At 40.1% G+C, this 144,179-nt stretch overlaps 1 pseudogene; it reads left to right on the top strand.

Annotated features, from left to right (window-relative positions):
• Window positions 1–50,509: 50,509 nt before the first annotated feature.
• LOC143410568 (myotubularin-related protein 9-like) lies at window positions 50,510–107,922 on the top strand (annotated as a pseudogene).
• Window positions 107,923–144,179: the final 36,257 nt, after the last annotated feature.

The following is a 144,179-nucleotide window of genomic DNA, read 5'->3' as shown; positions in this document are numbered from 1 at the left end:
AGTTAATGGATGGTGTTGCTGGGTTCCTTCAATGCCCCGTATATTTGTGGTTGTGGGCCCCGGGGCATCGGGCCCTCTTGTCCTTTTTTTGGCAATGGAGTACCCTCTACAGTACTCTGAGAATGGCATTCATAAGCCCAATATTTTCCTCTATGACATCGTGGGCAAACACCTGGTCTTTTTTGATCATACCCAGTTCTGTTACTTGTTTTAAACCCTCCTCCTATGGGGCAATTCCTTCTAAAATGTCCTGCTTGACCACAATTATAACATGTTTTTGGCCTGGCACCTAAAGCCTGTTGTACTCCCGGGTTACTCCAGCTGCCAAGACTTTCCCCTGCATCACTGGTTCACCAATATCTCTACATAATTTAACGTATGCATTCAAGTCTTTATATTTCCAAGGTCTAATAGCCTCCCTACACCATCTATTGGCTTGTTCGTAGGCCAGTTGCTTTACCAATAGCATCGCTTGTTCTATATCCCCAAAGACTCTGCTTGCTGTTTGTGTAAGCTTATCCACAAACTCAGCATAAGGTTCATTTGCTCCTTGTATTACCTTAGATAATTGACCTTGTAAATCTCCTTGTCCTTGTAAAGTCTTCCATGCCTTAACTGCAGCTGAAGCGATTTGTAAATATATGCCAGGATCATATCTAGTTTGTTGCTGCTGATTCTCATAAGGTCCTTCTCCTAGCAATATATCTAGATTTCTCTGTGGATACCTGGCTGCTGCATTTTGCTTGGCAGTCTCCATACAGAATTCCTGATCAACAACTTTCCATAACAGATATTGTCCTCCATTTAGCACAGCCTTGCACATGCTAGCCCAATCTGCTGGTGTCAAGTTATAATTTGTAATGGATTCAACCATGCTTACAGTAAAAGGGGCTTGAGGACCATAGGTTGCTACAGCTTCTTTCAACTGTTTTACAGTTTTGAAATCTAAAACCTGGTGATATCGCTGCCCTCCCTCATCCTCAAGTTCAGGGCATGCCAATCTTCGAGGTCCTGTCTCAGGGTCTTATCTATCAACTATGGGGGTTGGGGGCCACCCAGCATATGTTGTCTTCATAGGTGGAGCTGTTGGTTGAATACTTACACCCTCTGGTGATAGAAAGGTGTTAGTAGCAGCCTCCTGTTGTAACTTCTCCCCTGATAGCCCTTCCTCCTCTAAACTTTCTTCTCCTGTCTGACTAGCTCAAGAGACTTCCTCTTTTACTTGATCTAAGATGTCTTCTCCTTCCTCTACCATAGTCTGAACTGAAGGCTTTGGACTAAGCAAACAAGATCTTATCAACATCCAACTGGCAGAGTTCCTGGGTTTTTCTTTTCTATTTTTTTAAAATCTTCACCATGATGGTCCCATTGTGATATTAACAATTCCTCCTTAAAGAACCATGGGCTACATTTTTGTATCGTATCAATGTATGCCCTAATTGTTCTTGGCTTTACTGGGGTGCCTCCTTCCTTTAGCAATTTACTTAACACCCTTTTGGTTTTGTTTTTACTAACATCTGATCCCATGTTTCCGTAACAAAGATAATGCAACCCACTAATTTAACACAAAACAAAACCGAAACAAAATGAAACAAAAACGGAACAGAAACACATTGTATCAATTTTTCTATTTTCTTGAAATGTCTCTCTGTCCTCTCACCCTATCTGTTCTCCCCTGACGTGAACCCCACCCTGGCAGGGCACACGCAACGGTGGATGACACCATGGCGTCCCGTGGCTCGCTGCCGGGGCACGCATCCCCCAGGGCGTGGCCACACGCACGCCTTCCTCAGGGGTGAACAGTTTTTCTCCCATCCTATTTATTTCTAGGGTCAGGCAGCTTAAAAATGAAATGAAACAAAACGAAACAAGAACACACTGTTTCTTGAAATGGTCACCCATCCTTTTACCTTGTCACTTACTCCCAAGAGTCCTGGAGTTTCCCCGTACAGGGCCACCATATGCCGCAGTCGGCTGAGCAGAATAAGTGGGAGGTGACAAGCAACTTGAAGGTTGAAGCGGGAACTGCTTTATTGTAGGGAAAACTCAGCAGAAACTGAGCGGGAACTCAAGGTAGGGGGCACCCAAGGTAGCAGGAGCTGCCTTATTGCAAAACAGCAGAGGTATATATATACCTAACTGGTTACACACAGCTTGACTCAATTAGCATCATCCAGTTACAGCAACCAGCCAATAAGGAATCCCTACCATCTTAATGGCTTGGTGGTGTTGCCTTACAAACCACTCCTCCTGGCAAACTGCCAGGCGCCATCTTGACTTGATATGCGGTCTCCAACAGAATGTCATTGAGATTTTGATTGGAATTGCATTAAATCTGTATAGTACCTTTGGTTGTGTGGTCATTTTGACAATATTAATTCTGCCTATCCAAGAATAAAGGAGATCTTTCCATCTTCTAAGGTCTTCTTTAATTTCTTTCTTTAGTGTTCTGTAGTTTTCATTGCAGAGCTCTTTTACCTCTTTTATTAAGTAGATTCCAAGTATTTTATTTAATTTTTTAATTGATTTTATTTTTTTTTTAAATACATGACAGCAGAATTCATTACAATTACTATTTACCCATATAGAGCACTGCTGCAGTCTGGCTGGGCACAATTCAGGAGCCACTTGTCAAAAGAAACTAACTTTATTTTTAGAACCACACATGCCAAACAAAACAGCTCCTCAGGAAAAAACCCTCAGAGCCCAACTGCCACCACCGGCTTCCCACAAGCCACACTTCCCCATCACCAGCCTCCACACCTCCCACAATCCTCTTCTTCTTGAGGCCGATTGGCTGGGTCGCATGGGCGGAGCCAAAAAGTCCCCCAATGAGCAGCTCCGTGGCCTGAAAGGGCAGGGAAACAGCCCAATGAGCTTCACCGCAGAGGAACCAATCAGCTAGATGTTGCTGGGGCCGCTGTGAGCCAATCATCAGCTGGCAGTCTGAAAGTTTGCTGGGGCCCCTTCAGCTGGATGTTGCTGGGGCCGCTGTGAGCCAATCATCAGCTGGCAGTCTGAAAGTTTGCTGGGGCCCCTTCGACTGTGGCTCTCAACAGAGCACAGTATTTCATCTTTGTATATAAAGTTTGTTCACAGCAATTCATGTTTTTATATATGTACTTTGTTTTTTTTTTGCATTACAATTCTGATTACACATATATACCACAATTTTTCATATCTATATTTGTATATAAAGTAGGTTGATACAAATTCATGTCTTCATACATATACTTTGGATAATGATGTCCATCACATTTTATTATTCTTACTAATCCCCTGCCTCCTCCCTTTGCCTCCTACCCCTCTGCCCTATCTAGAATTCATCTATTCCCCCCAAGTTCTCCATACCCCACTATGTGTCAGTCTCCTTATATCAGAGAAAACATTCAACATTTGTTTTTTCGGGGATTGGCTAACTTCATTTAGCATTATCTTCTCCAAAGCCATCCATTTACCTGCAAAGGCCATGATTTTCTTTTTTGTTGCTGAGTAAAATTTCATTGTGTATATATGCCATGTTTTTTATCCATTCATCCACTGAAGGGCATCTAGGTTGGCTCCACAGTTTGGCTGTTGTGAATTGTGCTTCTATAAACATTGATGTGGCTGTGTCCCTGTAGTATGCCATTTTTAAGCCCTTTGGGTATAGTCCAAGGAGAGGGATAGCTGGGTCAAATCATGACTCCATTTCCAGATTTCCAAGGAATCTCCATACTGCTTTCCATATTGGCTTCACCATTTTGCAGTCCCACTAGCAGTTTATGAATGTAGCTTTTCCCCCATATCCTGCCAACACTTATCGTTTGTCTTCATAATAGCTGCCATTCTGACTGGAGTGAGATGATCTTAGAGTAGTTTTGATTTGCCTTTCTCTAATTGCTAGAGATGATGAGCATTTTTTCATATATTTGTTGACTGATTGTGTATCCTCTTCTGAGAAGTGTCTGTTCAGATCCTTGGCCCATTTGTTGGTTGGGTTATTTGTTTTTTCGGTGTTTAGCTTTTTGCATTCATACCCCTAGAGATTAGTGCTGTATCTGATGTGTGAGGGGTAAAGATTTGCTCCCAGGAGGTAGGCTCTGTTCACTTCACAGATTGTTTCTTTTGCTGAGAAGAAATTTTTAGTTTGATTCCATCCCATTTATTGATTCTTGGTTATAATTCTTGTGCTATAGGAGTCTTATTAAGGAAGTTGGGGCTTAATTCCCCATGATGAAGATTAGGGCCTACTTTTTCTTCTGTTAGATGCTGAGTGTCTGGTTTAATTCCTAGGTCCTTGATCCAGTTTGAGTTGAATTTTGTGCATGGTGAGAGATAGGGGTTTAATTTCATTTTGTTGCATATGGATTTCCAGTTTTCCTAGCACCATTTGTTGAAGAGGCTATCTTTTCTCCTATGTATGTTTTTGGAGAGGCTATCTTTTTTCCTATGTATGTTTTTGGCACCTCTCTCTAATATAACTATGTTTATGTGAGTTAGTTTCTGTGTCCTCTATTTTTTACCATTGGTCTACCAGTCTATTTTGGTTCCAATATCATGCTGTTTTTGTTACTGTTGTTCTGTAGTATAGTTTCAGGTGTGGTATGGTGATGCCACCTCCTTCAGTCTTTCTGCTTAGGATTGTTTTAGCTATTCTGAATTTTTCCAGATGAATTTCATGATTGGTGTTTCTATTTCTATGCGGAAGTCATCGGGATTTCGATCAGAATTTCATTAAGTTTGTATAGTGCTTTTGGTGGTACGGTCATTTTGTTAATACTAATTCTGCCTATCCAAGAGCAAGGTAGACCTTTCCATATTCTAAGGTCTTCTTTGATTCCTTTCTTTAAGGTTCTATAGTTTTCATTGTATAGATCTTTTACCTCTTTTGTTAAGTTGATTCCACATATCTTATTTTTTTTTTTTGAGGTTATTGTGAATGGGATAGTTTTCCTCATTCCCTTCTCAGAGGCTTTGTCACTGATATGCAAAAATGCCTTTAATTTGTGGGTGTTGGTTTTATATCCTGCTACTTTGCTGAATTCATTTAGTAGTTCTAGAAGTTTTCTGGTGGAGTTTTTTGGGTCTTCTAGGTATATAATCATATCATCAGCAAATAGTGCTAATTTAAGTTCTTTTCCTATACATATCCATTGACAACTCTCATCTGTCTACTTGCTCTGGCCAGTGTTTCAAGAACTATGTTGAATAAAAGTGGTGAAAGAGGGCATCTATGTCTTGTTCAAATTTTCAGAGGGAATGACTTCAATTTTTTCTCCATTTAGAATGATGTTGGCCTGAGGCTTAGTGTAAATAGCCTTTACGATGTTGAGATATGTTCCTTTTATCCCTCATTTTTTCTAGTGATTTGAACACAAAGGGGTGCTGTATTTTGTCAAATGCTTTTTCTGCATCTATTGTGATGATCATATGATTCTTATCTTTAAGACAATTGATGAGATTAGTTACATTTTTTGATTTCGGTATGTTGAACCAACCTTGCATCCCTGGGATGAATCCCACTTGATCATGGTGCATATTTTTTTTAAATATGTTTTTGTATTCAATTTGTCAGAATTTTATTGAGAATTTTTGCATCTATGTTCATTAGAGATATTGGTCTGAAGTTTTTTTTCTTTGATGTGTCTTTGCGTGGTTTTGGGATCAGGATGATATTGGCCTCATAGAATGAGTTGGGAATTGCTGTCTCTTTTTCTATTTCCTGAAATAAATTGAAGAGTATTGGTATTAGTTCTTCTTTGAAGATCTTGTAGAACTTGGCTGGTGTATCCATCCGGTTCTGGGCTTTTCTTTGTTGGTAGGCTTTTGATGGCTTCTTCTATTTCTTCACTTGATATTGTTCTGTTTAAGTTGTGTGTATCTTCCTGACTCAACCTGGGCAAATCGTATGACTTAAGGAATTGTCGATGCTTTCAATGTCTTCTATTTTATTAGAGTATAAGATTTCAAAATAATTTCTAATTATCTTCTGTATTTCTGTAGTGTCTTGTTGTGGTATTATCTTTTTCATCACATATGCTGGTAATTTGAGCTTACTCTCTCCTTCTCTTCGTTAGCATGGCTCAATATCTGTTAATTTTATTTATTTTTTCAAAGAACCAACTTTTTGTTTTGTTAATTTTTAAAAATTGTTTCTTTTGTTTCAATTTCATTGATTTCAGCTCTAATTTTAATTCTTTCTTGCCTTATGCTTTTGCTGCTGAATTGTTCTTTTTTTCCTAGGGCTTTGAGATGTAGTGTGAGGTCATTTATTTGTTGAGTTTTTCTTCTTTTAAGGAATGAATTCCATGCAATGAATTTTCTGTTAGTACTGCTTTCATATAATTACAGATATTTCGATATGTTTTGTCTATGGTCTCATTTACCTCTAAGAACTTTTTAATCTCCTCCTTGATGTCTTGTGCAACCTATTGTTCATTCAGTAGCATATTGTTTGATGATGAATAAATTTTTATTTTGTCATTGATTTTCAATTTCATTACAGTATGATCTGATAAAATGCATGGTAGTATCTCTACTTTTTTGTATTTGCTAAGTGTTGCTTTGTGGCATAGTATATGGTCTATTTTATAGAAGGATCCATGTGCTGCTGAGAAGAAAGTGTATCTGCTTGATGCAGGTTGAAGTATTCTATATATGTCAGTTAAGGCTAAATTATTGATTGTGTTATTGAATTCTGTAGTTTCTTTATCCAGCTTTTTTTGAAAGATCTATCCAGTGGTGAGAGAGGTGTGTTAAAGTCACCCAAGAGTATTGTGTTGTGGTCAATTTGACTCTTGAACTTGAGAAGAGTTTGTTTGATGAACATAGCTGGTATAGTGATCTGATCTGCCTTAGATGTGTGGAGGTAACTTTAGCCAAACTTTAGCCAAAAAGTGTCCCTAGTATGCTTCTTCTGATTCCCTATAAGGGACCAAAAGTCAATTTCTCCTTGACTACAAATGCCAGCTTTTCTGTTCTCACCTCTTGCCTTAGACCTCTCAAAATTATCTAAACAGCCTATTACCAAAAGGTTTCTCCCCCTGAGTTCTGAGCAGGCTTTAGAGCAAGATTTATCCTGATTGTCACTGGAAAAAAAAAAAAAGAGAGAAAAACCTAAGAATGGCCACACAAAGACGTGGACGGGCTCGACAGCAAATGGCTGATTTTAGTAAGGAACTTAATGTCATAGCTTTTGTTCCCAAAGTTAATAAAAAGTAAGTATCTTCATTATAGACATCCAAACCTGTCCAACTATGGACTAAAAATGGTTAAAACACCTTAGGCATGAGGTTTCTGCTCAGAATAGCAGTTTTCCCTGCTTCTTCCAGACCTCAGCCAGACTTACATTAAAATACAAATAAAAAAGCCTGTAAACTCAGTAGGAGACTGATCTGAGGCCCAAGGGGGAAAAAAAAAGTAAAAGTGTCTTTTACCTGAACTCAAACTAGACTAACCAAAGAGTAAATTGTATGGTACTTTACTAATTACTGGCCGGCTATTTTTTTTCTAGGACTCTTGCTTTTTCTTAAACTCTGTATTTTGTTTGAATTCATGATTTTGATCCTACAGACCTAAGTTAATGTTTTTCTGATCAGTTCTATTTTTATGGAGATTTCACCTGTGAAAAGCTATAAGGCCTTTACTATTGTGTTGTGTGCACACTTGTGTTATGTGTTGTATGTGCGTATGTTCATATATCACGTATGTGTGTATGTCCATATATCATGTACATGATATAAAAATTAACAAATATATAAGGAGTGCTCATAAAAAAAGTTAAAAAATGGATCCAAATATCTTCAATTCACATGATTTAAATGGTTCAATTTAACTTGGGTAAACAGATAAAGATGTCTTTAAAATTAAGCTTACAAGTTTTTCTAGGTGTTCAAAAGATGTTGATGTCTGTAAAATGTCTGATATGCCTTGGTTCTAGGACTTTTCTTCAACAAGTAAAAAATGGTTAACACTGTTCAATACACTTGTCTGATATTTTGGTAAAATAAATAAAGTACATTTGACATGAGAGTACTCATTTATGAATACTTTTGTTAGATATCTGATTAATTTATGAGGTTAAAATGCTAAATATTAAGTATACCATCAAGTACTCTTAATTTAAATTCGATTGGGTAACATTATTGATGTTTTCATAAATTGGTAAATAAAAAAAAGATTTAAAGTTGCTTTGTCATCACTAAAAAATGTTACTAAAAATTTAAAGTCCCAACAGGTTCTATATACCTAATCATTGTGTTTTCATAAAATGGTAAACAGATGTAATTCTATATAAAAAAGGGATATTAAAAATTTTTATGTGCAAAGGCCCAAAAGTTACAAATGTTACAATTAAAAGTACTGTAAACAACAAAGTATTTCTTTTTATTAAAATAAAATAATTTGCCTAAATTCAAAACTTTCCAAGGATTGTTTCAAAATGTGGACAAAAAAGGTTAAAAAATGAAAAAAAAATTAAAATATTCTAGATATGGAGACCATATTTAATAAAAAAAATGTTTCTAGATAAAAAAGTCTTTATGTGGTAAAGTAAATAAGGGGATTTAAATAAGTGATAAATAAGTCTGTGTAAATTTGTTTTTACAATCAGTTATATGTTAAAAGGACAAAGATTTCTTAAAACATAAGTTTACCCAAAACATTGTGTTTTATTAAGTTTTGTTTCTTTTGTCTAGAGCAAGTAACCTTAAAAAAATTAAACAACTGGTTAAACAAAAACTGTTATTTTAGAGCATTGTACTGTTATTTCTTTAAAAGCTAAACTTGGTTAATATAAAAACATCAATATAATTATGGTGCTGTTACTCTTCCTTGTATGTTAAATGTATTCATATCTTCCAGGTAGACAAGTCTTTACGATAAAAGCTTTAAAAGAACAATGGTGTTCTCCAAACTAAAGTTGTATGGTAATTTTAGGCTTAAAAATCATTGGGAATTTATTTATATCATTTAATGTTTTATAACTGGACCTGTTATCAATAAAATATGTAAAGTTTTATGTTATTTTTTACACTGGGGTACAATTTAAATATATTTTTAAGTTAAAGAGAACTAATCTATATAAAGGTTAATATTGTAAAACACAAAATATTTTGCTACTTTTCTACAAAAGGTTAAAAGCTTTCAGCTTTTCTTTAATTCATATTTTAAATGTGATATATTGTGTTATACAATATTCAGGTTACCTCAATTTATGTAAACTTTATAAAATAATGTTTAAAAAACAAAGATCAGCTTTGTTTTTTTCTTTTTCAAAACTAGAACACTTTACTTAAGATTTATAAAGAGCCCCGCCTTACCTGCGATAAGGCTCTGTGTCCCATCTTACTACATGTCAGAATAACTCCACACGAGGCCAGATTTCAGTTCATTTAAAGTTGTGTTCAAAAGTTGTTTTTGTCAAGATTACTAGGATCTCAGTCAGGGGATATAATGTATAACTCAACCAAAATTCAAGGTAACTATTACACAAACTAAATGTGTTTTTAGTTTTGTTAATTTTATTTTGTGGTTTCCTTATATATGGTCTAAAAATTGCCTGTTAATGTTTTACAGAGGTATTGCTTTAAGAACATACAACCTGGGTTAATTTAAGATAATAAGCCATCACTTATACGACAGATAGGATAATACAGACCCCAATTAATAAAAAAGATAAATGATTGTAAAGTTGTAGACATTAAAGCCCAGTACTTTTTAAAAAAATGTTTATTTATGTATTTTAGTTTCAGGTGGATACAATATCTTTATTTTATTTTTATGTGGTGCTGAGGATCGAACCCAGTGCCTCACGCATGCTAGGCGAGTGCTCTACCCCTGAGACACAGCCCCAGCCCAAAGCCCAGTACTTTTAATTTAAGACTGGTAAAACTGATTTCCTAGATGTTTAAGATCAAGACTTAAAAAAATTAAAATTAAATTATAAAGGCCAAAAAAACCCACCCAATATTTGGCTCTTGCCCTTTGAGTCAGTCTAAATTCAGGGAACAGGGGACTTCTCTAAAGAGCTTTGCAACTCTGGACCACATAACCTCCTGATCAGGAAGATTAATGAGACCCCTAGAGAACAGAAAGCCAATCAGTGCATTTGCTATAAAGAGGAAGATCACTGGAGAAGGAAGACATCCCAGATGCTTCCAAGGGAAGCCATACGATCAGCAAGACCTGGACCCATCCCAGAGCAAATGGCACTAGCAGAACTAAAGGCTGCTTCCCCAGAAGTGACTCCCATGAAAACTCAGCTGACTGTTAACAATAGATAGAAGCAAAAGTCAGTTTGACTGCTTCATCTTAAATACTTAGCAAAAACAGTTAAAGCCAAGACACAGCCATTCCTGGACGTTTTAATAATAATAATAATAATAATAATAATAATAATAATAATAATAATAATGTAACTTAAGATATATACCTTGTGTCAACCCCCCAAAATAAGTAAGGCTAGTTGGAAGATGTACCTGTGTCAAAGAGAGATTCTCAGGCAGAAATGCCTGATAACTATCAAAAAGATTATCAAGAGAAACTGCCAGAGTAAAAAGTTTTTAGTTAATTTAAAGCCTACAGATATTCCTAACTTACACAGGTAGGCTTGGTGTTTGCTAGTACAATTATCCAGCCTTAAGTAACAAAATTAAAGGTTTCTCTATTAGACACAGAGGTCATACTAGTAAAAAATTTTGCAAGATCAGATGACATTATTTAACTACATCTTATGGGAAAGGACATCTGTAACATTAAAAGTTAAATGTTATGTTCACATTATTGATAACTGGGGATGTTAAAGCCTGATGAAGAAACTTCCATTATACAGATGCTGCAACATTTATTCAGTACTCATGGTTTTTGTTTCTCTCATAGAAGCACCCATTCCCAGATGACTTTACAACCTGTTCTTCCCCAACCAGACTTGAAACTGAACTGACTTCTAAAAAGGAACTCATGTCCCTCAAGTTGCTCCCTCTCATCTCAAAAGAAGCCAAAATGAGCACTGCCCCTCTTCTTACAACAATGGAGCCAAAAATAGACAGTCAATATAAATGGGTAAATTAAATCAGGTCAGATCAGGGAGACCGGTTTTGGGTGAGTTCAAAAAGTTGGAGACTGTTACCTGAGGGATTAAAATTCTCTCAGTGCTCTTCCCCTACCCTATCAAAGATTTGAAAGGGACACATAAGAAAAGGGGGGAATAATAAACCCAGCCTGATTCCCTCTTAAGATTGGGAGCCATCTTGCCACAAAGGCATAAAAAGCTAATTATTGCTGTTTCTAAACTTGCTTGGAATGCCTGCCCATGCCTTGAACTCACCCATGCCTGGCGTTCCCTGGACAGATAATGACCCTCTCTGAGGCTCTAATGACCTTCCTAAATTCTGATGTCGGGGCCAGCAAAAATATGAACTAGGCTTTGTGTTATAATTGTCAAAATTTTGTTATCTGTAAGTTCTCAAACCTGCTTTGTGTAACTTTCTGTGCTATAAAGCTGTGCTCCAAGAGAGCTGTGGGGCTGTCTTTTGTTCCCGCAGTTTTTGTTGGGAGATTATAAGGTTGCAGTAATTTGATTTCAGTTGGAGTTGGTGGTCTTTTCTTTGCATCATGGTCTAACAGATGCTTCCTGTCTGCTTTCTTGGTTTCATGCCACAGAGCAGTCTGAAATGGTAAGACTGGTAAAATTGATTGGCTAGATGTTTAAGATCAAGACCTAAAAAAATTAAAATTAAATTTAAAAGGCCAAAGAAAAAAACCCACCCAATATTTGGCTCCTCTATTCCATCATCTTGGATCCAACTAATGTATTTTTTAAACCACCAGAATTAAAGGCCTCTGAAGAAGTCTGAGTGTGCTTATGTATTTTTGCTGACAATCCAGGAGCTCTGCACTCATGTCATTTTCTCATGTGGCCACCAGGGCATAGTGCCTGACTTCCTGCCTTCATGACACTGCCCATTGGAGAAGGTTTGCAATTTTTGTCATCTACAGAACACATTTAATAGTGTAGATCATTTGTTTAACATATACTTACTTGCTTTTATTCTTCATTATGATTTGGAAGCTGATGAAAATTCTCTACAAGAAACAAACACATGGTTATCCACTAATTGGAAGATGTACCTGTGTCATATGAAGACATGAAAAATGATGGGTCCACCCCACATCTCTGTTGCATCTCCCTTCTTTTTCCATCCATCATGTACCAACATCCATGTAAAACATCTTATCACAGTTAGATGTTAAGTATCACACATTTCTTCTGTCGTGTTGTTCTTTTTTATGATGGGAATCTTCAGTGCAATGTGATCTATCCTCAGAGACGGAATGTAACAGAAATGATGAGGTCCTACCATGGGTCCTCTGCAAGAGTTCTCATTGGATCTTTGTCAAATGGTAGATCTCATGGTTAGCATGGTTGAGGTGTGGCACACACTGTCCACTATCCCCAAAGCTCTGAGCTTTATTTTCCCTGGGAAAGTTTTGCTAAAATCCTTTATGTTCTGAAAGAACGTCAGGTCAGAATAATGAGATTGGTGATAACTATTTGAGAGAGAGAGAGAGAAAGTTATGATTTTAATCACTTGTACACAAGAGTTTATCACTCTCCATTGTATTATGATCCTTAGTGTCCCTTCCAGACAGTGACCTCAGAGCAGTGTCTATGCCTTAGTTCCAATTTTATCTCAAGAGTAGTTGCTGAATACTGATGAATGAATACACTTACTTGAGATCCATGGTCTGACAGGTTGGAGAACCTTATTTAAATTTGGTTAGTGAAATTATTCTGTGGGATACTCTAATGGTGGATATGTGTTTATTACACATTTGTCCAAACCCATATAATATTAAGATCGAGTCCTATGTAAACTAATTTACACTAGAGGTAGTGGTTTTTCCATTCACCAATTGCCGCAGTCTGGCTGGGCAAATTCACGAGCCACTTATCAAGCAGAAAGGAACTTTATTTTTAGAACACACACCCGGCACCACACGAGCTCTTCAGGAATTCCCAGAGAGCCCAACTGCCACCACCGACTTCCTACCGACCTCTCAACCCCCCACTCCTCCCGCTCTTGAGGCCGATTGGCTGGGTTGTGTGGGCGGAGCCAAAAGAGTCCCCCAGTGAGTAGCTCCATGGTCTGAAAGGGCAGGGAAACAGCCCAATGAGCATCACCGCAGAGGAGCCAATCAGCTGGCAGCTGGAAGTTTGCTGGGGCCACGGTGAGCCAATCAGCTGGAAGTTTGCTGGGGCTGCTGTGAGCCAATCAGCTGGAAGTTTGCTGGGGCCCCTTCGGCTGTGGCTCTCAACAACCAATCATAATAAATACATCAAATTTGGTGAGAGATGTTGATAATGGGCCAATTGTGTATATGTGGGGTAGCTGGTTTATGGGATATCTCTTTGCCTTCTGCTCAGTTTTACTACAATCCCAAAACTTTTTAAGAAAGAAAATCTATTTTTAAAAAATCCTATGGCACAACTAAGTTTAAAAGCTAGATGAATAAAACATGTAAACATCATAAGGAAGCTAAAATTAGAATGACCAAATTGTAATCATAAAGAACAGAACTGAAATTGCAAAAAATACTCCCAAGATAGAAGAGGCACCCAAAATGCAGAGAAAAATGTAACAGAGAAAAGAATGTTAAAGGAGGTTACAGATGCACAGTAGATACACTCCTCCTTTTCCTCCTCCATCCAGTGATAAATATGCATCACATATAAGGATGTCATTCCAACAGAACTCTGCAACAAAAACCATGCTGAGAAATACACTAGAAAACACTCCTAAACTGGGTAAAGCAAAACTATGCTTTTATCATTATTTTGATTTCCTCTGTTCACCTTCATTTAGTGTGAACTTTTTGATCATGCCAACCTCTTAGTGTAAACAAAACTCATTGGGGGTTTGAGGTGGGCTTCATGACAGAGTTCTTGCCTCTCATGTGCAAAGCCCTGGGTTGGCTCCCTGGTACTTAATAGATAGATAGATAGAATTTCATTGTACCTTGGTTTTCTCTTGTGGTAAATAGCAAATTAAAATAAAAAATGAAAATAAAGTAAGCTAAATAAAAAAGCAGCAAGATGATCGAAGGCATGGGGAAATGCACTGGTGGTGAAGAAATCTGTGATCTTGTAACAGGGCCCTTTGCTGTAACAGGGGTCTACTTCATACTTTGAATATAACCTTGCTGCTCAAACACAGGTGGCTTACTTTAAAATGACATGTTTTTCCTCTTCCTCTTCTCCCTTATCCCCTCCTGAGCAAAGGGGAAGCAAGAGGAATGTTCTTTCTGTCCTAAGCTGAGTTATCTTCCCTTCCTTCCATTCAATTAATAAGGAAACTGGAGACCTGCTAATTGAAACCATTGCTCTTCCAATGATAGAAGTTAAACATTAATTACTTCCACAGAGAAAGATAACTTGGAGAACAGCCCTTGTATCCCCCTTTAAAAGCCCTCTATTCCTCCTTTGGCATGAGTCTTCTGGCTTTCTCTTTTGCTAGGAAAACAATAAAACTTTTTTTTCCCCTTTTCTCGAAACTTAGACTTCATTATTGAATGAAATTCGGAGAAGAGGATTGAGTTTCCTTGTCACCAACATGAGTGACCATTTTCAGTTGAGGAAACTGAAGTCTTAGAGAATTGCTGGTATCTGTAGGAGCTCATTTCTGTAAGATGAGAGACAGGGTACTGACCCTGGTCCTACTGGGTCAGCCTTGTGCCTGTTCTTTTCATTGCAACAATCATTTGAAGGAGAACAATCATTCTGTCTCATTACACTGCTGAAAGCTTATATCCAACTACAGCAAAGATTCTTTTTATTTTGAGACAGGATCTCTCTGAGTTGCTTTGGGCCTCAGTAAGTTGCTGAGGCTGGCTTTGAACTCATGATCCTCCTGCCTCAGCCTCCAGAGGTACTGGGATTACAGGTGTGTGCCACCATGCCTGGCCCTTTATTATTATTATTTTAAATTTTGAGACAAAGTCTGGCTAAATTTCCCTGGATGGTCTCAAACTTTTGCTTTAGCTTGCCAACCAGCTGGGATTCTAGTCTGCACCACATGCCCTTTCTTTGTGTTTTGAAGGCATTTCCTAGGGAACTTTACTTTTTTACTTGGAGACTTTACCTATCTCAGATGTTCCCTTCTAACAGAAATTAAACTTGGTTTGTCCCTTCCAATATTATATGGACAAACCGAAATATGTTGCACTGATGTGATAAATCCACAGTAGGCAAACCAAAGGATAGAATAATGAGTTGTTGCTGGGGATGGGGAGAAAGTGAGGGGGAAGGGTGAGACTGGGGGGACATGTTCTGGAATCAGTGGTGATGGCTGTACAACAGCAAAAATGTAATTAACTGCTGAAATAAACATTTCAAAATAAGTACAATATTCACTTTTATTCAAAAATAATAGTAAAAACAAAATCCAACAATGAAAATAGGAAAACTAGTGAAACCGTAAGGGAGTCCAGGGGCCTCCCTTGGGCATTAGCAGGTCCAAGGTGGCGCTCAGGAGCTGGCATTGGCTATGGGGCCACTAGGAGCTCCAGAGCTAAGGGTGATAGTGAAGGAGTTGGGTTCCTGGCTCTCCCTCTGGTGCTTGAAGTGATGATGGAAGTGCCACAAGTATCAAAAGTGACCCTGCAGTTGCAAGAAGAGAAACAATCACCAAATGACCATGTTCTTTTCAGGGGCAAATTATTTCTCACTGCCTTTCAGAGAAAGCTCTATATACAAAGCCACCACTGGAATGGGTTCCTAGAGAGTTTGCTCTGTTTGTAATTTTCCTGCTCCTCTCAGCTTCTGGAAGCTCTGCTCTGCATACCCAGCTCCATCTCATTTCCAGTGTTCACAGACCCCAACCCCAGTCCTCCTTACCTTAAAACTCTGCCTCAGTGGGTTTCAGGGACTTCCACAGGGCCCTGAGTAGGGACTTCAGTGTTCCAGGTAGAGCCAGGGGTGTTGGGCTTCACCCAGATTAACACATTGGGGAAGGGCCACCTGGGCCTGGTCCACAGGGTTTACTACAGGAGCCCGTGATGGAGGAGGTGGTACTGAAGTAAGACAGAAGAGGCCAGACACCTAAGGAATGTTCAGGAAGCAAGTTTATTGATTGCAGAATTCAGAGGTGGTTCTCGCCTAAGCATTCTTCCTCTAAAAAATGAGTTTAGAAATTCTTTGAACTTTATACCCAGGGTGTGGGGGGAGAGGATTAGGAGGTTCATACAACAAGTGTGTTTCATTCTGCCCTCCAGACAGATAGGGGTTTCACAAGTTTTTTTCTGCAAACCTAGCATTTATGAACAAAGAGGGAGCTACAAACCACAATGTCTTCTGCAGATTTTGCTGATAGCTGATGTCCTGTGAAAAAACTCTGATAAAAAGAGGAATTACATGCCACAAATACAGTGGGGGTTTCTGCTTAATGATGGTAAGGGTCCTCTGGGTGGGGGTCCCTGGCCTGCTTCATTGCTGGGCAAAGGACGGTCAGCACCTGAGTGAGAGGCCTGGTCTTGTTTCCCATGCTGCCCTCCAAGGGTGACCCTGCATGGCTGAGCTCCGGGGCTGCTTCCCCTGCCTGTCAAGAGGCCAGGCCCATCATATGCCAACCCCAACATGGCAACCTTGACCCAGATAGCTCTGGTCACTGAAGAGACGCTGATGAAGTGTCCCATGGGTGGAAGTCCTGGATCAATGGTATGATCACCTCATCCTTCTTCAGGGAAGCTTGACACTGTCTGCTCCTTCCCCACCTGACCCCTCCACCCCAGGAGGAAAGGGAAGGGGTACCTTCTGTGTGCGTTGCTCTCACTGTCTCAGGCTGGTGCTCCATAAATATGTGACTAAGGAGGAAACAATGGGAGTCTGTCGTGCCAGCCTTCCCTGGGTCTTCTAGCTCACATAATGGCATCTGCCAGGTCTCCTTTTACCTTGTCCCACTGATGTGTGTGAATGTCAAGAGGAAGCCAGGAGGATGCCATAGCTGCTGTAATGAAGGGGTCTCTGACGATCCCACCTCAGTCCCAAAGAGTAGAAGTGCTGAGGAAAGCCCTGATCATGGGACCTTCCCTGAACTCTCCCCTTCCTCCGTGGCTCTGCTCGGGCCTGAGAAGTCGCGCGCATCCACGCTCCACGCCCACAATTTTGAATGAGGAGCAAAAGGAACTGCTATTGGTCAAGCAGGTGGGGCTGAGTGCTGATTGGCTGAGGCTGGCAACGGACCTGCACGTGCGCAGAGAGCCGTTGAGGACTCTGTGTGGCAGTTTCCCTGCCCTGAGCTCAGTCAGCGCCTTGTCAGCCGCCTGGTGAGCACCGCAGGAGCGCCCTGGAGCCAGGTGCTCCTGTCCAGCCCCAGTGAGTGCCAGAGGACTTGCAGGAGGCTGCGGAAGGGACCCTCCCTCTTAGTGCCTGGTCACTCAGGCTTGCCCAATTCACCTGTTGTCCCCGTAGGGTCTGGCTCCTCCTCTGTCCTCAGGGTCAGGTTCCTCAGTCCAGGGTTTCCTGAATTCTCCTGAAACACCCTCACTGATCTGTTGCACCCTGATTTCAGGCCTCTGGATTCTGTTTTGAGTCGATCCTTTTGTTTGCAGTCCCCCCACCCCAGCCCCTGAGTATTTCCAGAGGAATCATTTACCAGTGGATCTACTTTGTTGAAGGCAGAATTGGGGATCTAGGGTCCTTAGCACCTTCTGTGACATCCTTCCTCTTCCCCATATCCCCAAGAAGCTTCTCTAGGGACCCTGAGAAACAGAAGGGGTAAAGTGTAGCGTCGCCCTGAGTGGCCCATGTATCTTCGTGACTTTGCAGATCTGAACATGTCATCTCTGTGAGAACATTGTCCCCACACCTTGTGCGTGTATTAACAATATCAAGCTTGGTTCTCATGATCACAGTGGCTGGACCCCACTGGATGTGTGCCCGGTAGGGCAGGGTCAGTCCATACAAAGAGCAATCTTTCCAGTGGGAATAGCCACTGCACCCTTGAGGGGAGTTGCTGGCCTGCAGAGGAGAGCTCCTCTGGGGGCCTTTCTTGGCTCTGGCTCCTCTCTCTTGACAGCCTGGTGCACCAAGTAGGGCTGTTCTCATCTCCTTCTGTGGACCTGCTCTAGCCCTTGATTCCTGGCTCTGACTGAGAACTTTTTCTCTGAAATGAACCTTTTTTTAATGTGGTTAAGGCTGCTTCTCACTTGTTAGGTTCAGCTCAGTTCTTACTACATTTAATTAACTGTATTCCTCAATATCCCTGGCAAAATTCATCATCCTGCATTGAAATCTCATTCTGTTTTCATGCATCCTATGCAGCCCTGCAGACAAAACCAAAACCAAACTGAAGAACATGACTGTATTTAACATCTCTTGGGTGTAGTCCTCATAGCAGTCAAGGAAAACAGCAGGGGACACAGGGATCACTTTTGGTAAGGAGCGTTACAAAGATTTAGAGCTTGAGGGACATTTTAAGGAGAGAGGGGCTCTTTTTAAAGAGTGGACACTGTCAGAAGGAGAGAATTCTATTGGTGGTAGTCTTACATCTTATCCAGAAAAGGTAAGAATGGAGGGAGGAGAATGTTAATTGGGAGTGAAGCAGCAGTCCCCTAAGTTCACCAGATAGGGGATGTTTAGTCACTTCTGTAAATTAGTCTATGTTCACCTTTCATCTGTGTTCAGACATGGTTAGAGATCAGACTTCATTTTTGGTCCTGATTACCCATTTCACATTGAATTTGGTGCATGTTGATGCTCCATGAATTTGCTTGTGCTTCACTAGGATTTTAGGGCCAGGCTGTGAGTGTCAAACTTGGTCCTGACAACAGCAGGCCCACCTGATACATGGGCCAGCTACTGGAGTTCCAAGCTGATTTCTTTTTTCTCACATGATCTCAGGGCCAGGTCCTAAAAAGATGCCTCCTAGGAGGTATACCAATACATTTTTTCAGTTATAAGGATCATCAATACTTCCAAACAGGAAAAGGATAAATGAACAAAAATAATAACCATGTGTCTGTCAGTCAATCAATGTTCCCAAGTCCAGTGGATCAGTAAGAAGCAACTGTGCCTGACACTGAAAGTAGAGGAGTCCAATGCCAGTTTCCTCCCATTATTTTTCAGAGCTGCAAAAGTGAGACACCTTCAGTCCTCAGATGTTCAAGACTTGTAGCTTCTTGATAGTGCACCAAAGATGCCAGTCTGGGAGTGGACTGAAGCCATCCAGCTCCTGAGGTAAGTTAGCATTGGAAATCTCATAAGTTGTTAGAATTCTCACAGAACACAAGTGGCAGGTAAGGCCAGAACAGGGGCTTCCAGAAAAATGTAACCTTGAAATAGTAAGGTGCAGTTGAGAAGAACCCAGCATTCCCCTTGGCCTCCTCCTTGCCTTAGCAAGGAATAAGCTCCCTGAGCTGAGGTTTATCATGAGGGCTTGGCCAGGGCTTGGATCTGTGATGCCAGAGAGCTGATGGAGGGTATTCCAAGTTGAATATTCCGAGAGGAGGAATCACAACCCTCTTTCTTTTCCTTATTTTCTTAGGCTTGTTCACATACTCAGATCTCTTGCCTGAGGCAGAGTGTCTCCAGGTACCTCATGGGACCTCCAGAAAAAGGAGACATGTTTCCTGTTACTCTCAAAGGCATTGCACATTTCTGGCTGCAGGTTCTGGTGCTTTTGTGATGAATTTTACAACTGTAGAAAATTCAGGGTTCAATCCTCTCTCTCCAACTCACCACCAAAAATTTGATCTCCCAAGATGAAATCTTGGAACTGGGACAAAATGTAAGCAGAGGTTAATAGTTAAGGTGCAAACTGTCTTGAATAGGAGGAACATTAGTGAGACCTAGACATTTAGCAGCACTGATTCTGGTTTTTGCTTTGGAGGTGCTGAGAATGGAACCCAGGGCCATGCACATGATAGCTAAGCATTCCAGAACACAGCAATACCACCAGCTCATTACTTCTGTCTTTAAGATTCATGTGGAATTGTTAGATTTAGTGTGTCAGTAATCTGATTTTCATTTCAAACTTAATTTGATTTGTTTGCATGCAGATAGATCTATGCATGAGTAGAAGTAGATATCATTGATATCATAGTAATGAGAAAATGGAAGATCTGTGGGGCTAATGATTGTTTCAGTGTTACATTTGTTACATAGATATGCATAAATAAATTACTATATTTCATAGTAAATATAGTTAAATATGTTAAACATTAACAAATACTAAACTTCTAAATACATGATTGTTGTATTTAAAGTAGGATTTGCTGTAGACTAGACTATCCACCAAGAGAAATCAAGGGAACTTCTGTATTTAGGATAAACACACCAGATTCTAAATTGTTGTTTGTGTTCTAACAACAGCAACCACAACAAAATGAAGAAATAATGACTTTAAGCAAACTACTGTAGGGTTAGACATAGGTCCTGGTGCATTCCTCTCTTAGAGAAGTTCCTAAGGCATAGTAGAAAACAGTATAATTTTTTTTTTCAAAAACTTGAAAGAACTACTACCATATAATTGATCTAGCGCCCCCCCCCCTTTTGTTTGTGGATGAATAAAGAATATGTGAAGTGTGTGTGTGTGTGTGTGTGTGTGTGTGTGTGTGTGTGTATGATGGGGGTGGGTATTGAGAGAGTGATAATGAGAATATTATTCATTCTTTTTTTTCCTTCATAGTTGGGATTTATCCCAGAGGCATTTAACCCATTAGCCACTTCCTCAGCTCTTATTAAATATTTTAGAGACAGGGACTCCCTAAGTCACTTAGGGTCTTGCTAAGTTGCTGAGGCTGGCTTTGAATTCATGATCTTCCTGCCTCAGCCTTCAAAGCTTATGGGATTATAAGAGTGTGCAAGCACACTTGGTTATTATTCAATCTTAAAAAAGAGAATCCTCTCATTTGTAACAGCATGGATTCCTGAGGACATCATGCTAGTGAGATCAGCAGACCCAGAAAGAGAGATACTGCTTGAGTTCATTTTTGTGTGAACCTGAAAGGGTCAAACTCATAGAAGCAGAGAGTCCATGGTGGGCATGAGGGCTATTGAGAGGGGAAAAGGGATAGGTGATGTTGGTTAAGGTTATAAAGATTATACACGATGGAGAATTTCTAAAGATCTAATGAATAGCATGGTGAATACAGTTAATAATATGGGCTGTTTAAAATTTGCTAAGGGGGTAGATCTTGGGTATTCTCAACACACACACACACACACACACACAGAGAAGAAAATGGTGACTGAGTTGATAGATAAGTTCATTAGTTTGTGGTGATCATTTCACAGTGTATCCAAACATCATGTTTTGTACATTAATGTATACAAATTTAATTTCACAGTTACACCTCAACAATAGTATTAACAAAAACAGTATCCAAGAGTCTGGATGGTGTGGGCACCTGTGCTGGAGGAGGGAACAAGGTCAGTCATTCTCAGGGGATGCACCCAAAGAGCCATTCAGCTGGAGGACAGTGCCTTCTCACTGCTGAGAAGCAATCTGTCTCTTTAGGAGGTCTTGGGGATTGTTTCCAGGGAATATCACCGCTCTCTAGATCAAAAAGCACTGGTGGATTTGCAGCAGGAATTACCTCACTGCTGCCCACAAAGCTCCTATCATCAGCATGAAAGGTTTATGTTTAAGTAGGATCAAAGCTATAGCTACTTATTTTCCTTATTAATTGTTGTGTGTTTGAAGATTCTAAGTTAGTAAATTATAATTTCCTCTACTGTTCACAGTAGGTCTCTATTTAATCCTTCCATAGATAAATAGCTTTTGACAAATCCAACACCTGAGGTTGGCCTGCTGGATACATAAGGAAATACAAAGGAACAAGAGTTAAATATAAAATGCTTTGGTTATTGATACTTGTCATGTCTTCAGTGGAAGAAAGGGATGGACCAAACATATATGGTGACCCATGCAAACTCTAGCCTTTAACTGAGAACCCCTACCAAAGGAGAGTGTGGGGAAAGATGCTCACAGTGGGCTGTTTCTCTTCCAGAAAACTTTATATGCAACTCTTAGCTTCAGAATCCTTTCCAAAGGGGAAACTATGCTGAAACTTCACAGACAGAAGAAGGCTAGGCAAATTTCCAAGAGAATAAGCAAGGACAGAGGAGAGTCAAGGGGCTCATCTCAGCAGGCTTTAAACAATTCTTAATAAATGGGATGAACAAATCAGATATTGATGGAGTAAATACCAAAGCTTAGTACAAGACTCCCAGAAGTTGTGTGGCCTCATAAGATCTCCCAGATTGTCCCAAGAAATAATCTACTTTGTCCATCTTAGTTGATTTGAATCCAGAAAACTTAACTCTAAGTCTCCTGGGAAAATAGTCCCACAATCTGATACAAGGCCTAATAGAAAGGAGAAAGTCTCTTATATACACAAAAGAGTGAAAAATGTTCCAAAGATTGAGAATAGATATTTCTGGGACTCTTTCACACAGGATCCACATGACCCATGTTACCAAACCCACTGAGGAATAACTAATCAGAGTATAGTTAGCTTGAGAGGATAGAGATCTGCAAGGCTTGTTAGAATTAAAGGAAAGTTGTGGATGAAAACAAATGTTTTAAATTCTTCATGAAAATATTGTGTTTCATTGAAACCGAGTGTTTTATCGAGCTGGATACTGTTTGAGGAATGTTTTTCTTAACTAGTATTGTACAATAGATGCTGCTAAGTGTGCAAACTTATTTAAAATTTTTTATTCTAATTTCTTATAAATGACAGCAGAATGCATTACAATTCAAGTTACACATATAGAGCACATTTTTTCATATCTATGGTTGTATACAAAGTATATTCACACCATTCATGTCTTCATACATGTATTTAGGGTAATGATGTCTATCTCATTCCACTGTCTTTTCGACCCCTGTGCCTCCTCCCTTTCCTTTCTACTCCTTTGCCCTATCTAGAGTTCATCTAATCCTCCCATGTTCCCCCTCCTAACCCCAACATTAATCAGCCTCCCTATGTCAGAGAAAATATTTGGCATTTGTTTTTTTAGGATGTGCTAAATTCACTTAGCATTATAATCTCTAATTTCATTCATTTGACTCCAAATGCCAGGATTTTGTTCTCTTTTACTGATCAGTAATATCCCATTGGGTATATATACCACATTTTCTTTGTCCATTCATCTACTGAAGGCTGTCTGGGATTATTCCACAATTTAGCTAATGTGAATTGTGCTGCTATAAACATTGATGTGGGTGTGTCCATGTAGCATGCAGTTTTTAAGTCCTTTGGATATAGACCAAGGACTGGGATAGCTGGGTCAAATGGTGGTTCCATTCGTAGTTTTCCAAGGAATCTCTATATTGCTTTCCAGATTGGCTGCACCAATTTGATCTCCCATGAGTAATGTATGAGTGCCTTTTCCCTCACATCCTCGCCAATACTTATTGTTTGTATTCTTAATAGCTGCCATTCTGACTGGAGTGAGATGAAATCTTAGAGTAGTTTTGATTTGCGTTTCTCTAATTGCTAGAGATGTTGAACTTTTTTGTATGCTTATTGATTGTCTATACTCTTCTAAGAATTGTCAGTTCAGTTCCTTGGGCCATTTACTGTTTGGGTTATTTGTTTTTTTCGGTGTTTAGCTTTTAGAGTTCTTTAAGTATCCTAGAGATTAGAGCTCTATCTGATGTGTGAGTGGTAAAGATTTTCTACCAAGATATAGGCTCTGTATTCACCTCACTGATTTATTTCTTTTGCTGAGAACTACCTTTTTAGTTTCAATCCATCCCATTTTTGATTCTTGATTTTAATTCTTATGCTATAGGAGTGTTATTAAGGAAGTCAGGGCCTAATCCAACATGATAGAGATTTGGGTCTACTTTTTCTTCTGTTAGATGCAGGTTTCTGGCTTAATTCCTAGGTCCTTGATCCACTTTGAGTTGAGTTTTGGGCATGGTGAGAGATAGGGGTTTAATTTCATTTTGTTGTATATGGATTTCCAGTTTTTCCAGCACCATTTGTTGAAGAGGCTATCTTTCCTCCAATGTATTTTTTGGCACTTTTCTCTAGTATAAGAAAATTATGTGGGTTAGTTTCTGTATCCTCTATTTTTTACCATTGGTCTAACAGTCTATTTTGGTGCCAATACCATGCTGCTTTTGTTACTGTTGCTCTGAAGTATAGTTTCAGGTCTGGTATAGTGATGCCACCTGCTTCACTCTTCTTGCTAAGGTGCTTTAACTATTCTAGGTCTCTTATTTTTCCAGATGAATTTCATGACTGCTTTTTCAATTTCTATGGGGAATGCCATTGAGATTTTGATTGGAATTGTATTAAGTTTGAAAAGTGCTTTTGGTAGTATGGTCATTTTGACAATATTAATTCTGGCTATCCAGGAACAAGGAAGATCTTTCTGTCTTCTAAGGACTTATTTAATTTTTTTCTTTAGCATTCTGTAGTTTTCATTGTAGAGGTTGATTGCCAAGTATTTTAATTTTTTGAGGCTATTGTAAATGAGTTTTCCTCATTTCCCTTTCAGAGGATTTGTCACAAATGTACAGATATATCTTTGAGTTATGGATGTTTATTTTGTATCCTGCTATTTTGCCTAATTTATTTATTAATTCTAGAAGTTTTCTGGTGGCATTTTTGGATCTTCTAGGTATAGAATCATATTGTTGAGAAATAGTGCTAATTTGAGTTCTGTATCCCTTAATTTCTTTTGTATGTCTACTTGTTCTGACCAGAGTTTCAAGAACTATGTTAAATAGAAGTGGTGAAAGAGGGCATCCTTTTCTTGTTCCAGTTTTTAGAACAAATGCTTTCAATTTTTCTGCATTTATAATGATGTTGGCCTGGAGCTTAGCACAGAAAGCTTTCATGATCTTAAGATATGTTCCTCTTATCTCTAGTAGTGTGCAATCTTAGACATTCTAAATTTGAATGGGACACAGGGAATGGGATTTAAAGAGCATAGGCTCGAAGCTGGAGTACTGGAATGGACAGATCCTTTATAAGATTGTGCTGGGTACAGTGTAACCGGGTGCTTGCACAAAAACCTGTGAGCACCTCCCAATGATAACTGATAGAACTTTGATCAAGAGAACTTTCATCCAAATGACAAATTACTCCATTGCTATTAGTTGAAAATGCCCCTGTAACTGAAGAACAGAAAATATCCCTGAAACACAAAATATGCATGATGCCTTAGGTGATGTTGGAGAAATGCTATAATGGGGAGGGCTGGTAATAAATGAAAAGGCTTGTGCAGAAACGTACTCTCAGGAGATGCAGAGTTAGTTGACATGTTCCTGAGCAGTTTGATCTTTTCCCTAGGACTGACTTCAGAGCAACCTGTGGAACTGCTGGATTCTATCCCCACTTGGACTCTTCCCTTTGAACAGCTAGTGATTGACAAAGAGCTGGTTGGTTTTTGCGTGGCTGCGGCACGCACGCAGTGAAATCAAGAAAAGGTAAAAGCAGATCAACTTTGTGGGTTGAAGTCCATGATGTTTGCTCTATATTTGGTTTTTATCCTGACTGATAGGAGTCAGGCTTAGTCGCCTGCCCTAATGGTAAGGCAGAAGGGCAAAGGAAAGCTGGTCTATTTAGGGAGTGCCTCTATAGGGCACAACCCATAGAAATCACTAGGGAATGTGAAAGGTTGCATTGAAGTAGGAGTTGCCCTCCGTCCAGGATTGGGACATAATTTGAATTGACAATAGGTTTCCCAGTGTTCTTGCTTGAGTTGGTCACCTGGGTGCATGGTAGGGGGCTGTAGCAATACACAGATGGGCTGTCTCCAGACATGTTGAATTTGCACCCTGTGAGGTGCAAGGTGCCTGTAAGAACTGTCCTGTCTGTGAGGGAGGGAGGAGGATGGTGCCTCTGGCTATGGGGCAGATTCCCAGAGGAGAAGGTCTTGCCTAGAGCTGGAAATTCTGTATCCCTGGGACACTATGGTCTGTACCTGCAGGAAGAGAAACAGACTCTGGACTGGCTCATGTGGTCTTGAAAGCTGATGAGTCCCAAGATTTATAGTCAGCAAGCTGGTGTCTCAGGAGAACCAATGGTGGAATTCCAGCCTATCCTACATGCCTGAACACAAGAAAGCCAATAGTGTAGTTGAGGTGAGAAGGTGGTTGGTTGATGCCCAGGAACTAATATTCCAGTTCACATCTGAAGGCAGATGAAACCCACTGTCATGGCTCAAAGGCAGTTGGGCAGGAGCAGAGCAGTTCACCCTTACTCAGTGTTTTGCTTTATCCAAGCCTTCAACTGATTGGATGAGGCCCACTCCCAATGGGCAGGACAACCTGCTTTTCTTGGTCTACTGATTCTCATGTTTCTTTCATCCAAAACAACTTCACAATCACACTCCAAATCAGGTTTTCTAAATATGTGAGACCCCTGTGGCCCACTTATGCTGACCCTTGAAGTAAACTGATAACAATCACTTATGCTTCAGTTAGTAATAAAAAACCTGTCTGATACATGAGCTGTTAGATGCTTCTCATCTTCATGACAGTAATACTTCAATGCCTTTCCAAAATGGTTAGAAATTACCGCATAAATTCATAAGCCCATTTATAATTAGGAACAACAAAAGAAATACAGAATTTATTTTGGTCATGAAGCCTAATTTTTCCCTAGTAAATATACAAGCTACTTAGATTAAATGAGATATAAAAATCTATAAATATATCCAAGTTGTATGTAAAAATTGATTAGAATGTGAACAGATACAAAGTATATGTTACTTGATATATGACATTCATCAAATGCAAAAGTATGGGGACGAGGAAAGGACCAGTAGTTGCCAGGGATTGGGCTGAGGGAGGGATGAATCTGTGAGGCAAAGGATTTTTACGGTTGTTAAACTATTTTGTAGGATTCAATAATAATGGATACATATCATTATACATTTGTCCAAACCCATTGAATGTAGGATAGCAAGAATAAAAAATTTCACTGGGTGATAAAAATAAGTCAATGTATGTATGTTTTTTGTAAGAAACATCACTTTGGTGGGGGATGTGGACAACTGGGAGCCTGTGGTAGGCAGGAGATATACAGGAAATCTCTACCCAATTTTGAGGTGCACTTAAAACTTCTCCAACAAATGAAGCCTATTAAAAACAGCAACAGTATTACCCTATGTGCATGTATGATTACAGAACTGGTGTAGGTCTGTGTCATGTACAACCAGAAGAATGAGAAGTTTCACTCCATCTATGTATGATGTGTCAAAATGCATATTACTGGGCTGGGGATGTGGCTCAAGCAGTAGCACGCTCGCCTGGCATGTGCGGGGCGCTGGGTTCGATCCTTATCACCACATAAAAATAAAGATGTTGTGTCCACTGAAAACTAAAAAATAAATATTAAAAAATTCTCTCTCTCTCTCTCTCTCTCTCTCTCTCTCTCTCTCTCTCTCAAAAATGCATTCTACCATCATGTATAAAAATTAGAACAAATTTAAAAATAGCAACATATTACATCCCCCAAAAGAGAAGAGAGCCATGTAAATTAAAATTCTATATAATAGATAGAAATGAGAGAATGCTTAATAATTAGAGGACATGGATATATAGATTACTGAATATTATTAAATAATGAGAATCAAAATATGTTTGAAGCCAAATACTAAATAACCATTAATAAGTACCCATTTTCATTTTTAACTGTATTGTATCCTAGCATTTCCAAGGCGTATAACAATATCTGTCAATGCAATTAACAAGTAAATGAATATGAAGTTTCTGGAATGTTGATCTAGCATAATAAAACATCAATTTTTAAAAACTATATTATTTTTATAGACAAAGCTAATATGCAAATATATATCATATCCTTCATATTCATGCAAATTAAAACCTCTCTAGGAAAAAAATACTCTGAAGTCTAATGTACAATGAAAGGTTTAATTCACATCAAGATTTTTTTTTTCTGTTTTTCAGTAGATGTTCTTAGTGGATTCAACAGCAAGACAGTGAAATTTGGCTCCACTTTAGGGTCCAGAAGATTGTGACCTATGGAACTAAACATTGTCAGGACCATATAGGCACAATAAATTTTGTGGCAAACAAAATCTCACCCTTGCATATGCAAGAGAAAAGGGACTTTCTATTTTCTATGGAAGCACTTCTTGCTCCATTGTACTTTTATTTTTTAAATTCTTTTCTTTTTATTTTTTTTATTGGTTGTTCAAAACATTACAAAGCTCTTGACATATCATATTTCATACATTTGATTCAAGTGGGTTAAACGTGGATGTGTAACCAATGTGATTCTGCAATCTGTATACGGGGTAAAAATGGGAGTCCATTGTACTTTTAACCTTTACATCAGGAGTTGTTAAAATGCCAACAAATGATGTGGAAGAAGAAATTTAATACATGTATATTGGGTCATTTATTTCAAAGCATACCTTGAGAGCCTATTTAAAGGAATTTGATAATTCCATTTCAATGTGTGGCTATAGTACAATAATTTATAGCACATAAATATTTACAAAGGGATTTGGTTCACATTTTGAAGTTTCAATGCTATCATTTGCTATTCCAATTTTTATGATGATATATAAGGAACAAATTAATCTGTTAATGTTCTACCAAATTTCACTGAAGAATTTTGTTAGAGCCTAGAATTTTTAAAATATCACATCTCTGAATGCATACTGAGTATTCATGTAAATGAAACAATTTCCAAATCTAGTGAACCAAAATTGTTTTTCAGAAAGATCAACAAAAGTGAAAGTCCTTAATCTGGGTATATAATAAAAAGGAAGATTCAAATTACTAAAATCAGAGATGAAAGTGAGAACATTACTATTCACTTTACATGTATAAAAAATTTTATCTGTGCACAGTGGGGATGCTTGTAGTCATAGCTACTCAGGAATCTAAGGCAGACAGATCACTTGAACCCAGTAGGTCAATGTCATCATGTTCAACATAGACCCTGACTCAAAAAACAAACTATTAAGAGAAAAGTATGGAAAAGTTATTCCAATAAATTGAATAACTGGTAGTAAATGTGAAATTCCAAGAAGCACACTACCTTCTAAAGACGAAATCTTGAGAAATCATAAAAAATGAGAATACACATAAAAATCACAAGGAGATTAAACTAGTAATCCAAAACAACTTTCCAATGAAAAGTTCTAGACCAGAATATCAAATGAACTACAGGAAGGTTCTGAACCAGATGACTTCACTAAAGAAGTCTATCAGGGTTGGGATTGTGGCTCAGAGGTAGAGCACTCACCTAGCATGCGTGAGGCACTAGGTTTGATCCTCAAAACCACATAAAGTAAAATAAAAACATTGTGTCCACATATAACTAAAAAATAATATTTTAAAAAAATATCAAATGTTTAAATAAGGACTGGGATTGTGGCTCAGTGGCAGAGTGCTTAGCTAGCATGTGTGAGGCACTGTGTTCTATCCTCAACACCACATAAAAATAAAGGTATTATGTCCTATCTAAGACTAAAAAAATTATAAAAAATGTTTAAATAAGCATTACCAGCTTTATTTTCCAAAATTCAAAGAAGAAGAAAATATACCTTATGCATTCTGAGAGGCCAGCAATAACTTGGCCTCTTGACAAGAGAAGGAAATTCTAAATCATTATCCCTTATGAATCCTGGTGTGGAAATGTTCACGATGCTAGCAAGTGCAATTCAGCAGCTTATTAAAGTGACTGTATAATGTGACCAAGTATAATTTATTCTAGGAACACAGGAATAGCTCAACATGTGACCATCAATCAGTATATCACATTAGCAGACTGAAGTAGAGGAAGCATTTGAAAAGATTCAACACTATCTTAAGAAGAAAAAAAATTACAGTTAACAAAGTTGGACTAGGAGGAAACTACCTCAACAAAGATATTACATGAAAAGCCACAGCTAACATCATATTTAATAGTAAAAGCTTGTTTGGTAAAACTGGCAATATGTTCAAGATGCCTGCTTTCCCCTTCCATTCAATATAATATCGAAAGTTCTGGCCAGAAGCATAAGGAAAGAAAATGAAATTAAGTCATCCAAATGGGGAAGAAAGAAATAAAATATATCACTTCACAGAAGACATAACACATATGTAGAAAACCCTGAAGATGTCACACAGAAAATTGTTAGAACTTATAATTTCAGTAAAATTGCAGAATGTGAAGGTAATACCCCAAAGGAAATTGAGAACAAAATTCCAAGGCATCACACTTGCTGATTTCAACTATGAAAAGCCAGGATATCAAGACAGCATGGGACTGGCATGAAAACAGGCACATAGTCCAGCAGAGCCAAGCTGAGAGCCCAGACTTCAACCCGCCATGGGGTCAAGTCATGTTTGGGGGCCAGAAGTGCATGAGAGGACAAGGAAAGACTGGGCACCCACACACAGAAGGATGAAATTGGACCCTTATTTTATGTTCCATACACAGAAAGGAACTTGAAATGGAAAACAGACTTAAATGAAAGTCCTGAAACTCTAAGAAGAAAACCGAGAGGAAATCTCTTGATATGGGAATTAGCAATGATTTTTTGGACATGAGACCAACAGGATGGGCAACAGAAGAAAACTAAACAAGCAGGGCTACAAAAAGCAAAGGAATCCATCCATAAAATGAAAGGGCAATGTCCAAAGTGGGGGAAATATTTACAAAGCACCTCTGACAGGGGTTAAGATGACTCTGATAGTGGGGAAAAGGCCTGCCTTGGCGTTTTCCCAAAGGAAGTGACAGGTTACCAATAGATATGAAAAGGTGCTCAGCATCACTAATGGCTGGGAATGCAGGTTCAAAACCAAAATGAGCACCTGTTAGGCTGGCTCTTGGCAAGAAGTCCATAGCATGGCTATGGATCAGAGGGGACCCTTGTACACTGTTGGTTCAGAATTTCACCTTTACAAGTGGAAAGAGTTCTGGAGGTGGGTAGAGGTGGTTATTGCACAATAATGTATTTAATATTATTGAACAGTACACTTAGAAGTGGTAAAAATGGTCAAATTTTATGATGCATGCCTTTCCCACAGTTTAAAAAATAAAAATTAAAAATTTATGTTGAATAAAATCTAGAATACAGATTTTATCCTGAAAGTTCTGCAGTTTTAGAGTTGATCCCGAGTATTTGGGTTTTGTATCAGCACATTATTCATATTCATAACAGTTGGTACTTGGCATCAGTGCTACCTAATGATTGCTATTATTTTCATTATGCTGAAAGATCCCCATGTCTTCTTTACTGTGGCTGATTTGTTTGGTTTTAGCAACATTGGGGTCACCTCTTTCCTTCCCACAGAGTTAGTCTTTTGAGAGCCTCTTCCTGTTACCTCCATATGTAGCCAGCTTGATGGGAGCCTTGAGAAGCCAGGAGACATGGAAATCAGGGGCTGCCTGCAGCCCAGATGTTTGTAATGAGGGGAGTTTATGTATATAAAATTATGTCATCTGCAAACAGGGATATTTAGACCACCTTCATTCTTATTTTGATGCCTTATATTTTCTTGTTACCTCTTATTTCTATGGCTAGTACTTTCAATAGTATATTGAATACACATATTCTTTTGTTCCTAATTTATAGGAAATCATTTCATCTCTTCTCTAATTAGTGTGATGTTTCTTTGGTCATGGTGTCTGAACATTCTGTCTTCATGGTCCACTTTATTTTGAAGATCATTTACTTTGTCTATGAGACTTCAAATCTGTCTTCAAAGTGGTCTAGTCTGCTGGTGGTGTTTTCCATTGAATTTTTAATGTGGCTTATTGAGTCTTTCACTTCCAGGATTTCTATTCAGCTTTTTTTCAGAATCCCTCTTTATTCAAGTGAACCTTTACTACCCATATTTTCCCTCTATTTTCATTCCTTATATTTTCTTTTAGCTCATACAACATTTTAACTATGAACTCTCTAATTCTTCTGACATTTCCTGCACTGCAGTGTTGATGGGATCAATTGTTAAAATTATGGGCTTTTTGGGATGCTTTGTTCCCTTGCCTTTTCATATTGTTTGTATGTCTACCCATGTGTTGTGATAGCTGTCATTTTTTAAAAAGGGACTACTTTGTGAGCTTCTTTCTTTTAAGAGCTCTGGATTGGGTGAATATCCAGATAAGTCAAAGTGAGACTTTTGTTAATAATAAATAAAACACAGAAAACCAGGTTGTGATGTGGCTTGGGGGTTAAGCGCCCCTGCAATCACCCCCTGAGACCAAAAAACAAAAGAAGAAAGAGGAGAGACAGCACTTCCATGGAATAAGGGCAGCCCATCTCCATGTACCCTGACTGGGACACAGAGAATGGAAAAAGGGAAAAGGCCAGAATTTCATTGTTGGGGGGTCCCTAAGGTGCCCAGGGATGTGCTTACTCTCAGTCAACCCAAAGAGAACAAGGTAACAAAGTGGGTTGCTCTGGGAGGTGAGGATATCCCCACTAATCGCATTTCAACCCCCTCAAGATGCAGATGGAGATAGAAGGCCAGGAAGGAAAATGGCATTTTCAAAGTCATGAGGCGGATACCTCTACTCTATGTGACAGTTTACTTGTTTCCATATTTTAGCTCTACTTTTGTGCATTATAGACATGTGACAACATGGTTTGTGTCATCTAACACATGCCTGGTGACTTTCCTAGGAAGTAGATTCTAGGATGACGCCACTGTGCAGGGGAACACTGGTTAAGCCTTAGAGACATGATGACTTGTCCGGGTTGAAACCTAGCTGTGTCTCCTCAGAGCTGGGACCCTGGCTGCACCCAGGCCTGTCAAGGGATGTGAGGCCAGTGTTGGGATTGGCTGTGTACACACATAAAAAGTCATGGGGCTGGAGGAGAGCCAACAGAGGGATAAACATGGGCTTATCTGGAGGATCTAGCAACAGCCTTCTCCCAGCTCATTTGCTGAAATACTTTGAAAGCCAAAACATGTTTTCTTGCTTCCCCTGTGGAGGCCAACCCTTTAGGAGGCCCCACCGCCAGTGCTCCTCCTATGGCTGCACGGCCCCTTCCCCAGACCCAATCCACTGGACACCCCAAAGAAGGAACTTTTGGAAACGACTGCGATGTTGCTTCACATCCTGCTGCCAGTGCCTCACTGGTGATACTCTTCCAATTGGCACTCCTGCAAGTGGGAGGAGTAGCTTTAGGTCAACACCTGATAGCCCTGGTGAGGTACATCGAGGAGAGACTATCACCGTGAGTAGCCCTGCAGAGCCCCACCACCTTGCTCCTCAGTAGGGGAGAACAGGGACCTGAGGCAGGAATAGGTGGTGGGAGATTGTAAAGCCTCCTGTCCTATCATGGTCACCCCCAGGACAGGGATAAAGGTGGGGAATGAAAGAGTCCACGGTACATCGTGGGAACCCAGTGTCACTTCCTGTCCTACAGGGTAGAAGCCTGAGACACAGGGTCTGGTTGGGGGAGCATAAGGTCACATGGGGCAGAAACACCCTGAATGGAGGCCAGCAGGGGCTGGGGCTCCCGGCCAGCTATGAGGCACTGTCTTCCATTCTTTCCACAGATTATCCTCAACAAGCGTTGGAGCTGCAGCTTCAGCTCCAACTCCATGTGCAGTGAGGAATATCCACAGCCAAGCACCTCTGGGCAGGAGCTGGGCCTCAGGGTGAGTGCGGAACAGAAGGGACTCTCCTGGCAGGGCAAGAGCAGAATAAAAGTGAATAAGAGCACAGACACCACCAGGACCACCTTCCCGGTAGGGCTGGGAGATGGAGGGGCAGAGTCCCCACCGCAAGGAATCTGAACAACAAATCCTCACCCATCCTTCCCACCCTCTCTGCCAGCCTCATTCTTGGACTCATCCAAAGTCACTGTTCCCATATTTGTGACAACAACAGAACAGCAACATGGACATTATTTCATTTTAATTCTCTGATGATTTGTGCTCTGCCACCCAACTGACTATAACTCCAACACCCAGGTGTCCAGGTGGCAATGGCCTGGTGGTCCTTCCACACACTCTCCAAGTCTTACACAGCATCAGGATCACTAGGGATGAGTTTAGCTGAAACATCACAAGGCTTGTGGAAATCGGTCCATTTCTCTGGTACTTGTGTCTCAAGGAACACACCCCAGACTAGGAAAGTAGGACCTGGGCCCCCAGGACCTCATCACCTTCCAGGGGGACCCAGGTTCCACAGCCATTCAGCCTTTTAGGGCTGTGGGACCTGGAACTCATTCCCTCCTGGGGCCATTTCAACAGCACCACAGAGAATGATGTCCTGGGTGTCCTTACACAGGGACCCTCCTGTCTGGGATGAGCCTGTTTTCCCATCTCCAGAAGGTGATGTGCTGGTGGGACTCAGGGGATAAGCTCCTAATGCACAGATCTTCCACCTCTGCTCAGCTAACAAACTGGCCTGAAGCTGCTGTGTTTCTAACTATCCCTTCAGAAATTCCACTGTGAACTCTGCCAGCCATTCTTCTGCCTTGGCTCTTTGTCCCTCTGTGGGACAAGCTCCTATGTGCTTTGGCTATTGCACTGGAGTCCACCCCCAGACACTTCTGGTGAGTCAGTTTGGCACTGACTCTGTTTCCTCAATGTCCCAACCAAGAAGGTAGCTACAGAGGGGATGATACCAGCATTGGATATGTGTTCCAGGCGTACTCCCTGGGGAACCTGGAGGAGACCCTGGAGCCCGCCTTCTTCTATGATTCTTTCTCTTCGGCCTCAAACATCTCGAGTGCCTCCACCCAACAAGAGGTGGGCCAAATGTTGGGAAGGTAAGCCCTGCCCAGGGTGACAGGGTCACATACAGCTGTGAGTCCTGGAACTGGCCCTGGGCCTCTCTGAGCTTCAGCCCTCTTCTCTGAACTGTGGGTGCCAAGATGACTGACCTCATGGTAGGAAAGGCCAGGCCTCTCATACTGCTGCCCCCCATCCCTCTTGGCTGGTCTATTCACTCCCTCACTTGCATTTGCCTCACTACCCACTTGGTATGTCCACAGCCAGGTCACTGTCACAAGCCCTGAGGTGGAGGACCAAGGACAGCAGGTCCCAGCCTTGACAGAAAACCTGGAGCCCATGGAGGAACAGGCCGAAGGTGAGGAGGACGGAGGTGGGGTTATGAGTATGTCAGAATGGGACAGGGAGGGACAAGCAGAGATAGTGCACAGGAACTGGGGCGGGGCAGGAACAACGAGAGGCAGAGCTGTCATTGTCTGTGTGCATTCTGGGAACACTGCCCGGTGTTGGGTTTGTGTGTGGAATTGTATGAAAGGCAGGAGGGAATATTCTGTCCCTGGACCTAACATGGATAGTCTGTGGACCTTTACTCCTCTAGCAGCTCTGGTGCTTGTGGAAACTCCAGTTCAAGGTCCACCACCTCCACCATCTGATAGAGAACTGGAGCTGGACAAACCTGCAGTGGACCATCAAGGCCAACACCCCCTGCTGGCCCTTCAGTCAGCACTGCATCCTGAGAAAAACCCAGAGCCTCTGTTCTTCTCCCAGATCTTATTATTTAGAATTAAAGATTTATTTTCATTGTTAGAAGACGCAGTCATTTTCAAGTGCCTTGTCTAAACTGTGCACTAGTCATCACTATGCAGTTCAAGAACCTATTCCGGAACTTGAATTCGGTATCCATGACCACTGCCTCCCCACCCTCCTGCTAGTCCCTAGCAACCCCTTAGCTTCTAGTCCTGTGATATGCTAGCTTCTAGTCCTGTGATATGCTGAGTCTGCATTTTTAAACCAGTGCTGTCTGATTTCTTCTGCTTTGTAACAGGGAACACATCCAGGCAAAACCAAAAATGTGATTCTCCACACCAGTGCTGAACAAGAGAGTATATGGAGACATCATTTAATATCAACAATCCAAGTAGAATAATAAAGCACTTAGAAACATACATACTTAAACATAAGAGATAAAGGAAAAGATACAAAAGTCCAGCTCATCTTGCATTACCAACCCACCACTTGAGCGAGAGGTCCAGGTTCAGAAACAGACCTGTGGCTCCCAGTAGGCACACAGCCTGGACCACCCACTGAGCACCCCTGTTGCACCTGCTCCCATTCCAGAACTGCCCTTTAGTTCTCCTATTATTATTATTTTGTATTTTTATTGTTCAGCTAATTGGCTTTAAGTGCATTACACTGTCCTGTGTCTGGTACCCACACCTGCTCTCCCTCCTGCTTGTCTCCAGGGAACACCCTCCCTCTGATCTATTCTTCTGGCTTTCTCACGTCATTGTAGTTGGACGTTTGTGTTTAATTAACAGTCCCTGCCAATATTAATTTTCTTTGAATGGTAAATGCCATAGAGATCCAAGATTTTTAGTTTTTTTTTTGTTTAATTAGTATTAGAAATTGAACCCAGGGGCACTTAGTGAGTGCCTCATCTCCAGTTTTTTTTTCTTTATAAGATGGAGTCTCACCAAGTTCCTGAGGAGCTCCCTAGGTTGGGGAAACTGACCTCCAACTTTAAATCCTCCTTCCTCAGCCTCCTAAATCACTGGGATATCGTTATGTGCTACATATGTAAAAAGAAAGCTTCTTAGAAAATACTTTGATAACATTTAAAGGAAATGACTGATCCTGATCGAAAAACAAAAAGAACACAGATACTTAGAAAGACAAATTACAACTAGCAAAGTGTTCCTTAAACAACCAGAGACGTGAAAAATTGTGCTCTATATATGTAATAAGAATTTAATGCATTCTGCTGTGATACATAAATAAAACTTAAAATAAAATTGAACCCTCCCCCCAAAAAACCTAGACTGATATAAGATTAACATCCCAGGGACACATAAAACTTCATGAGAAAATCATTTTTCTAGGGGGACAAAGAACAAATTCCTGCAATTCAAAAAGGAATCACTACACATAGTAACTGTGAACCTTTGAATGTTGACACACCATGGTCAACACACTTACTACTGAGAGGTTGTTTGTCCCCACTGAGAGGTTGTTCCCCACTGAATGGGCAGGTTTTAAGGCTGGTGCTGAACAGCCCTGGTGAGAATACAGGAGACAGAGGCCTGGGCAGATCCCCTGGGAGATGTGGCCATGGATACTCCTCAGAATCATTTGGGAGCACCCTTCCAAGTCCTTAGCATGTGTCCCTTCCTTCATCCAGCATGTCCAAAGCTAGGTACTTATCCTGCCAGCACTGTTGGAAATGGCCAGAACTGGAGCCTTCAGTAACTTCCATGTAGAGGGGGTGGATGGCCACATCTGCTCCCCACCCTCCAGGAAACGCTGTGACTGCTGAGGTGAGTCAAGGAAGCTGTTACATGAACACTTTAGTGTGTTCAGGGTGTCTCTACAGAGGATCTCATTTGATAAAGGACACATCAATGATATAAATCTGCAGTAAATTCAAGTGAGAACTGCTGTGGCTTTTCCCCACAGGATTTGGTGCAGGACTAATGATACCAGGAGACAGACTGAGTATTATGGCCTGGCCTCCCACAGCAATTGCTCAATGTGTGGTGTCCATCCCTGGAATAGCACAGAAGGGTGAATTCAGGTTCATAGAAAGGAATTATGGTGGGGCTGTGCTTAGCTTTCTCTTTCCTATCTGAGAAGGAGCATTCTTAATACAACTTGGATGAGCTTTGAATAGGCCAGACTGTAAAGTTACTGTAATATTAGCAAAACCTATAGGTACAGGGCAATATACCTCATTTCCACAGACAGAAAAATCCTTAATTCTGGTAGAATAAATTCAACAGAACATGATTAAATCATACACTAGGACCAAATGAGATTTATCCCAGTTGCAAAAATGTTTCAAAGCACAAAAATAATTCAATGTGGTCAACTGTACTGACAGAATGAAAGATAAAATCATATTATCTCATTAGGTGTAGAACGATGATTCTGAAAAAATTCAACACTCTTTCATGATGGATGGCCTACAAAAATTAGGTAAAAAGGAATGCACCACAGGACAATAAAGGTCACACAGGATCTGCCACATCAAATGTTGTATGTAGTGGCCGAAAAATGGAAAGCTTTTCCTTAAGATCATGACCATGGTGAGGCTGCCCACACTGCAGCAATGTCTGTTCCATGTAGTGCTGAAGACCCCAGACAGAGGAATCTGAGAGGAAAAAGAAACCACAGGAAAACAAACCAGGAAGGAACAAGGAAGGGCCGCCTCTGTTGGCAGAGGACAAGTCCTCTTCATAGAGAATGCCACACTCTTTTCCAATGAAAACTGTTAGAACCAATTAACAGGCTCAGTCAAGGTTCAGGAGACAAAACCCACCTGAGAAAATCAGATGCATTTCTATATCCTTAATAATCATCTATCCAAAAAAAAAAAAACCCAAATAGTAATATTCTTTTACAATTGCACCAAAAAGAACAAAATACTTCGGAACAAATTGAGCCAAATGAATTCAAAGAAAGCAAATTTACATGTATCATACAAATTATAAAACACTGATGAGAAAACTGAAGACATATATGGACATAAAGATATAGTGTGCTTATGGATTAGAAGAATAAAGATAGTTAAGATGTCCAGGCTACCCAAAGCAAGAGATTCAGTGACATTCCTGTCAATCTATCAATGGCAATTTTACTAGATATTGAAAGAAAATCCTTTAATTCATATGACACCACAAAAGGTAATAAATAGCCATCTCCTCCTGAGAAAGAAGAACAAAGAAGAGGTATTATAGTAATTATTTTCAAATATATTGTAAGACTCTCATGATCTACTCAGATACTGACATGAAAACTGACACAAAGAAGAGAGTAGAGAATACCACATGAATATGGAACACAAGAGAAAACTCAGATACAAACCCATGCACACATACTCAATCACCAAAAGGCACCAAGAACTGACAATACGGAAGGTAGAGTCTCATCCATGTATGGTGCTGGGAAAGAGGATATTTACATGCAAAGGAATGAAGCTGGACCTGTACAGTACATAAAAGTGAAAAGCTGGATCTTACACAGTACATAAAAGTGAACTAGAAATGGATTAAAGGCACAGAGGCAAATCCACATTCAAAAGAGCTGGCTGCAACATTAAGCTAAGAAAATGGCAAACAGTTCATTCAACACAGGACATGAGTTTCTCAGGGCCTCTAGGGTCCTCTTCCACGCTCGAAGGCAAGAGAGCACCAGGAACCCCTCTATTTATCAGGAAAAGACATTCGATGGAATATTCCAACCAAATAAGGTAGAGGATAGAATTTCAGAAGCGGGGTTGCCCAATCCCTTTGGGTAATGCTCAAGCCCAGAGCTGAAGCACTTCCCTGCAGAGCGAAGGTAAGGCCCACTTTGCTTCGCACAGTGTGTGGCTTGCGATGCCAGTTCAATACTTCATTACTCAAGGCTGAGGGGATGTCCTTTGCTCCTGCGCAGGGTGGTCCCCGACACTGAGATTTCATACTACCACAGCCAGAATGGCAATTATCAAGAATATAAATAAGGATAATTGTTGAGGATGTGGGAGAAAAAGTATGTTAATACTTTGTTGATGGCACTGCAAACTAGTACTACCAATTTGGAAAGCAGTGTAGAGATGACTCTAAATGGAACCACATATGGTCCAGCTCTCCCACTTCTTGGTAATTATGTAAAAATCCAAAATCAGTATTCTATAGCACAATAGCCAAGTTATGAAACCAGCCTAGGTGCTGACCAATAGGACGAGTGGATTAAGAACATGTGATATATATACACACACAATGGAGTTCTACTCAGCCATAAAGAAAAATGAAATTATTTCATTTGCTGGTAAATCAATGGAACTGGAGAACATCATGCCAAGTTATATAAGTCAGACTCAGAAAGCAAGGATCAAATGCCTTCTCTCATAAATGTAAGATAGGGAGACAAAAAGGAATAAAGTTGGGGGATCTTCCAAAAATAGAAGGGACAGGAGTAGAAATAGGAAATAAAGGGTGAGGGAGGCAAGAGGCAAAGGGGAAGAATTTGGGGAATAAAGTTGATCAAATTATACTATGTGCATGTGTGAATATATCACAATGCAGTCCTGCTGCAGTCTGGCTGGGCACAATTCAGGAGCCACTTGTCAAAAGAAACTAACTTTATTTTTAGAACCACACAAGCCAAACAAAAAGCTCCTCAGGAAAAAACCCTCAGAGCCCAACTGCCACCACCGGCTTCCCACAAGCCACACTCCCCAACCACCAGCCTCCACACCTCCCACAATCCTCATCCTCTTGAGGCTGATTGGCTGGGTCGCATGGGCAGAGCCAAAAAGTCCCCCAAAGAGCAGCTCCGTGGCCTGAAAGGGCAGGGAAACAGCCCAATGAGCTTCACTGCAGAAGAGCCAATCAGCTAGATGTTGCTGGGGCCCGCTGTGAGCCAATCATCAGCTGACAGTCTGAAAGTTTGCTGGGGCCCCTTCAGCTCATCAGCTGGCAGTCTGAAAGTTTGCTGGGGCCCCTTCGGCTGTGGCTCTCAACACAGTCCAATTTTATATGTACCTATAATGCATCAATTAAAAGAAAATCAAAGAGAGACTGGGAAGATGGTAGAAGGGAGCGAGACAGCAATTCCCAATCTCCTCACCACACAGAAAGGAGGCAGTGAAGGAAAATCAGATTTGAGAGATGAGTGACAAAGGTTCAAAGACTCAGGATTACCAAGTCTTAGGTCTGGAAATACTGGATACCACAGTAGAAAATCAGCACACGTTTCCCTGATCTGGAACCCAGGCTAGGATAGAGGAAGGGGTGAGGGGCAATAGAAAGAAAGACAGAAAGGGAGTAGAAATTTACTTGAACTCACCCACTAAAAACATTTGGAAAGGTAGATAAAAATTTAAGTGTGATGGGAACAGCAGGGCTCTTACAACAGATCAAAGGTTAAAACCAAATTGTGAAAGGAAAGCTGAGCCAGGGGTTCACAGCCATCTCATGACAGGACATTTTCTATGTCCAGACAGCTGCAAATGAAACCAGAGGGAAGTCCCCTGGAGTGGGACCTCATAGGAATAGAGCCAGAAAGAAGTTCTAGAGGAACCACTAGTGCCGCAGTCTCTGGCTGGGCACAAATCACGAGTCTCCACACAGCTTGTAGATTCAAACAGCAATTCTTTATTCCCGAACTCACACCGGCTGTCTACAAACACGCTCTGGGGGAATCCACGTTCTCTGCCCAAATCCACTTCTCCCAAATCCACTACTCTGCATGGGCTTCTGTCTCCCAAAATATACTGTCTGACCCTAAGCACTCAAGAGGAACTCAGCAGCAGGATACGCCCTATTCTAAAGGGGGAACACCCTAATCTCCTATTATGCTACACCGCCCTATTCTAAAGGGGGAACACCCTAATCTCCTATTATGCTAAACCGCCCTGGTCCTTGAGCAAGGTCACCTTTCAGAAGTCCTTCCACTAGACAGCATGGGAGTAAGCTGGCAAGGAATTTGTCATATCTACTTGGCTGATGGCTCCCAGCACACTAGTAGCCCCCAAATCACTGAAACTCACAGTATAATGAGGAGAGTCACCCAATTCAATTCCAAGTTAACTGTCAAATTCCAAATTAGTATAGTACACAGATGACTATTTCAACCTGTTGTGGTTTCCACATGCTAAAGAAACAAATTTCTGAAAGGGCAATCATCCTTGTACTACTTTTTAAAAAGCCCTAAAATAAAAAGCAAACAAACACATCCAATTAAAGTATCAGCTGCTGCTTTGGAATCTTTTTCTTTGGAGGAGAGAGGGTAAGGGTTCCTGAGTGCTGTACCACTGATCTGTCCCCAGCCACTTTTTCAATTTTGTATTTTGAAATAGTTCTCACTAAGTCACCAAGATGAACTAGAATTGCAATCCTCCTGCCTCAGTCTCCCAAATTGATGGGTTTATGGGCCTGTATCATGGTACCCGACCTAGAATCTTTTAATGTTGAAAACTGAAGTAATAAGTGCTAGTGACGATTAGAGTCAAAGATGTACCCGCTTTCAAGGTCTGAGCACATGGAAGATAAACTGTTTTGAAGCTGAGCTAAAGTTTGGTTCTGACTTAAACTTGACAGAATTGTTAAATTACATTCTTAAAATTTAACCATTTCATTATATTATATTATTTCCTTCAAGTATATTCCCCCCACTTTTTTTTAAAAATAATACTGGAGATTGAACTCAGAGGAGTTTTACCACTGAGTTAATCCCAGCCCTATTCATTTTTAATTTTGAGACAGGGTCTCACTAAGTTACCCAAGCTGGTCATGAATTTGTGATCCTCCTATCTCTGTCTCAGAAGTTGCTGGGATTACAGCAGGTACCACATTGTGCCTGGCTTCCACTGTTGTTTTTCCTCACAATTACACCCATCAATTTTAATATCAATAGAACTAATACCTAGCACAATGTATGATGCCTACCATATGAGAAACTTTGCAAACAAACAAAAAACTGATTCAGAAGGATACACGGAAAAACAGGAAGGCCTACCTCATCTCGTGCTCTCAGGGAGGAAGGCAGCAGAACATATTTCATTTAGACACTTCTTTATTTTTCTGAAATTCTTTTGAAATGGTCTCATCAAACATTATCAAATAGCAAAAACCTACCCCAGTAAGATATGACAACCAAAGAAATAATAAATAAAACAAATAAAAGGACTCTAATCAAATTAGTGTGGTACACAGTGGTACACTCTCTTCTGAGGTTATGAAAGGATATCCTACAGATAAAGGAGGAACAGTAGTAATGGAAAAGAACAAGAAACTTAGGAGGAAGAAGTCATTATAATCTAAATGAGAAACTCAGTAGCTGGTTAAGTGATAGTAATAAACCAGTGTAAGAAAAAAACCTGAGAAAGCCCAGGTGTTTTCTGAGTATGTTATATATAAGGCTGCAAAAGAAAGCAACAAAAAAAGAAAAGTCATAGCCAAGGATGGTGGTGCACACCTGTGGTCACAGTTACCCAGGAGGATGAGGCAAGATTACTTGTTTGAACTCAGGGTTGGAGACCAACCTGGGCAACATAGCAAGATCCTTTCTCCCAAATAAATAAACAAATAAAATAAAAATGGAGGAAACAGAAAGAAAAAGATATTATATTATCTTCTGAAATTACATAAGCAGATACTGTAGATTTTTCTCTTTCCAAAGTTCTTGAGTCATTTTCATTATAAAGTGCCCAAACTGATAGAGGTAGGAGGATCATGACCAGCTTGGGCAACTTGGAGTGTAGGGAGGCCCTCAATTCTTACCAGAAAAAAAGCTCCTGAGATCTATAAACTGTTGTCTTTTAAGTACAGTAAATGGCAGTTATTTGGAAAAGTTACTAAGTGAGAAATAATTCATATGAAACAAATAGTTCCTAAAACAAAATAGCTAAGTACAATATAAACCCAAATTTAAAAGGCTTCTTAAATTAAAAGCCACAAAAGTGCTCAAAGAATAACAAATGTGACTAATAAAATTACACAAGTCAGATTTACCCAGTAACGGTGGTTCAACCTGAGAAAAATAAATGTCAATACATGAAATTAACAAAATAAAGGGATTCTCAGTAAACACACACACACACACACACACACACACACACACACGCGCGCGCGCACACACAATACTAGAATTAATAAAGGAGGAAAATATAGAATTATTTTCAAACAGAAAAAGCACTTGACAAATCCAATACCTTTTCATGACAGAAAGACTCAGAAAACCAGGAAATGAAGAACATTTACCCAATATGAAAAAAGGATATTTGTGAAAAACCCAAAGCCAACATCAGACTTAATGGTGAAAGAGAGAAAGCTTTTGCCCTTAAGTTCAGGACTGAAGCAAGGATGATACTTTCACTACTTGTATTTAACACTGGACTGAAAGGTCTGCCCAGAAATATCAGGCATAAAAAAAATTCACATTGGAAAGAAAGAGGTCAAACTAATTCCATTTGAATGTGACCTGTTCTTACATGCAGGAAACATTAAGAATACAAACACACACAAACCCACAACAGAGTACTATAGCTAAAAAAATAATATTGCACAATTGCATGGTAGAAGAACAATATGCAAATATCAGTAGTGTTCCTATATTCCACCAATGGACACTCCAACAAACAAACAAAATTCTATTTACAGTAATATCCAAAAAGTAACATACCTAGGAATAAACTGAACTTAGGCTAGACAGTGAAAGACCTGTACACTAAAGAAATTAATATCTAAATACATGGAAAGGAATCTTGTATTCATAGGTTGAAGACTAAGATGGCAATACTGTCCAAAGTGACCCACAGATTTAATACAACCCCTATCAAAATTCCAAAATTCAGACCTTTTTTGCTGAAACAGAAAAGCTAATTTTCAAATTTATATGGAGTTGTAAGCTTCAAAGAGCTAAAAAATCTTGAAAAAGAACAAAACTGGAGAACTCATAATTCCCAACTTGATTTAAAACTTGCCAAGATAAATATACAGACCAACTTAAAAGCCCAGAGGTAGACCATTCATCTATCTATGGTCAATTGATTTTGACCACAAGGTGCTAAATCCATTCAATGGGGGGAAGAATAATTTTTAATAAGTGGTGCTGGACAATTAGATATCCACATAAAGAGAATGAGGTTGGTCCCTTACCTCAATACATAATACAACGTATAACTCAAACTAGATTAGACTTACAGGGAAGAGCTAGAACTGTGATATGTTTAGAAAACAGAGACCACCAGCATGAGCAACAGTGAAGCTTCGTCTCAAACAAACAAACAAACAAACAAACAAACAGTCCTGGGATTGACCCTAGTTTTGGGGAAAAAAAGAGAAAGAAATAGGTCAAAGGGCTGGGGTTGTGGCTCAGTGGTAGAGTGCTTGCCTAGCATGTGTGAGGCACTGGGCTCAATTCTCAGCACCATATACAAATAAATAAAATGAAGGTCCATTGACAACTAAAAAATGTTTAAAAAGAAATAGATCAATAAAAAACAATAGCTACACTGAATTTTTCAAAATTATAACTTTTTGTGCATCAAGGGACACTATCTGCAAAATGGGAGAAATATTTGAAAATCATCTCCCCAATAGAATCTGGAATTCATTATCTATCCATCTATCTACCTATCTTCTACCTATCAGTGTGTGTATGTGTGTGTTCACTCCTGGGACAATAAAAAGGTAACTCAATTAATAAATGGGCAAAGGATTCCAACAGACATTTATCCAAAGACGATATGCAAATGGTCAGTTGAATGTCTTTACTTGTTAGGGAATGCAATCCAAAATTACAATGAGATAACACTTCACACCCACCAGATGGCTATAACCAAAAATTACCAGAGAATGAGTGTTGGTAAGAATGTTGAGAAACCAGAACCATCACACACTTCTAGCTAACTGAAAGAATCCCTAAAAAAGAATAAATTCTATAATTCCATTTATATGAAATCTCTAGAGCAGGCAAATCCCTGGAGACAGGAAGCAGATTAGTGGTTCCAGGCAATGGGGGCAAGAGGGGTGGGTGAGAGGAATGGGAAGTCGTTACTTAATGGGTTCAGGATGTTCTGGGGTGATGAAGAAGTTCTGGGACTAGACACAGATAGGGGCTGCTCAACATTGTAAATTAACTAAATGCTACTGAGTTTTTATGTTTAAATTATTGATTTTATGTTGTGTGAATTTCACTTTGTGAGACAAATACTTAAGAAGTTTGCTTCCAACATTCCCCAAACACAACTAAAAGATGGATAAGTTACAAACTGACAAATCTAAGTGAAACGAATACCAACAAATCAAGAATGAAACAAAGAATGCCTAGAGCTCAGTAAGAACCACACAAAGGAAAATACTATTAAATAGACAAAGGGATGTAACACATTTTCAATGAGGAGGAAAAATATCTGAAGTTATGTTCAACCTCACTAGTCATAAGATCCATCCATCAAAACAACAGGATACCATATCACAGGCATTCAACTAACAAGAGTTTAAAATTTGGTAGCGTAAGCATTGAAGCAAAGATGGATCCCCAGGATATCAATCTCATTGCTAGTGGGAATATAAGTTGGCACAACTGCTCTGCAAAAATCAAACTTTCACACACCATGCAATTTTGCAATCTCACTAAGATACATACTGGCTTGTGTACCACTGGAGACATACTGAATGTGTTCACAGGAGACCTATTATGACAGGGAATGCCTAGAAACAACTCAAACGGACATAGATAAATAGGCTGAGATCCAGCTGCACAAAGAGCACTTCTCAGTTGTCAAATGGATAACTGCACGTACAACAACAGGGATGAGTTCCAGTTGTGTACATACTTCTTACTACATAACACCAAGTGAAACACTCAAAAGATTACAGTTTTTTCTTGGCAAGTTAAAAATGTAAACATACATATATAATTGAGCATTAAATATATGAATTGAACGTACCTAAAAAGGAAATTAAAGGAAAAATGACAGAAGATCCAAGACAGTAGGTCGACAGTAGTTCCCTGCATGGAAGGAGGCAGTGGTATGGGATGGAGGCAGATCATGTGAACAGACGTAACTACTGGGATGGTTCTACTAGCAGGTTCAGAATGACTTCAAAACAACTTTAATGTGATAGTAAAATGTCATTTCAATATAAATTTGAACAAAGTGTTTAGGAAAAAATGAAAACAAAAGTCGTTCTCATTACCTCCATGGTTAGGAAGTTGGAAACAGAATTCTCTGCAGAATTTCTCATTTTACTAGTCCCCCAATTCTATCCCTTCCCTGTAGCTTGCTTTGTGTGATTTTAGTTACCCATGGTCCAAAAAGATTAAATGGAAAATTCCAATAAACCATTAATAAATTTTAAACTGCACATCATTCTGAGTAGCACTATGAAATCTCATGGTACCCTGCTTTGTCCTATTTAGGAGGTACATCATCCCATTATCCAGTGTATCTATGCTATCTATGTTATCCACCTGAAGTCACTTAGTAACCATCTCAGTTGTGAGATCTGCTGCCCCACTACTGCAGTGCGCCTACAGAGTTTACTAGCACTCACTGTTTCAGGTATCACTGGGGGTCGTGGCACATCTCTCTTGTGGAGAAGGATGGACTGCACAAACTAGTGGGGTTTAAAAGCAGCATCTCTGTTTTCCCTCTGTTCAGCATTCTCATTTGCTTAAGAGAATGCTTTGAAATGATTTCTGTAAAAATAAGCCCCCCAGGCTCCCAGTCAGTCGTCAAGGATCTGCCTTTCTTACCAGCTTTGCGCATCATGGAGGCCAAGAATTTAGATGATGGAGCCTCTTCCTCATCTTGCACTATTTGCTGTAAGGAAAGCAGGAGATCACGCTGATGATGCTCTTGGCAGAAGAGGTCTTCCAGGTGTATACCATAATCAGGAGCTCCACGATGGAGGTGTTCACATCCCTGTAACCCAGGCACAGAAAATCCCATTGAGAGGTGTGAGACTTAAGATTTCCCTCCTGACCTGGGGGTACAGCTCACTAGTAGAGCATGCTTAACATGCTTGAGGCCCTGGGTTCCATCCCCAACACCAAAATAATAACAATAACATTATTATCTCCCTGTTCTAAGCCTTGAGGTGAAAAACAAAGAAACCAGTGATGTCGTGTCTTCTCATATCTCCATTAGCTCTCCACACATTTCTTCTCAACTGATGACTCTAGTTTCTTTTCCCCCTTGAGACCAGTGTTGTTTAGCAGGCAAGAGGAAGTGGGGATTAGAGTCAATTTTGGATATTTCTGGTGTCCAAAGTTCCTCTCTGATTAATGGTGGAGCACAGGCCAACTTGCAGGATACAGATGCACCCGGTGGTTGGATCCCATGGAAGCTGTCTTCTGACAGAGTACTGGTTTCAGAGATTTCTCAAACATTATACTACTCCCTACCCACTCCTGGCTCCAGCAATCCTCCCTCCCTGTTTGCACCATCATCTGTCATACTCCCTGCTCATACTCATCAGCTTGTAAATATTCAGATCCTTCTTCCATTAAAAACTATGATTCATAACCACCTTCTCTGAAGCCCCAACTCTTTGCTCCCCTTTGTACATCTCAGGAGAGTTGTCTACCCTCACTGCTCTGACTCAGACATTTTCATTCTCTCCCAAACACATTCCAAAGAAGCTCTGGTCCCCCAAACAACCCCCAAACTGTTCTCACCAAGGTCAATGGCCTCTAATTGGTTAAATGCACCAGTCAACACTCAGTCCTATTTCTCAGCCCCTCAGCAGCATCTGCTGCAGCTGCTCACCCCTGTCCCTTCAGATAATTAATGCACACCTCTTCTAGGACACCCCTCTCTGGTCTCCCCATGCCTTCCTTGTTTCTTCTGCTGGTTTCCCTTTGACTGACCTCCACCTAAGACTTTCTTTTGTCTTTTCCTGTCTCCCCTCATCCCTTGAGCTTCTCATCCAATTTCATGGCTTTGTAAATGTTGGTGACTCTCACATTCCTACCTCCAGCCATGCACCTCTGAACTCGGATCTCAAAGTCCCACAGGTGCTTGATGGTTCCACTGGAATGTGTATCAAGGCATCGCAGGACTTAACCTACCCTAAATGGAACTGTTCTTTTTCCCCAAAAAACCTGCTTCACTAAAAAACCTGTGCCAGCTCAATTACTGGCAACACTCTTCCTCTGAGTAACTCAGGACAGAAACCTTAGAGCCACTTCTTAGAGCTCTCTTCTCTTCCAGATGGAAAAGCTCTTCTCTTTTCTGCATCGTACCATTGCCCCTTATCTGGGTCATGCCACCCCATTAGGTGACCATGGCCTGCCCCTTCTGGAATATCCCTGAAGTCCATGCTCCATGCAGAGAAACCTGCCCTTCAAGTGAAGTTAGACTGTGCAGGCCTCTGCTCAAGACCATGAGATAGCCTGCTCTTCTGCCCATGGCCAAAGCCCAAGGTCTCACAGTGGCTCCCACACTCCTTTATTATGATCAGCCCCTGTCCTTCCCCTGGCTCCATGCCCCCTTCTCAGCCTGGTCACACTCTATTCTGATCAGTCCTCCTACTGCTGCTCATTGACACAAAATGCCTAATTCTAGGTGGTTCTATTAGACTCAATCCCACCCCTCCTACAGTTTTTGTTCCAACATCATTTTCACCACAAGGCTTACTCTACCCCTCTACCCTCTCACTATCATCCCTTCTGATTTCTTGCCATACCACTTTATTCCATTTACAATAGCACCCAAAGGAACAAAATACTTAGGGACAAATTGAGCCAAATTATTCAAAGAAAGCAAACTGATCTGCATAGTGAAAATTAGTAAACACTGATGAAAGAAAATGAACACACACATGGATGGAAGGATACAGTGCGCTTATGGATGAAGAATAAATATTGTTAAAATGTCCAGGTTACCCACAGCAAGAGATTCAGTGACATTTCTGTCGATCTAGCAATGACTATCTTACTTGGTATAGAAAGAAAATCCTTTAATTCAATAAGACAAAAGGTCATGAACAGTCATCTCGTCCTGACAAAAAAGGACAAACAAGAGGCATCATACTAAGTGATTACGAATATATTGCAGGACTCTAATAAAATCCACTCAGATACTCACATGAAAGATGACACAAAGAAGAGAACAGAGGATACCATATGGATATGGAACACAGGAGAGAGCTCAGATACAAACCCAGGCATTACTGAAAAGGCACCAAGACCCTACATGTACAGTGCTGGTAAAACAGGATATTTACTTGCAAAGGAATGAAGCTGGACCTGTATCTTACACAGTACATAAAATTGAACTAGGGTTGGGACATAGCTCAGTTGGTAGAGTGCTTGCCTCGCATGCATGAAGCCCTGGGTTCAATTCCTAGCACCAGATGCACGCGCGTGCGTGTGCGCGCGCACACACACACAAACTAAAAATGGATTAAAGACACAGAAACAGATCCACATAAATCTGACTTATGACAAAGGAGCCAAAAGCACACATTGGAAAAACAAGAGTCTCTTTATAAATGGGGCAGGGAAAATTCAATAGCAATGTGTACAAGGATGAAAATAAATCCCTAACTTTCACTTTCCTAGGAATTAGACCAGAAACACCAAATTGCTACAGGAATGCTGGAAACATTCCAACACATTGGAAGGGGTACTGACTTCCTTGATAAGATCCTTAAAACTCACGAAATAAAAGTGAGAATAAGTGTGAAAGCATCAAAGTAAAAGATTCTGTACAGGAGTGAAAACAATTAAGAGTGTAAAAGAGAGCCTACAGAATCAGAGAAAATGTATGTCAGATACCCTTCCAACAGGGTATGAATAATCAGAAATATTATATAAATATTATACACTAACAATCGGAAAACCTTAATGAGCCAAATAAATGGGCAAAAAAAAAAAAATCTAAAGGGAGATTTCTTACAAGAAAAACATCAAATGGCCAACTAACATGATGCTGGGTATTCTGCAGTGGGGGAGCAAATCGAAACCAACTGAGGCCACAGCATCTACTTAACTCACCCTGTGAACTCAGGCCAGACCCTTCCCTCCTTTAGGACATACCTATTCCTGTCCAATCAGGAGGCAGGACCAAGAGTGTCACGGACATTTGTATGGATATGGTGCCTTCACCAGACTCCCATCCAAGCCCACTTCTATTAGTCATGGCACCTCACATTCGCTTTGGGGATCCACTCCTCCCCCCACACCTGTGCAGTGAAGAGAGGCTAATTACACTTTCTGACTCTGGGGAGATGAGACAAAAGGATCTCACATTTGAAGAAGGTTGGCAGAACCAGGTATGTGGTGCGTGGCACTGTTTCCATGCCTGTGCCAATGGTAGCATATACATGCTGGGAACACAAGGCCAGGCTGCACCAAGCAAGGCACACCTGCACCTACCCTGGGAAAACAGTAACCTGGGATTCTGCAGCACCACTCTTTGCAACCCCGCGCAGCCTGGGGAACTATGCAGCAGAAGGCCTATGTGTCCAGAAGGCCTATGTGTCACTTCCTCTCTAACCCTTCACTGGACAAGTGGGAAACTGAGGCTCAGTGTCACATAGGGACTGGCCCAGAAAATAGGACAAGGATAGACTCCAGAAGAAAAGGCAGAGTCCTCACTTCCTAGCTCAGGGCTCAGTCATCTCCCATAGCGTTTCCTTTGGATAAAGAACTTCTGTGATCCTGGGGACTCCTGCCTGCCTTTACCATGTGACAGTATTTTTTACAGCCTCAAAATAGGTACAAAAACAGAGAGGCATACATGTGGAGATCAGAGAGTGGGTTAGAGAAAATGGAGGCCCCAGGAGGTGACATGGAAAAGGAGAAAGAGGCCAGGCATGGTGGTGCATATCTGTAATACCAACAGCTCAGGAGGCTGAGGAAGGAGGATTACAAGTTCAAAGTTAACCTCAGCAACACTGTGACAACCTGCCTCAAAATAAAACACAGAAAACCAGGTTGGTGATGTGGCTTGGGGCTTAAGGGCCCCTTGGATCACTCCCTGAGACCAAAAAACAAAAGAAGAAAGAGGAAAGAGGACTTCCATGGAATAAGGGCAGCCCGTCTCCATGTACCCTGACTGGGACGCAGAGAATGGAAAGGGGGAAAAGACCAGAATTTCATTGTTGGGGGTCCCGAAGGTGCCCAGGGATGTGCTTACTCTCCGTCATCCCAAAGAGAACAAGGTAACAAGGTGGGTGGCTCTGAGAGTTGAGGACATCCCCACTAATCGCATTTCAACCCCCTCAAGATGCAGATGGAGAAAGAAGGCCAGGAAGGAAAATGGCATTTCCAAAGTCATGAGGCGGGAGACTAGCCTGTTTATACCTCTACTCTATGTGACAGTTTACTTGTTTCCATATTTAGCTCTACTTTTGTGCATTATAGACATGTGACAACATGGTTTGTGTCATCTGACACATGCTGGTGACTTTGCTAGCAAGTAGATTCCAGGATGATGCCACTGTGCAGGGAAACACTGGTTAAGCCTCAGAGACGATGACTTGTCCAAAGTCCCATGAGAGGACAGGAGGAGGAGCTGGGTTGAAACCTAGCTGTGTCTCCTCAGAGCTGGGACCCTGGCTGCACCCAGGCCTGTCAAGGGATGTGGCGCCAGTGTTGGGGTTGGCTGTGTACACACATAAAAAGTCATGGGGCTGGAGGAGAGCCAACAGAGGGACAAACATGGGCTTATCTGGAGGATGGGTTAGGCCAGGAACCCCAAGACATGGCTTCCCTTCCTTGGTCATAGAGCCAAACAGAACTTGGAACCAGTAACCAGGCACCCACATTCTAGCAACAGCCTCCTCCCAGCTCATTTGGTGAAATACTTTGAAAGCCAAAACATGTTTGCTTGCTTCCCCTGTGGAGGCCGACCCTTTAGGAGGCCACGCCGCCAGAGTTCCCCCTATGGCTGCACGGCCCCTTCCCCAGACCCAATCCACTGGACACCCCAAAGACAAAATTTTTGGAAACGACTGAGATCTTGTTTCAAATCCTGTTCCCAGTCCCCTGCTGGTGGTACTCCTCCAACTGGCACTCCTGCAAGTTGGAGGAGTACCTTAAGGTCAACACCTCATAGCCCTGGGGAAGGACATCGAGGAGAGACTATCACCGTGAGTAGCCCTGCAGAGCCCCACCACCTTGCTCCTCAGTAGGGGAGAACAGGGACCTGAGGCAGGAATAGGTGGTGGGAGATTGTGAGCCTCGTGTCCTGTCAGGGTCACCCCCAGGACAGGGCTAAAGGTGTGGAATGAAAGTGTCCACGGTACATCCTGGGCACCCAGAGTCATTTCCTGTCCTACAGGGTAGAAGCCTGAGACACAGGGTCTGTATGAGGTCGGGGGAGCAGAAGGTCACATGGGGCAGAAACACCCTGAATGGAGGCCAGCAGGGGCTGGGGCTCCCGGCCAGCTACCAGGCACTGTCTTCCATTCTTTCCACAGTTTACCCTCAACAAGCACTGGAGCTGCAGCTTCAGCTCCAACTCCAAGGGCAGGGACGAGTATCCACAGCCAAGCACCTCTGGGCAGGAGCTGGGCCTCAGGGTGAGTACGGAACAGAAGGGACTCTACTGGCAGGGGACAGAGCAGAATAAAAGTGAATAAGAGCACAGACACCACCAGGAACACCTTCCTGGTAGGGCTGGGAGATGGAGGGGCAGAGTCCCCATGTGAGGAATCTGAGCAACAAATTCTTGCCCATCCTCCCCACCCTCTCTGCCACCCTCATTCTTGGACTCATCCAAGTCACTGTTCCCATATTTGTGACAACAACAGACAGCAACATGGACATTATTTTATTTTTAATTCTCTGATGATTTGTGCTCTGCCACCCAACTGACTATAACTCCTACGCCCAGGTGTCCAGGTGACAATGGCCTGACGGTCCTTCCACACACTCTCCAAATCTTACACAGCATCAGGATTACTAGGGATGAGTTTAGCTGAAACATCACAAGGCTTGTGGAAATCGGTCCATTTCTCTGGTACTTGTGTCTCAAGGAACACACCCCAGACTGTGAAAGCAGGAGCTGGGATCCCAGGACCTCAACACCTTCCAGGGGGACCCAGGTTCCACAGCCATTCAGCCTTTCAGGGCTGTGGGACCTGGACCTCATTCTGTCCTGGAGCCATTTCAACAGCACCACAGAGAATGATGTCCTGGGTGTCCTCACACAGGGACCCTCCTGTCTGGGGTGAGCCTGTTTTCCCATCTCCAGAATGTGGTGTGCTGGTGGGACTCAGGGGATAAGCTCCCAATGCACAGAGCTGCCACCTCTGCTCAGCTAACAAACTGGCCTGAAGCTGCTGTGTTTCTGACTATCCCCTCGGCAATTCCACTGTGAACCCTGCCACCCATTGCTCCGCTGGGGCTCTCCTGTCCCTCTGTTGGACAAGCCCCTATGTGCTTTGGCTATTGCACTGGACTCCATCCCCAGACACTTCTGGTGGGTCAGTTTGGCACTGACTGTTTCTTCAATGTCCCAACCAAGAAAGTGGCTAAAGAGGGGATGATACAAGCACTGGATGTGTGTTCCAGGTGTACTCCCTGGGGGAGCTGGAGGAGATCCTGGATCCCGCCTTCTTGTATGATTCTTTCTCTTTGGCCTCAAACATCTCGAATTCCTCCATCCAAGAGGAGATGGGTCAAATGTTGGGAAGGTAAGCCTTGCCTAGGGTGACAGGGTAACATATAGCTGTGAGTCCTGATACTGGCCCTGTGACTCTCTGAGCTTCCGCCCTCTCCTCTGAACTGTGGGGTGCCAAGATCACTCACCTCATGGTAGGAAAAACCAGGCATCTCATACTGCTGTCTGCCATCCCTCTTGGGTGGTCTACTCCCTCTCTCACTTGCATTTGCCTCACTACACACTTGGTAATGTCCACAGCCAGGTCACTGTCACAGGCCCTGAGGAGGAGGACCAAGGACACCAGGTCCCAGCCTTGACAGAAAACCCTGAGCCCATAGAGGAACAGGCCGAAGGTGAGGAGGACTGAGGTGGGGTTATGAGTATGTCAGAATGGGACAGGGAGGGATAAGCCGAGATACTGCACAGGAACTGGGGCGGGGCAGGAACAATGAGAGGCAGAGCTGTCATTGTCTGTGTGCATTCTGGGAACACTCCCCGGTGTTGGGTTTGTGCGTGGAATTGTATGAAAGGCAGGAGGGAATATTCTGTCCCTGGACCTAACATGGATAGTCTGTGGACTTTTACTCCTCTAGCAGCTCTGGTGCTTGTGGAAGCTCCTGTTCAAGGTCCACCACCTCCACCATCTGATAGAGAACTGGAGCTGGACGAACCTGCAGTGGACCATCAAGGCCAACACCCCCTGCTGGCCCTTCAGTCAGCACTGCATCCTGAGAAAAACCCAGAGCCTCTGTTCTTCTCCCAGATCATTTGTTTATTCATTTTTATTATCTGTGTTTATTATTTTGTTATTTAAAATTAAAGATTTATTTTCATTGTTAAAAGACGCAGTCATTTGTCATCATTATGTGCCTTCTGTAAACTGTGCACTAGTCATCACTATGCAGTTCCAGAAGGTCTTCCGGAATTCGGTATCCATGACCACTGCCTCCCCACTCTACCGCTAGTCCCTAGCAACCCCTTAGCTTCTAGTCCTGTGATATGCTGAGTCTGCATTTTTAAACCAGTGCAGTCTGATTTCTTCTGGGCTGTGTAAAGTTGGAATGGAGTAATTATGTTTCCTTGGAAGGGCAAATGCCATAGAGATCTATGTTTTTTATGTTTTTTATTTTTACTTTTTGTTACTGGGCTTGAGCCCAGGGGCACATTACCACTGAGCTATATCCATGGTCTTTTCCTTTTTCATTTTGAGTCAGCCTCTTGCTTGTTTGCTGTGGCTGCCCTAAACTTAAACCCTTTGCCTCAAAGCAGTGTTATCTGGAAATACTACTACTACTACTACTACTACTACTACTGACTACTACTACTACTACTACTACTACTGACTACTACTACTACTAATGTCCAATGCCTGGAGAAAAGATAAATCTGCTTTGTAGCAGGGAACACATCCAGCAGGCAAAACCAAAAATGTCCAGCTCCCTGTCATTAGAGTTTGAGATTCTCCACACCAGTGCTGAACAAGACAGTATGTGGAGACATCATTTATAGTAATATCAACAAGCCAAGTAGAATAATAAAGCACTTAGAAACATACATACTTGCAGTAGATCGTAAACATAAGATAAAGGAAAAGATACGAAAGTCCAGCTCATCTTGCATTACCAACCCATCACTTGAGAGAGAGCTCCAGGTTCAGAAATAGACCTGTGGCTCCCAGTAGGCACACAGCCTGGACCACCCACTGAGCACCCCTGTTGCACCTGCTCCCATCCCAGAACTGCCCTTTATTTCTCCTAGTATTTTTTCTTTTTTTTTGTATTTTTATTGAAACTAGTTTATTTTAAAATGTAAGACTTTTAAAATGTTCAGCTAATTGGCTTTAAGTGCATTACACTGTCCTGTGTCTGGTACCCACACCTGCTCTCCCTCCTGCTTGTCTCCAGGGAACACCCTCCCTCTGATCTTTCTCTTCTGGCTTTCTCACGTCATTGTAGTTGGACATTTGTGTTTGTCCACACAATATTGGCAGGGACTGTTAATTAATTTTCTTTGAATGGTAAATGCCATAGAGATCCAAGATTTTTAGTTTTTTTTTTGTTTAATTAGTATTAGAAATTGAACCCAGGGGCACTTAGTGAGTGCCTCATCTCCAGTTTTTTTTCTTTATGAGATGGAGTCTCACTAAGTTCCTGAGGAGCTCCCTAGGTTGGGGAAACTGACCTCCAACTTTAAATCCTCCTTCCTCAGCCTCCTAAATCACTGGGATATCGTTATGTGCTACTCATCTAGCAGGTCTAAGTGTATATGTAAAAAGAAAGCTTCTTAGAAAATACTTTGATAACATTTAAGTTGAAAGTATTTTTTTTGTCCGACTCAAGGGTCAGAAGTCATAAAGGAAATGACTGATCCTGATCGAAAAACAAAAAGAACACAGATACTTAGAAAGACAAATTACAACTAGCAAAGTGTTCCTGAAACAACCAGAGACATGAAAAATTGTGCTCTATATATGTAATAAGAATTTAATGCATTCTGCTGTGATACATAAATAAAACTTAAAATAAAATTGAACCCTCCCCCCAAAAAACCTAGACTGATATAAGATTAACATCCCAGGGACACATAAAACTTCATGAGAAAATCATTTTTCTAGGGGGACAAAGAACAAATTCCTGCAATTCAAAAAGGAATCACTACACATAGTAACTGTGAACCTTTGAATGTTGACACACCATGGTCAACACACTTACTACTGAGAGGTTGTTTGTCCCCACTGAATGGGCAGGTTTTAAGGCTGGTGCTGAACAGCCCTGGTGAGAATACAGGAGACAGAGGCCTGGGAAGATCCCTGGGAGATGTGGCCATGGATACTCCTCAGAATCATTTGGGAGCACCCTTCCAAGTCCTTAGCATGTGTCCCTTCCTTCATCCAGCATGTCCAAAGCTAGGTACTTATCCTGCCAGCACTGTTGGAAATGGCCAGAACTGGAGCCTTCAGTAACTTCCATGTAGAGGGGGTGGATGGCCACATCTGCTCCCCACCCTCCAGGAAACGCTGTGGCTGCTCAGGTGGGTCTATCTGTGTCCACAAAGAGAGAAGTCAAGGAAGCTGTTACATGAACACTTTAGTGTGTTCAGGGTGTCTCTACAGAGGATCTCATTTGATAAAGGACACATCAATGATATAAATCTGCAGTAAATGCAAGTGAGAACTGCTGTGGCTTTTCCCCACAGGATTTGGTGCAGGACTAATGATACCAGGAGACAGACTGAGTATTATGGCCTGGCCTCCCACAGCGATTGCTCAATGTGTGGGGTCCATCCCTGGAATAGCACAGAAGGGTGAATTCAGGTTCATAGAAAGGAATTATGGTGGGGCTGTGCTTAGCTTTCTCTTTCCTATCTGAGAAGGAGCATTCTTAATACAACTTGGATGAGCTTTGAATAGGCCAGACTGTAAAGTTACTGTAATATTAGCAAAACCTATAGGTACAGGGCAATATACCTCATTTCCACAGACAGAAAAATCCTTAATTCTGGTAGAATAAATTCAACAGAACATGATTAAATCATACACTAGGACCAAATGAGATTTATCCCAGTTGCAAAAATGTTTCAAAGCACAAAAATAATTCAATGTGGTCAACTGTACTGACAGAATGAAAGATAAAATCATATTATCTCATTAGGTGTAGAACGATGATTCTGAAAAAATTCAACACTCTTTCATGATGGATGGCCTACAAAAATTAGGTAAAAAGGAATGCACCACAGGACAATAAAGGTCACACAGGATCTGCCACATCAAATGTTGTATGTAGTGGCCGAAAAATGGAAAGCTTTTCCTTAAGATCATGACCATGGTGAGGCTGCCCACACTGCAGCAATGTCTGTTCCATGTAGTGCTGAAGACCCCAGACAGAGGAATCTGAGAGGAAAAAGAAACCACAGGAAAACAAACCAGGAAGGAACAAGGAAGGGCCGCCTCTGTTGGCAGAGGACAAGTCCTCTTCATAGAGAATGCCACACTCTTTTCCAATGAAAACTGTTAGAACCAATTAACAGGCTCAGTCAAGGTTCAGGAGACAAAACCCACCTGAGAAAATCAGATGCATTTCTATATCCTTAATAATCATCTATCAAAAAAAAACCCCAAATAGTAATATTCTTTTACAATTGCACCAAAAAGAACAAAATACTTCGGAACAAATTGAGCCAAATGAATTCAAAGAAAGCAAATTTACATGTATCATACAAATTATAAAACACTGATGAGAAAAACTGAAGACATACATGGATATAAAGATATAGTGTGCTTATGGATTAGAAGAATAAAGATAGTTAAGATGTCCAGGCTACCCAAAGCAAGAGATTCAGTGACATTCCTGTCAATCTATCAATGGCAATTTTACTAGATATTGAAAGAAAATCCTTTAATTCATATGACACCACAAAAGGTAATAAATAGACATCTTCTCCTGAGAAAGAAGATCAAAGAAGAGGTATTATAGTAATTATTTTCAAATATATTGTAAGACTCTCATGATCTACTCAGATACTGACATGAAAACTGACACAAAGAAGAGAGTAGAGAATACCACATGAATATGGAACACAAGAGAAAACTCAGATACAAACCCATGCACACATACTCAATCACCAAAAGGCACCAAGAACTGACAATACGGAAGGTAGAGTCTCATCCATGTATGGTGCTGGGAAAGAGGATATTTACATGCAAAGGAATGAAGCTGGACCTGTACAGTACATAAAAGTGAAAAGCTGGATCTTACACAGTACATAAAAGTGAACTAGAAATGGATTAAAGGCACAGAGGCAAATCCACATTCAAAAGAGCTGGCTGCAACATTAAGCTAAGAAAATGGCAAACAGTTCATTCAACACAGGACATGAGTTTCTCAGGGCCTCTAGGGTCCTCTTCCACGCTCGAAGGCAAGAGAGCACCAGGAACCCCTCTATTTATTAGGAAAAGACATTCGATGGAATATTCCAACCAAATAAGGTAGAGGATAGAATTTCAGAAGCGGGGTTGCCCAATCCCTTTGGGTAATGCTCAAGCCCAGAGCTGAAGCACTTCCCTGCAGAGCGAAGGTAAGGCCCACTTTGCTTCGCACAGTGTGTGGCTTGCGATGCCAGTTCAATACTTCATTACTCAAGGCTGAGGGGATGTCCTTTGCTCCTGCGCAGGGTGGTCCCCGACACTGAGATTTCATACTACCACAGCCAGAATGGCAATTATCAAGAATATAAATAAGGATAATTGTTGAGGATGTGGGAGAAAAAGTATGTTAATACTTTGTTGATGGCACTGCAAACTAGTACTACCAATTTGGAAAGCAGTGTAGAGATGACTCTAAATGGAACCACATATGGTCCAGCTCTCCCACTTCTTGGTAATTATGTAAAAATCCAAAATCAGTATTCTATAGCACAATAGCCAAGTTATGAAACCAGCCTAGGTGCTGACCAATAGGATGAATGGATTAAGAACATGTGATATATATACACACATAATGGAGTTCTACTCAGCCATAAAGAAAAATGAAATTATTTCATTTGCTGGTAAATCAATGGAACTGGAGAACATCATGCCAAGTTATATAAGTCAGACTCAGAAAGCAAGGATCAAATGCCTTCTCTCATAAATGTAAGATAGGGAGACAAAAAGGAATAAAGTTGGGGGATCTTCCAAAAATAGAAGGGACAGGAGTAGAAATAGGAAATAAAGGGTGAGGGAGGCAAGAGGCAAAGGGGAAGAATTTGGGGAATAAAGTTGATCAAATTATACTATGTGCATGTGTGAATATATCACAATGCAGTCCTGCTGCAGTCTGGCTGGGCACAATTCAGGAGCCACTTGTCAAAAGAAACTAACTTTATTTTTAGAACCACACAAGCCAAACAAAACAGCTCCTCAGGAAAAAACCCTCAGAGCCCAACTGCCACCAGCGGCTTCCCACAAGCCACACTCCCCAACCACCAGCCTCCACACCTCCCACAATCCTCATCCTCTTGAGGCCGATTGGCTGGGTCGCATGGGCGGAGCCAAAAAATCCCCCAATGAGCAGCTCCGTGGCCTGAAAGGGCAGGGAAACAGCCCAATGAGCTTCACTGCAGAAGAGCCAATCAGCTAGATGTTGCTGGGGCCGCTGTGAGCCAATCATCAGCTGGCAGTCTAAAAGTTTGCTGGGGCCCCTTCAGCTCATCAGCTGGCAATCTGAAAGTTTGCTGGGGCCCCTTCAGCTCAACAGCTGGCAGTCTGAAAGTTTGCTGGGGCCCCTTCGGCTGTGGCTCTCAACACAGTCCAATTTTATATGTACCTATAATGCATCAATTAAAAGAAAATCAATGAGAGACTGGGAAGATGGTAGAAGGGAGCGAGACAGCAATTCCCAATCTCCTCACCACACAGAAAGGAGGCAGTGAAGGAAAATCAGATTTGAGAGATGAGTGACAAAGGTTCAAAGACTCAGGATTACCAAGTCTTAGGTCTGGAAATACTGGATACCACAGTAGAAAATCAGCACACGTTTCCCTGATCTGGAACCCAGGCTAGGATAGAGGAAGGGGTGAGGGGCAATAGAAAGAAAGACAGAAAGGGAGTAGAAATTTACTTAAACTCACCCACTAAAAACATTTGGAAAGGTAGATAAAAATTTAAGTGTGATGGGAACAGCAGGGCTCTTACAACAGATCAAAGGTTAAAACCAAATTGTGAAAGGAAAGCTGAGCCAGGGGTTCACAGCCATCTCATGACAGGACATCTTCCTATGTCCGGACAGCTGCAAATGAAACCAGAGGGAAGTCCCCTGGAGTGGGACCTCATAGGAATAGAGCCAGAAAGAAGTTCTAGAGGAACCACTAGTAGCCCCCAAATCACTGAAACTCCCTCCCCCAGAAAAGGGGGGTTGGGCTGAGTGGACTTCGCTGGGAAGTGTGCTTAGTCCACCCACCACTCTGCAACCCAGGCAAAGGCAGAGAAAAAAAGAACAAAACAGCAACAAGAACAAGAAAACTCTGTAGCAGTATTCGCTGACCCAGATAGTGACAAAGCAGCAAAGCAACTGTGGCCCTGAGCAGAGGAAAATGGATCCCTGAGGACCACAACAGCACCAATCACTGACATAGAGGGGAAGCTCTGTGAGAAGTATAGAGTCTGTCCTCTCAATTGTGGGGCCAAACCAGAGGGAAGCTCCCTGAGATTCCAGTGACATAAGAGATCTGGTTGCCAGGTGGTGGAAGCTATGGCAGAAGGCTGCTAGGACAAGTTCCCTGAATATCCCAGGAAACTTAAGCAGTAGGCACCTGCAAACATAGCCAGAGGGAGATTAGTTAAGGTGGAAAATTGCATGATCTAAGAAAACAGGGAAAGTCTGCTCCCCACCTGGCCTGGCTCCCAGCCTGACCAGTGATCACAACTGTGAAGGAGAGGGCATTGTTTAGTCACTGGCTGGACCTTGTATCAGTCAGAGTCAACACAGGGAATCAGTGCCCTCCTTTATACCTGGAAACTAGAATCCAGATGAACCACCTGAGTCCCTTTACTTCAGTAACCCAGAGGGCAGCACTGGCCAGGGGCACCTGCAGAAAATCCACATTCATGAAAAGGATCCTGTGTTGGGGAGCGGTAGATGGTGACCCACAGCAATCACTGGGACACTCCAGCCTGCCTCCTGAATTTCTGCACACAATAGAAACAACTAAACACAACACTGCACCCTCTGAGCAGTCAGCTTCAGACCCCGGAGCAGATAAACCAGAACTGGCCAGTGGGAGGTTCACAGCAAACAGGGAAGTGGCTCTGTGCCCCAGCAACGATGGAGGGACCCACAGCCAAAGAAGGATGCACATCTTTCATTTGGGTCTAAACCCCAATGAAACCCAAACCGAGATCCAACAAGTATTTTCTTTACCTTGGCATGATTTACTATAAATAACTCTAATTTCAACCTGGAACATATAAATAATGTCAATTGAGTGACCTTTTGTGGTCCCACTGAATTAAAGTGTTTTCTTTCTATATCAACTAAAAATGCCATTGATAGTGACAGGAATGTCAATGAATCATAATGAATTATAGTGAGCCACTTCAATTATCGTGGTTACATTAATAGCCAAGATTGTACCTCCCACACATTTGAATATATTTAATCTAACGGTTTAACTGAAATAGATCTTCCTGTTCTTGTTTTCCTAGCTCTAGTTTGTACTTGGCCCTCTCACCTCTATATTCATCCTCTTGTGTTATCTGCCTCTATTTCAAATACCCATCATCCACTCCTCCTTTCTATCTCGGTATAGATTTTCCTTCCTTCCTTCCTTCCTTCCTTCCTTCCTTTTCTCCCCCCTCCTTCCCTTTCATCTCCTTCCTTCTTTTCTTCTCCTTTCTTCTTTTCTGTCTTTCTCCCTTTCCTTTTGTGCCCAATCTTTCCTCCTCCCCACTTTTAGCCCTCATTTAAGGTTATAGCAATTTTAGTAAATTGAAGAACTAATTTTGACCTATTCCAGAGCTTCACTACAGCTTAGACCTGGATTTGAGGAGCTGTGGACAACAATGTCAACAAGTCTGTGTTTCTCATAAGGCTGAATAGCAGGAGGCTTGGTTCTGAGTGGTTATAGTAGACAGGGTTCAGTGGCATTTCTCACAGTGGTGCTGATATTGGGATCAACAAAAGTCACACATTGATGTGAAGTATCAGTATCTGGATATTCACCCAACCCAGGGCTCTTAAGAGAAAGAAACTTTTACAGTAGTTCCTATTTTTAAAATGACAATGATCCCAATATATAGATGAGTAGACATAAAAACAATATGAAAAAGCAAGGGAACAAACCATCTTAAAGGCCCACAATGCTTTAACAACTGATCCCGTCAACACTGCAGTGGATAAAATGTCAGAAGAATTTAGAAAGTTCACAGTTAAAACGTTCTATGAGCTAAAAGAAGATGTAAGAAGGGAAATTAAAGAAAAAATACAGGAAGTAAAAAATCATTTCAATAAAACAATAGAGGTTTTAAAAAAGACCTGAATGGAAATCCTGGAAAGACTCAATCAGCCAAATCAAAAATTCAATGGAAAACATTACCAATAAAGAAGACCACTGTGAAGACAGATTTTGAGGCCTCAAAGACAAAGTAAATAAATCTTGAAAACAAAGTTGACCATGAAGAAAGGATGTTCAGAGACCATGACCAGAATATTCAAGATACCTAGGATCACATCAAGAGGTCAAAGTTAAGAATTATTGGGGTAGATGAAGGCTCTGAAACAAAAGCTAATGGGATGCAGTCTTTTCAATGAAATAATACTAGAATATTTTTCCAAACTTTGAGAATGAGAGAGAAATTCAAACACAAGAATTTGTTTTTAGGACTCAAAAATTTAAAAATCACAATAGATCCACTCCAAGACACATTATAATGAAAATGCCTAACATATAGAATAAGGATAAAATTTGAAAAGCTACCAGAGAAAAATACTGGTCACACAGAGAGGTAAATTGTTATGGTTTAGATGTGAGGTGTCCCCCAGAAGCTCATATGTCAGACAATGCAAGAAGGTTCAGAGAGGGAAATGTTTGGCTGTGAGAGTCTTCACCCAATCAGTGAATTAAACCCCCTGATGGGATTAACTGAGTGGTAACTGGAGGCAGATGTTGTGTGGCTGGAGGGCGTGGGTCATGGGGGCATGGCTTTGGGGTATATATTTTGTATCTAGTGAGTGGAGTCTCTGATTCCTGATCGTCATGTGAACCACTTCCCTCTGCCTCACTCTTCTGCCATGATGTTCTGCCTTACTTCAAGACTCAAGGAATGGAGCTGGCCTTCTGTAGACTAAGAACTCTGAAATGTGAGCCCCCAAACAAACTTTTCCTCTTCTACAACTGTGCTGATCAGATCTTTCAGTCACAGCAGCAGAAATGAGCTGATAAACATATAAACCAATCTGGATTTCCACTGGTTTCTCGAACCAGACCTGAAAAGCCAGAAGGGATTGCAATAATATATATCCATCTCTGAAAAACAATGGATGCCAACCAAGAACATTATACCCAGCAAAACTAAGCTTCAGAATTGAAGGTAAAATAAAAACCTTTCACTGTAAACAGAAGCTAAAAGAATCCATAACCAGAAAGCCTGTTCTACAAAACATACTCAATGAAATAGCTCATGAGAAGAATGAAAAATAAAAATGAAAACCATTTGAGGGAGAATTACACTAGAAGAATGGTCAATTAAAGGAGAATAAAGTCTAACTTAAACATTAGAAATAAATCATAATGGCAGGAAAAAAATCATCTCTGTACTAACATTAAATGTAAAGGTCTAAACTCTTTAATCACAAGATATATGTTGGCAGATTGGATTAAAAATAAGATCCTAAAAAATTCTATTGTAGGAGACTCACCTCAAAGGTGACTAAACAATACACCTAAACAATCAGGAGTAACCATTCTCATATTGGATGAAGTGGACCTTGAGCAAAAACTAATCAGAAGAGACATGGAAGGTTACTTCATGTTGCATAAAGGAATTATACAACACCAAGATATAATGATTGTAAATATTTGAGTCCCAAACAATGGAGCATTTATGTACATAAAACAAATCCTTCTCAATATTAAGAATCAAACTGACCACAATATAATAATATTCAGTGACTTTAAAATTCCTCTCTCAGCACTGGATAGATCAGCCAGACATAAAATAAAGATTCTACAGAACTAAAAAATGCAGTTAATAATATGGAACTCACAGACATTTATAGAATACTTCATTCATCAACAACCGAATTCACTTTCTCATCAGCAGTGTATGGAATATTTTCTAATACAGATAATATTTTGGGTCACAAAGCAAATCTTAGCAAATACAAAGAAAAATGCATGCTATTAGATAATAATGGAATTAAATTAGAAATCAATGATAAGATTAAAAAAACAGAAACCACTCTAATACCTGGAGCTTAAATAACACAATTTTAAATGATGAATGGATAGCAGAAGAAATCAGGGGAGAAATAAAAAGTTCTTTCAAGTAAATGAGAATAGTGATACAACATATTAAAATCTATGGGACTGTATGAATATATTCTGAAAGTTTATATGTCAAAGGAATAGAAAAACACCAAATAAATAATCTACCATTACATCTCAAGGCCCTAGAATAAAAAAGAACCAATACCCAAATCAGTAGAATACAGGAAGTAATTAAAATCAGAGCCGAAATCAATGACACCGAGGGAAAAAAAAAGCAAAAGATCAATGAAACAAAGAGTTGGTTTTTTGAAAGGATAAACAAAATTGATAAACCAAAAAAGTCAAAAGAAAGACAGAAAGCACTCAGGTTAACAAAATTCAAGATGAAAAAGGAAATATCACCAGATACTACTGAAAGAACTAATGCCAATCTTTCTCAAATTATTCCTTGATATAAGAAAGGAGGGAACACTGCCAATTCATTCTATGAAGCCATTATTACCCTGATATCATAACCAGAACGAGACATATCAAGGAAAGAAAACTTCATGGCAATATCCATGATGAACACAGATGCAAAAACTATAAAATATTGGCAAACCACATGTAAAATGACATTAAAAAAGATAGTGCACCATGATCAAGTGGGTTTCATCCCAGGGACGCAAGGTTAGTTCAATACACAGAAAGAAATAAATGTAATTCATACATAAACAGACTTCAGGACAAGAATCACACGATTACTTCAAAAGATGCAGAAAACATTTGACAAAACACAGCACCCATTCATGTTTAAAATACTAGAAAAATTAGGGATTTTAACTTTGTCATATACAGCCTCAACATTGTAAAGGCTATATATGACAAACCAAAGGCCAATGTCATTCTGAAGTGAGAAAAACTGGAAGCATTTCCTCTAAAATCAGGAAGAAGACAAGGATGCCCACTTTTACGACTCCTATTCAACATATTCTAGCAAGAGTAGGAAATTAAAGGAATATGAATGGGAAAAGAAGAGCTCAATTATCTCTGCTGATGACATGCTCATATATTTAGAAGACCCAAAAATTCTCTACTAGAAGACTTCTAGATCTCATCAAAGAATTCTGGAAAGTAGCAGGATGCACTATCAACATTGATACCTCAATCATATTCCTGTACTCCAGTAATGAATCTGCTGAAAAAGAAATTAGGAAAACTATCCTATTTATAATAACCTTTAAAAATAAAACAAAATATTTGGGAATCAATCTAATAAAAGAAAGAGGTGAAAGATGTCTATAATGACAATTAGAGCACAATAAAGAAATAGAGGAAGACCTCAGCTGATGGAAAGACCTCCCATGTTTTTGGATAGGCAGAATCAATATTGTCAAAATGGCTATTTTGACAATCAATATTCTCAAAAGTGCTACACAAATTCAACACAATCCCTATCGAAATTCCAAGATTCACAGAACTAGAAAAAGCAGTTCTGAAATTCATTAAGAAAACCAAGAGACCCACAACAGCCAAAGCAATCCTTAACAAGAAAAGTGACACAGGAAACATCACAGTAACAGATCTCAAATTAGACTACAGAGCTACAATAACAAAAATAGCACAGGTCTGGCATCAAAACAGCATGCAAATCAATGAAACAGAATAGAAGACACAGAGACAAGTCCATATAAATATGGTTATCTGATACTAAACTGGGTGCCAAAAACATGTTAAAGAAAAGATATCCTTTTTAACAAACGGTGTTAGGAAAACTGAAAATCCATAAGTAGAAGAATAAAAAAATGAAATTTATTTATTTGTAAATAAATAAATTTATGCTCTATCTCTTACCCTGCACAAAAGTCAACTTAAGACCTAGGAATTAGATCAGAAATGCTGCAACTTCTAGAAGAAAATGTAGCCCCAATTCTCCAACATGTTGGCTCAGGAACTCATGTCCTTAAAAAGACTCCTGAAGGGCAAAAAATAAAATAAAAAAATCAGTAAATGGGATGGCATCAAATTAAAAGGCTTCTGCACAGGAAGACAGAAGCTACAGAATGGCAGAACTTTGCCAACTACCCCTCAGACAGGCATTAATAGCCAGAACACACAAAGAAATTTTAAATGTTAACATAAAAAAACCCACAAATAGCTCAGTCAATAAATAGGCAAAAGAACTAAATAGACACCTCTCAAAAGAAATACAAGGGTCAACAAATATATGAAAGAGTTTTGACATCTTGTCCAAAGTTTTAACAAGCAATTATGGAAATGCAAATCAAAACTACATTTAGGGGCTGGGGTTGTAGCTCAGTGGTACAGCACTTGCCTAGCACGTGTGTGGCACTGGGCTTGATCTTCGGCAACACATAAAAATAAATAAGTAACATAAAGGTATTGTGTCCATCTATAACAAAAATAATATTTAAATATGTTTTTAAAAACCTACATTGAACCAGGCGTACACACCTGTAATCCCAGAGGCTTGGAAGGCTAAGTTGATAGCCTCAGCAACTTAGTGAGTCTCTAAGCAACTTAGTGAGACCCTGTGTCAAAATAAAAAGGGCTGAGGATGTGGTTCAGTGGTTAAAGGGCCCTGGGATCAAACCCTAGTACCAAAACATAAAATTAAAAAAGCTACTATATTGAGATTTTATCTCAGGCATGTATCAAAAATGTAAATAATAAGTGATACATGCCTGTAATCTGAGGGGCTAGATAGGCTAAGGCAAGATGATCTCAAGTCCAAGGCCAGCCTTAGCAACTTAGCAATCTTTGGACAGCAGTTTGGATTCCTTAAAAAAAGAAATGAAATATGACCCAGCTTTCCCACTCCTGGATATATAACCAAAATCTTTTAAAATTAGCATACTCCAGTGATGCATCCATATCAAGGTTTACAATAGCACAAAAAATTTACATTAGCCAAGCTATAGAAACAATCTAGGTATGCTTCCACAGATGAATGGATAAGAATCGATAAGAAAAATGTATACACACACACACACACAAACACAGACACACACACACACAAACACAGACACACACACACATACAATGGAGTATTACCAAGTCATAAAGAAGAATGACATGGCATTTGCTAGTAAATAGATGAAACTGGAGAATAATCATATTAGGCAAAATAACCTAGTCCCCAAAGTCAAAGTTTTAATGTTTTCTCTGATATGCAGAAGCTAATTCAAAAAAAGTGAGGGAGATGAAAGAAAATTGAGAGAGAAAGGAAAAAAATGGGAGGGGAAATTTCATTAAAATAGAGGAAAGATAAACAGAGTAGAGGAAGGCCACTGAGAAGTTTCGAGCAGCAAACCCCCACATCAATACAGAAAAAGATTTCCAAAAGCTAATGTTGCACATCAGGGAACTGGAAAAAGAAGGACAAAATAAGCCCAGAGTTAATTAAAGGAAGGGAATAATAAATATCAGAGCAGAAATAAACAGGAACTATAGAAAAACCAGAAAAGATCAACAAAACTAAGAGCAAATCAGCAAATACTTAGCTAAAGGAAAAAAAGGAAGACTCAAATAAATATAGTCAGAACTGACACCACAGAAAACTGAGGATCCTAAGAGACTACTTCGGAGAGAACACTACCATATGGCAGCAAGCTGGATAATCTAGAAAATAGGGATATATATATACCTCATTGCATGCAATCTACCAAGATGGAATTATGAAGAAATGGAAAACCTTAGCCCAACAGTGAGGAAACATGCTGAATTATCAGTGAAGAGTCTCCTAGGAAAGAACAACTCAGGACTTTATGAAGTCTATGCTGAATCTGTCAATCCTTTAAAGAATTAAGGCCAGGGGCAGTAGCTCAATGGTAAAGTGTTTTCCTTAAATGCCTAAGGCCTAGGTTCAATTCCTAGGTCTGTACAAAATTGAAAATATAACACAGAGCATCAATTCTTTTCAACCTCTTTCAAAAAACTGAAGAAGAGGAAATCCTTATAAGCTCATCTTATGAGGACAAAACTATGCTATTTTTTTCACAGATGGTTATTTAATTAAATTTTGAACATTTTGAGAAAATTACTTTACATGCAGTTGTAAGAAAAAATACACAATGATCCTGTCTCTCCTTTTCCTGGTTCTCCCCAAGGGGAACACCTCACAAAATTATGGTACAATATCATAACCAGGATACAGAACATTTCTGCTCCACATTTCTCATATTGTCCTTTTACAACTATAACCATTTCTCTTCCACCTTTACTGATCTCCATTTCTGTCATCTAGTCATTCCAACAAATGTAAAAACGAAATCAGTTATGCAACATTTTGGCTTTTTTGACTCAGTATAATGCCCTCGGGATACATCTCTGCAGTCATTAATTTTTAGTGCTGGGTAGTATTTTGTGATATGGATGTCTTGTGTATTCACCTGTTGAAACACCTATGAATTGCTTCTAGTTTATGATTATTACAAATAAAGCTGCCAAGAACATTCAAGAACAGATTTTTGTGGGAACATAAACTTCATTTCTCTGGAACAAGTGTCAGAAATATACCTGCTGGGATGTATGCTGGTGAGGGTTAGTTTGCTTTACTTTCACCCAGATAGCCCATTTGTTTTAGAAAGGAAACTTGATTTTGACAATAAATATTAAATATCACATAATAATGGAATGTCATTCTGTTGACTTCTTTTTAAATTATCAACACTTAATATGTTACATATGCTCAATCAAATGTCGCTATCAAAAGAGTTGTTTAATGCATATGGTCCCAGATTATGATGGTTCATTTTAGGAATTTTCAACTTTCTGTGGTTGTTTTTGAAATCATATTACAACTAATAATGAAAAATAAAGAGGCAGATCCCTCTCTTCATATATAATCACACTGAAAGGGAATGATGCAAGGATAGTCCAAAGATCCTCATCTTTCCCTTTGATATCACTGGCACGTGTCCTCATTTTATGAAATAAACACATAGAAAATAAGCCCAGAAACAATAGAATAAAAAAATAAAATGTTACCTATACTATTAACTAAGAAAACCATAACTTCAACATTCAGGCTATATAAAGAAGCCTTCATGAGGAACCACTCCCAACTCTTAAACATTTGCACTCATTTCTTTTTTACATTTTATTTTTTCTTTTTAGGTATACATGACAGTAGAGTATATTTTGACATATTTATACAAACATGAAGTACAGAGGACAGAACTATTCTGGTACCATAGCCACAAAGAGACACTACAAAAACAAACAAAAAACTATAGTTTTTTATACTGTAGACCAATATCCTTGATGAATACACAGGCATAATTTCTCAACACAATACTAGCAAACCTAATCCAATAGCACATCCAAGAGATCATCTACCACCATCAAATGAGATCCATCCCAAGGAGGCAATGATGGTTTTACGTATATAGATACATAAAGGTGATACACCACAATCACAGAATCAATAAAACTTTAACACCACTTAAATCATAGAAAACCCATTTGATTACAGTCTACATCCCTTCATAATGAAAACCCTCACAAAAGTAGATAATAGGAAGAATGTGCTTCAACCCAATAAAGGCAATAGATGATAAGCCCAAAGTGACAGCACTCTGCACACTGACTGGAGAAGAGCCAAAATCATTTCCTGTAAGATCAGGAGAAGAAAATAGCACTCTTATTCAATATACTATTGGAAGTACTGGCCATAGAAAAAAGAGGTCAGACAAAAATGTAAGGGCGTTCAAATAGGAAGGAAGGAGGTTAAAATATCCCTCTTTGCAGAATAAAAATTTTTATATACGTAAAACTCCCCTCATTATAAACATCTGCAGCCCCTGATTTCCACGTCTCCTGGCTTCTCAAGGATCCCATCAAGCTGGCTGCAGATGGAAGTAATGGGAGCAGGTTCTCAAAAGACTAACTTCTGTGGGAAGGAAAGACAAGACCCCAATGTTACTAAAACCCAACAAATCAACCACAAAGCATAGAGGTCAGAAGAAGTGGAGAACTTTCAACATAATGAAAATAACAGCAACGATTAGGTAGCATAGTTGCCAAGGTACCAAGCTGTTATGAATGTGAATAATGTGCTGATACAAAACCCAAACACTCAGGATCAACTCTAAAACTGCAGAGCTTTCCCGATCAAGTCTGTGTTCCATGACTTGATCCCATGTGTGGGTTGAAGTCTGGGCTCTCAGCTTAGCTCTGCTGGACTATATGTCTGGTTTCGTCCCAATCCCATGCTGTCTTGATATCCTAGCTTTTCATAGTTGAAATCAGCAAGTGTGATGCCTTGGAATTGTGTTCTCAACTTCCTTTGGGGTGTTACTTTCATATCCTGCAATTTTACTGAAAGTATTAGTTCTAACGTCTTTTTTGTGTAAAGTCTTCAACGTCTTCTACATATGTGATATGTCCTCTGTGAAGGGAGATATTTTATTTCTTCCATTCCAATTAGGATGCATTTATTTCATTTTCTTGCCTTATGTTTCTGGCCAGAACTTTTGATATTATATTGAATGGAAGGGGAAAGCATGCATCCTGAACTTGTTGGCATTTTTTTCCAAACAAACAAGCTTTCAAGCTGTCACCAAGAAACATGATGTTAGCTGTGAATTTTCATGTAATATCTTGGTTGAGGTAGTTTCCTTCTAGTCCAATTTTGTTAACTGTTATTCTTTTGCCTTCATAAAATGGTGCTGAATCTTTTTAGATACTTCTTCTGCTTTAGCAGAGATGATCATATTCCCCCTCTACTTCAGTCTGCTAATGTGGTATACTGATGGATGGTCACATATTGAACTGCACTTGCTGGTTCTGTGAGCATTCTGCGCCAGGATTCATAAAGGATAATGATCTAGAATTTTCTTCTCCTGTCAAGTCTGTGTCTGGCTTTGGTACCCAGTTATTGCTGGCCTCCCAGAATGCATAAGGTGTGTTCTCACTTCTTTGCATTTTGGAAAAGCTAGAAAAAGAAAGCTGGCAATGCTTATTTAAACATTTGATAGACTTCTCTAGTGAAATCATCTATTTCAGAACCATCCATCTGGCTCATTTTTGGTGTTCTGACTGAGAACTTTTCATTGGAAAGTTGTTTTGGATCACTGATTTAATTTCCTTGTGAGTTTTATGTGTATTCTAATTTTTGAGGATTTCTCAAGATTTAGTCTTTAGAAAGTGGTGTGTTTCTTGGAATTTCACATTTACTACCAGTCATTCAATTTTTTGGCATATACTTTTTCAGAGTTTTCTCTAATGATACATGTTTTTGATTCAGGGTCTCACTATGTTGAACATGATGACATTAAACTCCTGGGCTCAAGTGATCTGTCTTAGATTCCTGAGTATCTACGACTAGAACCATCCCCACTGTGCACAGCTAAATGTTTTATGAATGTAAAATAGATAGTAATATTCTTACTTTCATTCTGATTTTAGTAATTTGAGTTTTCCTTTTTTTATACATCCAGATAAAGGACTTTCAATTTTGTTGATCTTTTTGAAAAACCAATTTTGGTGCACTGGATTTGGAAGTTGCTTCATTTATATGCATACTCACTATGCACATAAGAGACATGAGATTTTAAAAATATTAGGCTCTAACAAAATTCTACTATGAAATTTGGCAGAATATTAACAGATTGATTTGTTCTTATATGTCATCATAAAAAATGGAATAGCAAATCATAGCATGGAATCTTCAAAATATAAACCAAAGCCCTTTGTAAACATTTATGGGCTAGAGATTGTGGTACTATAGCTACACATTGAAATGGAATAAATTATCAATTACTTTAAATCTGCTCTCCAGGTATGCTTTGAAATGAATGACTCAATATATATTTTTTGGATTTCTTCTTTCACATCATTTGTTGACATTTTAACAATTCCTGATGAAAAGGTTAAAAGCACAATGCACAATGGAGCAAGCAGTGCTTCCACAGAAAAAGGAAAGTTCCTTTTCTCTTTGAGATGCAGGGTGAGATTTTTGTCTACTATAAAATTTGTTGTGCCTATGTGGTCATGACAACAGGCCACAACTTCTGGGCCCTAAGATAGAGCCCAAATTTCACTGTCTTGCTATTGAACCCACTAAGAAAAAGCACAAAAGGGGCTTTGATGTGTAATAAAAATTTCATTGAATGTTGGAGTTCACACTTTTTTTCCTAGAGAGGATGATTTGCATGAATCTGAAATAAATTATATGCATTTGCAAATTAGCTTTATCTTTATTCAAATAATATAGTTTTTAAAAACTAATGTGTTTGACCTTTATTACGCTGGATCAACTTTCCACAAATTTCATATTCATTTACTTGTTAATTTAATTTGTAGTCATTCCCTAAGAGTGCCCTGGAAATGCTGGGTTACAATGTAGTTAAAAATGAAAATGGGAACACCAGGTGCGGTGGTACATACCTGTAATCCCAGAAGCTCAGGAGGCTGAGGCAGGAGGATGGAGAGTTTGAGCCAGCCTCAGCAAAACAGAGATGCTAAGTTACTCAGTGAGACCCTGACTCTGAATAAAATACAAAATAGGGCTGGGGAAGTGGCTCAGGGGTTGAATAGCCCTGAGTTTAATTCCCATTACCCACTTCCCCCCCAAAAATCATAAAAATGAGAAAAGGTACTTGTTAATGGTTATTTAGTATTTGGCTTCTAACATATTTTGATTCTCATTATTTAATAACGTGCAATGATCTATATATTCATGTCCTCTAACATTAAGCATTATCTCATTTCTATGTATTATAAAGAATTTTAATTTACCTTGCTCTCATTTCTTTATGGGGATGTAATATGTTGTTTTAATTTTTTTTTATTCTAAATAGTTACACATAACGGTAGAATGCATTTTGACACATCATACATAGAAGGACTAAAACTTCTTATTCCTCTGGTTGTACCTGACCAGAGTTACACTAGACATGTACTCATATATGCACATAGGGTAATAATGTTGCTGTTTTTAATAGACTTCATTTGTTGAAGAAGTTGTAGGTACACAAAAAAATTGGGGAGAGATTTCCCATATATCTCCTGGATACCATAGGTTCCTGGTTATCAACATTCCCCCACTAGAGTGATATATTTTTTACAATGGATAAGCACACATTGACTATTTTTTATCATCCAATGCATATGCATATATAATATATATATATATATATATATATATATATATATATATATATATATATATACACACACACACACACACACAGACACTTTTTAATTGTAGATGGGCAATACCTTTATTTATTTATTTATTTAGATGTGGTGCTGAGGATCAAACCCAGTGCCTCACACTTTCAAGGCAGGGCTCTGCCACAGAGTCACAATCCCAGCCCCCAAAGAATATATTTTATATTAGATTTTATTTTTGCTATCCAACATTCAATGGGTATGATGATATGTATCCATTATCATTGTATCCTACAAAATAGTTTAAATGCCCTAAAAATCCTGTGCCTCACAGATTTATCTCTCCCCCTGCCCAATCCCTGGAAACCACTGATCCTTTCCTTGTCCCCATACTTTTGCCTTTGACAGAATGTCATATATCAGGCAACATGTACCATGTATCTGTTCACATTTTTACATACAGCTTGGATATATTTGGAGATTTTTATATCACATTTAATCCAAGTAGCTTGTGAATTAACTAGTGAAAAAATAGACTTCATGACTGATAAAATTCTGTATTTCTTTTGTTGTTCCTAATTTTACATTGATGTATGAATTTACGAGGTAATTTCTAACCGTTTTGGAAATAATGAAGTATTATTGTCAAGAAGATGAGAAACATTTAACAGCTCATGTGTCAGTTTTTTATTACTAACTGAAGCATAAGGGATTGTTATCAGTTTACTTCAAGGGTAAACGTCAGTGGGCCACAGGGGTCTCACATATTTAGAAAACTTGATTTGGGGTGTGATTGTGAAGTTGTTTTGGAGGACAGAAATATGTGACTCAGTAGAATAAGTAAAGCAGATTGTCCTGCCCATCAGGAGTGGCCTCATCCAATCAGTTGAAGGCTTGGATAGAGCAAAACACTGAGTAAGGATGAACTGCTCTGCTCCTGCCCAACTGCCTTTGAACCACGACAGTGGGTTTTATCTGCCTTCAGATGTGAACTGGAACATCACTTCCTGGGTATCAACCAACCACCTTGTCATCTCATCCACACTATTGGCTTTCTTGGTTTCAGGCCTTTAGGATCAGGCTGGAATTCCATCATAGGCTCTCCTGAGACACCAGATTGCTGACTACAGATCTTGGGACTCATCAGCTTTCAAGACCACATGAGCCAGTCCAGCGTCTGTTTCTCTTCCTACAGGTACAGACCATAGTATCCCAGGAATACAGAATTGCCAGCTCTGGACAATCTGCCCCATAGCTAGAGGCACCATCCTCCTCCCTCCCTCACAGACAGGACAGTTCTTACAGGCATGTCTGGAGACAGCCCATCTGTGTATTGCTACAGCCCCCTACCATGCACCCAGGTGACCAACTCAAGCAAGCACACTGGGAAACCTACTTGTCAATTCAAATTATGTCCCAATCCTGGATGGAGGGTCTTCTAGTAAACAATGGCAGCTCCTACTTTAATGCACCTTTCACATCCCCTAGTGATTTCTATGGGTTGTGCCCCATAGAGGCACTCCCTAAATAGACCAGCTTTCCTTTGTCCTTCTGCTTCACGATTAGGGTAGGCGACTGAGCCTGACTCCTATGAGTCAGGATAAAAACCAAATACAGAGCAAACATCATGGAATTCAACCCACAAAGTTGATCTGCTTTTATTACCTTTTCTTGATTTCACTGCGTGCATGCCGCAGCCATCCAGAAACCAACCACCTCTTTGTCAATCACTAGCTGTTCAAAGGGAAGAGTCCAAGTGGGGATAGAATCCAGCAGTTCCACAGGTTTCTCTGAAGTCAGTCCTAGGGAAAAGACACTCTGCATCTCCTGAGAGTAGGTTTCTGCACAGCTTTTTCGTTTATTACCAGCCCTCCCCATTACAGCATGTCTCCAACATCACCTAAGACATCATGCATATTTTGTGTTTCAGGAATATTTTTTATTCTTCAGTTACAGGGGCATTTTCAACTAATAGCAAGGGAGTAATTGTCCTTTGAATGAAAGCTCTCTTGGTCAAAGCCCTACCAGTCACCACTAGGAGGTGCTCACAGGTTTTTGCACAAGCCCCCATTTACACTTTTCCCAGCACTATGATATAAAGGTTCTGTCCATTCCAGTACTCCAGCTTCTAGCCTATGCTCCTTTTTAAAAAAAAATTAATTGATTTTATTTTTTTAAATACACGACAGCGGAATGCATTACAATTCTTATTACACCTATAGAGCACAATATTTCATATCTTTGTATATAAAGTATGTTCACACCAATTCATGTCTTTGTTCATATTCTTTGGTTTTTTTGTATTACAATTCTTATTACACATATAGACTACAATTTTTCATATCTCTATTTTTATATAAAGTATGTTGACACCAATTCGTGTCTTCAATATATGTACTTTGGATAATGATGTCCATCACATTCCACCATCCTTACTAATCCCCTGCCTCCTCCCTAGCCCTCCCTCCCTCTGCCCTATCTAAAATTCATCTATTCCTCCCATGCTCCCCCTCCCTACTCCACTGTGAGTCAGCCTCCTTATATTAGAGAAAACATTCGGCATTTGTTTTTTGGGGATTGGCTAACTTCACTTAGCATTATCTTCTCCAAAACCATCCATTTACCTGCAAATGCCATGATTTTATTCTCTTTTAATGCTGAGTAAAATTCCATTGTGTATATATGCCACATTTTTTTTATCCATTTATCTACTGAAGGGTATCTGGTTGGCTCCACAATTTAGCTATTGTGAATTGTGCTGCCATAAACATTGATGTGGCTGTCTCCCTGTAGTAAGCTGTTTTTAAATCCTTTGTGCATAGACTGAGAGAGACAACTGGGTCAAATGGTGGTTCCATTTCCAGATTCTCCATACTACTTTCCATATTGGCTGCACCAATTTGCAGTCCCACCAGCAGTGTATGAGTGTACCTTTTTCCCCACATCCTTGCCAACACTTGTTGTTGTTTGTATGCATAATAGCTGCCATTCTGACTGAAGTGAGATGAGATCTTAGAGTAATTTTGATTTGCATTTCTCTAATTGCTAGAGATGATGAACATTTTTCCATATATTTGTTGACTGATTGTATATCATCTTCTGAGAAGTGTCTGTTCAGGTCCTTGGCACATTTATTGATTGGGTTATTTGTTTTTTTGGTGTTTTGCTTTTTGAGATCTTTATACAACCTAGTGATTAGTGCTCTATCTGATGTGTGAGTGGTAAAAATTTGCTCCCAAGATGTAGGCTTTCTATTCACCTCACTGATTGTTTCTTTTGCTGGGAAGATATTTTTTAGTTTGAATCCACCCCATTTAATGATTCTTGATTTTAATTTTTGAGCTATAGGAGTCTTATTAAGGAAGTCAGGGACTAATCCAACATGATGAAGATTAGGGCCTACTTTTTCTCCTATTAGACACAGGGTCTCTGGCTTAATTCTTAGGTTCTTGATCCATTTTGAGTTTTGTGCATGGTGAGAGACAGAGGTTTAATTTCATTTTGTTGTATATGGATTTCCAGTTTTCCCAGCACCATTTGGCGAAGAGGCTATCTTTTCTCCAGTGCATGTTTTTGGTACCTTTGTCTAATATAAGATAATTGTAATTTTGTGGGTTAATCTCTGTGTCCTCTATTCTGTACCATTGGTCTACCACTCTGTTTTGGTGCCAATACCATGCTGTTTTTGTTACTACTGCTCCGTAGTATAGTTTCAGGTGTGGTATACTGATGCCGCCTGCTTTGCTCTTCCTGCTAAGGATTGTTTTAGCTATTCTGGGTCTCTTATTTTTTCAGATAGATTTCATGATTGCTTTTTCTATTTCTATGAGGAATGCCATTGGGATTTTGATCAGAATTGTATTAAATCTGTATAGTGCTTTTGGTATGGTGCTTTTGGTAGTATGGTCATTTTGATAATATTAATTCTGCCTCTCCAAGAGCAAGGTAGATCTTTCCATCTTCTAAGGTCTTCTTTGATTTCTTTCTTTAGGGTTCTGAGTTTTTCAATGTATAGATCTCTCACCTTTTTCTTTAAGTTGATTTTCAAATATTTTATTTTTTTGAGGCTATTGTAAATGGGGTAGTTTTCCTCATTTCCCTTTTAGAGGATTTGTCACTGGTATACAGAAATTATACAGAAATACCTTTGATTTATGGGTGTTGATTTTATATCCTGCTACTTTGCTAAATTCATTTACTAGTTCTCGAAGTTTTCTGTTGGAACTTTTAGGGTCTTCTAGGTATAGAATCATATTATCAGAAAATCGTGCTAATTTAAGTTCTTCTTTTCCTGTATGTATCCCTTTAATTTCTTTCGTCTGCCTAGATGCTCTGGCCAGTGTTTCAAAAGCCATGTTGAATAGAAGTGGTGAAAGAGCGCATCCCTGTCTTGTTCCAGGTTTTAGAGGGAATGCATTTAATTTTTCTCCATTTAGAATGATGTTGGCCTGAGGCTTAGCATAGATAGCCTTTACAATGTTGAGATATGTTCCCATTATCCCTAGTTTTTCTAGTGTTTTGAACGTGTAAAGGTGCTATATTTAGTCAAATGCCTTTTCTCCATCTATTGAAATGATCCATTACTGAAACTGTTGAAAATGAAAAGGAAAAAGCAAACCTTAAAGGGAGCTGGAGTGAAACAGAATTATACACAGAAAAATAAAGATAAACTTAACAGCAGACTTCTCATCAGGAAGTATGACAACAAGAGGCTGATGGAATACCATCTTTACTGAAAAACAACAACAAAATCAACCAACCTTTAAACATTAAGATGAAATAGGGATTATTTTTTTTTCTTTGTGACACTCAAAAGCTAACAAACCATATTATACTGCAAAAACCATTAAAGAAATTACTTTAGGCAAAAAGGAGCGTCATGGATGGAAATTTGAATCTATTTAAATAAGAGTGTTGAAGTCCTATTGTCCTATTGTCACAGGAGTGTGAGGAGCTGAAGATACAAACCTCAGTTCTTGTGTCCTGATAGAAGAAAGTTTAAGGTCAGGCACAAAATGTCTAGCAAGAGAATTTCACTATGAGTGTAAGTAAAGTAAGGATCAAGTAAAGACCACTCTCAAGAGAAAAAGAGAGGATCATCTCTGAGCAAAGAATGTCAAAGAAAATGATGCCACTTCCTGATTTATTAATATCTGATGTTTACCAGGAGATCTCAGTGACACATTCTGCTGTCTTTATCATTCAGATGTTTAACGCCTCCTTCATGTCTGTCCGGGGAGACTTTTTACCTTAGTAGGTCCTCCCCGGAACATACATGATGACCATCTTATTCCAGAGGGGCTTCATTACAAATCAATCCTATGTTGATGCAAGTGTTCTGGTTATACCTAGTTTTTCTAGTGTTTTGAGCATGAACGGTGCTGTATTTTGTCAAATGCTTTTTCTGAGTCTATTGAGATAATGATGTTATTGAGATAATTGATATGATGAAATATATTTATTGATTTCCATATGTTGAACCAATCTTGCATCCCTGGGATCGTGGTGCACTATCTTTTTGATATATTTTTGTATTCAATTTGCCAGAATTTTATTGAGAATTTTTGCATCTATCTCATAAGAGATATTGGTCTCAAATTTTCTTTCTTTGATGTGTCTTTGCCTGGTTTTGGAATCAGGGTGATATTGGTCTCATAGAATGAGTTGGGAATTACTGCCTCTTTTTCTATTTCCTGAAATAAATTGAAGAGTATTGGTATTAGTTCTTCTTTAAAGGTCTTCTAGAACTTGGCTGTGTATCCATCCGGTCATGGACTTTTCTTGGTTGGTAGGCTTTGGATGGCATCTTCTATTTCATCACTTGATATTGGTCTGTTTAAATTGTGTATATCATCCTGATTCAATTTGGGCAAATCGTATGATTTAAGAAATTTGTGGATGCCTTCAATATTTTCTATTTTATTGGAGTATAAGTTTTCAAAATAATTTCTAATTATCTTCCGTATTTCTGTAGTATCTGTTGTGATATTACCTTTTTCCTACCTTTTTTATATAACAAATATTTAAAGAATGTTACAGTGATCCTAATTTCCTTAATGTGTTGAAGATACATAAAATGAAAGTATCTTCAGATATTGAATAACAAGAAAGGAAAATTTAGTTTAACAAACGCCTCATGTATAAAACCTCACTACTGGATTTTGTATTAAACTCTGTAGACATTTTATATAAATGGCCTTTATCACCATAAAATAGCAATAGTTGTTATTAAAGAATCACCATCATTTGGGGGATCTTCTAAATGTGACTGACAAATTTTGCTTGGTGCAATACCATGCACACTTGAAAGTCACTTTGGCATATATTTTTCCTCTCCCCGCCCCCCACCGTGTACGTACAGTGCTCAGGCTTGAACCCAGGGCCTTGTTCACATGAGGCAAGCACTCTACCAACTGAGCTATAGCCCCAATCCTACTTTGGCATATATTTCTAAGCCTCATCATTCACAGTGAGGTCTTATGAAAGATGATTTAGTGAGTGAAAAATTAACTTAAAATTATTTAAGGTCATCACTGGGTCATGAATCATGACTGGGTCATGGTCATATCAAACATGACAATTCTCTTGGTTGAAAAGGAGAACTAATAAGTATCTTTTAAAAATATATTAATTTGCTTTCATAATAGTCAGGAAAATAAACTTGTATTGAATTCTAGTTTTGATAGAAATGCAAGACGGAAACCTGGAAAAATGTCATGAGTTTTACTTGACCCCTTTTCAGCTCACCACTTATTTTTCACTGCTTTCACCTGGAGGGCAAAATGAAACACTAATTAATTATAAAAATACATTGGCCAACATCCACTAACCTTTCCTCCTGGCTTTCCTCACTCATCACCCTGGAAAGGCATGTGTCCCCAGCTCGTCAGACACAGCTAGGGGGATAGGCCCATTCTGTCCCTATTGTAGGTGTCCCTTTCTCTGTATGTGTTCTGGAGACTTCCTCCCCAGAAACAACCTGAGCCTACGGAAAAACCTCATGTCCCTCCTCTGTTATGACGAGCCACCACCTGCAATAAATGGGTCATTTTGTCCAAGTCTTGCTGAAATATAACCTGAAGAAGGAAAAAACAAACCTTTGGGAACAGCTTACTTAAGAAAACCATCCAAGAGGATCGGGGAACAAATCGCCTTCCTCATCCCTTAGGACCTCCAACAGGTCTTTTCCTCACCACAGATGAGGCTCCCACTCCACTCAAGTGGAGGATAAGCTTCCAGGGCTGGGTTCTGAGGAAACTGGCGCAGGCTTTACAGGCATGTGCACCACCTGGGGCAGAAAGCAGGATTTGGCGTCCTCTAGTGGCCCTAGGAGCTCAGGGCAGGATCCTTGCCTTCACTGGGCAAGGGGACCTCATGGTCCTTGGTGGCCTCCTGCTGACTCACTAGCACGGAATTATGGGATTGGACCTTTCATCTAGGTTATTCACTGTAATTATATTGTTCAGAGTATTCTCTGGAATGACTTTTCTTTCTGTAAGACAGAATGACCCCATGTTTAAATCTTTTATTTTCGGTCTTACCTTTTGTTCTCATTGCTTCAAGGTGAAGGTTTGTTAATTTTTCCTATCTTAAAAAAACAAAACAAAACTTTGCATTTCATGGATTCTACCACAGTTTTTCTATTCTCTAGTTCATTATTTGCCCCCCCGCCCCGGCTTTTTTTTTTTTTTGGTATGGGAATTTAACCCAGGGATGCTTAACAACTGAGACAAATCCCCAGCCCTTTTTAAATATTTTAATTTAGTGTTAGAGTCTTGCTAAGTTGCTTAGGACCTCGCTAAATTGTTGAGGCTGGCTTTGAACTCATGATCCTCCCAAGCTGCTAAAATTATAGGCATGTTCCACTGTGCCCAGTCACTATTTATATTTTTAATCTTTATTATTTCCTTCCTTCATCTAATATTGTGTTTATTTTATAATTTTTCTAGGTCATTATCCTGTAATTGGATTATAATCATGAAGAAAATGCAGAGTCCAACAAGCAAAGAAAAAGATGGACAACATCTTTAGCCATTAGGAAAATGCAACTTAAAATCACAATGAGAGTCAAGTGAGGTAGGAGATGCCAGAGTCCCAGATACTCAGAATGCTGAGGCTGAAGGAAATCATTGAGGCCAAAGAGTAAGAGAGGAGACATAGCAAGACCCCATCTCAACACACACATACACACACACACCGCTACCTCAGCACATACCTCTAAAAGTAGCTCAAATGAAAATACTCACCATACTCTGCTGAAGAGGAAGAGACAGGATCACTCATACATTGCCAGTGGGAATGTAATTATAAGAGCCACTGGGAAGCAGTTTCTTCAAAACAAAACATGCATGGTACACTTTAGATCTTGAATGTCCTCCAAAGGCCCATGTGTTGAAGGGTTGGTCCCCAGCATGTGGTGGTGACAGTAGATGATGGAAGTTTTAAGAAGTGGGGCTTAGTGGAAGAAAGTCTGCCATTAGCGACATGCCTTTTAGGAGTATACTGAAACCCCAGCCCCTCATATCACTTGTTTGAGTCTGGCTGTCACTGGGTGAACAGCAACCAATGCTAAGATGTACCACCCAGAGGCCCTAAAGCCACAGGACCACCGACAATGGACTGAAACCACGAGCTAAAATAAACCTCTCCATTGAAGTTGATCATTTCAGGTATTTGGACACAATAATAAAGAACTAACTAACAATTCAAATACCATTTGATGGGTCAATTGCACATCTGAGAATTTATGTAGAGAAATAAGACTTTAGCAATTACACCCCCAATTTTTTTTTATTTTAATATAACTGCCTTATTTGTAACGCTAAGAACTCAATTCAACCCATATGTCCTTTTGGACATAACAAGACCAAAAAAAAAAATCTGTATCACATCTATACCCTAGCCACTACTAAGACATGAAAATTGATATATGTAACAATATCCTGAATGAATGATGCTCACAAAATAGAACATACTATGTGATTGATTTGATTTTTGTAAGATTTATGAAATTTTAGTAATGGGGGAACAGAACAGTGAAAAAAGAAGAGAAAAAGAAGAGAAAAAGAAGAGACAGGAGAAGGGAAAAAGAAGAGACAGGAGAAGGGAAGTTTGTTTGGCCACAAAAAAAAACAAAAACAAAAACACTTGGGATTCCTTCTAGTGATGGAAACATTCTATATCCTCATTGTATATAGAATGTTTCCATCACTAGAAGGAGTTCACAAGTTGTTTTGGGTTTTTGAATTTTAGTTTTGCAAGATGTGATCATGGGGGAAACTTAGTGCATACATGCTTTTTTATAAATGCATACAAAATAAGATGTATATTTAGATACAGAAACAACTGAAATATCTACCAGTAAAGTAATATTTATTTATGATATCTCTTACACATATGCATAAAATATTATCAAGGACAAGAAAAAAATAATTAGGGAATTATAATTTTATGGGATTTATATTTCTTTATTTTACTTTTTAAATGATCACCAAGGCAAATGATTCTGAAAAAAAAATGCTGAAAATACAGTAACATGAAATGAGAATACTCACAGGGGAACTGGATAACTCAATATACCACTGACAGGAATATAACTGATACATCACTTTGGGAAACAGTTTGAAAGTGTCCTTAAAAGCAGAATGCAAGGCCAGGAATGGAGATGTGCAGCTGTAATAGGCAGCGACATAGGCAGATAAGGCAGGAGGATCACAAGTCCCAGGCCAGGCTGGCCAACTTAGCAAGACCTTGTCTCAAAATAAAATGGAAAAGGACAGGAGATGTGGCTAAGTGTAGAGCACTCCCCTAGCATGCCTGGAGCCCTGGCTTCAATCACCAGTACCAAAAAAAAAGGAACATGTATTTATCAATATGATCTGGTATTAAATGAAGGGAAATAGAAGTGTAGGTGCTTATAATGTCTTTTTCAGGAATGTTCATAGCAAGTTCTTTCAAATATGCACACAAATACGGGAAAAACTATAGATGTCGGTTAGCAGAAGAATGTATGAACAAACTGTACATTATTAATGCACTACCCTGCGAGACTGCAGTGCAGACACAGGAAAAGCATAAAAAACCTGAAGATACTTACTAAATCTCACACAAAAAGAGCACATAATCTATGGTTATGTTCTTTTTTAAAATACAAAATGCCAATTAATCAAAAATGATGGAAAGAAGATGCATACAGGCTTACCAAGCTTCTTTACATTCTTCAGGGAAAATGTCCTTGTTTCTTCAGAATGGAAAATTTAACCATGGAAGAGTCAGGACCTGAAAGGACAAACAATATGGTTAACTCCCAGGACAGAAAGGAAGGCCTAGTCACCCTGCTTTATAAGTTATGTTGACACGTACAAAAACATCTGTGCACATTTATGGTGACAGAGCATTCAAAATATCCCACATCTACTCAGGAATATAAAAAGCAGCTTAAAAATCATTTCAGGAAAAAAGAAAAAACTGAAAGAGCACAATAACACAATTTGATCTACCCAGGCACCCCGGTCAGGACAGTTACAATGTTTCTCCGGGATCCTTGCACAGGACTCCTGATTTTTACAAATCTTTTCACCCCACCCCAACCCTCACCAATTCAGTAGCCCTTGTTTCTGAGATCCTGCCAAAGTTAATCCTCTTTGCTTTAGGTGAGGTCAAAAGGTACTTTCACAGATTCTGGAATTTCCTCAAAGGGCAATAAAAGGTCAACCACCCGTGTCAATGTCACACACCTGGGTGGAGGGCCAGGCAGAGGCAACTTTCAGACTGTGACAAGGCACTCGACACTTAGGATGTAGTAAACACAGGTTTGTGGAGGGTTGGACACACACACATTCCATGAAAGCTGGGTGGGGCTCCAGCAGCAGCAATGTGCATGGTACCTAGGGGAGATGCTCCCACCTGCACCATGTGCAGGTCCACAGACAGACAGCCCCAGCTGGAGCAAAAGAGGAGGCTGAACAAGAACAGGAGCAGGCACCCCAACCAAGCAGCAGCCACCTGAACTCTGTCTAGAAAAGTTGCTCAGGGTCTCCTTGATTGGGGAAGAAAATTTATTGACCAACTGTTCTGCATGATGACCACAGTCAAAATTGTATATTTCATTGCTAAGGGATTTAAATGTTCTCACCACAAAGACCAAAAGGTAAGTTAGGGAGGCAGTGGGTATGTAAATGAACTGAATCATTTGCAATGTATTCATGACAAAAAAACAATCCCACAAAACCAAGGCCAAATGTTTTCTCTAATATGTGGATGCTAATTCACAATAAGGTGTGTGGGGGGACACTAGGGAAAAATAGCATTACCTTAGATTAGGCAGAGAGAAGTGATGGGAGGGGGAGGGCACAGGATGTGGGGATAGGAAAACTAGTAGAATGAAACAGACATTATTACTGTATGTATATATGTGACTACATGACCAACATGATTCTGCAACATGTATACTCAGAAAAATAAGAAATTATATTCCATCTATGTATGATATATCAAAGTACATAAATGTATTCTTTCATGTATAACTAATTAAAACAAATAATAAAAACACATTGTGCCCCATAAATGTAACTAAATTATTGTCAACTAAAAACTAAGTAAATACATTGAAGGAAAAGAATAATTACCTAATCCTCTAGTACTAAAATACTCAAATTCTAAAGGAATACATTTATCAGCGTATTGGCAGTCATCTCATTTTCTAAACTAACATAAAAATTTGAAACAACACAAATATGGTATGATTAGAGATGATTCTATTTTTTTGTTTTAAATTAACTCCTAGGCAAAAGAAATTGAGGTTTATCAAAGAGAAATAACCTTGCCTCAGGCTCACTGTACAAAACGAAATGAGAAAATGGCTGAAAATACAAGAATAGGGATTAGGAATTCACTCATGAAGAAATTGGAACCCTGAAACGCTACTTTGAAGAAACATAAACATCTCTTATATGATCCAGTAACGAAAGCATATATGCATACAAGGATTTGTACAAAAATAATTACAACAACTTTATTTGTAAAGGTCAAAAACTAAGACACACAAATGTCTACCAGCAGATGAATGGAGAATCAATCTGTGGTACATACAAAGGACACCACACACGAAACTGAAATTCATTACACTGAATAAATGAGCCCTACAAGAAGCACACACTGAATGACTACAGGGCCAGAACATAAACCAGATGAGTGGTTGCAAGGGATGAGAGGACAGAAAGTGATGACAAGTGGCCTCAAGGAAACTTAAGGGGATATAAACGCGAGTTCATTATTAAGCATGTATGAGTTCATTATCATCACTCAGGTAATGGTTTCCAGGGTGTTTATATATACAAAAATTTATATATTTTTATACTTTAAATATGTGCAATACATGTTATGTCAATTATGCTCAACTGCCTAAAAAGAAATTACCTCATGTAACCCCTACTCTCCCACCATCCACAGCTCTAACCACTGACAGACATTTTTGCATATTGAAGTGTAACACTGATAAACTCAAATGAGTAGTCTCAAGTAAATGAAGATCAAACTTCAAAAAACAAAACAAAGAGCAAAATTCAAAACTCCAAATGACAGAAAGGAGGGTTCTAACCAGGGCTCTTCCATCTTCTATAGGATTTACTTTATCAAGAGAACCCCTAAGATTCCAGGGATGTGTTCACACTTATACACATTCACAAGCATACTGACACCACAAGTAGGGGTCACAGTGGCATTCAACAGTGGGGATGGACCCTGGGAAGTAACAAAGTAAGAGGAGAAAGACACTGAAGGCAGTACCTCCAGGGGACATGGCTAGCCCATATCCAGATAGCATAACCAGCATGGAAAGAGGAGAGATGGCAGGATTTCAGGGCTGGGAAATCCCTAAGGAAAACAAGGGGTATTGAACAAGCCTGTTCCTGGCTCCTCTAAACACCAATCTTTCTCTAAAAAATCTGACTATTGTGGAGGGGATTCATGAGAAGCCACAGTTTCCTTCCTGACATAACATGGAGTTTGCAGTTGTTCACTCCAAGGATCACAAGGCTCACCAACCTCTAGTCCCTGGTGCACAGTTTCTTTCAAAATGCTGTCTGCCTCCTGCAAGTCCTTCAGAACCACACAAAGACTGGGTAAGGACACAAGGTGGCAGAACACTGACCCACTCAAACTTGGAAGGCTCAAGGACCTCCTTGTTGGAGTCTCAGAGTCTCTTGTGGAAGTGGGATAAATTGATGGATGAGACACCAAGCATACAACCTATAATATAAAAATCCTAAGAGAAAAACTAGGAGAAAGTTCCATAAAATTGCTCTTAGCAATGACTTTATGACTATGACTCTGAAAGCACATACAGAAAAGCAAGAATAACCAAGTGATACATCATACCAAAAGCTTCTGTACAGTAAGGAAAACAAGCAACAAAATGAGAAGGCCAAATAGTGGGAGACGTTGCAAAGCATATACTCGATGGTGGCTAACACCAGAAATATGTAAGCAACTTATACAGTTGAATAACAGATTAAATATAGAGAAGTTACTATAGTTAATAATAATGTAGTGTGCAACTGACATGGCTAAAGGAGAATGTCTGCCATTTTCCTAACACACACACACACACACACACACACACAAATTGGTAGGTATTTGAGGGGATGTGTACATAAATTAGAATGATTATGTAATCATTTCACAATGTATACGGATCACATGTACCGTCTTATTAAACATATACCATCTTTCCCAAAGTAAAGGAAAATTTGAAAGACAAATAGCTACACCTGCTTATTTCAGTATAGCAAAATAAGATAATCACAGTTTTCAGAATTATCAGCTAATCTATGTTCACTTCTCTTATTTAAGTATATACCTTATTTCTCATCTTCAAGAAGATCAGGATTTTGACTACACCTCAGGAAAAGGATAGAATTAACCAAGCATGCTCATTTTTATGAAAAACATAATTATTTCAGGTCATTTTACTTTAAAACAAAAAATTTGGTGAAAATAGTACCACTAAAATATAGCCATACATTTTGGTATGGTGGTGAAAACCTGTAATCCCAGTGACTCAGGAGACTGAGATAGGAGAATCACAAGTTCAAAGTCAACCTCGGCAACTTAGTGAGACCTTTCTCAAAAAGAAGACAGAGAGAGAGAGAGAGAGAGAGAGAGAGAGAGAGAGAGAGAGAGACAGACAACTATTTCTTTTTGTGCTTGTCAATGTAAATGCTGTTTTGTAAATTACACCTGTCATTTAGCTTTACCTCCATAGATTCTAATATTTTGAAAGTCCTATCTTCTGACATGGACATTAGGGTCTTTATTTTAATGACACTCCTACCCTGGGTCCAGCTGCACTCATGATAGAGAAAGGCATTCTCAACTTTCTGCTAGTCTACATGTAGGACAACAGATCTAGATTCCAACCTTCAATTAATTAAAAAATATTTAAGTCTGGGCTGCTCAAAGCACAGCCAAGATAGGTATAGAATGCTGTTTCTCAGACTGGAAACAGAAACTTTATCAGAAAGCTCAGTATGATTCCTTTCTATGGGCCTGGCCTCACCCAAACTGCTGAACCAACTGAGAAATCCATCAAGGAAGGGCAGGCCCCGGCACTCAGCCTCCTACCTGGTTCCATGGTCCTGCATCAAAACCTATGGTATGCAGCAAAAGAAGTTCAATGAGAGACGATTATACCAGTGAACACCCACATCAAAACAGATCTAAGATGACAAAAAGCTAATGCAACACATCAAAGAACTAGAAAAAGAACAAACTAACCCAAAAGTTATAAAGGAAGAACATAATAAATATCAGAGCAGAAATAAATAAAATAAAAATTATGGAAACAATAGAAGAAGATCAACAAAACTAAAAGCAGGTGTTTAAGAAAAAGTCAGCAAACATTCAGCTAGGTGAAGAGAAAAAAGGGAGACTTAAATGAAACCAGAAATAGAAAAAGGGACACTGAGACTGACATAACAGAAATACAGAGAATCATAAGAAACTCCTGTAAAGAGTCCACTAGTATACTCCAGGAAGTTTGGTAATCTAGCAGGATACATACAATGCAATCTAACAAGATGAAATTATGAAGAAATGGAAAACTCAGTGTAATACTGAGTTAAGATGCTGAATAAATAATGAAGAGTCTCCTAGTAAAGAAGAGGTCAAGACTTGATGGCTTCTGTCCTGAGTTCTATCAAACATTTAAAGATGTATTCAGGGTGAGGGCAGTAGCTCAGTGGTAATGTGCTTGCCTTGCCTGGCTTAGGCCTAAGTTCAATCCTTATGCCTGAAAAAACAAAACAAAACAAAAACCCAGAAAACTGAAACAAAGAGCACCAATTTACCAACTCTTCTCAAATTCTTCTAAAATACTGAAGAGGGAATCCTTCCAAACCCATGAGCACAGAACTATTCTGATGCCACAGGCATGCAGAGATACTACAAAAGCAAAAACAAACAAACAAACAACAACAAAAAAACAGACCTAATATACTTGATGAACACAGATGCATAAATATTCAGCAAAACGCTACTGAACCTAATCCAACAGCACACCAAAGAGATCATTCACCACCATCAAATGAGATTCATCCTAAGGAGGTAACGATGTTTCAATGTGTGTAAGTACATAAAGGTATTTGCTGCAGTAAAGGAATCCAAATTAAAAATCACAACTCCATTTAAATCATTACAGAAAAACCATTGGGTAAAATTCTATATCCCTTTATAATGAAAACCTTCAAAAATTAGAAATCAAAGAAATGTGCCTCAACAAAATAAAGGTAATAGGTGACAGACCTCAAACAACATCACACTGAATGGAGAAGAGCTGAAATCATTTCCTGTAAGATCAGGAACAAAACAACACTGTTGTTCAATATACTATTAGAAGTATTAGTCACACAAAGAGGTGAGAATAAAAGAAATGGTGTCCAAATAGGAAAGGAAGAGATCTAATTACCCCTGTTTGCAGATGCCATGATTTTATATATATATATAAAACCCACATTACAAACATCTGGGATGCAGGCAGCCCCTGATTTCCATGTCTCCTGGTTTCTCAAGGCTCCCATCAAACTGGCTGCACATGGAGGTAATGGACCAACAGCTCCTAGAGGCCCCCTCAGCCAGCAACACCTGTGAAGCACACCTTTATAACTGCTCCCACCCCAGAGCTGCCCTTACCCTGCCCTGCCATTGCTTCTTTGCTTCTTCTTATTTTAAGTATATATTTTGTTAAATTTAGCTTTTTGAAAAAAAATTCATTCATTTTTAAAAGATTCAGTTTATTGGCATTGAGTATATTCTCAAAACTCTGCACTAGTCACCACGATGTTCAGAATTAAGTACCCATAACCAATCCCTCTCCCCTGGCCCCTTAGTCCCCAGCAACCCCTGATCATTCCAGCCCTGTGATGCCTAGTCTGCATTTTTCAAATCAGTGCAGTCTCTTTTCTCTTAGGTCACATAATTTTGGAAATTTCCTTAATAAAGTAAATGCCACACAGATATAAGTTTTTTATTTTTTAAATTTTTATTGTTTAGATACTGATGGTTGAACCCAAGGCACTTTACCACTGAACTATACCCCTCATCATTTTCCTTTTGAATTTTGAGATAGGGTCTTGTCAGTTCCTGAGGATCTCTCTTGAGTTGCTAGGGCTTCCCTCAAACCTACAATCACCTTGCTTAAAGCAGTGTTATTTGGAAATTTTTTTTAAAAAACCTCTCTATATTCAATGCCTGGAGAACAGATAAATGAGATGCATAACAGTTACACCAGGGAAACTCATACAACAGTGAAAAATAATAACATCCAGCTCCATGTCATTGAGCAGGTTAATCTCAACAACACTGCTGAACAAGAGTACACAGAGAAATCATTTATGGTAATATCACAAATAAGCCAAACAAAAAAAATAAAGCACTAGGAAATACATTCTACCACAGACTGTAAAGAATAGTGAGGACAAAAATGGACACTTTTCAGGATAGTGACAACCTCTATGAGAAGAAAGAGGTGACAAGAGGTGAGAAGAAAGAGGTGAGAAGAGGTGAGAAGAGGTGAGAAGAAAGATAGTGACAACCTCTATGAGAGAGAAAGCCCAGGGAAGGCTTCCAGGGCACCTGTCCCAAGAGCAACTTATTGTACTTAATATACTAAGCATACACATTGTCAGGTTTAATGGATAATATCCAACAACTGATCTGCAAGATTTATAAAATCATATCTCACTATGGGCCATCGTCCTCGTTCTTTGATAGTAATAGAACCTGGGTCCAGTGTGGAGGTACTTTATGCTTTTTTTCATATCACAGGACTCGAAAATGATCCACAGAGGGGAGGGGGTTGTGACTCAGCAGTAAAGCACTTGCCTAGCATGTGCGAGGCCCTGGGTTTGATCCTCAGCACCACATAAAAATAAATAAGTAAAAGGTATTGTGTCTAGTAACTATTAAAAAAAATAAAGATATTTTAAAAATCATCCATAGAGATAAGGCAAACAACTGAAAAATCATTTTAGAAGACCTATTTTATGGAAAAAAGCCTTTTTTCCTACCTGTGCTTTTGTTCCTTCTCTCTCCACTGGACTGGCTTCTATAGAAAATAATGCCATATGAAATTCTGTCATCCAAAGTTCAATTTTAAGTACTATATCCCTGACTCAGCAGTTAATTCAAGCTAAACGTAACTCACTGTACAGACTCGGGGCTGCCCTCTTTTTATGGCTCAGGGAGCTTCAGTTTCTTAAAATGTTACCTTTTAATATGTACAAATAGGTAGCCTCTCAACTGGATATGTTTCTGTTAATAAATGACTTAGTTCTTTGAATAAGAGGCAGCAAACAACCACAAGGTATATTCACCGGTATTTTATTTTTTTAAAGAGAGAGTGAGAGAGGGAGAGAGAGAATTTTAATATTTATTTTTTAGTTATTGGCAGACACAGCATCTTTGTTTGTATGTGATGCTGAGGATCGAACCCGGACTGCATTCATGCCAGGTGAGCGCGCTACCGCTTGAGCCACATCCCCAGCCCCTTCACCAGTATTTTAACTGGCAGATTTAAAGACCCACAAGTGCTTGCCCATCTGGAAGGGAAGGAAGTGCTAATTAATATTCCTCAGATATGGATGGCTTTTCTAAAGAAATATGACTGACAGTCACTGGCTACAATGTGAAGGGGAGGGGAAATAAACTGAAAATAAATAAGAGTTGGCAGGACAATCTTAAAATCAGTACATGGAAGATCAAGAAGGGATTCCAGGGGTACCACTAACATCTGACAGGGAACTCCTGGGACTTGATCAGAACCATCCTCAGAGCAGGACCAAGGACAGGTATGAGATCCCGCTACCTCTTAGCTGAGGATGGACACTTGACCACAATGACTGCCTTCCTATGATCTGGGACATGTGATACACATGAAGTTGAGGATTACCACCAAGTCTCTAAAAGGTCCTGCTGACAGTCAGTGAAGAGGAATGCTCCAAGACTCAGAACTGTCCTCTGATTCCTTGGAAGTTTTGCAAAAAGAGAAGTTCAAAACAAAAGTCTCCTTTGGAAATGGAAGGAATGCTTAACTAGGAAGAAAGTATTACTAAGGTGTGAGACACACAGATTCCTTTTAAGAAAAAAATAGGATAATCAGTGATTAGCTCACATCTCTATGTGAACAAATAACTGATACAAAGATGGTTCTATAAAGTCAACAGAAAATCCTCTCATGATTCCAGTTACATGCAATTTCACAGTATAATGAGGAGAGTCACCCAATTCAATTCCAAGTTAACTGTCAAATTCCAAATTAGTATAGTACACAGATGACTATTTCAACCTGTTGTGGTTTCCACATGCTAAAGAAACAAATTTCTGAAAGGGCAATCATCCTTGTACTACTTTTTAAAAAGCCCTAAAATAAAAAGCAAACAAACACATCCAATTAAAGTATCAGCTGCTGCTTTGGAATCTTTTTCTTTGGAGGAGAGAGGGTAAGGGTTCCTGAGTGCTGTACCACTGATCTGTCCCCAGCCACTTTTTCAATTTTGTATTTTGAAATAGTTCTCACTAGGTCACCAAGATGAACTAGAATTGCAATCCTCCTGCCTCAGTCTCCCAAATTGATGGGTTTATGGGCCTGTATCATGGTACCCGACCTAGAATCTTTTAATGTTGAAAACTGAAGTAATAAGTGCTAGTGACGATTAGAGTCAAAGATGTACCCGCTTTCAAGGTCTGAGCACATGGAAGATAAACTGTTTTGAAGCTGAGCTAAAGTTTGGTTCTGACTTAAACTTGACAGAATTGTTAAATTACATTCTTAAAATTTAACCATTTCATTATATTATATTATTTCCTTCAAGTATATTCCCCCCACTTTTTAAAAATAATACTGGAGATTGAACTCAGAGGAGTTTTACCATTGAGTTAATCCCAGCCCTATTCATTTTTAATTTTGAGACAGGGTCTCACTAAGTTACCCAAGCTGGTCATGAATTTGTGATCCTCCTGTCTCTGTCTCCGAAGTTGCTGGGATTACAGCAGGTACCACACTGTGCCTGGCTTCCACTGTTGTTTTTCCTCACAATTACACCCATCAATTTTAATATCAATAGAACTAATACCTAGCACAATGTATGATGCCTACCATATGAGAAACTTTGCAAACAAACAAAAAACTGATTCAGAAGGATACACGGAAAAACAGGAAGGCCTACCTCATCTCGTGCTCTCAGGGAGGAAGGCAGCAGAACATATTTCATTTAGACACTTCTTTATTTTTCTGAAATTCTTTTGAAATGGTCTCATGTATTTCCTTGTCTCATCAAACATTATCAAATAGCAAAAACCTACCCCAGTAAGATATGACAACCAAAGAAATAATAAATAAAACAAATAAAAGGACTCTAATCAAATTAGTGTGGTACACAGTGGTACACTCTCTTCTGAGGTTATGAAAGGATATCCTACAGATAAAGGAGGAACAGTAGTAATGGAAAAGAACAAGAAACTTAGGAGGAAGAAGTCATTATAATCTAAATGAGAAACTCAGTAGCTGGTTAAGTGATAGTAATAAACCAGTGTAAGAAAAAAACCTGAGAAAGCCCAGGTGTTTTCTGAGTATGTTATATATAAGGCTGCAAAAGAAAGCAACAAAAAAAGAAAAGTCATAGCCAAGGATGGTGGTGCACACCTGTGGTCACAGTTACCCAGGAGGATGAGGCAAGATTACTTGTTTGAGCTCAGGGTTGGAGACCAACCTGGGCAACATAGCAAGATCCTTTCTCCCAAATAAATAAACAAATAAAATAAAAATGGAGGAAACAGAAAGAAAAAGATATTATATTATCTTCTGAAATTACATAAGCAGATACTGTAGATTTTTCTCTTTCCAAAGTTCTTGAGTCATTTTCATTATAAAGTGCCCAAACTGATAGAGGTAGGAGGATCATGACCAGCTTGGGCAACTTGGAGTGTAGGGAGGCCCTCAATTCTTACCAGAAAAAAAGCTCCTGAGATCTATAAACTGTTGTCTTTTAAGTACAGTAAATGGCAGTTATTTGGAAAGTTACTAAGTGAGAAATAATTCATATGAAACAAATAGTTCCTAAAACAAAATAGCTAAGTACAATATAAACCCAAATTTAAAAGGCTTCTTAAATTAAAAGCCACAAAAGTGCTCAAAGAATAACAAATGTGACTAATAAAATTACACAAGTCAGATTTACCCAGTAACGGTGGTTCAACCTGAGAAAAATAAATGTCAATACATGAAATTAACAAAATAAAGGGATTCTCAGTAAACACAAACACACACACACACACACACACACACGCACGCACACACAATACTAGAATTAATAAAGGAGGAAAATATAGAATTATTTTCAAACAGAAAAAGCACTTGACAAATCCAATACCTTTTCATGACAGAAAGACTCAGAAAACCAGGAAATGAAGAACATTTACCCAATATGAAAAAAGGATATTTGTGAAAAACCCAAAGCCAACATCAGACTTAATGGTGAAAGAGAGAAAGCTTTTGCCCTTAAGTTCAGGACTGAAGCAAGGATGATACTTTCACTACTTGTATTTAACACTGGACTGAAAGGTCTGCCCAGAAATATCAGGCATAAAAAAAATTCACATTGGAAAGAAAGAGGTCAAACTAATTCCATTTGAATGTGACCTGTTCTTACATGCAGGAAACATTAAGAATACAAACACACACAAACCCACAACAGAGTACTATAGCTAAAAAAATAATATTGCACAATTGCATGGTAGAAGAACAATATGCAAATATCAGTAGTGTTCCTATATTCCACCAATGGACACTCCAACAAACAAACAAAATTCTATTTACAGTAATATCCAAAAAGTAACATACCTAGGAATAAACTGAACTTAGGCTAGACAGTGAAAGACCTGTACACTAAAGAAATTAATATCTAAATACATGGAAAGGAATCTTGTATTCATAGGTTGAAGACTAAGATGGCAATACTGTCCAAAGTGACCCACAGATTTAATACAACCCCTATCAAAATTCCAAAATTCAGACCTTTTTTGCTGAAACAGAAAAGCTAATTTTCAAATTTATATGGAGTTGTAAGCTTCAAAGAGCTAAAAAATCTTGAAAAAGAACAAAACTGGAGAACTCATAATTCCCAACTTGATTTAAAACTTGCCAAGATAAATATACAGACCAACTTAAAAGCCCAGAGGTAGACCATTCATCTATCTATGGTCAATTGATTTTGACCACAAGGTGCTAAATCCATTCAATGGGGGGAAGAATAATTTTTAATAAGTGGTGCTGGACAATTAGATATCCACATAAAGAGAATGAGGTTGGTCCCTTACCTCAATACATAATACAACGTATAACTCAAACTAGATTAGACTTACAGGGAAGAGCTAGAACTGTGATATGTTTAGAAAACAGAGACCACCAGCATGAGCAACAGTGAAGCTTCGTCTCAAACAAACAAACAAACAAACAAACAAACAGTCCTGGGATTGACCCTAGTTTTGGGGAAAAAAAGAGAAAGAAATAGGTCAAAGGGCTGGGGTTGTGGCTCAGTGGTAGAGTGCTTGCCTAGCATGTGTGAGGCACTGGGCTCAATTCTCAGCACCATATACAAATAAATAAAATGAAGGTCCATTGACAACTAAAAAATGTTTAAAAAGAAATAGATCAATAAAAAACAATAGCTACACTGAATTTTTCAAAATTATAACTTTTTGTGCATCAAGGGACACTATCTGCAAAATGGGAGAAATATTTGAAAATCATCTCCCCAATAGAATCTGGAATTCATTATCTATCCATCTATCTACCTATCTTCTACCTATCAGTGTGTGTATGGGTGTGTTCACTCCTGGGACAATAAAAAGGTAACTCATAAATAAATGGGCAAAGGATTCCAACAGACATTTATCCAAAGACGATATGCAAATGGTCAGTTGAATGTCTTTACTTGTTAGGGAATGCAATCCAAAATTACAATGAGATAACACTTCACACCCACCAGATGGCTATAACCAAAAATTACCAGAGAATGAGTGTTGGTAAGAATGTTGAGAAACCAGAACCATCACACACTTCTAGCTAACTGAAAGAATCCCTAAAAAAGAATAAATTCTATAATTCCATTTATATGAAATCTCTAGAGCAGGCAAATCCCTGGAGACAGGAAGCAGATTAGTGGTTCCAGGCAATGGGGGCAGAGGGGTGGGTGAGAGGAATGGGAAGTCGTTACTTAATGGGTTCAGGATGTTCTGGGGTGATGAAGAAGTTCTGGGACTAGACACAGATAGGGGCTCCTCAACATTGTAAATTAACTAAATGCTACTGAGTTTTTATGTTTAAATTATTGATTTTATGTTGTGTGAATTTCACTTTGTGAGACAAATACTTAAGAAGTTTGCTTCCAACATTCCCCAAACACAACTAAAAGATGTTACAAACTGACAAATCTAAGTGAAACAAATACGAACAAATCAAGAATGAAACAAAGAATGCCTAGAGCTCAGTAAGGACCACATAAATGAAAATACTATTAAATAGACAAAGGGATGTAACACATTTTCAATGAGGAGGAAAAATATCTGAAGTTATGTTCAACCTCACTAGTCATAAGATCCATCCATCAAAACAACAGGATACCATATCACAGGCATTCAACTAACAGAGTTTAAAATTTGGTAGCCTAAGCATTGAAGCAAAGATGGATCCTCAGGATATTAATCTCATTGCTAGTGGGAATATAAGTTGGCACAACTGCTCTGCAAAAATCAAACTTTCACACACCATGCAATTTTGCAATCTCACTAAGATACATACTGGCTTGTGTACCACTGGAGACATACTGAATGTGTTCACAGGAGAGCTATTATGACAGGGAATGCCTAGAAACAACTCAAACGGACATAGATAAATAGGCTGAGATCCAGCTGCACAAAGAGCACTTCTCAGTAGTCAAATGGATAACTGCACGTACAACAACAGGGATGAGTTCCAGTTGTGTACATACTTCTTACTACATAACACCAAGTGAAACACTCAAAAGATTACAGTTTTTTCTTGGCAAGTTAAAAATGTAAACATACATATATAATTGAGCATTAAATATATGAATTGAACATACCTAAAAAGGAAATTAAAGGAAAAATGACAGAAGATCCAAGACAGTAGGTCGACAGTAGTTCCCTGCATGGAAGGAGGCAGTGGTATGGGATGGAGGCAGATCATGTGAACAGACGTAACTACTGGGATGGTTCTACTAGCAGGTTCAGAATGACTTCAAAACAACTTTAATGTGATAGTAAAATGTCATTTCAATATAAATTTGAACAAAGTGTTTAGGAAAAAACGAAAACAAAAGTCGTTCTCATTACCTTCATGGTTAGGAAGTTGGAAACAGAATTCTCTGCAGAATTTCTCATTTTACTAGTCCCCCAATTCTATCCCTTCCCTGTAGCTTGCTTTGTGTGATTTTAGTTACCCATGGTCCAAAAAGATTAAATGGAAAATTCTAATAAACCATTAATAAATTTTAAACTGCACATCATTCTGAGTAGCACTATGAAATCTCATGGTACCCTGCTTTGTCCTATTTAGGAGGTACATCATCCCATTATCCAGTGTATCTATGCTACCTATGTTATCCACCTGAAGTCACTTAGTAACCATCTCAGTTGTGAGATCTGCTGCCCCACTACTGCAGTGCGCCTACAGAGTTTACTAGCACTCACTGTTTCAGGTATCACTGGGGGTCGTGGCACATCTCTCTTGTGGAGAAGGATGGACTGCACAAACTAGTGGGGTTTAAAAGCAGCATCTCTGTTTTCCCTCTGTTCAGCATTCTCATTTGCTTAAGAGAATGCTTTGAAATGATTTCTGTAAAAATAAGCCCCCCAGGCTCCCAGTCAGTTGTCAAGGATCTGCCTTTCTTACCAGCTTTGCACATCCTGGAGGCCAAGAATTTAGATGATGGAGCCTCTTCCTCATCTTGCACTATTTGCTGTAAGGAAAGCAGGAGATCACGCTGAGATGCTCTTGGCAGAAGAGGTCTTCCAGGTGTATACCATAATCAGGAGCTCCACGATGGAGGTGTTCACATCCCTGTAACCCAGGCACAGAAAATCCCATTGAGAGGTGTGAGACTTAAGATTTCCCTCCTGACCTGGGGGTACAGCTCACTAGTAGAGCATGCTTAACATGCTTGAGGCCCTGGGTTCCATCCCCAACACCAAAATAATAACAATAACATTATTATCTCCCTGTTCTAAGCCTTGAGGTGAAAAACAAAGAAACCAGTGATGTCGTGTCTTCTCATATCTCCATTAGCTCTCCACACATTTCTTCTCAACTGATGACTCTAGTTTCTTTTCCCCCTTGAGACCAGTGTTGTTTAGCAGGCAAGAGGAAGTGGGGATTAGAGTCAATTTTGGATATTTCTGGTGTCCAAAGTTCCTCTCTGATTAATGGTGGAGCACAGGCCAACTTGCAGGATACAGATGCACCCGGTGGTTGGATCCCATGGAAGCTGTCTTCTGACAGAGTACTGGTTTCAGAGATTTCTCAAACATTATACTACTCCCTACCCACTCCTGGCTCCAGCAATCCTCCCTCCCTGTTTGCACCATCATCTGTCATACTCCCTGCTCATACTCATCAGCTTGTAAATATTCAGGTCCTTCTTCCATTAAAAACTATGATTCATAACCACCTTCTCTGAAGCCCCAACTCTTTGCTCCCCTTTGTACATCTCAGGAGAGTTGTCTACCCTCACTGCTCTGACTCAGACATTTTCATTCTCTCCCAAACACATTCCAAAGAAGCTCTGGTCCCCCAAACAACCCCCAAACTGTTCTCACCAAGGTCAATGGCCTCTAATTGGTTAAATGCACCAGTCAACACTCAGTCCTATTTCTCAGCCCCTCAGCAGCATCTGCTGCAGCTGCTCACCCCTGTCCCTTCAGATAATTAATGCACACCTCTTCTAGGACACCCCTCTCTGGTCTCCCCATGCCTTCCTTGTTTCTTCTGCTGGTTTCCCTTTGACTGACCTCCACCTAAGACTTTCTTTTGTCTTTTCCTGTCTCCCCTCATCCCTTGAGCTTCTCATCCGATTTCATGGCTTTGTAAATGTTGGTGACTCTCACATTCCTACCTCCAGCCATGCACCTCTGAACTCGGATCTCAAAGTCCCACAGGTGCTTGATGGTTCCACTGGAATGTGTATCAAGGCATCGCAGGACTTAACCTACCCTAAATGGAACTGTTCTTTTTCCCCAAAAAACCTGCTTCACTAAAAAACCTGTGCCAGCTCAATTACTGGCAACACTCTTCCTCTGAGTAACTCAGGACAGAAACCTTAGAGCCACTTCTTAGAGCTCTCTTCTTTTCCAGATGGAAAAGCTCTTCTCTTTTCTGCATCTTACCATTGCCCCTTATCTGGGTCATGCCACCCCATTAGGTGACCATGGCCTGCCCCTTCTGGAATATCCCTGAAGTCCATGCTCCATGCAGAGAAACCTGCCCTTCAAGTGAACTTAGACTATGCAGGCCTCTGCTCAAGACCATGAGATAGCCTGCTCTTCTGCCCATGGCCAAAGCCCAAGGTCTCACAGTGGCTCCCATGCTCCTTTATTATGATCAGCCCCTGTCCTTCCCCTGGCTCCATGCCCCCTTCTCAGCCTGGCCACACTCTATTCTGATCAGTCCTCCTACTGCTGCTCATTGACACAAAATGCCTAATTCTAGGTGGTTCTATTAGACTCAGTCCCACCCCTCCTACAGTTTTTGTTCCAACATCATTTTCACCACAAGGCTTACTCTACCCCTCTACCCTCTCACTATCATCCCTTCTGATTTCTTGCCATACCACTTTATTTTTTCCATAGTGCTTACCACTTTCAATATACTGGATAACTTATTTATCACGTTCTCTGTATGTCTCCTTCCACTAGAATATTAACCCCACAAGACAAGGATCTTTACTGAATCAACAATTAAGGCACCTCACATATCACAGACATTCAACAAATATTGGTTCATGAGCGAATGAGTTAATTTCTGTTATTATCAAATGACAAGTCTGATATCTTGTGAATTAAAACATACTTTCACAGGCTGGGGCTGTAGTTCAGGGGAAGAGCACTTGCCTAGCATGTTTGAGGCACTGGGTTCAATTCTTAACACTACCTAAAAATAAACAAATAAAATAAAGGCATTAAAAAAAACATACTTTCAAAAAGCATTCTGTGCAGAAGGACGAGTAAAGGAACTGACAGTGAGTACAAAGTCACTCTAAGTACCAGGAGCAACAAGGAACTGGGCTTCCATCACTCAACTCAAGTGATGAAACTTGCTTGAATCACAGGAAAAATTCAGTAAATGGACTTTTCTTCATCTAAAATCTGTCTCATCTTCTAGTAACTGCCACTGGAGTCTGTACTAAAATGAAGGAAGGGGCTGGGGCTGCAGCTCAGGGGTACAGTGCTTGCTCTCCTACAATGCATGAGGCTCTGGGCTCACCCCGAAGACTCTAAAAAATCAATCAATAAAGAATGAGGTAGAAGCTATATCTGCCACCAGCAAATCTCCATGTGATTTCAGAAAGAAGACAATGGCATCCAGGCTTGTCATAAAGTGGATGGCACTGAGGACCTGACTTAACACAAATTGTGGCACAATGTAAAGCTGAGGCAGAAAGATTTGGAGAATACTTAGTGGTCTTGACTGGGGGAATAAAAAGCTGACAAAAGGCAGGGACAGATGATGACAGTATTGAAATAAACAAAAATATGCAAAGGAAGAGAAATAGAAGTACTTGAAAATGGGAAGGATTAACACAGTCATCCTTCTGGAGTCCTGAATTCTAATTCAACTGGAACTCAGCTCCACTTCTCTCCTGGACAATCCACACAGCCTCTAGTATTTATCCAACAAAGACCCAAATTGTCTCTGAGAAGACAGAGGGCTGCAGACACTCAGGAGCCAGAGCAGCCTAAGCCATCTATGCCTGCACCTTCCCTCCCTGATGCTGCAGTGGGGTACAGGACAGGTGGGTCCTCCACTAGCACCCTGGCACAGGACAGGCCTGGGAAGAGGACAGCAGCACAGGACACCAAGACTTGGTGCCCTCATGCCCAGCTCTGCTGAGAACCTGAAGGTCCCTGCAGAAGAGGAAGCAAGGGCACCTGATTAAGGCCAGCCACAACCACACTCTCACTGTCTCATAGCACATATACACTCCCTGGTTTGGGAAGCAATGACATTTCCTTGCCACTCCTCTTTCTGGAGCACATAAGAGTTTTGTGACACCATCCTGATGAAGCAAAAATCAGGACAGAGATATCAAAAGTCTAGGTGAAAGTATGTGTGTTCCAAAACTAAATTTCTGAAAATTTTGGGTTTTCTTCCCTTGCTTTGCTATTTATCATAGACATATATTTGTTATTAAATTTGTTAGGCAGCAATTTTCAGACTCTGAGCTAAAAAAATGATACACTATCCAAACTGATTTCTAGGCATTAAAAAATGTTGAGGCCTCAGTTCCTTGTGTTAAAGAAGCAGGAACTGAGAGCTGAGGTGACAGAGTGCTTGCCTAGCTTGGGTTAGATTCTCAGCACCACATATAAAAAAATAAAAACAAAGTTCTATCAACAACTAAAAAAAAAACTTAAAAAATAAACTAACTCAGGGGCTGGGGTTGTGGCTCAGTGGCAAAGTGCTTGCCTCGCACATGTGAGGCACTAGGTTCGATCCTCAGCACAAAATTTAAAAAAGAAATAAACAAAGATATTGTGTAAATGTATAAATAATTTTTTTTAAAAGAGGAACTCAGAAAATGTGGCATGAAGAAGTGGTTAGAATTTAGGGCTTATATCCCATCTTAGCAGAGGAAGGGGAAGACGACAAAGGGCTCTTAAAGGAAATAACTTCTAGGAAAGATAAGCAGTCCCTCTGGAGAACAGATGGGAGAAAGGATACAGTTTTGTGACAATTAGGTGACTTCTTATTTGGGGGGATTTCTTCTCTAGCCTCAGGACAGAAGTCAATTTCCCCAGGCCGGAAAACTCCCAGAATCTAGGAAGGATATTTATTACATGTGAATTCTTTTGTGAAGTTTTGCTTTTATGCAGATAAAGAGAATTGAGAAAAAAGTCCTCCTCCTTTATTTACTATTTCTCAAATGTCCTCAGATCAAAATAGTCCCTATCCCATTGTGGGATATCTTCTATCCCTTATAGGGACAGGACTGGGTAGGACTAATGATGGCAGCTTCAGGCTGGAGGGACCTGCCACTCTCTGGCCACCTGTAGCCCACTCTGCCTGGTGACACTTGGGGCCCCTGCTCCATATCATAGTTTGGAATGGATAACTGGAGCCATCCCACCTCTCTCTTCCCACCCAGGGCTTTGTGGTTGCTATAGGCTACTCCAGGGGGACCTTATTCTAGGGCAACTGAGCTGGAATGGGGGGGCTACTATTGGGCTGGGAAGCCTAGGATTGAAGGACTAGCAAGGGCCTTAAAAGCAGAAGGGGAAAAAAATCATTCTTAGTGGAAAATTTTCTTTCACAGAGGTGTCTGGGGACATCTAAGGACGAATGCACAGTAGAAAGCAGAGCTGCATGTGAACACCCTCTCTTCCACAATAGCTCTTCATTCAATGTGGCACAGAAAACCTTACTACACTGAATTCTCTACACCCAGCTTACGCACTGGTGACCTCCAGTTTCTAGAACATATGTGTGTCAAATGTTACACTCACTGGGTTATACGTTCTTTTTTCTTTTTAATATTTATTTTTTCATTGTAGTTTAGCACAATACATTTATTTTTATTTATTTATTTCTATGTGGTGTTGAAGATCAAACCCAGGGCCTCGAACATGCTAGGCGAGCACTCTACCACTGAGCCACAACCCCAGCCCCAGGATATAAGTTCTTTCAGTATAGTCTTTTATCTTCTTAGCTCCTTTACTTTATAAGTGGGGACCATGTTTAAATTATCTGGAATAAAGTCTTTAAGAAAATTCCCTTCCCACAGTCTAGTTTTTTGTGTTTTTTTTTTGTTTGTTTGTTTTTTTTTTTGGTGAAGCTGGAATAGAAATGCTTCCCTGAAGACCTTATACAATCCTGAATATCCACTATTAGGAACTTGATGGATTCTCTATTCTAACACTTGATCTGAACTTTTATGACAGCCCATTGAAAGCAGGTACAAGAATTAAGCCCAATTTAGAAATGGGGGAAGTTTACAGATGAACAATTTTACTCAAGGCTGGGCAGCCTCTCAGCAGCAGATAGACCTTGGTCTTGGCCTGATTTCTAGGAGTTGGTAATATACAACACTAACTGCACAAACTGTCTCAACATACACAGAAAATGACTTGCTACCCTGCTGAATTCCACATACAGTGAGCAGAAAAGGACAAATATCCAGAGTTTGAAAAATGAGTATTGCAAACGTACCTTGTTTAGAAAACAATCTATATCAAGTGATAAAGAAAGAATACAAAACTTTGATTCAGGATTTCCAACTCTTGGAATTTACCCCAAGGAAACAAGAACAACACTCTATGCTTAATGATGATAACTGCAAGATTTTTTTTTAAATATTATTTTTTAAGTTGTAGTTGGACACAATACCTTTATTTCATTTACTTATTTTTATGTGGTGCTGAGGATCGAACCCAGGGTCTCGCACATGCGAGGCAAGCACTCTACCACGGAGCCACAACCCCAGCCCAAGATTATTTTTTTTTAAGGAGCAGAAATTCTGGACATAAGCAAAGGTTCCACAGTGCGGAATCAAGTTCAACTGAGACTATACATTCAACATAATAAATATTCAATACCATACAAGCAAAGTTGCTTAGGAATGGGGAAGAACTGGGTAATAAAGGTATAGAACAGGGCAGGGAAAGAATAAGGCCAAGAAAGGTATTCTTTGGGGTGGGAAGTCAACAATGTGGGTAAATTATTTTTATTTGGGTATTTAAATTCTTTTTTAAAAAATTAAGAGCTCATCCTTCCTATTGCCCCAAAGCCCCATTCCACATTTTCATATTCCTTACACACCCTAATTACCCAAATTGAGTCAACATTAAAATAAGAAAATTAAATCCTTATCATCAATATACAATATTTGGGGGTAAAACATTTTAAAGCAGAAGAGTAGCTTAAAAAGCACATCTGGGGTCTGGGGTTGTAGCTCAGCGCTATAGCACCTATCTAGCACGTGTGAGGTCCTGGGTTGAATCCTCAGCACCACATAAAGATAAATAAAATCAAGGTATTGTGTCCATCTACAACTAATATTTAAAAAAAAAAAACAACCCTCAACCTCTGCGGGGTTGAGTCCGGGGTGGAATAAAACCACTGTTTCGTAGGCAAACCTCCGCGACTAGCAAGACCAAGCAAATTAAAACTCAGGGCTGCGGGTACATTAGGGATGGGAGATGAGATCCCCTGCTGGCTGGGGACCTGCTTTCTGAAGGACTCTGCCTCAGGTCCCACAATCAGGAATTGCCTCCCCCAAGGCGCCTAGAGGGGACGGGGGATCCCGGGGCCACGCGGTAGGTCCTGTCCTCGCCAGCCCACTCAAGAAGGAAGGAGGGAGAGAGAGAGGGGCTTCCTGGGGGCGGGAGGCTGGAGTCTCCCTCGGTACCGCATCCTCCCTGCGGGTCCCGGACCCTCCTAACCGCCGCGCTGCCCAACCCGTGCACCTGCCGGTAACGCCAGAGCCCGCCAATCCGCACCGCCAGGCAGTGTGTCCAGGACCAAAACACCTAATCCACGCGCTGAAACCGCAACCGCGGAACCTGAGGGGCCCCGGATGGCGGGGGGCGGGACCAGAGGACGCAGGTGCCTCGGGCTTTGGGCGTGGCCTACCCGAGGGGGAGGAGCGGATCTCAGGGTCCACGCTATAGGGGTGGGGCCAGGTAGCGGGACTCGCAGGGAGGAAAGTCCAAGAGCTGGGACCTCACTCCAGGCGGCGGTGAGGAGGGCGGTGGCCCTCCCTGTGGCCAAGCCCCGGGCCTGGGTGATGAGGGGGATCAGGAGGGGCTGGCCATTGTGGAGCCCGCGGGCCTCGGGCGCTCACGCTATCTGGGGGCGGGGCGGGGCCGGGCCTCCTCCTCCCCAGGGGCCTTCCCCTCCCCACCCCAACCCCCACCTGCCAACCCAGCGCTTGTAAATGCCTGGAGGTCCTGGGCTCAGCAGGCGTCTGGTCCCAGCTGCTGGAGGAACAAGGAGTATGGTAAGCTGATTAAGACCCCACGGATGGACAACGTGGTGCTGCACCGGCCCTTCTATCTGGCTGACGAGGGGACCCTCTGTCTGATGGCCACCACCTCATCCTGTCCTCACCTCAGGACAACACAGAGGAGCTGTGGAACCTAGTACAACCAGTATGGAAATCAGTATGGAGATTTCTAGGATTGGACTAGGATTGGACCCAACATATGATCCTGCTGTAGCACGCTTCAGTATCTATCCAAAAGAATTAAAATTAGCATAGTCTAAAGATATCTATATGCCTCTGTTTATACAGCATGATTTGCAATACCCATGTCGTGGAACCAGCCTGGATGTCCATCAATGGATAAACAGATAAAGAAAATGTGGTATATATGCACAGTGGAGTTTTACTCAGCCATAAAGAGGAATGGAATTATGCTATTTATAGACATCATGTTAAGTGAAAATAAGCCAGACTCAGAAAGCCAAGGGTCATATGTTTTCTCTTTTGTGTAGAAGGTAGAGAGGAAAAAGAGATCTTATGACAACAGAAAGTAGAGGGAGGGGGTCGGGGGAGGGAGAAGGAAAGGGACAAGAGAAGTAGTGGGGAATGAAATTGATACAGTTGTGTTTCGTGCCTGTATGAATATGTCACAATGAATCCCACTATTGTGTACAATTATTATGCACCAATAAACTTTTAAAAATAAAAAATAAAAACGTCGTGCTGTCGACAATCAATTTGTGGGATTGCTAGATAGCATCATGATAAAACATAATGATTTTCCAATTACTGGGTTGGATAGTCCTGGGATGGAGGAACGTTTTAAATATAGCCAGAACTACTGAGGCATTGTCTATCTTGGACTCTGAATGTCCCCTTTCTTCTATGGGCCCATATTTGAGGTGATAGAAGAGGGCTGGAGTTCCTTGCTTCCTTCCTTAGCAGAGTGAACTCTACTCTTCAGCTACCAGTGAATGAAGACTAAGCTATGGCAATAAGGAATTTGCTATCTGCCCTTGCTATCTGACCAATTGTCATAGTGCCCAAATCCATTGATGATGAACCTCTTCCAAAGGTGCCTATATTGGACACACAGGGTAATTCCAGTATTCAGCTATTCTCATTTTTAAAAAAATGAAATGGTAATTATGCAAAATGGTCAGTCACTCACTGGCACAAATGGGAGAAGGTACAAGGAAGATGAGACACTGATAAATGCTACCCTCAGGGCAGAAAACATGACTACATCATGGACACTTGTAGTCTGAATGTGGCTCAGCAAGCTAGAGCAAAGGAGGTGACTTTGAACAGAAGCCCATTATCCCCAGTGGAGGCAATTTCATAAGTCCATTGAGAGGTATCACAGCCTAACCAAACTTGTGGAAGTTTGTGATGACCAAACATATAACATGGACCAATGGCTCAGTAAGTTGGAGGCCTCCGACTGGCTGACTCATGGCAAAGAGATTCTGACCACTGCCTGCCTAGCCACTCAGTGCATCCACAGGGAGGGAGCATCAGTCCTGATTCATGGAGCAGAAGGAACTGACTTTATCCTGCAGGCAGCCTCCCTGGCTCAGTTCATTTTGGAACCACAGAGACAGATTGTCTGAGGTTTCAAGGCTCCAGACAGAAAGAGAGTGGCTTCAGGCTGCTCACCCCTTCCAACACCACTGTGCACAGTCTGCCTATTACAGTAGCAAGCAGAAGTGGGCAGCATTTGTAGTTCTTCTCTTTTGGGGGAGGCTGTTTGTGGCTACTCTGTGAGTTCCCTTGTTCTTTAGGGTTTAAGGAACATTTCCTCATCATGCTCTTTGAGCATGCATATGCCTCCCAGTTTGGAACGTTTATGGGCAAAAACGAAAGTGAAAGATATAATTTCAATTCCAGCAGAAAACAGTATCTCTGTGGTCCAGGGTCAAAAGGCCCAGTGAGCTGAGAATTTTCCTAGGATGGAACCCATTCTCTAAGTACGTATGAGGAAATGGTGAACATCATTGAGTACAACAGGGAGTTACAAGCAGAGATCAACATCCTGAGGACGCAGTTGGTGGAACTGGAAACAGAGGATGAGCTGCAGGAGAGTTCCTGAAACCCCCCAGCATCCTAAAGAACTTCAGGGCAGAGTCCTCCTCTTTCTGTCTCTTCCTGTAGTTCACTTGTACTCCATATCCTTAAACTTAAGGATTTGGACATGGGATCAGTCTGATCTCATACTCTCTCAGCACTGTAGAAATGTTACCCACTATGATCACAATTTTGTGTGGCATAGTAGGTCTTTCCTTTGGAAGCAGGAAGGAGATGCCAGTCATTTTATTTTACATGAAATCGGTGACCTGTTTAATGGCATTTATGTCACATATCATTTCTCCAAAACTCCTCTCCTTGTACCGTTTCCAAACAGATCTCCAGAGCAGGTCAACATATGATTAGATCACTCTATGGAGTATTTGGTGGATTAACAAAAGGGTCAGGCTTTTAAGCACTCTTGGTATAGAAATTTAAAATTAAATTGGTTAATAAACCAAAAATTCTGTTAATATGCCTTTTCCATCTTTGCAACATAAAATAACCATTCTCTTTAAGACAATTTTGGACTAACAAAGTTGAATTCATTCTCATTCTGGATTGTCAAGAAAGGAAAATTGGAATCCTTGTTCAAGGCACCTTCTTTCAGCAAGGGCAGTAGGAATGGTCCTCTCATATTTACATGAAGAAGAATTAAATTTATTTAAAGAGTAGACACTAAAAATATGTGCAATATGGTATTCAAGTAGGAATTCGTTATTAAGAGAGAACTGTTACTATTGAATTTGTTTTTCAGGTTCTTTTTTTTTTCTTTTTTTATTTATTTTTTATTTTTTTTTATTGTTGGTTGTTCAAAACATTACATAGTTCTTGATATATCATATTTCACACTTTGATTCAAGTGGGTTATGAACTCCCATTTTTACCCCGTATACAAATTGCAGAATCACATCAGTTACACTTCCATTGATTTATATATTGCCATACTAGGGTCTGTTGTATTCTGCTGCCTTTCCTATCCTTTACTATCCCCCTCCCCTCCCCTCCCCTCCCCTCTACACTCTCTACCCACTCTACTGCAGTTCATATCTCCCCCTTGTATTATTTTTCCCTTTCCCCTCGCTACCTCTTGTATGTAATTTTGTATAACCCTGAGGGTCTCCTTCCATTTCCATGCAATTTCCCTTCTCCCTCCCTTTCCCTCCCACCTCTCGTCCCTGTTTAATGTTAATCTTCTTCTCATGCTCTTCGTCCCTACTCTGTTCTTAGTTACTCTCCTTATATCAAAGAAGACATTTGGCATTTGTTTTTTAGGGATTGGCTGGCTTCACTTAGCATAATCTGCTCTAATGCCATCCATTTCCCTCCAAATTCTATGATTTTGTCATTTCTTAATGCAGAGTAATACTCCATTGTGTATAAATGCCACATTTTTTTTATCCATTCGTCTATTGAAGGGCATCTAGGTTGGTTCCACAGTCTTGCTATTGTGAATTGTGCTGCTATGAACATCGATGTAGCATGTCCCTGTAGCATGCTCTATTTAGGTCTTTAGGGAATAGACCGAGAAGGGGAATAGCTGGGTCAAATGGTGGTTCCATTCCCAGCTTTCCAAGAAATCTCCATACTGCTTTCCAGATTGGCTGCACCAATTTGCAGTCCCACCAACAATGAACAAGTGTACCCTTTTCCCCACATCCTCGCCAGCACTTGTTGTTGTTTGACTTCATAATGGCTGCCAATCTTACTGGAGTGAGATGGTATCTTAGGGTGGTTTTGATTTGCATTTCTCTGACTGCTAGGGATGGTGAGCATTTTTTCATGTACTTGTTGATTGATTGTATGTCCTCCTCTGAGAAGTGTCTGTTCATGTCTTTGGCCCATTTGTTGATTGGGTTATTTGTTATCTTGTTGTCTAATTTTTTGAGTTCTTTGTATACTCTGGATATTAGGGCTCTATCTGAAGTGTGAGGAGTAAAGATTTGTTCCCAGGATGTAGGCTCCCTATTTACCTCTCTTATTGTTTCTTTTGCTGAGAAAAAAATTTTTAGTTTGAGTAAGTCCCATTTGTTGATTCTAGTCATTAACTGTTGTGCTATGGGTGTCCTATTGAGGAATTTGGAGCCCGACCCCACAGTATGTAGATCGTAGCCGACTTTTTCTTCTATCAGACGCCGTGTCTCTGATTTGATATCAAGCTCCTTGATCAATTTTGAGTTAACTTTTGTGCATGGCGAGAGAAAGGGATTCAGTTTCATTTTGTTGCATATGGATTTCCAGTTTTCCCAGCACCATTTGTTGAAGATGCTATCCTTCCTCCATTGCATGCTTTTAGCCCCTTTATCAAATATAAGATAGTTGTAGTTTTGTGGATTGGTTTCTGTGTCCTCTATTCTGTACCATTGGTCCACCCGCCTGTTTTGGTACCAGTAGCATGCTGTTTTTGTTACTATTGCTCTGTAGTATAGTTTGAAGTCTGGTATCGCTATACCGCCTGATTCACCCTTCCTGCTTAGCATTGCTTTTGCTATTCTGGGTCTTTTATTTTTCCATATGAATTTCATGATTGCTTTCTCTATTTCTATAAGAAATGCCATTGGGATTTTGATTGGCATTGCATTAAACCTATAGAGAACTTTTGGTAATATTGTCATTTTGATGATGTTAGTTCTGCCTATCCATGAACAGGGTATATTTTTCCATCTTCTAAGATCTTCTTCTATTTCTCTCTTTAGGGTTCTGTAGTTTTCATTGTATAAGTCTTTCACCTCTTTTGTTAGGTTGATTCCTAAGTATTTTATTTTTGGGGGGGATATTGTGAATGGAGTGGTTGTCCTCATTTCCATTTCAGAGGATTTGTCGCTGATATACAGGAATGCCTTTGATTTATACGTGTTGATTTTATATCCTGCCACTTTGCTGAATTCATTTATTAGCTCTAATAGTTTCTTTGTAGACCCTTTTGGGTCTGCTAGGTATAGAATCATGTCATCTGCAAATAGTGATAATTTAAGTTCTTCTTTTCCTATTTTTATGCCTTTAATTTCTTTCGTCTGTCTAATTGCTCTGGCCAGTGTTTCGAGAACTATGTTGAACAGAAGTGGTGAGAGGGCATCCCTGTCTTGTTCCAGATTTTAGAGGGAATGCCTTCAATTATTCTCCATTCAGAATGATGCTAGCCTGAGGCTTAGCATAGATGGGTTTTACAATATTGAGGTAAGTTCCTGTTATCCCTAGTTTTTCTAGCGTTTTGAACATAAAGGGATGCTGTACTTTGTCGAATGCTTTTTCTGCATCTATCGAGATGATCATATGGTTCTTATTTTTAAGTCTATTAATGTGGTGAATAACATTAATTGATTTCCGTATATTGAACCAGCCTTGCATCCCAGGGATGAATCCTACTTGATCATGGTGCACATTTTTTTTTGATATGTTTTTGAATCCGATTTGCCAGAATTTTATTGAGGATTTTTGCATCTAGGTTTATTAGAGATATTGGTCTGTAGTTTTCTTTCTTTGAAGTGTCTTTGTCTGGTTTAGGAATCAGGGTGATGTTGGCCTCGTAGAATGAATTTGGAAGTTCTCCCTCTTTTTCTATTTCCTGAAATAGCTTGAAAAGTATTGGTATTAGTTCCTCTTTAAAGGTTTTGCAAAACTCTGCTGTATACCCATCCGGTCCTGGGCTTTTCTTAGTTGGTAGTCTTTTGATGGTTTCTTCTATTTCCTCAATTGATATTGGTCTGTTTAGGTTGTCTATATCCTCCTGCCTTAATCTGGGCAGGTCATATGACTTAAGAAATTTATCGATGCCTTCACTATCTTCTATTTTATTGGAGTATAAGGATTCAAAATAGTTTCTGATTATCTTCTGTATTTCTGAAGTGTCTGTTGTGATATTGCCTTTTTCATCCCGTATGCTAGTAATTTGATTTCTCTCTCTTCTTCTCTTCGTTAGCATGGCTAAGGGTCTGTCGATTTTATTTATTTTTTCAAAGAACCAACTTTTAGTTTTGTCAATCTTTTCAATTGTTTCTGTTGTTTCGATTTCATTAATTTCAGCTCTGATTTTAATAATTTCTTGCCTTCTACTTCTTTTGCTGTTGTTTTGCTCTTCTTTTTCTAGGATTTTGAGATGGAGTATGAGATCATTTATTTGTTGGTTTTTTCTTTTTTTAAGGAATGAACTCCAAGCAATGAATTTTCCTCTTAGAACTGCTTTTAATGTGTCCCATAGATTCTGATATGTTGTGTCTGTGCTTTCATTTATCTCTAAGAATTTTTTAATTTCCTCCTTGATGTCTTCTATAACCCATTGATCATTTAGTAACCAATTGTTCATTCTCCAAGTGATGCATGTTTTTTCCTTCCTTCTTTTATCGTTGATTTTCAGTTTCATTCCATTATGATCAGATAAGATGCATGGTATTATCTCCACTTTTTTATATTGTCTAAGAGTTGCCCTGTGACATAATATATAATCTATTTTTGAGAAGGATCCATGTGCTGCTGAGAAAAAAGTGTAACTGCTTGATGTTGGGTGGTATATTCTATATATATCAATTAAGTCTAGGTTATTAATTGTGTTATTGAGTTCTATAGTTTCCTTATTCAACTTTTGTTTGGAAGATCTGTCTAGTGGTGAGAGAGGTGTGTTGACGTCTCCCATGATTATTGTATGTTGGTCTATTAGACTCTTAAACTTGAGAAGAGTTTGTTTGATGAACATAGCTGCACCATTGTTTGGGGCATATATATTTATGATAGTTATGTCTTGTTGGTGTATGGTTCCCTTGAGCAGTATGTAGTGTCCCTCTTTATCCCTTTTGATTAACTTTGGCTTGAAATCTATTTTATTTGATATGAGTATGGACACTCCTGCTTGTTTCCGAAGTCCATATGAGTGATATGATTTTTCCCAACCCTTCACCTTCAGTCTATGTATGTCTTTTCCTATGAAATGCGTCTCCTGTAGGCAGCATATTGTTGGGTCTTGTTTTGTGATCCATTCTACTAGCCTGTATGTCTTGATTGGTGAGTTTAAGCCATTAACATTTAGAGTTATTATTGAGATATGGGTTGTTCTTCCAGCCATATTTGTTTATTTATGTTACTAAACATGGTTTGTTTTCCTTTTTGATTATTTTTCCCCCCTTTACTGTCCTACCTCCCACTGTTGGTTTTCATTGTTATTTTCCATTTCCTCTTCCTGTAATGTTTTGCCGAGGATGTTTTGAAGACATGGTTTTCTAGCTGCAAATTCTTTTAACTTTTGTTTATCGTGGAAGGTTTTAATTTCATCTTCCATCCTGAAGCTTAATTTCGCTGGATACATGATTCTTGGTTGGAACCCATTTTCATTCAGTTTTTGAAATATGTTATTCCAGGATCTTCTAGCTTTCAGAGTCTGTGTTGAAAGATCAGCTGTTATCCTGATTGGTTTACCCCTAAATGTAATCTGCTTCCTTTCTCTTGTAGCTTTTAAAATTCTCTCCTTATTCTGTATGTTGGGCATCTTCATTATAATGTGTCTAGGTGTGGATCTCTTATGATTTTGCACATTCAGCGTCCTGTATGCTTCTAGGATTTGGGATTCTGTCTCATTCTTCAAGTCTGGTAAGTTTTCTCGTGTTATTTCATTGAATAGGTGGCTCATTCCTTTGGTTTGGACCTCTATACCTTCCTGTATCCCAATGACTCTTAAGTTTGGTCTCTTTATATTATCCCATATTTCTTGGATGTTCTGCTCATGGTTTCTTAACAGTTTTGCTGAGCTGTCTATGTTCTTTTCAAGTTGAAATACTTTGTCTTCATTGTCTGATGTTCTATCTTCTAAGGGTTCTACTCTGCTGGTAGTATTCTCAATTGAGTTTTTAAGTTGGTTTATTGCTTCCTGCATTTCTAGGATTTCTGTTTGTTTTTTATTACCTCTATCTCCCTGTATAGTTGATCTTTTTCTTCTTGGATTTGTTTATGTAATACATTGTCGAAGTGGTCGAAGTGATCTTTCATTGTCTGATTTTGCTGTCTAATGTCTTCCTTGAGACTCCAGATCATCTTCAGCATGTATATCCTGAATTCTTTATCTGACATTCCATCTTCTGCAGCTATTACCTATTCTAAAGTTGAGTTGACCTTCATTGCTTGTGGTCCTTTCTTTCCTTGTCTTTTCATATTGCTCGTGTTTCTTTCTGCTTAGTGAAACTGTTGTGTTTTTGAAATTTTCCCCCTATATATTTATATTGCTCTTGTATAGTTGAAAAGTCTCCCTTGCAGGGGCGGGCGGCAGCTCTGCTCCTCCTCCAATTGGGGTGATCTGTCTACCACGCTGGTGGGCCGCTGGGACTGTTCTGCCGGTCGGTCGCAGGTCTGCCTACCTTGGAGGCGCGGGCAGCGGCTCTGCTCTGCCCTTCCTCCAATTGGTGTGATGTGTCTACCACGTCCATGAACCCTTGGGCCTGTTCTGCCAGTTAGTCGCGGATCTGACTACCTTGCAGGCGCGGGCGGCGGCTCTGCTCTGCCCCTTCTCCAATTGGGTTGTTGTGGCTGCCACGCTTGCCGGTCGCTGGGCCTGTTCTGGGCGCGGGCTGCGGCTCTGCTCTGCCCCTCCCCCAAGTGGTGTGACGTGTCTACCATGCCGGGAGGCCGCTGGGCCTGTTCCGCCAGTCTGTCACAGGCCTGCCTATCATGCGGGCTCAGGTGGAGGATCTGCTCTGCCCCTACTCCAATTGAGGTGTCGTGACTACTATGCCGGCAGGTCGCTGGACCTGTTCTGGGCGCGGGTGGCGGCTCTGCTCTGTCCCTGCTCCAATTGGGTTGACGTGACTACGACGCTGTCGGGCCGCTGGGCCTGCTCCGACCACGGGCGAAGGCTCTGCTCTGCCCCTACTCCAATTGGGATGACGGGTGGCGTGTCTACCACACCAGCAGGCCGCTGGGCCTGATCCGCCGGTAGGTCGCAGGTCTGCCTACCTTGCAGGCTCAGGAGGCGGCTCTGCTCTGCCCCTCCTCCACTTGGTGTGACGTGTCTACCACACCAGTAGACCGCTGGGCCTGTTCCGCCGGTCGGTCGCAAGTCTGTCTACCTTGCAGGCTCGGGCGGCGGCTCTGATCTGCCCCTACTCCAAATGGAGTGATGTGACTGCCACGCTGGCGGGCCGCTGGGCCTGATCCGGGCTCGGGGAGCGGCTCTGCTCTGCCCCTCCCCCAAGTGGTGTGACGTGTCTACCACGCCGGCAGGCCGCTGGGGCTGTTCTGCCAGTCTGTCACAGGCCTGCCTACTTTGCGGACATGGGTGGAGGATCTGCTTTCCCCCTACTCCAATTGGGGTTTCTTGACAACCACGCCGGCAGGTCGCTGGACCTGTTCCGGGCACGGGCGGCGGCTCTGTTCCTGTTTTTCAGGTTCTTGACCATGCATATAAAGTGTATCAAATGCTGGATGTAAAATTAAACCACCATTTAGAATAAGGTTAATTTGTTAAAATTAAGCTAGGAATATGGTTTCTTTCCTTAAACCAGAGATGCACTGCCCTTGTCAGAAGTTCTGATTGCACTGATTTATATTTGTATGTGTGTGTTTTTAAGTATTCTAAACATTTACTAAGACTGTGGTTATTAAAACTTTTACGGTGGCTAGAGCCATTTGCAAGTTTATCTTGACTCCACTGATGTACTCATTATGTGCTAGAAAAATATATTTTAACTGGAGGTGGAGATTTTTAAATATGATGCAGCTCTGTTCAAACTTCAGAAGCAGTTCTGAGTGTCTCAGTGGTACAGAACAGCACCGGCTGTGCTCGAGCTCTGCCATCTTGTCTGTAACTGTAGCTCTACATGTCTGGGATGCAGCACTGCCCAGGTGTGTAACTATCTTATGGCACTGCTCATTTTAACACATACCATCCATTCTAGTTTTCCTTAAAAGGAAAGTTGGAGAGTAATCTTAAGACTATTTTGACACCATCTGTATAATGGTTTCAGTGTGTAACAGAGCATTGGACCCTACTGCAGAGTTATATATTGAGGTAAAAACATAACTTTCAAAAATGTACTCTAGAAAATTTATGACCTCATTCAGGAGCCTTAGAAAATAGATGATTTCTGTTTCAAATTTCCCAAATTTACTCTTTTTTTTTTTTTTTTGCCTTCCACAGACTTGTGCAAAAAGCTAGGTAACAGCCAAGAGTCAAAATTTTTTTTGGTAAATTTTCCTTCCTTCTTCTCTAAGCTGTTTTATTCTTGGCTTATTTTCTTGACTGTAGTTATGGGTCCTGTTCCATTGACACCTTCACAGAAGACTAAGGGAAGGAGCTTTAGAGGACTTCTCCCTTGCTGTCCATGTCTCCATGTGCTATGAAATGTCTGAGTTTTGAAAAAGAAGAAACAGCCTCGCTTTCTGGTGGATCCTCAGAATTCCTTGTGTTGGTTCCTTGACCTTTTTGTTTTCCCTTATTTTTGTCTCAAGGCTACATATGAAAAAAGAGCCTGTTTCTTTTCAACTAATGGGCTGATAAGGAGAACTATCTGGAGATTTCGGTGATGGTTCTTTAGAAGCAGCTTCCACTGCTTATGCTGATCAGCTGCAGGGCTTCCACAGGTGGAAACCTGGAAGGGAGTTGTTGTTAGGCTTGGTCATGGGAAACTCATGAACCATCAGTTGACACCTGTCTTCTGATGTGTGAGCCAGAGACAGTAATAGGCTAGTATTCCAGTTTCTTTTTGTTTCTCCTTTGAGACTGCAGTCATCACTGTTTTGACAAGTTTGTGGGATTTTTAAAAAAAATTTTTTTTGGGGGGTATAGAGGATTATCTCAGGGGTACTCGACCACTGAGCCACTTCTCCAGCCCTGTTTTGTATTTATTTAGAGTCGGTGTCTCAGTGAGTTGCATAATTCCTTGCTTTTGCTGAAGCTGACGTTGAACTCGCGATCCTCCTGCCTCAGCCTCCCAAGCCACTAGGATTACAGACAAGTTTCTGTTTTAATGTTAATTTATAAGTAGGAATTAACCAAACCTGAAATCTGTTTGCAAGTAGTAAAAATAAACTTCAGTATTAGTGCACTTTCAAAAGGTTCACTTAATAATATAAATATTAGTTTCCCCAAACTTGGGAACCCTGTTGAGAACAAGTGCATAGGGCTGGGGTCATAGCTCAGTGGTAGAGCACTTGCCTAGCATGTGTGAGGCACTGGGTTCGATTCTCAGCACCACATATAGATAAATAAAATAAAGGTCATTGACAAGTAAAAATTTTTTAAAAATATGTGCATTGTCACTATTGTTTGAAAAAACGGTTTCTAGCAATACTATTAAGTTACCTCTCTTGGGTGAGGAGAATAAATAACAATGGATACACCCATGAAAAAATACTTGTTGGCCAAAGGGCTGTGGCGCTCCACAGGCCAGTACCCGGTTTCAGAACGGTCACCGTGTGCCACAGTCTGGCTGGGCACAAACCACGAGCCACTCAAGAAGGAACAAACTTTTCATCCGACTCACTTGAATGCCACCCATGTGGTCCTTCCAGGCACCCCACTCCAACTGGAACTCCCTCCACTGGAACTCTACCCACCAATTCAAACTCTGCAGGAATCCCCGCAAGAGCTCAATCGGAACTCAACGGGAACTCTGCGAGAACTCAAAGTATACACAGCTTAGCTTAATTATCATCATCTTAATGGCTTGCTGGCATCACTTCTCAATCATTACTTCTGGCAAAATGCCAGGGGCCATTCCGAGTCCGCAGGGGCTCTCAGCATCTCCCCCCTTTTGTTTAATTAAACACCAAGAATGTGGCTTAGGAACCATGCCTGTCTTAGGTTGTCCAATACTACATATGGTTCTTACCTGTCATTGGATGAGCTGACCTCAAGGCGTCAGCCTCCTGTCTTAGGTTGGTACCATTGTAATTGGATCTTACCCATCTTTCACTACCAGTCCAGCATCCAGCCATACTTGTGGATAGGCCTTTGCACCAATGGGGGGGTGAGGGTTCTTTGCCTCACCTCTGTTGGCCCCCAAATTTGGCCTTTGCACCAGTGGGGGAGTGAGGTTCTTTGCCTCACCTCTGTTGACCCCCAAATTTGGCCTTTGCAAGCAGAAGGGAGGAGGATGCAAAATGCCACGACACCAAGCCAAATGACGGTTCCTTTTGAAAAAATTGTACCATCGATGACACCATCAGGAAAGATACCCCAACACTACCACAATTCAATGCACCAATAGATAGTTCAAAATGCATACAAGTGATACATAGTCCAGGCAAGTTCTGCAAGCAATTCAAAGCAGAGGAATCTATTAATATGTCCATTTCCTCTCAAAGTAAATCAACTCCTTGATTGAGCATCACTTGTTGATGCATCAGTTTATACAGTTTGTTGTGATAGCTACCCAGAAGTTGTAGTTTGGTTTTATCTTTGTCTTCACTGGCACTGGGATGAAGATAGGAATTCTGGCAATGATGGCTAAAAAAAAATTATGTAACATACCAGCAGGCACTAAGAAAACAATTTTCTGAACAATTTACATTATCCTGAACAGAATTATTAAATATAATGAAAAGGAAAAGTGAAAGTAAACAAACAGATCTGTTAACCTCCTTTTTTGTTCACAATCCCCAACAGCTGTTTACCCAATTTAAATTAAACCATTTAAATCACGTGAATAATAAAAAAAAATTTGGATCCATTTTTTCATGAGTGCTCCTCATATATGATATATGGACATAGGCATATACAGACATGCAACCAAAAACACAAGAGTGCACACATAACACAATACATACAACACATAACATAATAGTAAAGGCCTTGTAGCTTTTTACAGGTGAAATCCCCATTGCAATGCTCAAAAACTCCACAGTCAAAAAATAAAACTGATCAGAAAAACATTAACCTAGGTCTGTATGAGCTCAAAAAATAAAACAAAACTTCATGATGTGGGAAAGGGCAATAATAAAACAGATATTGAAAATAGCATCCTGGTTACCACCTGGGTTTACTCTTATTTGGATATCCCATCCTTTTTCCTGTAACTTGCATATGGGTCTGAAGGTATTCCCATAAGCAAGCCCCAAGGTTTCTTACATTTGAAATAGGCCTTAATGGTGATCATTATTCATTAACCTCCTGGTGTGGGAGAACCACTGTCACAGATGTAAGGATAGCCAAACTGGAGTTCTGGATATCAGCTGTTATGGATTTGAGCCAAATCATCTTCTTTTTGATCTGTAGAAATAGCTTTAGTTAGTCTCTCTGGAATCCAATCGGTTGCTGTTCTCCCTGTGGAAACACACAAACAGACCCCTGACTCCAGACAATCACTGGGTCAGGACCTTTCCATTGTCCTGTTAGACTATCCTTCCTAAGTACCTTGGGCTTATGTACATTTTTTGGACATATGTGCCTTTCTGCAGCACTAAGCCCTGATGAATCCAAATTTAAAAAGTTTAGAGTAAAAAGTGTTATTTTAAGTTTATCTTTGGGGGATATATACCCCTTCCCAATTCCCTCTTTTTGCTAATAAGTACATTTTAATAGTTTGATGAACTCTTTCAACTATGCCTTGTCCCTGTGAATTGTATGGGATTCCTGTTATATGAGTAATGCCAAATGATGAGCAAAATTGTTTAAAAGAAGTAGAAGTCTAGCCAGGGCCATTATCTGTTTTTAACTCTTTTGGAACACCCACAGTGGCAAAATTTTGCAAGCAATGAGCTATAATATCTTTATCTGCGGCATGAAGGGAGCCCATCAAAAATCCAGAAGAAGTATCAACTGTTACATGCAAATATTTTAATTTTCCAAATTCTGGCAAATATGGTTAGGTATCAGTCCTCTAAGGATTGACTCCAAGATTAACTTGTGGTAAAAAGATCACATAATTTTGACATTGTTTTATTATTTGTCTAGCTTGTTCCTTAGTTATTTTAAAACACTTTTGTAAAGTATTAGCATTGACATGGAACCTTTTATGAAAATTTGTAGCTTCTTCTAGTGTAGACAAAATATGTATGTCATGTGTAGTTTTATCTGCTAAATTATTGCCCAAACTAAGGGCTCCAGGCAAACCTGTATGTGCCCTGATATGTCCTATAAAGAATGGATCTTTTCTGTCCCAGATTAGACTTTGTATAGTGGAAAGCAAAGATAAAACAGTAGAGGAAGGGGAAATCCTACCAGCATCTTCAAGGGATACTATAGCATTTACTATATACTGACTATCGGAAAATAAATTAAATACAGCATTAAGCTCTACCTTTTGAGCTGATTGTTTGGGTACTAAAAATGTAAAAGTTTGATCAGTGGTAACTACTGCTGCTGTACATTAATTGACCCATCAGTGAATATATTTGGAGCATTCATGATAGGTGTTTTTCTTGTCATTTTTGGAAAAACTACAGGATGAGAAGACCAAAAAGACAATAAAGGATTAGATGGTAAGTGGTTATCAAATTAAACATTAGATTTACACATGATTATTGCCCAAGTATTTAACTCATGAGCTAACTCATCAATTTGATCCACAGTATATGGAGTAATAATTTTATTGAGAGAAATTCCAAACACTCCCTTTGCTGCTTTTATTCCTTTGAATATTAATTGTCCTACAGCCTCAGGATACCTAGTAAGAATAAGATAGATGTATCCATAATAATGGACCTTCTTGCCAAAATACTCCTGTAGGAATATTTTTTCTTGGTAGTACAATAAATAATAAAGGCAAACTTATATCAATTCTATCCAAATGCTTATTTTCCATATATGTTTCAATGATTTTTAATGCCTTTCTTGCTTCAGGCGTTAACATCCGGGGTGAGTTTGGATCTGATGGACCTTTTAGGATATCAAATAAAGGTCCCAACTCTGTTGTTGATATGCCTGGACAAGACCTTATCCAATTTATGTCTCCTAATAACTTTTGAAAGTCATTGATTTGAGTCGATCTACTCGTATTTGAATTTTTGGTGGACAGACCATGGTTTAGGATAATAGAATTCCTGGAAAATTTAATGTACTTTATCTATTGCTACCTCTAGATTATAATTTTTTAATAAATTTGTAAGTGTGGCATAACATTCTAGCAATGTGCTTTTATCTTTGTGTGCTAATAATACATCATCCATATAGTGAAATATTTGTAGTTCAGGATTTTGATTTCTAAGTGGCTGGATTGCTTTGCTAACATAAATTTGACACATATTTGGGCTGTTAACCATCCCTTGAGGGAGTACTTTCAATTCATATCTCTGATCGGGACCTTCATGATTCAGTGCAGGGATAGTAAATGCAAAATGTGGACTATCCTCAGGTTGAATTGGAATTGAAAAAAAAACAATCTTTAATATCTATAACTAAAACATACCAGGTTTTTGGCAAAGTAGACAATTGAGGAATCCCCAATTGAGCAGGTCCCATAATAACCAACTCATTATTAATGGCTCTTAAATCTTGCAATAATCTCCATTTACCAGATTTCTTTTTGGTGACAAAAATGGGAGTATTATGGGGAGATACAGAAGGTTGTATATGTCCTTCTGCTAATTGTTGTTTGACCAGGTCATGGACTGCTTGTATCTTTAGTCAGGGGCCACTGAGGAACCCATACTGGTCTTTCTGATTTCCAAGTAATTTTTATTGTCTCAGTGGCCCTTTCTGAAAATCCAACCCATGTCTGTCTGTTCCTTGATCTATTTGTATTGGTGCTGCTATACCTTGTTCTTGTTTTTCTAATCTTTTCTTTCCTAAAACCTTGTCTAGCCCTAATAGTGGGTGCATATTGATTGATGTTATTTGTTAATGTTAGTCCTAATTGATCTAGGACATCTCGTCCCCATAAATTTGCAGGGAGATGATCCAATACATATGGTTGTATAGTTCCTTCACATCCTTCAGAATCCTTCCAATCTAATACCATTGCACTTCTATGGGGATTAGTTGCCACTCCTAGGCCTCAAAAGCGTTTGAGTGGCTTGTTGTAATGGCCAATGTTTTGGCCATTCTTGATGAGATATGATGCTAAGGCTGCACCTGTATCATCAGCCCATTAAATTCATGTCCTTGAATATTTAGTTTTAGCATGGGGCAAGAATCTAATTTTAAAGAAAGCATAGCACAATCTACACCTGTGGAGCCTAATCCCTTGGAACCTCTTTCTACAGTATGACTGGAAAATTTATCATGTAGGCTGGGTATTATTAGTAACTATGCTATTCTATCTCCTGGTGAAATTACTGATATACCCTTTGGAGAACTGGCTATAATTTTTATTTCACCTTCATCATCGGGATCAGTTACCCCAGGACTTAACTCCTTTTAGAGTAGAAGAACTGCGTCCCAATAATAAGCCTACTGTTCCTTTGGGAAGAGGTCCTTTTACCCCTGTGGGAATGATTTGAACTCCCATCTCTGGAGTTAGTACTGTTCTGGCGGAGGCGCAGATGTCCAACCCTGCGCTCCCTCTGGTTTGTCTGATGAGGGATCTAATGGACAATGTGTGGGCACTACCCTGATGGGATTGCTGGGTTCCTCCAGTGCTCCATATATTAGTGATTTTGGGCCCCGGAGCACTGGGCCCCCCTGTCCATTTTTTGGCAATGGAGTCCGAGCCTTTCTCCACGATATCGTAGAAAAACACCAGGTCCTTGTTCATTTTTTGATAATGGAGAACCCTCTATGGTTGAGAACGGCATTCATTAGCCCAATGTCTCCCTCTACAGCATCGTGGGCAAATACCCAGTATTCTACTCCTTTGATACCAGGACCTCCTATGGGGCAATTCCTTTTAAAATGTCCTGTTTGTTCACAATTGTAGCATGTTCTTGGCCTGGCATCTAAAGCCTGTTTTACTGCAGCTGCCACGATTTGCCCTTGTTCATGTCTCTGGCATCTAAAACCTGTTGTACTGCAGCTTCCACAACTTGCCCTTGTTTGTTAATGTCTCTACATAATTTATGTGCTTAAATCTTCATGTTTACATGGTCTAATGATTTCTCTGCACCAACAATTCGCTTGCTCATAAGCCAGTTGTTTTATTAATGGCATTGCTTGTTCTGTATTCCCAAAAACTCTAGTAGCTGTTTGAATAAGCCTATCTACAAATTCAGCGTAAGGTTCATTAGCTCCTTGTATTACCTTAGATAAATGACCTTGTAAACCTCCATGTCCTTGTAAAGTCTTCCATGCCCTAACCACATCTACAGCAATTTGTATGTATACGCCAGGATCAAGTGGCTCCTGAATTGTGCCCAGCCAGACTGCAGCAGCAGAGGGACACTGGGCAAGCCTCAGAGACACGATGACTTGTCCAAGGTCAAATGAGAGGACAGGAGGAGGAGCTGGGTTGAAACCTAGCTGTGTATCCTGAGAGCTGGGATTCTGGCTGCACCCAGGCCTGTCAAGGGATGTGGGTTGGCTGTGTACACACATGGTTGGATGTTGGGGTTGGCTTTGTACACACATGAAAATGTCATGGGGCTGGAGGACAGACAACAGAGAGACAAATATGGATTTATCTGGAGGATGGGTTAGGCCATGAACCTCAAGACATGGCCTCTCCCTTCCTTGGTCATAGAGCCAAACAAAACTTGGAAGCCAGTAACCAGGCACCCACATTCTAGCAACAGCCTCCGCCCAGCTCATTTGCTGAAATCCTTTGGATGAAAAAGCATGTTTTCTTGCTTCCCCTGTGGAGGCCAACTCCTTAGGAGGCCCCGCCACCAGAGCTCCCCCCATGGCTGCACAGCCCCTTCCACAGGCCCAATCCACTGGTCACCCCAAAGAAGGAACTTTTGGAAATGACTGCGATGTTGCTTCAGATCCTGCTGCCAGTCCCCTGCTGGTGGTACTCCTCCAAGTGGCACTCCTGCAAGTGGGAGGAGTAGCTTAAGGTCCACACATGATAGCCCTGGTGAGGTACATCCAGAAGAGACTATCACTGAGAGTAGCCCCGCAGAGCCCCACTTCCTTTCCCCTCAGTATGGGGCAACAGGGACATGAGGCAGGAGCAGGTAGTGGGAGATTGTGAGCCTCGTGTCCTATCATGGTCACCTCCAGGACAAGGCTAAAGGTGGGGAATGAATGTGTCCAGGGTACATCCTGGGCACCCAGTGTCATTTCCAGTCCTCTCAGGGTAGAATCCTGAGACACAGGGTCTGTATGAGGTCGGGGGAGCAGAAGGTCACATGGGGCAGAAACACCCCGAATGGAGGCCAGCAGGGAGTGGGGCTCCCAGCCAGCTACCAGGCACTGTCTTCTATTCTTTCCACAGTTTATCCACAACAAGCGCTGGAACTGCAGCTTCAGCTCCAACTCCATGTGCAATGAGGAATATCCAGAGCCAAGCACCACTGAGCAGGAGCTGGGCCTCAGGGTAAGTGCAGGACAGGGGGGACTCTACCTGCAGGGAACAGAGCAGAATAAAAGTGAATAAGAGCACAGACACCACCAGGACCACCTTCCTGGTAGGACTGGGAGGTGGAGGGCAGAGTCCCCACTGTGAGGAATCTGAACAACAAATCCTCACCCATCCTCCTCACCCTCTCTGCCCGCCTCGTTGGACTCATCCAAGGTCACTGTTCCCATATATGTGAAAACGTCAGAACAGTAACGTGGACATTATTTCATTTTAATTCTCTGATGATTTGTACTCTGCCATCCAACTGACTATAACTCCTACACCCAGGTGTCCAGGTGACAATGGCCTGGTGGTCCTTCCACACACTCTCCAAGTCTTACACAGCATCAGGATTACTAGGGATGAGTTTAGCTGAAACACTACAAGGCTCATGCCAATTGGTCCATTTCTCTGGTACTTGTGTCTCAAGGAACACACCCCAGACTGGGAAAGCAGGAGCTGGGCCTCCAGGACCTTACCACCTTCCAGGGGGACCCAGGTTCCACAGCCATTCAGCCTTTCAGGGCTGTGGGACCTGGACCTCATTCCGTCCTGGAGCCATTTCAACAGCACCACAGAGAATGATGTCCTGGGTGTCCTCATACAGGGACCCTCCCCTCTGGAATGAGCCTGTTTTCCCATCTCCAGAAGGTGATGTGCTGGTGGGACTCATAGGATAAACTCTAATGCATGGAGCTGCCACCTCTGCTCAGCTAACAAACTGGCCTGAAGCGGCTGTGTTTCTAACTATCCCCTCAGCGATTCCACTTTCAACTCTTCCAGCCATTCTTCTGCTGGGGCTCTCCTGTCGCTCTGTGTGACAAGCCCCTATGTGCTTTGGCTATTGCACTGGACTCCATCCCCAGACACTTCTGGTGGAACAATTTGGCACTGACTCTATGTTTCCTCAATGTCCCAACCAAGAAGGTGGCTACAGAGGGGATGATATCAGCACTGGATATGTGTTCCAGGTGTAATCCCTGGGGGACCTGGAGGAGACACTGGAGCCCGCCTTCTTCTATGATTCTTTCTCTTCGGCCTCAAACATCTCGAGTTCCTCCATCCAAGAGGAGATGGGCCAAATGTTGGGAAGATAAGCCCTGCCCAGAGTGACAGGGTCACATACAGCTGTGAGTCCTGATACTTGCCCTGGGCCTCTCTGAGCTTCAGTCCTCTCCTCTGAACTGTGGGGTGCCAAGATCACTGACCTCATGGTAGAAAAGGCCAGGCCTCTCATACTGATGCCCCCCATCCCTCTTGGGTGGTCTCCTCATTCCCTCACTTGCATTTGCCTCACTACACACTTGGTAATGTCAACAGCCAGGTCACTGTCACAGACCCCGAGGTGGAGGACCAAGGACAGCAGGTCCCAGCCTTGACAGAAAACCTGGAGCCCAAGGAGGAACAGACCGAAGGTGAGGAGGACTGAGGTGGGGTATGAGTATGTCAGAATGGGACAGGGAGGGACAAGCAGAGCATACTGCACAGGAACTGGGGCAGGGCAGGAACAATGAGAGGAAGAGCTGTCATTGTCTGCACACATTCTAGGAACACTGCCCGGTGTTGGGTTTGTGTGTGGAATTGTATGAAAAGCAGTAGGGAATATTCTGTCCCTGGACCTAACATGGATAGTCTGTGGACCTTTACTCCTCTAGCAGCTCTGGTGCTTGTGGAAGCTCCCATTCGAGGTCCACCACCTCCACCATCTGATAGAGAACTGGAGCTGGATGAACCTGCAGTGGACCATCAAGGCCAAAACCCCCTGCGGGCCCTTCAGTCATCACAGTATCCTGAGAGGAACCTGAGCCTCTGTTCTCCCAGGCCATTGGTTTATTTGTTTTTATTGTTTGTGTTTATTATTTTAGTATTATTTGAAAGTAAAGATTTGTTTTCATTGTTGAAAGACTCAGTTATTTGCCATCAAGTGCCTTCTCTAAACTGTGCAATAATCACCACTATCGAGTTCCAGAACATATTCCGGAAACGGTATCCTTGACCACTGCCTCCCCACCCTCCTGCTAGTCCCCAGAAACCCCTTAGCTTTCTAGTCCTGTGATATGCCAAGTCTACATTTTTCAAACCAGTGCAGTCTAATTTCTTCTGGGCTGTGTAATGTTGGAAGGGACTAATTATGTTTCATTAGAAGGGCAAATGCCATACAGGTCAACGTTTTTTATGTTTTTATTTTTATTTTTTGGTACTGGGCTTGAATCCAGGGGCACTTTACCACTGAACTACATCCATGGTCTTTTCCTTTTTCATTTTGAAAAAGGGTCTTGCTCCATTGCTGAGCCTGGCCTAAACTTAAACCTTTTTGCTCAAACAGTGTTATTTAGAAACAGAAAACAATATTATATATATAAAAACTCTTAACTTCAATGGCTAGAGAAAAGATAAATTTGCTTAGTCATAAGGAACACATCCCACAGGAGAAAACAACAATGTCTAGCTACATGTCATCAGGCTTGTAAGTCTCAACACTAGTGCCAAACAGAAGAGTACACATATTTTATGGTAATATCAACAATAAACCAAGAAGAATAATGAAGCACTTAGAAACATACATACAGTAGTCTGTATGGACACGTAAGTTAGGATAAAGGAAGAGATAAGAAACCCCAACTCAACTTCCATTACCACCTCCACCACCTGAGAGAGCACCAGGTCAGAACCACCTTCAACAGCAACTTCAGGCCTGTACCTCCTAGTGGCCCCACCTCTGCACCACCTACGGAGCTCCCCCTTGCACCTGTTGCCGCCCCAGAGCTGCCTTTTCCCTCTCCTCTTTCATGTTTGACTTTTTGTATTTTTGTTCAAAGTAGCAGATTTTAAAATTTAAGACTATTTTTTAAAAAACATCAGCTTATTGGCTTAACTGCATCCCTTGTCCTGTATCTGGTATCCAATAACCACTCCCTCCCCTTCTCCATCCTGCTAGTCTCCAGGGACCAGTCATTATTCTCTCCCTGGGATTTGCCTCCTCTGGGTTTTTCACATCACTGCAGTCCAGCTTCTGTTTGACCATATAGTAATGGAAGGGACTGTTTACACTTGAATTTTCTTTGAACAGTAAATTCCATGTAGACCTAAGTTTTTTAGGATTTGCATTTTTGTTTTATTTGTTTTGTATTATTTAAGTACTAGGGATTAAACTCAGGGGCACTTTAACACTATGCCACATCTCCAGTTCTTTTCCTTTTTTGAGATGGAGTCTCACTGAACATACTGCTGGTGAGAAGACAGGAGATAGAGGCCTGGGCAGATCCCCTGACAGACGTGGCCACGGATACTCCTCAGAATCATTTGGCAGCACCCTTCCAAGTCCTTAGCATGTGTCCCTTGCTTCATCCAGCATGTCCAGAACTAGGTACTTATCCTGCCAGCACTGTTGGAAATGGCCAGAACTGGAGCCCTCAGTAACTTCCATGTAGAGGGTAGATGGCCACATCCGCTCCCTACCCACCAAGGAACCCTGCGGCTGCTGAGGTGGGTCTATCTGTGCCCACAAGGAGAGAAGTCAAGGAAGCTGTTATATAAACACATTGGTGTGTTCAGGGTGTCTCTACAGAGGACCTCATTTGACAGAGGACACATCAATGATGTAAATCTGCAATGAATCCAAGTGAGAACTGCTGTGGCTTTTCCCCACAGAATTTGGTCCAGGACTAATGGTACCAGGTGACAGGCTGAGTGCTATGGCCTGGCCTTCCACAGTAATTGGTCAATGTGTGGGGTCCATCCCTGGAGCAGCAAGGAAGGGCAGGTTTAGGTTCACAGAAAGGAATTATGGTGGGACTTCTGCTCAGCTTTCTCTTTCCTGTCTGAGAAGCAGCATTCTAAACACAACTTGGATGACCTTCAAATAGGCCAGACTGTAAAGTTTCTGTACTATTACAAAAACCACAAGAAAAACTACAGATACAGACCAATATACCTCATATCTGCAGCCACAAAAATCCTTGACAAAATACTGGTCGAGCAAATTCAACAGAACATTCACTAAATAATATACTAGGACCAAGTGAGATTCATCCCAGAATGTCACGTTCCTCATGACTAAAACATTCAGGGTCATTCCAGGGGAACTGGGCTGCATGACATCATCACACAAGAGACAAAGATACCTTTTTCTTTGGGGTCCTGTGAAGGCTCTTCCTACCTTAAGGGTCTGCAGGAAAAGAGAGAGAGCATGTGCTGAATGAACCTTTTTATTAAGGAGAAGCCATTCAAATGAGGCAAGGGGTCAGGTTTCAGGGGGTTGAGTCTAGCTTCCTGATGTCTGCTGTTAGCAGGTTGACTGACATCTAGGAAGGCCACACCCAAGGGCAGAGCAAGAGAAGGGGACACACAAAGGGTGATTTCATGGAACATTCTACCCCAAACAGGGAAAAGGGGTAGTATTAGAAAGCAATAGGTGAGTATAGCTCAATTCCACTGGTGACTGCCTAAGTCTGAAAACAGGCCCTCAACTTCCTGGACTGGGACAATGTGAAATGCAGTGACCTGTCAAAGTCTCTTGCTTCAGGATGGAAGGCATGAATCATTCAGAGTGGCTCCCCACATATTCCCCCTTTCTTAATATTTAAAGGCAATTGGGAATTATATCTATTATTCACTGGATTCTTTGTCCAAGGTCATTATGATCTACTATTGAAACACAAAAGGAATTTTTAGAAAACATATCATTTCAATAACACAATCAACTTGGAAGATCCAGGTTATTATTATTACTTTGCCAAACTCTCATCAGAAGATTCTTAATCTTTTCCCAATTTTATTGGGAGGCATTGCATTTGGCCATAGTAACACAGACATTTTTATTTGGCATGGCACTTAAGCCTTTCCACAAACCATAGTGCAGAGGGCTCATTCACAATATTTACTACATTGTCTTTTAGAGCATTTTAACTTAGCCCCATCCTTCCATCAGCACTTATCTGACTATGAAGGATCTTTGAAGTAGCTTAAGTCAAATATTAAGAATGTCTGTCTGTTGTAAGTTTATGATATAGCCATAAAGGCTGTAATTGTGGAAGTTAGGAATAATATTTAAGGTAGTCACTTCAAGGATGATGAGACCAGCAGCTTGCCTAGGTCTGGCTAATTGACATGCACCTGTTTCAAAGTCTGAACATTAACTTCAGCATATTATAGCTCTGAAATATTAGCTGGCAATAACTAGTGATACAATAAGATAAGTTGTATTCTTCCAAGCTACAGGATATTCATCATCTTTTTCTGAATTCTCACATTTAAGGAGTCTATTAGGTTATCAGTAATGTAAATATTCTGAAGGTAGAAGTCAAACATCAAAACATCCTTTTGGTTGTCATCTTGCTGAGTGTCAAGAGTTTCTAACAATTACAGCATCCTCATGTAATTGTTCTTGTCCATTTTAGGAGACTAGCCTAATATATCCATTATTTCTAGACAGCTTGTGTTGTACTGACAAGACATTTGCATAATCCATCCACTTAGAAAAGGTGTCAACTTCTATTGTAGAATGATTAATACAATAATACATTAATACATTGGTGGATATTTTATGTAAATAACTTGCCTGTATAGGAAAATTCTGTTTTAATAATCTTCATGACAATTGTCCAGATAGATAGTCTAATTTCTAAGGACAAGCATAATTGGCTGGTTTGGGTTTCTTATATGCTGTCTTTTTCTCAAAAGATACTCCCTCCCAGACAGCCTGTTTACCATAGCATCAACATATAGGTATAATTGACCATTATAGTCAGTATAATTAATCAAGTTTCATGGGTGGACTTTCCAGTCCACACTGCAAGGTACATTAAAGGTGGACCTGAGAAATGGGTCCATACAAGTCTTTTCATAATTTTTATTTACCTGACAAACTCGTGAAGCTGTATGGCTATAAACTCTGCAGATGGAAATTAACCTTCCTGTGTCAGTTTTGTCAGTAATTTTCATGATGACTGATTTAAACTCTATTTTGAAATCTGATTTAATTTACTGAATCAGGTTTAACAACAATGAGACTCTCAATATTATAATTAAGAAAAAAATTTTAAAACATCTTGTAAGATCCAGTGTCCGTCTCTCATGTCCTGTCCCTCCCCCCCCTTTTTTATTTAACAAAATTGGGTAAAGGCTCGGTGTAAGCCATTGTATCATCAGTCTATGTTATAGATAATAGTACATGTACTAAATGTTAAGAAAAGATTTATCTTTTATTGATTATTGTAATTTTTCAATATTCAAAATTTTTCAATTTTTGTTGATTATTGTGAATTTTCAAATAGATTATTTGATTCATCCTAACAATTTAGAAAGAACCCTCAATCTCTTTTTGAGTGAAGGTCTCAAAATATCTCTATATTTCAGAATATTGTCCTTTAAATAGATGTCTCTTAATTTCTTTAAAAAATATGATTAAGGTTACTTCCCAATGTAGGGAATAATATATAACTCCTACCATATTTTTTATGGATAATAGATTCAGTCAGAGAACTTATATAATAACAATGAATTTCCAACAAGGTTTTCAACCTTTATTGTTCAAAACTAACACAGGACTTCAATTTGGAAAACCTCAGTCCTAATAGAATGATCTCTCAAATCTCATAATTATCCAACAAACAAAAGTAATATGTAAGAATCAACAGTGTCTTTGATTAATTTGATTGATTAATCAAATTTAGTATCCAAGGGGAATTGTCAAAATTGAGATCTATGTCAGCAGTTAATATATTTAGTGTTTAATCAAGGATATGAATTTATTCACCAAAATTAATCCTTGGCTTAAATAGTAAGAATCATTAGACAGTAAAGACCTTCCTTAAGTTAGTTAAACTTAACATTTTAATAGGTCTTTATCATATCAAAATATGGAAAAAATCTTAGCTCATATCAGCACAGTAAAATCAGAAAAATAGCCTGGAATATCCTTGAATTAATCAGTTAAAATTTTTATAGTGAGTCCAGTACATATAAATGTCTTTTTTTAATTGTTTTAACTTTCTATATCATCTGTCTTGATAATGATATAAAGATTTTCCTTTTTAGGAAAATACTTTTATCATTATTATTCAGAATATCATGACCTTTTCTTACCCAAAGATGATTCCTTTGTTTTTCTTAGGACCTCCAATGTGTGCTTCCTCTCTTGTGAAGCATCATAGTTTCCTTTTAGGATTTTTCCTGGTTATACTTTGAAATAATTTCTGAAAACCTTAGAATCTAAACCAATTATTGTACCTTGATAGGAAATGTCTCAATGAAAATATAGTTAAAGACTTTTGATATTTCTGTAGACAGAGTCGTATCTGTTATCATCTTATAAATGTTTGTACAATAACCTTGAGAATTAGAGATAACTTGAAGGTTGCATTTTTTTTTGTTGAAAGCAAATTTATAGTAAAATGTATTTATCTCAAATATCTGTAACTAAAAGAGCATCAGAGAAATGCATATATAAAAGGTATAAAGTAAGGGTTTTCTGTTGAAGAAAACAATTAGATAAATATATATTAACTAAACATTTGGATATGTTAATTATTTTATGGATTAATAACTATAGGTTATCTAAATACCTAGAAAAATATATATTAAGAATAAGGGCATAACTTAGAATTGTATTAACTTTATGTAACCACGTGGTTCTTAAGATATTTGGATCTACTTCAATTTAATTTTTAACTAGGAATGCACTCTTATATGAGATGCCATGTGATGTAGCTGAAATAAGATTTTTGTGTATAAATTTGTTTTTGTAATTACATTGTTAGAAATGAAAAGAATAAGGATTTTTTTTTTGTCTATCACAGGAACATTGCTGGCTTTTGTTCCTGTGGCAAGCAAATGCATCCTCATAATCTCCAAAATTAAAAGCAAAATATAAAAAAGCATATGTTTGATATCTCTTATCAATAGAACATTATTTAGTAACACAACCATAGAGAAAAGTCAAGTTATTTAACTTAAAAATAACTTAAATTTAGGGCTGCAATGTATAAATCTGTGGAATTAGATTTTGCCTGAAAGAAATATCTTTTGTTAGCATTTACAGATGGGCATTCTTAAAAATGCAGGCTCTGGGTAGCTCCTGGAAGCAGGTCTAAAACAGGATGTATAGCTTAGTGGCTGGAAGGAGGGACCAGAAGTCCTGTCTGAGTGACAGTGGAAGGACCATTGGGAAGCCCATGAAAATGAGGGAGGCAGGACCAGGAAGCCCACTTCTGCAGCCAGGCTCCTCTGGTTACCATGGTGATAGAAACAGCATGGACCCACTGCCCATTATCCCTTATCCATTTTTGGGGCAAAGGCCCTGAGCTTCCCTAGCCATTTGCATTTTATTTGATTTGTCTGTATTCCCCCCAACCTGGGCAGGATCCTACAGCAGGTAGCAGCTTGCCTTGTCTTTAAGACCTGAGCTTGCAGCTTGTATTCTCCTTTTCCTTACAGCACCTGGGACTTTAAAAGTGAGTTTTAGAGGCAGAAACCAGTGTTGCTATGAGATCTTAAGGCAGTTTGCTTTTGGCATCCAGACCAGATTGTTTAAGGGTTAAAATACTGCTTGTGGTGGGGCTAGTTACAGACCCCATAGGGAACAGTGGTTAAGGTCTTTTGTACACAGAGGCTGAGTTACAGTCATTCTGACCCATAGGACAAGAATGTAGTAAAGAGGTTCAGTACAAACTTTCTGAGTATTCACAAAAACAATAGAAATATAAAAGTTACTTCTCTACAGGTAAAGAATCTATGTATTAAGTCTCATCACAATTTTTTTTCTTTTTTCTCACTCTCCAAGCACAGACTTCTAGTATGTAAACCCAAAAAATCTTTACCTAATATTTCAAAATATAAAGATTCACAAAAGCAATCCAAAAAAGTCCTCAAAAGCGCTTTTCCCATGGGAGAGGACTCAACAACATATCCCATTAATCATCTTAATAATTCTTTATATTTATTTAGGCCCTCTAGAATTATAAATATTTTTACTTTCTAAGGACAAAGTATTCCCAAATATTAAAAAGTTTAACGTCACAGATTTTTCTTCTAATTCACTTGCTTTCTATGATTCAGCCTACAATACTCTGCAATCCTAAGCAAGCTTAACTTCTGGAGAGAAATTCTAAACCCATTAAATTTCTAAAAATCACCCTGGAGTCCCTGTTTGGGTGCCAACTGTCACATTCCTATTGATTAAAACATTCAAGGTCACTCCAGGGGAACTGGGCTACACGAAATCATCACACAAGAGACAGAGATACCTTTTTCCTGGGGTCTTGTGATGGCTCCTCCCACCTTTAGGGTCTGCAGGAAAAGAGAGAGAGAGCACATGCTGAACCCTTTTATTAAGGAGAAGCCATTCAAATGAGGCAAGGGGTCAGGTTTCAGGGGGTTCCTTCTAGCTTCCTGATGTCTTTCACTTTCACTTTTGTTGATCTTTTTGAAAATCAATTTTGGTTCACTAGATTTATGTGCATGCTCAGTATGCATTCAGAGTTGTGATATTTTAAAAATGCTAGGCTCTAACAAAATAACCCAATCAGTAAATGGCCCAAGGAACTGAACAGACACTTCTTAAAAGAGTATGGTCAATCAATCAACAAACACATGAAAACATGTTCAACATCTCTAACAATTAGAGAAATGCAAATCAAAACTACTCTAAGATTTCATCTCACTCCAGTCAGAATGACAGCTATTAAGAATACAAACAACAGTTAAGTGTTGGCGAGAATGTGAGGGAAAATGCCCATTCATAGATTGCTGGTGGGAAGGCAATTTGGTGCAGCCAATCTGGAAAGCAATATAGAGATTTCTTGGAAAACTAGGATGGAACCACCATTTGACACAGCTATCCCAGTTCTTGATCTATACCCAAAGGACTTAAAAATAAAAACAGCATACTACATGGAAACAGCCACATAAATGTTTATAGCAGGAGAATTCACAATACCTAAATTGTGGAATCAACCCAGATGCCCTAGAGTAGATGAATGGAAACAGAAAATGTGGTATATATACCCAATGGGATACTACTCAGCAGTAAAACAGAACAAAATCATGGCATTTGCAGGTAAATGAATGGATTTGGAGATTAAATGAATTTAGCAAATCCCCCCCAAATACAAATGCTGACTATTCTCTCTGACATAGGGAGGCTGATTCATCCTGCAGTTGGGAGGGGGAACATGGGAGGATTAGATGAACTCTAGATAGGGCAAAGGAATAGGAGGGAAAGGGAGAAGGCACAGGGGTACAAAAGACAGTGGAATGAGATGGACATCATTACCCTAAGTACATGTATAAAGACATGAATGGTGTGAATATACTTTGTACACAACCAGAGATATGACAAATTGTGCTCTATCTGTGTAACTTAAATTGTCATGCATTCTGTTGTCATATATAAGAAATTAGAATAAATTTTTTTTAAAAAAGACGACACTTACCAGCTTCTGTTGTACAACACTATTGTTAAAAAATCCTCAAACAGTATCTATCTCCATAAAACACTCAGTTCAATGAAACACAATATTCTCATGAAGAATTTAAAACATTTGTTTTCATCCATAATTTTCCTTTAATTCTACCAAACCTGGCAGATTTCTATCCTCTCAAGCTAAGTATACCCTAATTAGATATTCCCCAGTGGGTTTGGTGCATGTGGATCCTGTGTGAGAGTCCCAGAAATATCTATTCTCAATCTTTGGACCATTTTTTCACTCTTTTGTGTACATAAGGGAACTTCTCCTTTCCATCAGGCCTTGTGCTGATCAGATGGTGGGACTATTTTCCCAGGAAACTCAGAGTCAAGTTTTCTGGATTCAAACCAACTAGGTTGGACAAAGTAGATTCTTTCTGGGGACAATCTGGGAGATCTTATGGGGCCACACAACTTCTGGGAGTCTTGTACTAAGCTTTGCTATTTACTCTATCAATATCTGATTTCTTCATCCCATTTATTAAGAACTGTTTAAAGCCTGCTGATATGACTCTCTCCTTGACTCTCTGGACTCTACTCTGTCCTTGCTTATTCTCTTGGGAATTTTCCTAGCCTTCTTATGTCTGTGAAGAAGGCTAGGAAAAAAACTACGCTGAAACTTCTGTCTGTGAAGTTTCAGCATACTTTCCCCTTTGGAGAAGATTCTGATGCTAAGAGTTGCATATAAAGTTTTCTGGAAGAGAAACAACCCACTGTAATCATCTTTCCCAAAAGGGGTTCTCAGTTAAAGGCTAGAGTTTGCTTGGGTCACCATATAAGCTTGGTCTATCCCATTATTCCACTGAAGACATGAAAAGTATCAATAACCAAAGCATTTTATATTTAACTCTTGTTCCTTTGTATTTCCTTATGCATCCAGCAGGCCAACCTCAGTTGTTGGATTTGTCAAAAGCTACTTATCTATGGAAGGATTAAATAGAGACCTACTGTGAACAGTAGAGGAAATTATAATTTACCAACTCAGAATCTTCAAAAACGGAGCAATTAATAAGGAAAATAAGTAGCTATAGCTTTGATCCTACTTAAAACATAAACCTTTCATGCTGATGATAGGAGCTTTGTGGACAGCAGTGAGGTAATTCCTGCTGCAAATCCACCAGTGCTTTTTGATCTAGAGAGTGATGATGTTCCCTGGAAACAATCCCCAAGACCTCCTAAAGAGACAGATTGCTTCTCAGCAGTGAGAAGGCACTGTCCCGCTGAATGGCTCTTTGGGTGCATCCCCTGAGAATGGCTGACCTTCTTCCATCCTTCAGCACTGGTGCCCACACCATGCAGACACTTGGTTACTGTTTTTGTTAACACTGTTGTTGAGGTGTAACTGTGAAATTAAATTTGTATACATTGATGTACAAAACATGATGTTTGGATACACTGTGAAATGATCAGCACAAATTACTGAACTTATCTTTCAGCTCAGTCACCATTTTCTTCTGAGTATGTGTGTGTGTATGTGTATGTGTGTGTGTGTGTATTGAGAATACCCAAGATCTACCCCCTAAGTAATACCCAAGATCTACCCCTTAGCATTTTTAAACAGCCCATATTATATACTGTAATCACCATGCTATTCATTAGCTCTTTAGAAATTCTCCATTGTGTATAATCTTTATAACCTTAACCAACATCACCTATCCCTTTTCCCCTATCAACAGCCCTAATGCCCACCATGGTCTCTCTGCTTCTATGAATTTGACTATTTTAGGTTTCACACAGAAGTGAGATGAAGCAGTATCTCTCTTTCTGTGTCTGCTGATCTCAGTAGCATGATGTCCTCAGGAATCCATGCTGTTACAAATGAGAGGATTTTCTTTTTTAAGACTGAATAATAGCCAGGTGTTCTGGCACACTCTTATAATCCCATAAGCTTTGAAGGCTGAGGCAGGAGGATCATGAATTCAAAGCCAGCCTCAGCAACTTAGCAAGACCCTAAGTGACTTAGGGAGATCTTGTCTCTAAATAAATATTTAAAAAGGACTTGGGAGGCTGGGGATGTGGCTCAAGAGGTAACCCGCTTGCCTTGCATGTGCGGGGCACTGGGTTTGATCCTCAGCACCACATAAAAATAAAATAAAGATGTGTCCACTGAAAACTTAAAAATAAATATTAAAAAATTCTCTCTCTCTCTCTCTCTCTCTCTCTCTCTCTCTCTCTCTCTCTCTTACAAAAAAGGAGGTGGGGAGCTTGGGAAGTGGCTAAGGGGTAAATTGCCCCTGGGATAAACCCCCATTTATGACTGAAAAAAAAGATTGAATAATATTATCATTCTCACTCTCTCAATACCTACCCTATCATATGCGCGCACGTGCACACACACACACACACACACACACACACACACTCTTCACATATTCTTTATTCATTGACAAACAAATGGGGGGTTGCTAGATCAATTATATGGCAGTTCTTCTTTCAAGTTTTTGAAAAAATTTCATAATGTTTTCCATCATGCTTTAGGAACTTCTCTAAGAGAGGAATGCACCAGGACTCATGTCCAGCCTTACAGTAGTTTGTTTAAAGTCTTTATTTCTTCCTATTGTTGCTGTTGTTAAGAGAACACAAACAGCAATTCAGAATATGGCTTGTTTATCCTAAATATAGAACTTCTCTTGATTTCTCTTGGTGGATAGTCTAGTCTATAGCAAATCCTACTTTAATACAAGCATATATTTAGCAGTTTGGTATTTGTTAATGTTTTACATATTTAAATATTTTTACTTTGAAATATAATTAATTTTATCATACATATCTATGTAATTCACTCATAATATTACAAATGTAACACTAAAACAATCATTAGCCCCACAGATCTTTCATTTTCTCAGTAGTATGATATCAACATCTAAAGTCTACTTCTACTCATGCATGGATCTCTCTGTATGCAAAAAAATTAGGTTTGAAATGAAAATCAGATTACTGACACATTAAGTCTAACAATTCCACATGAGTCTTAAAGACAGCAGCACTGAGCTGGTGGTGTTGCTGTGTGCTGGAATGCTTAGCTATCATGTGCATGGCCCTGGGTTCCATTTTCAGCATCTCCAAAGCAAAAACCAGAATCAGTGCTGCTAAATGTCTAGGGCTGACTAATGTTCCTCCTATTCAAGACAGTTTGCACCTTAACTATTAACCTCTGCTTACATTTTGTCCTGGTTCTAAGGTTTCATCTTGGGAGATCAAATTTTTCGTGGTGGGAGACAGGGTTGAGCCCTGACTTTTCTACAGTTGGAAAATTCATCACAAAAGCATCAGAACCTGCAGCCAGAAATCTGCAGTGCCTTTGAGAGTAACAGGAAACATGTCTTCTTTTTCTGGAGGTCCCATGAGGCACTTGGGGACACTCTGCCTCAGGCAAGAAATCTGAGTATGTGAACAAGCCTAAGAAAATGAGGAAAAGAAAGAGGGTTTGTGATTCCTCCTCTCAGAATATTCAACTTGGAATACCCTCCATCAGCTCTCTGCCATCACAGATCCTGGCCAAGCCCTCATGATGAACCTGCACTCAGGAAGCTCATTCCCTGCTGAGGCAAGGAGGAGGCCAAGGGGAATGCTGGGTCCTTCTCAACTGCACCTTACTATTTCAAGGTTACCTTTTTCTGGAAGCCCCTGTTCTGGCCTTACCTGCCACTTGTGTTCTGTGAGACTTCTAACAACTCATGAGATTTCCACTGCTTACTTACCTCAGGAGCTGGATGGCTTCAGTCCCCTCCCAGACTGGCATCTTTGGTGCACTATCAAGAAGCTGCAAGTCTTAAATATCTGAGGACTGAAGGTGTCTCACAGTTGCAGCTCTGAAAAAGAATGGGAGGAAACTGGCATTGGACTCCTCTAATTCAGTGTCATGTACAGTTACTTTCTTACTGATCTATTGGACTTGGGAACACTGATGGCTTACTGACAGACACATGTTCATGTATCCTTTTCCTGTTTGGAAGTATTCACGATCCTTATAACGGAAAAAAATCTATTGGTATGGTGAAATTCATGCAGTTCACAACTGGATAAGTTAAATTAATTACAAATCTCATCATAATTCATCCTTCCTAAGTCCCTGTTGGAAAAATGTGCTGTGGCAGAATCATTCAAGTAGTATATGAGGTAAAAAGGTTCTGAATTATCAGAACTTGCAGAAGTCACAGAAATTGTACAGTGCAAGTAAGATACTGAGGAGTAAATGTCACTAGACCCTTAGCAGTGGCAAACCCAGCAGCTCACACTGCATGCTCTTGTTCACCACGTAGCTGATAGAGCTCAAAGTCTTCTTATAACTCACAGGATGTCTACACATTGAAAACAAAATGTGTTTAATTGAATTTTGTTATTTCACATTCCCAACTTATTTTCCATGAGGCAAAGTTAATTTTCATCTCATGGTGTATTTAAATGTTTCAGTATCTATAGTTTAGATTTTGGGTGTCCCCACAAGCTCATATGTAAGATAATACAAGAAAGTTTTCAGGTGAAATGATTGGGTTATGACAGCCTTAAACAATGAGTGCATCATCAATCCCCTCATAGTGATTAACAGAGTGGTGACTATAGGCAGATAGGGTGTTGCCGCAGTCTCTCGGCTGGGCACAAATCACGAGTCTCCACACAGCTTGTAGATTCAAACAGCAATTCTTTATTCCCGAACTCACACGGGCCGTCTACAAACACGTTCTGGGGGAATCCAGGTTCTCTGCCCAAATCCAATCCGCCCAAATCCACTCCTGCCTAAATCCACCACGCATGGGCTTCTGTCTCCCAAAATATACTGTCTGACCCTAAGCACTCAAGAGGAACTCAGCAGCAGGATACGCCCTATTCCAAAAGAGGAACACCCTAATCTCCTATTACTAAACCGCCCTATTCTAAAGGGGAAACACCCTACTCTCCTATTATGCTAAACTGCCCTATTCTAAAGGGGGAACACCCTAAACACGGATCCTGCCCTGGTCTTTGAGCAAGGTCACCTTTCAGAAGTCCTTCCACTAGACAGCATGGGAGTAAGCTGGCAAGGAATTTGTCATACCTACTTGGCTGATGGCTCCCAGCAGGGTGTGCCTGAAGAAGTGGGTCATCTGGGAGGGGAATGCCTTTGGTATATATTTTGTGAGCTGAGCATATTCTCCATGCTTCCTGATCATGTCATGAGTCACTTTTCTCAACCACACTCTTCCAACATGATGTTCTGCCTCACCTTAACTCCCAGAGTAATGGAGCCAGCCATTTATAGACTGAGACCTCTGAAACTGTGACATCCATCCCCCGACAAGAGAAAAAATTTTCTTCTAATTTTTCATGTCATGTCTTTTGGTCATAGTAAAGAAAAAAGTCTAAATGCACCAATTCCCTCTCATCAAAGATTTCACTTTCCCATGAGTGAATAATATGTGAAAATATAATCTACTAACATGTATATCTAAGAAGAACTAATGAAAAATAATTTCACTTTCTATGTTTTCACTCACCCATAAGTTACTTATGTAATTTAAAATCAGAGCTATAAACAATGTATAAGTTTTAAATTACTCATGAATATGAATGAATGATGAAATCAGGCAATATCACTCTCTGTCCTGACCATGAAGTGAATCATACTTTGTCCAATGGATTCATGCTCTATAGGCTACCCACCCATCAGTACCTTGACAACCATCTGGACATGAGATAAACTGGGGAGAATTGCACTGCTTATAGATAGGGGTCAGTACTATCTGTAGTTTCAGCCACCCACTGGGGATCTTGGAACAGATCCTCCAGGATAAGGCGATCTACTGTGTTCCTCATATTATTGATGAGCCCTCCATACTTTAGTTAGTATTTGAAGTCTTTCTCTTGGAACCAAAACAAAATTGGAACATGACTTTCTTTGAGGACATTTCTTTTTCATAGGTTTCTCTGATACCTCTCAGCTATGGAGAGATATTTCATTTCATTACTGCTTTTCCACATAAGCCACTTCCTCTGCTGGGTACCCTGAAACTGTCTGCCTTTTACCCCATTCCCAACTCTGTGGAGAAGGACATTCACTCACATCTCTCCCTCTTCCTGGTAAGCTACACACCATACTAGAATGTCTCCTTCAGTTCACTCTCCATGACTGGAGAAAATGGCTCTAGTATCGGTTCTAACTTTCATCCTAGGCCTAATTTGAGTCTGTTCAAACATGTGTTCATCAGAGGACAGCAGCAAGATAGAGTTTATTGCTTCATTCTGACTTCTGCTCTGTGAGATTCTACTGGCATATTCAGGTGTGTAAAGGTACAAGGGACTCACTTGATTGTGGCAGAGATGTACAGTATGGAGAGTGCTGAGGGACTAGGTGAGACTGGGATTTCCCCATCCATGTGGCACTAGGACACACAGTTGTAGTATTCAAAATATTTTCCCCCAAAATTAACAACATTGATCACTATGCTCATACACGAAATATATATTAAACATTGAGCTATTGTATGGAATATACATCAGATATATCATGCCAATGGAAGAAATTCCCTAAACCAAAATCAAATCCTTCCTTGGGGAAATAAATTAGAAATTTTCTACAACTCATAAATATGGGATGATATTTGGGAGAAAAATAGTGAAAATGAAATAGACTTTACAATAACAACAAAATAATTTCCAAAAAATAAATCTGCATTCCATAATAGGAGGTCTTTACTCAGAAGAAAAGAAAGTAACTACAAGAATGTTTGAAGAAAAACTGTTACAAGATATGAATATACTTTCCAAATTAGAACATGAACAAAAAAGTAAATAAAAATGAATAATTTAAGATCCAAGGATGAAAGTTTCAATTATTTGGGGAAATAAACATAATTTTAAAAATATTATTTTCTAGTTATTGATGGACATAATAACATTATTTATTTATTTGTACTGTGGTACTGAGGGCAAACCCAGTGCCTCACATGTGCTACACAAGTACTCTACCACTGAGGAACAACCTCAGCCTGCAATTTTTCTTACATAACACATTTTTAAAGAATGTTACAGTGATCCTAATTTTCCCCATTGCTTTGGAGATATACAAAATTAAATATATTCAGATATTGAATAATAAAAAGGGAAAATTTAATTCAACAAACATCTCATGCAAAAACTCCACCACTGGATTTTGTGTTAAATTCTGTAGATATTTCATATAAATGGCCTTTAGCACCACAAAATATCAATAATTGTTACTAAAACATCACCATTTTTGGGGGGATCTTCTAAATGTGATTGACAAATTTTGCTCAGTGCAATAATACCCACACTTGGAAGTCACATTGACATATTATTTTTAAACATCACCAGTCACAATACAGTCCTTTGAAAGATGATTTAGCCAATGCAAATTAATATAAAATTATTGAAGGTCTTCACTGGTCATGACCAATGATCAAATATGAGAAGACTCCCAGTTGAAAATGAGAAGAACTAATAAGTATCTTTTTAAACGTATGATTTGTTTTCATAAAATCCAGGAAATTATATTTGTACTGAATTCTAGTTTTGATGTGCAATATTTAAACCAAAATGTCATGAGTTTTACTTGACCCCCTTTCAATTCGCCACTTGTTTTTCAACTGCTTTTACCTGAGGGCTAAAAACACTAATTACAAAAATACATGGACCACTGTTAACTGACCCTTCTCCCTGGCCTTCCTCACCCCTCACCCCTAGAAAGTCCTGTGTCCCTACCTCATCAGTACAGCTACAAGGCTTGGTCCATTCTGTCCCCAATTGTAGCTATCCCTTTCTCTGTGTGTGTCCTGATAATTTCTCCTGCAAAACCACCTGCATCTGCACAAAACCTCATCTTCCTCCTCTGTTATGACGAGCCTCCACCTGGAATAAATGGGTCATTTTGTTCAAGTGTGAGGAAGGAAAGAACAAACCTTTGGGAATGGCCTACTTAAGACAACGTCCAAGAGCAGCGGCAACAAAAGTGCCTTCCTCCGGCATCAGGGCCTCCAACAGACCTTCTCCTCAGCATAGATGAGGCTCCCCCTCCACCCAAGTGGAGGACAAGCTTCCAGGCTTGAGGAAACCAGGCCCAGGCTCCTAGGGCAGAAAGCAGGATTCGGCACCCTCTAGTGGCCTTAGGAGCTCAGGGCAGGATCCTTGTCTTCATTGTGCAAGGTGACCTTGTGCTCCCTGGTGGCCTCCTACTGATTCACTGGCAAAAACTCCTGCTTTTTCATCTAGGTTATTCACTATCTTATATTGTTCAGAGTATTCTCTTGGGATGCCTTTTCTTTCTGTAAGGCAGATGACCCCATGTTCAACTCTTATAGTTTGGGTCTTACCTTTTAATTGGCTGATCTTTTTGAAAAGCCAACTTTTGGATTTTATGGATTTTACCACTGTTTTTCTATTCTGTAGTTCACTTTTTCCTTTTTTTTGGTATGAGTGAGTGAACCCAGGAGTGCTTAACCACTGAGACCCATCCCCAGTCCTTCTATAATATTTTTATGTAGAGTCAGGGTCTTGCTGAGTTGCTGAGGCTAGATTTGAACACATGATCCTCCACAGCTACAGAGATTACAGGCATGTGCCATGGCACAAGTCATTATTTTCATTCTTAATCTTTCTTATTTCCTTCTTTCATCTAATATTGTGTTTAGTTTGTAATTTTCTAGGCCATTATTCTGTAATTGCATTACTGTCATGAAGAAAAATCCAGAGTCCAACAAGCAAAGAAGAAGATGAAAAACATTTTTCCTTAAGGAAAATATAACTTAAAATCACAATGAGAATCAAAGGGCATAGGGGAGATACCCAGACTGTTGAAGCTGAAGGATCATTGGGGCCTAAGAGTAAGAGAGGAGACTGCAACATAGCAAGACCCCATCTCAACAGGCACACACACACGCACACACACACACACACACACACACACACACACACATACACGCACACACACACCCCTACTTCATACACACCTATAAATGTAGCTCAAATAAAAATACTCTCCAATTTCTGCTGCTGAAGAGGAAGAGACAGGATCACTCACACATGGCTATTGATAATGCAATTATTAGAGCCCCTGGGAAGCAGTTTGTCAGTTTCTTCAAAACAAAACACGCATGCTATACTTTAGATCTTGAATGTCCTCCAAAGGCCCATGTGTTGAAGAGTTGGTCTCCAGCATGTGGTACTGACAGTAGATGGTGGAAGTTGTAAGAACTGGGGCCTATTGGAAGGAAATGTCATTAGTGACGGGCCTTTGAGGGGTATATTGGAACTTTGGTCCTCTTGTAAGCAGCATCAATACTAGGATGTATGCTGAGGCCCCAAAGCCACAGAACCACCAGGCACGAACTGAAAACATGAGCCAAAATAAACCATCCCTCCTTTTATGCTGATCTTTTCAGGTATTTGGGCACAGAAGTGGAAAGCTTACCAACAATGCAAATAATATTAGATACGTCCATTGCACATCTGAGAATTTATGCAGAGAAA

Source organism: Callospermophilus lateralis, chromosome 11, assembly GCF_048772815.1.
Source record: "Callospermophilus lateralis isolate mCalLat2 chromosome 11, mCalLat2.hap1, whole genome shotgun sequence".
Lineage (NCBI taxonomy): Eukaryota > Metazoa > Chordata > Mammalia > Rodentia > Sciuridae > Callospermophilus > Callospermophilus lateralis.
The sequence above is the reverse complement of the archived record's forward strand: the minus strand, read 5'-3'. Positions and strand labels throughout refer to the sequence as shown.